The sequence below is a fragment of the Nuphar pumila genome, chromosome 14 (assembly GCF_984573655.1).
Source record: "Nuphar pumila chromosome 14, dmNupPumi1.hap1.1, whole genome shotgun sequence".
NCBI classification, from domain to species: Eukaryota; Viridiplantae; Streptophyta; class Magnoliopsida; order Nymphaeales; family Nymphaeaceae; genus Nuphar; species Nuphar pumila.
Genome location: NC_143262.1, coordinates 25,679,579 through 25,823,757, shown reverse-complemented (window position 1 = coordinate 25,823,757; position 144,179 = coordinate 25,679,579). Strand labels below are relative to the sequence as shown.

Genomic DNA, 144,179 nt, shown 5'->3' with positions numbered 1-144,179 from the left:
TAGGAGCTTAGGATATAAATGACAATTTATGAAGCTAGTTAAGTATTGAGAAACTAATTTGCAAGGACCATTGCTGTCCCGGACCGAGCCTTCGGAATAGGACACGTGCACTATAGAGCTCTACTAAGTGAAAATTGCATCGAGTGTAGGAACGCGCGGTATGCGTTGACTTGATCGGTGATGTGCGGTGGTAGCATGGCATGCGATGGACAACGGTATCATTGTTAGTACATTGTTGTATGGCGGCATAGACATGGAGTGTTATTTGGTTAAGCAGTACCAGCGGATCAAAGGATGTTGCCTTTGGAGATTTGGTTAAGGACATCTTGACTTGCAGGAGTTTCCCACGCGTAGAGGTTGGACGCATGGGGGTGCATGTGAGTTAGGGCTAATTTCCCCAAGAATCACCTTAAGTGATTTCAAGTGAGTGTGGTGACTCGGGGCTAGGCGAGTGAATGCCTAGGCGCAAGGAAATGAGTCTGGGTGGTGCTCTTCGCTATGGTGTTCAATCATCAATTGGTCTTCAGACTAGGGGCCGCAAGGTCCTGTTCCTTTAGTGACAAGGTTTTGCTGTAGCGTGCGTATGAAGTCATAATACGCTCTATGGCATGGAAGGCTAAGACAAAGTTTATGCTCCTTTTTGGAAGTGATAGTTGGTATAGTATGGCTATGCACTAAGTGACATTGACTATACAAAATACACATTTGGAGATACGCTTGACCAACTTCCGCTAGGCAGCTACTCATGAGGTGATGTGCAGGGCTAATGAAACGATTCAACACATAAAAAAATATTGGTACGCGGCCTTTGGCCATTAGGCTGGCCAAATTGGGCAGTCTTGCGCGTCGCGGGTTTGTGAAGCATTTTATGCCAGTGATAAATTAGTTGCAAGTGAGCCACTGGAAGGCTTACGGCAGTAAGGAAGGACCATTACACTGCATTGAATTATTGAAGAAATATGCCTATGACAGATTGGTATTAGAGCAGAAAGATTTACGGAGACCTTGTTGTTTATTGTGTGCGACATTGAAGATGACAGTGATGGTTTATCTTGGTTACACAAATTTATGCAGCTGAAGTGTTGTTGACCGAACACAAAAACAAGATGTTGGGAGGATGGTATGAGACATCTTTACCATGGTGAGCGGAAGTGTAAGGTTGTTATTCAGTTGGCTAAGAGAACATGGATAAGCCAAAGATTATTACCAGTTGTGCGTTAGGCTCACAGGTGGAGCATGTCTACCTTGTGTATATAGAGAATGCATATTGGATTCAACTGGATGAATTTTCACTTTTGAGTACGGGAGACTCAACTAAACTTCTATATTCTTTCTCAAGATTGTGGGTTAGCGGAGTTCCCATCGTGAGTAGAATGCTCATTATTTTGGTCCCTTGAGTTGGCAATTCTTCTGTGGATTGCGTATATGAAAACAAATATTATTCATGGCTCGTTGATTTGGTTTCTACGAGAACGTTTTGCTGACTTTGAGAGAGAGTTACAACGTGCTGGCTCTGGATGACAGTTTCAGCGTTGGGCCAAGGTGACCTTGTGAGGACGAGTGCCCAAAAAGACACTTTAAAGGACCGTTTTGAAATGATACGCAACTAGGCTTTTCCTACTTGATGATTAGTTTAAACCATTGGAAAACTGTAAGTTGGTGGCTTAAGAGAGTTGATATCCATGCAGCATGCATTGATAGTCGTTCTTCTTTGCAAGGACCACGAAGGGCTTAGAATTGCTCTTGCTGGGGTTGGAAGGCACCCCAGTCATGAGTTTGAAGATGACAAGTTTATCGTGCTGGCGAGGATGACTCGCTTGTGTATGAGACTGCATTGGGGTCCCTCGAGTAAAGAATGCTCGATGTTGGTGAAGCGGAAGACCACTGTCTAAGTGATTGGAGATGCATTAAGGAATGAGACTTAGCGTGTTAAAGGTTGCGACAATGTTGGATGGAAACTAGGACAAGTTGACTAAGGTGAAGAAAATAATTAGATCAAAGATAAGTACAAAGAGAAACTGCATATCAATGAAGACTGTGTTCTTAGCTACACCGACATTGTCGAGGACAACAATGGTTTTGGTGGGGAGAATGTCTCGGACCGAGCCTTCAGAATGGGGCACGTGCAGTGCAGATTTTTATTGGGTGAAAATTGCATCGAGTGTAGGAACACACGGTATGCGTTGGCTTGATCGATGATGTGCGGTGGTAGCATGGCATGCTATAGGCAATAGTATCATCGTTAGTGCATCGCTGTATGACAACACATACATGGAGCATTGTTTGGTTAAGCAGTGCCAGCGAATCAGAGGATGTTGCCTTTGGAGATTTGGTTAATGACCTCTCAACTTGCAAGAGTTTTCCACACGTAGTGGTTGAATGCACAAGGGTGCATGTGGGTTAGGGTTAATTCTTTTAGGAATCACCTTAGGTGATTCCATCCGAGTATGATGACTTGGGACAAGGCGAGTAAATGCCTAGGTACCGGCGAATGAGTTTGGGTGGTGCTCTTTGCTATGGTGTTCAATCATCAACTGATCTTCAGACTGAGGACCACAAGGTCTTGTTCCTTCAATGGTGAGGTTTTGCTGTAGTGTGCATGTGTAGTTGTAATACGCTTCATGATATGCAAGTCTAAGGCAAAATTTGTAACCCTTTTTAGAAGTAATAGCTGGTATGGAACAACTATGCACTAAGTGACATGAACTATATAAAATACGCATTTGGAGATGTGCTTTATCAATTTCCACTAGGCAGCTTTGCATGAGGTAGTATGCAGGGCCAATGAAATGATTCAGCACATAAAAAAGTGTTGGTACGCGACCTTTGGCCATTAAGTTGGCCAAATTGGGCAGTTTAGCGCATCGCGGGTTTGCGAAGCATTCTATGCCCGAGATAAATTAGTTGCAAGTGAGCGACTGAAAGACTTGCGGTAAGAAACGACCGTCGCACCGCACTGGCTTATTGAAGAAATAGGCATGTGACAGTTGTAATTATTTTAATAAAATAATTATATTGGGCCTAGCTGGTCAGAGTTGCCAACAAGCGCATGAAAGCTCTTTCTCACAGCCTCCTAACTGTTTTTTTGCCAAATCATGTCTGACAGGAGGAGGGTTGGACTTGATTTCTAAGGATGGAGAATCTATGTAGAGTCTCCTTCCTCGCTAGGCAAACCTTTCAAAGAGATGCAGAAGAGATATTTGCTCCTCGAAAATGGACATGAAAGTTTGTATCTTTTTTTTTTTAAAGAAAGGGGGAGCAATTGCAAACCAAAGTAGTGGAAGTTGGTAGCTAAAGCCAAATTTGAATGAAGTCTCAAAAATTAGACCCAAACTCGGGTTAAAGTTCAAGTTCGGGTGCATATTTTATTTTAGATCCCTATGAAAATAAGACCAAACATGCGTACATTGGCATATATAAAGTAATCACGAGTTTTTAGAGATACATAAATATTTAAGAGGGTGTTGTGTGTTCTCCCTCGAAGATGCACAATTTTCTACAGTGCATGTTTGGGGGTCCGAATGAGCGCCACATATATAAGCATGTGTGGCTCGTATCCCCATGTGTGTCAGCATCACTTGGCATTAGAGTCTGGTGCGGTTGCAAAGACTTAAGTACCATTTTCCCGCCATTCTCACCATGAAACGATGGTTCGAGAAAAGGACAAAAATGTCCTCTATCCATAAAAGGGAGTTCTGATCTTAACTCTTCAAAAAGTCTGAACGTTTTGTTTTCGTCCTAAGCAATAAACTCTTATGCTACCAGCGGATCACCCTTTGACGACGTACTATGAACACCCCAAATTTTCCAAAAATCCAAAAATTCCCATTTTGCCCATGGCTTCATCTTCTGAATAATCCGGTCAATTTTTAATCAAAATTTCTATTCATTTCTCGGATTCGCTAAAATCCAGACTCAATTTTTATATCTAACTCAATCTTGGACCCAAATCGGATATCCGGATCCAATTCTGATCCTGGATCTTCTATTCTTCAAAAAATCAAAAAAATCAATTTTTTTGTATTTTCTCAGAGGTTTTTCTCAATTCAGGATCTGATCTTAATTCAAAATCCAAATTCTAATGTTTTATTAAAATTTTCGGACCCAGATCTATTCCTGAAACCCAATTTCCAAATTTAACCTAATATTTTCCAGAAAACCTCATTTTTAAAAAAATCTTACAATTTCAAAGCGAATATTTTATAAAAAACTTTTCAAAAACCTCATTTGGATCCCATTCTCTAAAAAACCCTCGTGTTTTCCTTGTGTCTTAGACTTTTTAGAAATTTTAGAAAAAGCTCTTTTTGAAAAATTTTCGTAACTAAACCCTCTTTAGAAAACCTTTGAAAGAGAGCCGTTCTTCTGAGAATTTTCAAAACTTTTACTTTCGATTTGTAAAAAAAAAACTCAACTGCCATCTGTTGCGAGGATAATCGCAAGAGGGGCGATGGAGGCCATCGCCCTCCACCTTCTCGATGCTTCCTTTCTCTCGATCCTTCCTCTTTGCCCTATATAAACAGGCCTCCAAGGATCACGATCTTCACCGCTTCTTCACCTCCCCATTGCATCTGTTCACGCATCTCGGTTCCTCCTTCCCCTCTCCCTTTTATCAGCCTCTCTTCTCTTGATTCCTCCCAACCAGTTGGAGCAAATCAACCCTCCCATAGCAGAGCACCCTTTCTCTCCTCCCTCCTTCAAAAACTCTGCGAAACTAAGGTAAGCCGTCATTCATTTTCCCTCCCTTTCATCACTTATTCACAAATTTCTTTGAGTTTCATGGGTTTTAACGTATGTTTATAATTTGATTTTATATTTTCATTTTCATCATTCGTTACATGTAATTCTTCATGTGTATTTTGATTTCCAGTGTTTATTTTCGTGGATTTTAGATTTTTGATTATCTTCCCTTATGCATTGATGGTCGACGATGCCTCGCAATGGCATCGCCGATTCATCTGGATTTTTGAATCTCAATCTTATATTTGCGTTTATTTTATTTTCCCCTTCGTATTTTTTTTTGCAGAAGCTTTTATCTTACCACTTTAATTCGGCTTTTCTCATTCTTGTTTCATCGAGAGGCATCACAAGTGAGATCGACTTGCATATGGCAGGATCGATCCACCTGCTGCTACAGTAAAGGAACAATTATGTTCCAACATCTTATTTCCTCTATTCTCTTTCTTTATGTTCTGCTGTTTTATTACGTTCCAATCCATAGTTTTGCTTACTTTCTCTAGTTATTTCAATTTTTTGTTGACATTGGATTTATATTTTGATTTCCAGTTTCTCAGTTTTTATTTCCTGTTGGCCATGAGTATTTCTCGTCTTTGATCTCTTGTTTCTCCTTTCGATTACCCTTTTAGTCTCTGATTTTCTATTTTTATATCAGATTTTACTCATCATCATTGACAACATTTCATTTACATAAATTGTGTTCTGCTCCATTATGTTAGGCCATCCTTTGCTTCATTTCATTTTCTGGTGTCTGATATGGCTTCCAGTATGATTCATTTTTTTTTGTTTTATTTTATTGAAATTTCCGGCTGCTTCATTCCTATATCTGCATCACTCTATTTCATTGATCTGATTGGGATTACATCCTCTTCCTCTTCATCTTCATCATGTTATCATTTGTGACCTATGGCTATGTTCATTTGGTTTCATCTGCGTCATGACATTTGATTCATTTCATCTAACTAATGTTTGCTCACCCTATCCTTTTGATGATGATCAATGTTGTGTTTTCTCTGTTTTGAAGAGAAGTCATTACCATAAGAGTCATTTGGATTACATTCTGGATTAAAGCACTCTTTTCTATCGATCTGCTGTTATTTCATTATAGGTCATAATGTAGCATCTATAGTATATCATCCATTTGGCATATTTTTGTTTCTTGCTCTTTCTGGTTTTCTTTTGAATCACCATTTGCACAATCGTGATCAATTAGTATTTCTAGAACTGTTATGATTGGTTAAAGAAGAGCATACAAGGACCATTCTATCAGGAGACCTCTCAAAAGGAGTAATGAAGAAGAGGGCGTAAGAGTCTCAAATGAAGCAAACATCTCCCTCTGTATCAATCTGGAATCTCCCTTTTGAGTCTGTCTATTTTTCAGCATTTTTTTATATATATATATAGGTGCTAGCATAGTTTGCCATATTTACCATTCGTTGTGTGGCCATTTACCTTTCCATAGATACTTGTTATACACTCAGAAGTAGCGGCAATTGCAAGGACACACACTAGATCATTTATCACCATTACATTGTGTATAGTAGGTTTGATATGTGTTTGTGATATCCCTGGTTTGCCAAAAGTGAAAACATGAGATTCATTTTTCAAGGAATGAGGTTGGAAGACTTGGCAGGCTTGACCTGCTAAAAGTCAGATAGAGAGATCGATCTCCGAAATCAATCAATGGAACAAAACTTGCTTGGAAGTATATAACCATGAAAATACCTAAATCCACTCACTGTTTTACTTTTGAGAGTTTGAGGTCGGAATTTTATTTACTAATCAATATGTTGCTTAAAGTTTCAGGTCTGAAATTGATCGACCAATCAGTTCATTATCGGAATTTCAAGAATCCAACAATTGGGAATAATCTGCTAATCCAGCATTTCTATATATATTCTCAATACATTTTCTGATGCAGGGTAATCCCCATCAATAGTGTGAAGGCGTTAACCCTTTGTAAGTCTGGAACATTTATTGTTGATGTTCTTTATGTTGATCCTCGTGAGGTATAAACATAAATAAGCACTTACACGACTGGTCCACCCCAGTCTACTGAGGGAGAATGGGCGAAGCTCAAACTAAATTTACATTGGATAGCAGTCGTTGAAACTATCGTTTGGTTGGAAGAGGAAGAAATGGAGATGCCCGTGTCATTGATCAAAGAGCCTCCAGAAGAAACAAAGGTTTGAAATTTACATTGGGCTGCAAAAGGGTCTGCACTACCTTCACGCTGGAGCAACGGAAGTCATCACCCATCATGATGTAAATATTATCAACATCTTGCTTGATGAAAATTTCATTGCAAAGCTTGCAGACTTCAGGTTGTCAAAAGCTGAGCCAATACATGATAAAACCTATGTCAATACAGCAGTGAAGGGGAGCTTTGGTTGACCTTGATCCAGAATACTTTAGAAGGTAGCGAAACTCTCACAGTCCCTATTTACACCATTATCAGCTGCCACCATTGTCTGTCATCTACTTCCATGACACTCATCCACTGTCACGGCTGTGCACATTTTCCTGCATTTCATAAAAGGCATTATCAGCACTCCCAACCATTCATTTTATCATTGTGCACTCACTATACATATTGCAGAAGCCTTTTGATGCATAATGGCCCAGCTACACTACATCTCTCTTATCCAACAATATTATTTCCTGCAAACACCACTCTAGCAACACCTTACTTTACCAATCCATAATGCACAACACCCTGCTATACCCTTGTACATACTTGCATTTGTAGCACCTGCTTAGCACCCCCTCTCATTTACATCAAGCACACCACTTCACAGCATATTTCATTTAAATTTCCACCCTACACCTACACAACAGCATCCATTGTTACACAACTACCCATCATACTCATTCATCCACCTATAGTAGCAGCAATATCCATATACCTACTAGTTGACCCATACACTCTACATAGCCAATACACAGCAATAGATACCCTCTTATTCCATCTTGCGTGCTTCATGTAGTAGCTACTTAATGCACATTTACTTAGGCTCATTATCCTCATTCATCTCCTGTATAGCCATACCTTTACCCTTCCTAACCATGTCACCATTCATTACTTGATAACTCTCCACATAGAATTTTCATTCACTGCCTCCACTTAGCCATCTAATGCATCTCACCCACATACACTATCCATATAGCACTTCTATCACCATCTACCTGCAAATGCCCACACACAATGATATCATTGTCCCTGTTAAGGCTAATGATACTTGTGCATAGCAAAACCCAAGCTTCCACCAGCCTTATGCTCATTTACAACAACTTCAAAAATCAGAGAATTAAAGTTCATAACCGGCCCTAACTAACACTCTTACCACTATCAGAACCTCTCCCACCTTGTTGCAATTACATCACTGTGACTCTCAATGTTTCACATTCACCTGCAACACCATGTGTGGGGCTATACAACAACCAACTACTCCACCTACAAGCTAACCTCTCTCTCACACAGTGTGCACACACATTGTGTGCACACTCCATCTGCAATACCCAACACCTATCGACTCCACATCCACCAGCCACCTTTTGTCACTAGCTACAGTGACATCATATATCCACTATACATCTCTCATTTACACTCCCTCTCAACAGTTCACCTGGGTGCCCACCTTGCCTCCATCCACCATCTGTCATTCACTTGTGCTATTGACCTCCCCTGCCTCATGTTATACATGGCATTTGTAATGTATTGCATCCTCATTTAGTCATAACCACCTTGCATTTGTGTTATTTTCTGGGGCATCCTCACAGCAGGTAACATTTAATATATACATTATGCTCTTGATTTAATAATCAACATGTGAATTAACCTCATAGTGTAGTGTATTAAATAGCAAGATGGTGGGTCAGCAGTGTGGATTGATATGTTCAGCATCATACGGTTAGCAGTGTGAGAGTGCATATAGCTAATGTTATGTTATCATAGTGTGTGAGGCAATACATCATAGTTATTGATCCTACATTTAATTTTCATATCCAAGCCTTATAACTAAGCTTACCTGTTGGTTATATCTGAATTTTTATTTTTTTGTGCCTTTGCTTATTATCCAGTAATGATTCTCAATGCCCTGTTACTCTCATTAATCGTTGATTTCGCAGTAAATATTTTACTGTTTCTTAGTATTTCCCCTAATATTTCTTTCCAAGCATCCATAGCAGCAGTTTCAACCTTTTAGTATATCTTAACGCCGGTTTTTGCATTTGTTTAGCCCTTTTACATTCACTTAGGGTGCTCTAGCATTACCTCATGCATTATAACATCCATCCTCTCCTTAATTCATGCATTTAGACATTATATACATATTTTAGAATAGTGATTTGGGATAGATATGGACATGTGTATTTGTACATTGATATAATATCTCTCATTTATCTTACGCTAACTTAGATTTTGCAGGAATTAGGTAAAAATGTTGCTTTTCCTTCTTAACTTAGAAATTGCAGTATCGAATTCAAATCAAGTTGTAATAGCTAGGTATTAATGAAAGTTTACATTTCCCGCATTAGGTTAGAATGTATGAATATGCATATTTTCTAGAAATACTTGGTTTATATCATTTTTTCTTTTATTTTAAAATCCACCATGGTGAAACCCGAATGGCACGTGCACCATTCTAATGAGAGATAATTAATCCTAAGCAAATGACTCACATTGATGGCCATAGTCAAAATGTGAGCAATGCTTAGGATTTTCATCTTTTATGGAATAACACTGAATCCACACTGGGTCTCTTTTCAAAAATCATCATATTTTTAAATAATTTTCTCCTTTATCGGAGTTTAACTTAAAATTAACTCAAAATGTATATCAATGGCCATAGTTAGGATATATTGAGAGTTAATTTTATTTTAAACTCTATAAAAGCACAAAAAATGTGTTTTATTTTTCACTTGAATTTAAATACGATTATTATATAATACATCTTATGACCATAGTCAGAGATGTATTATATCTTCAAACTTATTTCAATTCATTTAAAGAATGAAATATGCTCTTCAAATATTCAATTTTTCAAAAATTCTTTAATTTATTTCATCATTTACGATAGAATCACATAATATTTTCAAATTATTTTAATTTTTTCTTCAAAAATCAAGTGATTTTGAGACAATCCTTCAAATATCTCCTTCATTTCTCAAATTAATCTTCAATTCTTATTCATAAATTCAAATTCATCTTCATATTCTCAATTCTATTTACTTCAAAATTCAATATCCCAATTTCAAAGTTCAATTTAACTTTGGAATTTCAAATTCAAAAATTCAATTTCCAACTCAAATCAAATTTCAGAGTTCAATTCAACTTTGAAATTCCAAATTCATTTCCAGGATCAGGATTCAATTTCAAATTTAATTTAATATTCAAAATCAAATTTCAAAGTTCAATTCAACTTTGAAATTTCTAGATTCATCTCCTGATTTCAAAATTCAAGTTTGAAAATCAAGTTTCATTCTCTATCCTTCTTTCCAATTTCAAAAATTGATTTAGGATCTCTCAGATCCAATTTCAGGTTTCATCTAGATTTCCAAAATCCAATTCTATCTTCAAATTCCGTTTGGATTTCTCAAATCCGATTCCAAGTTCCATCTGGATTCCCAAAATCCAATTCTATTTTTAAAGTCTATTTGGATTTCTCAAATCCAAATCCATTTTCAAAAATCCATTCCCAAATCCAGATTTCCAATCAACATCCTATCCTGAATTCCATATTTCAAAAGCAAATATATTTTTAAATCTCATCTGGATTTCTTAAAATCCAAAGTTCTATTTCCAAAATCCCTTTGGACTTCTTAAATCCATTTTTAAGTTCCTCTGATCTAAACACCTAAAATCCAGAATTCATTTTCATTTTCATAAATTCATCTAGATTTCCAATTTCACCTCTCAAATTCCAAAGTCTGAATTCAATTCCAAAATTCCAGATTCAATCTCCATTTCAAATTCTATTCTCATCTTCAAAAACCATTTCTTCATCATATTCTCAAATTTATTTCAAGATCATTTGGAAAATCCCAAAATTTCTAAATCATTCTTCTCAAAAGCATACATTTCTGCATTCGCATTCGCACACGCATGGTTCTTTATGCATCCTTAGACCTAGAATAAATTCTTAGATAATATTTAGGCAAAGCAAAAGGCATAAATTCTAACAGTGTATCATATTGTGACCGCATTTGTCTCCCCAAATTCTTCACCTGCTTCCATAAGTCCTTATTCTCCATCTTCAATGTGTTCGCTCTTTAACGTGTACTGCAACTGAGGTAATTGTTGTTGTAGCTGGAGGGAGAAGATGAACGTGTTTTCTATGCTGGGAGACGACATGATGGGGGACAGGAGGGACACATGGGTTCCCAATATTTTCAATCTCTAGATTTTGATGCACGGGTTCTCAATATTTTTTGAAATAGTTGGGATCATATTATCGTTCTTTATAATCATACGCTATGGTACAATCACCTCCTTTGTTCCAGCTATGCAGTTGTTCCCTATAGCGTTCGTGCCAATTCACGTTCCTGGCCCCACCACTATTCATCTTCTTTCTCACTTCCGCAGGCTTCTTTGGGATAGACTGTCCCAAGCTAGATTATAGGAGAACTCGACTACCATGCTGCAACTCAGCTTCATAATTACTAAACAGCCAAATATCGCAGCTAGACAGTCTCGCAACCTCAGCAACAACCTCTTGGTCCTCGTCCTCCCCATCTCCATACGGTCTCCACAGAACCTGTACATTGGAGATTATGGTTTAAGTATTGATAATTATTTATGCTAATGAATGCTAAATATTAAAATGATTTATAATAACGAGTGCTAAATATATTACAACAATTGTTACTAAGAATGCTAACGATTACAACGACTTACACTAATGAAAGTTAAATGTTCAAGAGATAACGATTTATAATAAGGAATACAAAATCCTGCAACGATCATTACTTATGAATGCAAACGATTACAACAATTTACAGTAATGAAACTTAAATGCTAAAGCGATAATGATTTGTACTAAGGAATACAAAATCCTTCAATGATCATTACTTAAGAATGCAAATGATTACAACGATTTACACTAATAAAAGTTAAATGCTAAAGTGATAACGATTTGTACTAAAGAATACAAAATCCCGCAATGATCATTACTTAAGAATGCAAACGATTACAACGATTTACATTACTGAAAGTTAAATGCTAAAGTGATAATGATTTGTACTAAGGAATACAAAATCCTGCAACGATCATTACTTAAGAATGCAAACAAATACAACGATTTACAATACTGAAATTTAAATGCTAAAGCGATACGATTTATACTGAGGAATACAAAATCTTGCAGCGTTGATTACTTAAGAATGATAAATATTTCAACTATTTATACTAATGAATGATACATGCTGAAATGATTGTAAATGATTTTAACCCATTTACTTCATTTAATTGCAGACCATCTAAAATGAACTTGACATTATCTTTCTTAACATTTATTCTAGCCCACTGGTCGATCTTTGGAAAACCACAAATCGTAAGGCCACACTGAAGACACAAGACGACAATATGCTCTCACAACCAGGCTTACAAAATCATATATATTAGTAAGACTATAACCTTCAACTATCTTAGTCTACAATTATAAAATATGTAATAAACAATTACCTGGACAAATGGCCAAAACCCTATGACGGTTTTGTACCATTACTTGCACGATAAAGTTGATTGTACAAGTGTGCGAGCATAGCAGCACCCCATGCATAGTTGTCGACTTTATCTAAGTCTTTTAAGAATTGCAGCCACATGTAACTTATTCTTGAATCAGACAAATTAGAAATTAAAGTAAGTCCAAAAAAATAAAGAAGGAAGTCACACAACTCTTGGTCAGCTCTTTCAGATGTACATGTGTAGCAGACCGGTTTTTTCATTTATTACGGAAAGAATAAACTTTCATCGATGTGGGATTGCTTACAACATAAATACATTGCCTTTATTCCTCGATCGACATTCCTAGAAGGGCCATGCACTTGTCCCTTGCGGTATAGTTTGAATCCCGTAATAGAACAACACTTCCATGACACTTAAGTCCCGTAATCCGTGCTACATCTTCTAGGGTCATGGTCATCTCAAAAGAATCAAACTGGAATGTGTTCGTCGTATTATTCTACTTATTTACTAGGTGGGTCATGATGTTCCAGCACATTTCAAAATAATGCTGGTCCAGAAGGCCGCTGAAGTGCATATTTCATAATCGATCCTTCTGATATTCATTAAGTTGTTTATACTACGACAGCACTACAGGCCACTGACACCGCCCTCTGAGCTTTGCACCTGGTGCTTTACTTCTCTTCTGACCTCCCTGTAACACAAAATAACATATTATTCGTACCAATTGTAAATTAATCCTATTTGTACTTTTACACATCGTTGTACACAATAATCGCTATAAATAATAATCGTTGTGCACATGCTATCACAATAATCGCTATACATATTAATCATTATCACAACAATCGCTATACAGAATCATACCTATAACAATAAATCCTTCACAATAATCGCTATACATAGTAATCGTTATCACAATAGTACCTGTCACAGTAAATCGTGACAGACAGTATCGATTTACGTACCATTGTCACACTTTTCTCCTCTTCATCCCTCCCTCCATCTTCTGCCTTTCTTGTTGCTCCGCCGCCTCCTTCTGATTTTGTACTTCTTCCTTCCTTCGCCTCCCTCCTCTGCTTTTCAGTTTCTTTCATCTTTTCCATTTCCTTCTCTTCCTCCTCCTGCTTTTTCCTTTCCCTTTCCTTCTCTTCCTCCTCTTGCTTCTTCCTTTCTCTTTCCTTATCTTCCTCGTCCTCCTTCAACTTCCTTTGCCTTTTCTTCTCTTCCTCATCCTGATGCTTCTTCCTTTGTCTTTCCTCTTCTATATGCATCATTTGCCTTTCCTTCTCTTCCTCCTACTTCTTTTTCAATTGCCTTTCCATCCCCTCCTCCTATTCCTTATTCTTTTTTTGCCTTTTTCTTTACTCCTTGTCCTTCTTTATTTGCCTTTTCTTTCGTTGCTTTTCAAAATATTCCTGCTTCATCATTTGCCTTTCCTTCTCTTCCTCCTCCTTCTTCTTCTTCAATTGCCTTTCCCTCTCTTCCTCCTCCTTATTCCTTTTTTGCCTTTCCCTATCCTCCTCCTCTTTCATTTGCCTTTTCTTCCTTTTCTTTTCATTCTCTTCCTCCTTCTTCCTTTGCCTTTTCCTCTCCTCCGCCTTCTTCTTTTGCCTTTCCCTCTCCTCCTCCTCTTTTTTCGTTTGTCTTTGCTTTTCATTCTCCTCCTCCTTCTTCCATTGCTTTTCCTTCTCTTCGTCATCCTTCTTCTTCTTCATCTTTAGCTCTTCTTCATTCTTCCTTCGCTCTTCAGCCTTAATATCTGATGGATAATCCTGCGCATAATACAATTTCAACACTTTGTCCCCGTTTTTATCATTTTCAATCTTTATTATATTTTGGTACATTTTATAACGCTCATATAGATAGAACTGACAGATAACTTCTCTAATAGTCATCCTATAGAACGGCATAGGATTTCTTCTCTGATGAGCTGTAGACATTGTTAACCTGCACAACACATAAATTTAACCACATCATTATACGTTACAACCACCTCTCCAAGTATATAATAATACAAATTATCTCATTCGTTAAACAATCACCAACATTACAAATCATCGCAATATTTAGCTTTACAAGTAAATATTGTTGTAAGATTTAGCAAACTTAAGTACAAATCGAGGTAACTTCATAAATACACATCTCTACTGCTTTAAATGTATAAATCGTTGTTGCTTTAAACTTACAAATCGTTGTATAAATCACAACCATTCATAAGTATATATTGTTGAAATGTTTGGCCTTCAAAAGAACAAATTGTGCTAACTATTTTTTGATGCCCAGAAGATGGATAAGTACAGATTGATTTGTTTCTGTACGATAATAGGTGTTATTTAGCATGAAGACGGCTACCCAGTTATAAAATTTAGCATTCAGATTTACAAATCGATTCGTTTGCATAACGAAACCTTATACGAAATTCACCGAAATGATAGAAGTTTTGATAATCCCACAGTGGAGGAGAAACACCCAGAAGATAGAAGCAACTGATGGTAGCAACGATGCTGCCACTGTGTAGACGACAACAAAGGATGCTTCGACGGCAACAGACGATCGCAAAGGGTGCTTCGACGAAAAAGGGTGTTCTGATAGAGTTTGTTGCTTAGGGCGAAAACAAAATGTTTGAACTTTTGAAGACTTAAGATCATCCTTCCTTTTCTAGATTGAGGACAATTTTATCTTTTTCTCAAATCGTCGTTTCACTTTTCTAGATAAAGGGCCGTTTTGTCCTTTTCTCAAATCGGTGTTTCGCTTTTATAGATGATGGGCATTTTTGTCTCTTTTTTGAACCATAGTTTTATGACAAGAATGTCAGTAAAAGGCATTTAAGTCTTTGCAACTCGGACGATAAGTGATGCTGACATACACAGGAACACGAGCCTCACGTGCTTTTATATATATGACGCTCATTCGAACCCCAAACACGCACAGTAGCTAAAGACCATCTTTGGGGGAACATATAACCTGCCTTGATTCGTATAATACAATTACGGCTGTCAATAGGTTAGGTTAGTATCCGGTACCCGAACCCAAATTTCCAGTTATCGACATAAAAAGCATCAACCGAACAATATTTGGGTCAACCCGAACCCAACTCGAGAAATATGCAGACCAGATTTTTGGTTATGATTTTTGTTGGGTTCTGACCCAACACAGAGTGTTTTATATGTATTTGTAGTAAAAGGAAACTTATGAAATTACATGAATCTAGGTTTGGATTTCATTTTCAACCCCTGACAAAACCCCAGCCTGGAAATTTGTTATTTGAGTGGGTACCCCGTACACCCTGATGGGTCGGGTTTGTGTTGGTAGGTCGGGTTTGTGTTGGACAACCAACCTGACCTAAACCTGATTCTCAGGGTTTGGGCATAAGCTCTCTCTCTCTCTCTCTCTCTCTATATATATATATATATATATATATATATATATATATATATATATATATATATATTTCAACGTCATTCGAACTTGGCATCCCCAAATGGGTCAGATATCCACTTTGCGAGGGAAGATCAAGTGCAATGTGATGGAACATTTTTTTGGTGTGCTGCTGCCGCTGATCACCCTCCATCTGCTGTTGGGACCTACAGCTGATAAGCTGTATCCCAAAGATGGAGGGTGATCAGGTGCAGCAGCACACTAAAAGTGTACAATCACATTGCACCTGATCCTCCCTCCCGCTTTCCAGGCAGCACTATTCAATAAATATGTGTTTCTTCTTTCCCTTATCGTAAAACATTCCAGAATCCAAATAATCTACAACGATATAACGTAAACGGGTCAGATTCAGATACGGAAGAAGAAAAGCTCTTTATCGAAACAAGATCCAGTTAACTATTTTATCTTAATTGGATGTGCACTTACATGCAGAGAAAGTCGGATCGTATACATAAATCGGTGAATAATAACTATAATATCTCATTCAACCGATGCAATGAAAAAAATAAAAAAGAATACGAGAAAGTATTTGCATCACCCCGGCTACCAAGAAAACCTTTCAAACGATCACAAAGAAAACTGCGAGTCCGTAGAAATCGGGTAAGGATCCGACGGCTGCAAACGATTGGGGTGGACCTTCTTGTTCAGACGGAAAAGCTTCAAGGCTGGTTTGTTCTTGCGGGAAGCTCCAACCTCTCATGCCTGACTCTGTGCGGCCTCTTCTTCTTGAACTTGGTGCTTCATCTTCTCTTTGTAGAGCTTCTGCATCAGGTAGGCTTCCCCCAAGCTGCCTGTAAACATGGACGCCATCTTCTTCTTGAAGATTAAACTCAAAAGAGCCTGAAAGAATTAGAATTCTGGAAGAGCCGGATTGAGATTGTTCAGAGAGGTTGATTAACTGGATGAGAATTTATAGGGGCTGGGAGAGGTTGCTTGGTCACCAAGTTTTGGGTTCACATGTCATATTGGAAAAGTCGTGTGTCATTTCATTAACAAAAAAAAAAAAAAAAACAATAAAAACAATCATATGCGTGTGTCATCGGTGACGACTTTTCTTAATCCACGTGGGATTTGAAATGTCGTGTAGACACCAAACCTGCAACAATCCAATAACGACTGTTCCGCTTTTGGACACGTTATCAGTGACGGCTTCTTTATCAGGTGAGGTGATATGCCAAATCACTGATTATCATGATGTCATGTGTGCCTTTAAGGCGGTCATGAAACCGATAAACGGTGATCATCCAGATTGATCAAAGGTGATTAGGTATATCACCTTCATCTGATTTTTTTTTATTATTTTTCATCTGATTTTGTTTTATTATTTTTAAAACCGGTAATGTTTTTTATAAAAAAAAGATTATGGATCTCGTATGTACATGTATGTCAGGTTGCAAGCCACTCTTTCAGTACACCAGGAGTTGAATGTTAACGATGGAGAGTTGTATAATGACCCAACATAATAGCATTGTTAGAATGTTGCAATATATTACTTTCACTAAACTAAATAGTGTGCATACAATAAACCAAGTGTTTTAATTCATGCATCAACCAAGAACTACCCATATGAAAGCGGAAGCCGATCAGGTCATGCTCATGCGGACATCGTGGCCGTCTGTTTGCATTTTGGATGAATAAAATGCAAATCGGATGGCCACGATGTCAGCATGAGCGAAAATGCTCATTTTCAGCATGACCTCATGATCTGCTTCCTACGAAAGCAGTGAAGCAAATTCTCACCTTTTTCTTGGAGTGCACAAGTGTATGCAAACATGACACCTGCTTTCTACAAGAAAAGCAGAAGCCAAAATCAATGTAAACCCCCCTTTACCATGGTAATGGTTTCCGTCGAGGGTGGTGGGTTCCAATTTAATTACCGCAAAAGAACACTACACATGGATTGCGGCATAGAGCATCCTTCCACAGCATGCAAACACACCCTAACAAAACTAGACATACTTTGCATTGATGCATATCGAGACTTAGATACACGTGGATCTGACCCAGTATCTCTTGTGTCTCAAGCAACTAGCACTTTTTGCCCCATATAACTCATGGATGGGTGGTCCTAACTTCGTTCTTGTCCGAGCATAAGGTCCCATGTCAAATGCTGGGTTTGGCATAAAGGGGCAGCACAAAACTAGTAATATAGTGTTTTACACAACTTTTAATAATTGGATGTGTAATGAAACAAGCCATAATACGCACATGCATAAATACAAGCACAAATACAAGTCCACTTAATGAACAATACAAAGGCACTAAGGCACTACATAAGCACAAAGTGCAAATAAGAGCTTCAACAGGCTAAAAGAGAACACAAATATTAAAAAATATAAATCTTATTGATTTGTAATTGTTTACGATAAACATAAAATACAAGAGGGGGATTCACCCCTATTTATACACAACACACACACTAAGGCCCTGAGACCTTTCCCAACGACTAGAAATAGAGCCATTGGGAGGTCCCAATGATTCTAAGAACAAAAGACATAGATATCCTTTAGCTTGAAGCTAAAGAACATGTAACAAAAAATAAAAATAAAAATAAAAATAAAAATAAAAAAGTATTGTTGTGCCCCTAGTGGGCACAACCTATTATAATGTTATAAAAAGACTAAAATACCCCTAATGGGTATTTACTATTACAACACTATAAGATTAAATATAAATAAGAAGGATCTATTGAAAGGTATAAAGGTCAACTTATTACAAAGGGTTTCATGCAAGAGTATGCCTGGATTATGATGAGACATTCAGTCATGTGGTTAAAATGATGACAATACATATTATTTTGTTTCTGGCAATGGATCATAGTTGGACGTCAAACCAACTTAATGTTAAGAATGCATTCTTACATGAAAACATGAAAGAAGATGTTTACATGGAACAACCATAAGGGTTCACTCAAAATGATCCAGTTGAATATGTTTGTATTAAGAGGGCTATATATGACCTAAAGCAAGCTTCTCGTTTTTGGTTTGAGAGCTTTTCCTTGAAAATACAGAGACATGACTTTTGCAGATCTTCACTTAATCATTCTTTGTTTTCTCAACAAAGGTAAGAGGTATATGACTATTTCACTAATATACATGGGTGATATAATTGTTACATGGAGTTCAGATAAACATATTCAGGAAATAATATCCTAGAGTGCTAAGAAGTAGCACAATGTTGTTTGGTCCAATGTCGAAGCATAATACAGGGCGATGGCTCCTACCACCGTTGAATTGACATGGATACAATATATAAAATAAATTGGGGTCAAGATGATAGAGACTCCAGTTCTTCACTATGGCAACATCAGTTTTCTTTATATGACAGTGAATCATGTCTTCCACAATCAATCTAAGCACATTCAAATTGACTTTTACTATGTTAGAGAAAAGGTTGCATATGAAAATTTGATCATCAAATTTGTCTCCTCAAATCAGTAGCTTGTTTATATCTTTACCAAGCCTCTTGAGAAAACACAATTTTATGCTTTAAAAAACAAACTTGGCCTCCGTAGTAGGCTAAGTTTGAGGGGGGTGAAAATAATTTAAGTCAGAATCTACTCAGCAGGCAAGTCAGCTTGATATCCTGTTGCCTAGTCAATAGATTAAGATGAGAAAACATTCTCATTTGAAAGAAGAATCTGAAAACATGACCAGCTCCAACAAAGATGATAAAGATAAGAATGTCAGTTCAAGATTGACTACATTTAAGGAGAAATCGAAGGAAGGACATCAAGAAAATTGCTTAGAGAAGCAGATCATGGTAGGATTGAGTTGATCCATTGTGTTTTCCCTTTGGGGCCTTGTATTTTTCTTTGTGTTTGAATTTAGCACCTTTCTATCTTCTTCTTCCCTCTATATATGTATTCTCAAAATCCATGAATAAGATCATCCTAGCCGTGTGCTTTTGACTCATGGATGTAGGTTCTATAGAACCGAACCGCATAAACACTCTTCTCTCTTTACTATTCTTGTGATGCCCCAAGATTTTTACCCTTTGAAAAATGTGTAAAAAATTAAAACTTTTCTTTTTAAACTTGACAGCGAGAACCTTTTTAACTCTGGTAAAAAAAATTGGTGAGTCACATTTTCAAAGTTTCGATAACTGTCTTTATAAAAACACCACAATATTCCTAAGACATTCCTTCTTTTCTAAACAAAGTAATTTATTGTAAACCTTCAAAGGATTCTTGATCCATTTACAAAAATGTGTAGTACGAGAGTTTGTACAGACAAACTACAAAATTTCAGGAAAGTAAAAAGGAGAAATTGGATCAAGTTCTTGTCCCTTTTGCCCATCGCATTTAACATTATTTATTACCTAAACATGTTAGAATATAATTCGTCAAACTCCCAGTCTGGTAGGTACGAATACCTCAAACAGTTGTAGGCATTATATCATACATGTCAACACGTAATATAACATGTATACATTTATAAAAGCATGCATTCAGTAAGTTTGCAAGGTGTAATAAGTGTCAGCCAGAAATGTCTACCTTGTCGAACCATGATATCACCAATGGTAGGTATAACTAAGTTATTTCAACTAGCAACTATACAATCCAACAATTTATATAAACAAATATGCATTTCCATTTCAAGTAAGAGACTTTGTTTTGATATTAATCCCACCTGCGGGTACGCACATGACGATACATAGATCAAGCTAAGATAATCCAAAGGTTTATTATGCCATGTATTTTAGTACCTTGAATGACTAGTTGATTTAGTTCAAAGGCGACGACGTAACAACCGAGAGAGAACTCCCCAAAGGGCGACTCCCAAAAATAGGCCTTACAAGGATGCAACCTAACCTTCTGTAGAAGTAGTGAGATTTATTACCTAGGATAATTATTGAAAGTTGAGTCTCCTACCTTTGATGGCTGGAGACATTAAGTTATTGCCACTCGAGGAGCATGTTTGTGTAACAATAATGCCATCAAAGCTTGTACCATCTACCACCTCTCTAGGTAGCCAATAAACATAAATAAGTTAATGAGTCCTCTTTATTAAGAGGTTGTACCATTTATAGCTTATGCCATAACTGAGCATCAAGCTACCTCCTTGGGTATGCTCCCAAAGGTTAGTGTATTTGTTTATCCCATTCAGCATGCTCTGGTTTATTCAAATCGATCGAGCATCTTGACTGTGAAGGTGATTCTCAATTTCAAGTGTGCATGTGATTTTTTCATAACTCGGTGCAGTGCCGCATCTTTTGGGTTGTGAGAAACCCCCAGCTAATTATGAACAACAATTATATAAACATGTCTCGATGTCTTATAGTATAGAACAATAATACACATGCCATATAAGCCTTTATAACTATCTAAGGCATCATACTGGATCCGTCGAGCCATATGCTCCATCATGAGCAATTAGCTACGTGTGTGTATGTCTTGCATGCCTAATGGCACCATACTATCTTATTATGGACATCCTTCCATAATGTAATAGTACATCGTATGTCACTTCACACTTACAACATTTATAGCATGATAACAATTCATACATCCATAGCATTTCAATATGCATTATATATCAGGTTGCGGTATTGCATAATTTTCATGTCAAGCGTGCATACCACAATCAACATTTGATAATGCCTCATGACATACATGCAAGTTTACTAACTCGTGCATTTTGACAAGAACCGGGTCCCATTTATACCCTCAAGCACTTAGCAGTGCCTCATAAAGCATAATCATAGCGTAAACAGGTTCTTTGACCTTTTCTCAGGTTGATTCACTTGAATCTCGGTCTTGACTGCTCTTACCCAAGCCAAAAAAATATCAAGGAACTACCCTTAGATGCCCAGGAGTCGACTCTGCTGGAAGCAGGTGTCAACTCTGGTGGCAAAGAATCATAACACATACAAGAGGGTCGACTCTCTGTGTGCAGAGGGTTTGATTTGTTTAGAAGGGTCGACTCTCCAAATCCTAGGAGTCGACTCTTTTGATTGCAAAAGCTTAAAGGAACCAGCAAGGGTCGTCTCCTCAAACAGAGTGTTGTCTCTTCCGTCTGCCGAAGTACATAGGGGCCAGAAAGGGTTGACTCTTCAAACAGAGGGTCAACTCTTTGTCTCTCGAGATTTTCAACCTAGCATGGGTCGGCTCTTTATTCCTGAAAGTCGACTCTCGGGTTCTGCATAATGAGAGAGGGTTGACTCTTTATTTAGAGGGCCGACTCTCTGTCAATCTTAGGAGCCAACTCTCATTTACACAGGTCGACTCGTAGACATTCTCTGTGGCCTGAGTTAGCAGAGGTCGACTCCTATTACTACAGAAACTTTGAAAACCTATGTTGCAACAGTGCTTCCACACCCAAAATATGTTCTTTTCACAACGTACTTCAACTGATAGTCCCAAACCATAACATTTAAGCTAGTAAAATCATATATCTAGCAAAAAATCTTTATAATAGTTTAAGCATATTATACAAAAAATTATGAAAAAACTATGCATGAAATAACGTAAACAACATGTATGGGTTCTTCGCATTAATCTTACCTCAAAACTATAGGGTTGCATAGGAAATAAAGCAGAACTTGTAGAAAAACAAAAGTTGTTGGTTGGATGGTTCAACGACTCTTCAGTGAACTTCCAAACCAAGAAAAATAGAGAGTGGGAGGGTTACCTCCCACCGATGGTTCCTAACGGAGAAGAAGAACAAGAAGAAGAGAGAGAGGGATAGTGGTCGTCTAGCCATTGTGGTTCCACAACAACAGAGAGAGAAGATAGAGAGACAGAGAGAGCGAGCAAAGAGAGTGATGGTCAAGTGAGTGGGTTGGGCCTCTATTTATAGGCCATAAAAGAGGGGGGGGGGGGGGGGAGAACCAGTTTGGATGGGAAGTGAGTGTGAATGCAAACCGAGTTTGCGTAAGAAAGGGAGGGTGACATAGCCTATGTAGAGGCTGATGGGAGAGGATGATGATGGTTTATAAGCCCTCGAAACCCAAAATAGGAGGTAAAAACAAAGGTAGTTTCGCCCTCCGTTATTTAGGTCAAACCCCAACCGACTCCGGTGGGTCGACTCTTCAAAGGGAGGGTCAACTCTCTAGTTGCTAGATAGACCTCTTATAAAACAAACAATGCAAAGGTCGACCTTTCAAAACTTTTCTCTACACAGGTGTCGACTCTCAATTCAAAGGGTCGACCCTTGGGTCCCTTCTCTTAAAATAGAGGTCGACCCTTTTTGGTTAAAGGTGCCCTATAACTTATTGAGGGTGTTCCAAACTCGTTTCAACTCCATTTTTTACGAAATAAAGACCGTTCAAAATTTTAATATGAACGCAATTGTATACTTGAAAGTTATAAAATATGCTTTAAAATTTTCATTATCTCTAAAAATTCATGGGCATTACATTTCTTGGTTTAATGATATTCTAAATCACTTGTTGGTTGCTTAAAGGGCAAGTGATGATGATGTTATAAATGTTTTATGATGAGTCCTACCAATTACACAAGGGACTCAATGGCAATGGTACTGATAGACAGTGGTCATACAAAAACACTCACCAAATATGATTTGCATATAATGTTACGACAATGAAGCCATACATGATACTTCAAGTACAAGGTTTTGATGATGAGCAAGTGAAATCAATTGCATTTCAGCTAAGGCAATGAAGACATTGAAGAATTCGATGAAGAATCTTTGAAGACTAATGTGCAAATGTTAAATTCATTAAAAGTCTTAGATTCTTGTAAGAGCCTTACTTAGAGTGCAGATTAAGGTTGTATTTTACCTAAAAAGTCTTTAGAAAAACTTTTCTAAAAGAACCTTCAATGAAAATCTTTTTGTAAAACTCTTTTCTTAAATTTTCGTGTTTATTAGTCGACCAATAGACTTACCAGTCGACTAATCCTTTCGCGCCATATTTTCTAAAAAGTCATTTTTGTCAAATTAGTCGACTAATGGTTTTATCAGTCGACTGGACAGAACATGTGTTTTTTGAAAATTTAGCAGCAGTCGACTAAGGCTTTTATCAGTCGACCGGACAGAATATATGTTTTTCAGAAAATTTAGCAGCAGTCGACTGAAAGGTTTTTCAGTCTACTGATGATATTATCAGTCGACTAATTTTATCTCTAGTCGACTAAGTTTCAAAAGTTCAAATTTCCAAACGGCTCGATTAACAGATCAGTCGACCGACGATAACTGTCAGTCTACTAATAACTAATTATTAGTCGACTAACTACTGTTCCAGTCGACTAATTTTGCCGTTTTCCCTGAAACTTCAAAAAGGTGTGTCTTTTCATTTTTCAAACGTTTTGATCGTTCAAAATGGACTGTTTTGACACCCTTTCATACCCTCAACGTATGGAAACTTTCAATTATAAATATGAATGCATTCTACACTCAAATACATCAAATCTAATTGAATTACTTCTTGTTTTTCACTCCTATTCATTCAAGTATTTGTTTTCTCACTCACGTGATATTTTCACTTCAGTTTTTCACTCAAATTCTTTTAAGAGATAGTGAATTCGTAAGTAGAGTATCTCAACAACCTCAAAAGCCAATTGCATCTCATTTGCATTCAAAAGAAAGGCTCATAGGTTGTATTGTAAGTTGTTACTTGTTTCAATTTTCTGTAAAAGGAAGGACTCCTTGGTTTAAAGGAGTTGTTTGCTTTCAGTAGGTGTGTTACTGGAAGTGGGACCAGATTTGGTCTGTGTATGATCTTGTAGTTACACAAGGTTGATAATGGAAATCTCAAGCGGGTTTTGCTTGGGGACTGGATGTAGGTCGGGAAAGACCGAACCAGGATAAATTCTTGTGTTCTTTTGTGTGATTGCTTTTCAAATTGCAAAATCTGTTAATATTCCGCAGACGATTTTTAAAAGCACTATTCACCCCCCCTCTTGTGCTCGTTGCCTCGATCCTACTGCACTTTCATTTGGTATCAGAGCAGGTTTGCTATTATTTTGATTTGATTATCATCTAGCATGACAACTACAACATCTCAGCATAAAGAATGAAGCTCCTCTGTTCGTCCTCGTCTCTTCGACGGAACAAACTATGGATACTGAAAAGTGAGAATGACAATATTCTTGCAATCCATGGATCTCGATATTTGGAGAGTTGTTTCAGAAAAATACCAAACTCCATCAACTGATTTCAGCCAATGGACCGTTGAAGAAAAGAAGACTGCTTCACTTAATGCCAAGGCAATGAATGCATTATATTGTGCCGTTGACAAGGTAGAGTTCAATCGCATCTCTCAATGCTCTACAGCAAATGAAATCTGGCATACTCTTCTCGTGACTCACGAAGGTACGTCAAAGGTAAATGAATCCAAAATTACTTCTTTGGTTTATAAATTTGAATTGTTTAAAATGAAGCAAAATGAATCTATATCGGACATGGTAATAAGAATGACCGATATAACTAACACTCTGAAATCCCTTGGAAAAGAATATTCACAAGTGGATTTAGTCAGAAAGATCCTAAGGTGTTTAACTCCTGAATGTGAGAGAAAAACCACTGCTATTGAAGAGGCAAATGATTTAAACACTCTCACTCTTGAAGATTTGGTTGGTAACCTAATGACATATGAAGTTCAACTTCAAGACAGACAAGAAGAAGAACCCAAGAAGAAATCTCTTGCTTTTAAGGCTACTTCTGACTCAGAAAATTCAGAAGAAGATGTAGATAAAGATATTGCCCTCATTACAAGGCAATTCAGAAGATTCATCAAAAAGGGAAGATTTCAAAGAAAGGTAAATAAAGCAGATTCTTTCAATCCCATTGAAGTCAAGTGTTTTAATTGCAAAAAGGCTGGACATATCAACAAAGATTGTCCTCTTCTCAAAATCAAGCACAAGGACCAATTCAAGAAGAAAAAGGCATTTCAAGCATGTTGGGATGATAGTGACTCCTCTTTCGATGAAGAATCAAATGAAGAAATCGCCAACATGTGTTTTGTAGCACAAGAAGATTCGGTAAGTCAATTTGTCTATAATGAGTTATTAGAAGCATTTAATGATTTATATGCTAAATTTAAAAGTCTAAGTTCTAAAAACAAAGAGTTAAAAACTGAAAAATTAACTCTTGATTCTCAAAACAAAGTGTTACTTTAAGAGATAGAAGATCTCAAGAAGGAAAACTCTTGCCAAGCTTTTGAGATAAAGGAAATTGGAATTAAAACCAATCTCTTACAAAAAGAAATATATAGTCTAAAAGAAAAATCAAATGATCTTCTTTCTATAGTGACCGAATTCACAAATGGTCAAGAGAATCTAAAAAGACTTCTTGGTTCTCAAAGATGCTCGGTAAATAAAACCGGATTGGGATATAGCTTATTTGATACTCAAAATAGACCAAACTATGTGGTGAAGAATCAAAGACATTATTCTCAACCATTTGTTCATAGAACTAAACTTTCTAGTTCTAATAGAAATGCATCTAATCATGGAACTTATAATGCTTATAAGTCTAGACATGATTATTCTAGAAATGCTAAATCTTTTTATAGAAAGAATATTTATTATCAAAGGAAACCAAAATCCAAATGGATATGGATTCCTAAGACTAACTCTCATAGACCCGAAAATAGAAAGGGGTCAAATACTTTGTCTTCTAATTTTGTTGTAGATACACAAAATAAGGAACAAATGGATATTGAACAACGGTTGTTCCAAACATATGACTAGAAGGCGGGAGTTATTTTCCACCCTCCAAAATAAGGATGGAGGAACCGTCACCTTTGGTGACAATAACAAGAAAAAAGTAATAGGTATTGGTAATATTGATAATCCAAAATTTTCCTTGATAGAAAATGTTCTTTTAGTAGATGGTTTAATGCATAATTTATTATCTATTAGTCAATTATGTGATAAAGGTTTTCATGTTTCTTTTGAAAATGATTTATGCTTAATTTTTTATTTTCAATCTAAAAAGATCATTTTTAAAGGTAAAATAAGGAACAATGTGTATGAACTATGTCTAGATGAGTTACCCACTTTTAATGAAAAATGTCTTATTGTTTCAAATGAAATTCAATGGTTATGGCACAAGAGACTTAGACATGTTAACTTTAAAATTATTTCCAAGTTATCCAAGAATGATCTTGTAAGAGGCCTACCTAGAATACCATATAAGAAAGATCACTTATGTGATGCTTGCCAAAGGGGTAAATAAATCAAGAGTTCTTTTAAAGCAAAAGATATAGTTTCAACAAAATGTCCTCTTGAACTTTTACATTTAGATCTATTTGGACCATCTAGAATTCAAAGTTTGAATGGTAGCAAGTATGCTTTTGTTATAGTAGATGATTATTCTCGATTTACATGAGTGATTTTTCTAAAAAGCAAAAATGATGCTTTTTCTTAATTTTCCAAACTTTGTAGAAGAATTACAAATGAAAAATCTACATCTATTATTAAAATTCGTAGTGATCATGGTGATGAATTTGAAAATGAATCTTTTCTAAAGTTTTGTGATCTACATGGTATATCTCACAACTTTTCTTTTCCTAGAGCGGCTCCACAAAATGGAGTTGTTGAAAGAAAAAATAGAACTTTGCAAGAATGTGCTAGAACCATGCTTCAAGATAAAAATTTACCAAAATACTTTTGGGCTAAAGCAATAAATACATCATGTTATGTTTTAAACCGTGTTCTTATTCGACCATTCTTACATAAAACATGTTTTGAATTGTATTATGATCGTATACCAAAGATCTAATATTTCAAAATTTTTGGTAGTAAATGTTTCTTGTTAAATACCAAAGATAATCTTGATAAGTTTGATTCAAAATCAAATGAATCAATATTTCTTGGATATTCCTCTAAAAGTAAAGCTTATCGTATTTTTAATAAAAGAACATCTTGCATCGAAGAATCTTTACATGTTGCTTTTGATGAGAATTGTGAGCAGGTTATACCTCTAAGCGAAGGAGAAGAAGTAATACTTCAAGAAGAACCTTAGATAGAGAATACTTCTCAAGAAAATGTTCCTCTTCAACCTGTTTGGAAAGAAGTTCCTAATCATCCACATGAACAAGTTATTGGAGAAATAAAAAGTGGTGTTCAAACTAGAAGACAATTAGAAAAATATATTGCAAATGTTGCTTTCATATCTAAAATAGAACCAAAGAATATCAATGAGGCTTGTGATGATGAATTTTGACTTTTGGCCATGTCTGAAGAACTTAACCAATTTACTAGGAATGATGTTTGGGATCTAGTTGATAGACCAAAGGATCATCCAGTAATTGGAACAAGATGGGTCTTCCGAAATAAGCTGTATGAAAATGGCGAAGTCATTCAAAACAAAGCAAGGCTAGTAGCACAAGGCTATAATCAAGAAGAAGGCATATATTTTGATGAAACCTATGCACCAGTGGCTCGATTGGAGTCAATTCGAATGATGCTTGTTTTTTCTAGTTACATGAACTTGAAGTTATATCAAATTGATGTTAAGAGTGCATTCTTAAATGGACACATCAATGAAAAAATTTATGTAGAGCAACCTCCAGGCTTTGAAAATGAGAAATATCCAGAAAAAGTCTACAAATTAAAAAGAGCCTTGTACGGACTTAAACAAGCACCAAGAGCATGGTATGAAAGACTACAAAATTTTCTAGAACAATCTGGTTTTTCCATTGGTCGGGTAGATTCCACTTTATTTATTAAAAATCTTAATTCAGATATTCTTATTGTGCAAATTTATGTTGATGACATAATATTTGGTTCTACTAATGATTATCTTTGTAAAGAATTTGCTAAAGCTATGCAGGAAGAGTTTGAAATGAGCTTGATGGGCGAATTAAACTACTTCCTTGGACTTCAAATAAAGCAAACTGAAGAAGGAATCTTCATCAATCAGGCTAAGTATACAAAAAAACTTCTCAAGAGATTTGGGATGGACTCATCGAAATCAAGAAGAAATCCTATGAGTATAACTACTTCTCTTGATAAAGATGAAAATGGTAAAAGTGTAGATACTAAGCTCTATAGAGGTATGATCGGATCTCTATTATACTTAACTGCTAGTCGACCTGATATTATGTTTAGTGTTTGTATGTGTGCAAGATTTCAAGCTAATCCAAAGGAATCTCATTTAACTGCAGTAAAACAAATTCTTCGTTATTTGAAAGATACTTCAGATTTCAGTTTATTTTACCCAAAATCATCTTCCTTTGATTTAGTTTCATATAGTGATGCAGATTTTGCAGAAAGTAAATCTGATCGCAAGAGTACTAGTGGAACTTGTCATTTCTTAGGAAATTCCTTAGTCTCTTGGTTTAGTAAAAAGCAAAATTCAGTGTCACTCTCAACAACTGAAGCAGAATATATAGCAGCTAGTTTAGCGTATTCACAAGTACTATGGATGAAACAGACCTTAAAAGATTTTGGTTTGAATTACTCCACAACAACTATTTATTGTGATAACACTAATGCTATAAATCTTTCTAAAAATCCTGTTCAGCACTCAAGAACTAAGCATATTGAAGTTAGACATCATTTCTTAAGAGATCATGTGTTAAAAGGAGATATTTCGTTAAAATTTATTTCCACTAAAGAACATGCCAATATCTTCACTAAACCTCTTAAAAATGAAGATTTTATGAGAATTAGGAGAGAACTAGGTATTTGCTCATTTTTGGATTTATAAAAATGCTGATTTTTGAACAAAATCTCAAAATCGCACTATATTAGTCGACCGATAAAATTTTAGTCGACTGATGCTTTAAAATTTTAGAATGAATCGCACCATATTAGTTGACCGATATATTTCTAGTCGACTGATGTTTTAAAATTTTTAGAATGAGTCACACATTCTTAGTCGATCAATAAAGTTTTAGTCGACTAAAAAAAAATTTAAAATTTTAACTGAAGGGACCCGATACCCCTTGGATTTTTTAACACCCATTTTTTTATGGGCATCGTTTTATTTTATTTTCACACCTTTTCATTTTTCTTAAAAACGAAACCCTTAAAACGAAAACCCTCTTTCTCTCTCTTTCCTCTCTCTCTTCCGAAAAAACCCTCGGAGTGTCGTTCGATCCTATCATCGCCGTAATTTTCTTGCCGTGACAGGGAGACGCCAGAATCTTCTGGTCGTGACCGAGAAACGCCGGAATCCTCTTGCAGTAACTGGCACATCTTCAAAACACACCAGAACCCTCTTGCCGTGACGGTGTATCTTCAGCCATTGCCGAAATCCCCTTGTGGCCGCCTTCTCACCCGCCGTCAGCCACCGTATCCTCCTCTATTCCTGTTTCACAACGCCGGACAACATTTTCCTTCTGCCGGACGTCATTTGGAAGCCGACATTCTTTTTGGTAAATCTGTTTTTTAACCATGCCTCATTCGAAGTCTGCATCTGCAAAAGGTTTAGGTTCTCCTCCTCCTACACCTTCTTCAAGACATGGATTTTCTCTCAGATTACTCTGAAATCCTCTTATATATGATACTTTTGGATCAATTTCTGCACTACCTATTCTACCAGGCCGAAATGTATTGTTTCACCTGTTTTCTCGTTACAAAATAAGAGAATTATTTTCAGGAATTTCACATCTTTTTTATGCCTGTGCAGATACTCTTCGTTATCCTTTTCTGATTCACTTATTTTATACGAATTTACATTTTGATCATGAAATTGGAGTTCTGTCCTCTCTTGTTCGTGATGTTGAAATCGAGTTTGATTCTAAACTACTTGGAGAAATCCTAGAAATTCCATCTTCAGACACTCTTTTCAACACTGTTGAACTGAATGATGAGAGAATTTTTGAACAAATTCTTCTTCTAGGTGCACCTCACTGCCCTCTTTTTAAAAATACTAATCTTCAAACTCGTGCACGCATTGCGGGATGAATCCTTGCCCACAATGTTCTACCTAAAACTGGTTCTTTTGATTACTATTCCACAGATCTTTCTACGACTCTTTATGTTTTATTTGGAAATATTTATGTAAATTGGGCCAATGTGTATTTTACAAATTTGTGGAAACAAAAACCATTTCTTCCTTATGGATGTCTTCTAACTCGTATTTTTAGACATTTCAAAGTTCCTTTAACAGATGAAAAATATATTGAGCAAAAAGAGTTCTTTGATCAAATAATTTTTAAAAGAATGAAAATTAAATATCTGCCTCCTTTAAATGTTGATCAAACTGAACCATCTGATCCTACTGAACCATCAATTTCTGAACCTTCACCATCTTCTGCGACACCTTCATCTCATGTAAAAAGAAAGAAATTTTCTACAAGTCAAGACAATGATGAAGTTTTGCAGCGATTGGAAGCATTGGAGCTGCATCAACGCACTTTTCGTGAATATGTGACTCAACAACTATCTTCGATTCAAAAAGAGATTACTTCAATCAAGGACTTGCTCAACTCACTTTTCTGATCTTTATGTTCTGTCTTTACTAAACTTTGATACTTTATGGGTTGTAATATTTTAAACTTGTATCTCCATTTTGCTTTTGCTATTTCTGCCCTTATTCTTTTTTATTATGACAAAGGGGGAGAAAAAGATAAAAGATAGCATTACATTGAAATTGCATTGAAATTACAGGAGATCTTGCATGAGAAATGCGAAATTAAGAGAAAAAGAAAGCATGGAAATGCAAACCAATCAATATGTGATATATGTGCTTTAAATGTGCTAATGGAAATGCAAACCAATCAATATGTGATATATGTGCTTTAAATGTGCTAACTTTTAATGTTTTGCAGCATATTGATAGGGGTAGTAAAATCTCCATCTATGAATCTAAATGCTTAATCTTTGCTTAAGTTTGTCATCATAAAAAAGGGGGAGATTGTTACGACAATGAAGCCGTATATGATACTTCAAATTTAAGGTTTTGATGATGAGCAAGTGAAATCAACTGCATTTCAGCTAAGGCAATAAAGACATTGAAAAATTCGATAAAGAATCTTTGAAGACTAGTGTGCAAATGTTAAATTCATTTAAAGTCTTAGATTCTTGTAAGAGTCTTACTTAGAATGCACATTAAGGTTGTATTTTACCTAAAAAGTCTTTAGAAAAACTTTTCTAAAAGAACCTTTAATGAAAATCTTTTTATAAAACTTTTTTCTTAAATTTTCGTGTTTATTAGTCGACCAATAGACTTACTAGTTGACTAATCCTTTCGCGCCATATTTTCTAAAAATTCATTTTTGTCAAATTAGTCGACTAATGGTTTTATCAGTCGACTGGACAGAACATGTGTTTTTTGAAAATTTAGCAGCAGTCGACTAAGGCTTTTATCAGTCGACCGGACAGAATATATGTTTTTCAGAAAATTTAGCAGCAGTCGACTGAAAGGTTTTTCAGTCTACTGATGATATTATCAGTCGACTAATTTTATCTCTAGTCGACTAAGTTTCAAAAGTTCAAATTTCCAAACGGCTCGATTAACAGATCAGTCGACCGACGATAACTGTCAGTCTACTAATAACTAATTATTAGTCGACTAACTACTGTTTCAGTCGACTAATTTTGCCGTTTTCCCTGAAACTTCAAAAAGGTGTGTCTTTTCATTTTTCAAACGTTTTGATCGTTCAAAATGGACTGTTTTGACACCCTTTCATACCCTCAACGTATGGAAACTTTCAATTATAAATATGAGTGCATTCTACACTCAAATACATCAAATCCAATTGAATTACTTCTTGCTTTTCACTCCTATTCCTTCAAGTATTTGTTTTCTCACTCACATGATATTTTCACTTCAGTTTTTCACTCAAATTCTTTTGAGAGATAGTGAATTCGTGAGTAGAGTATCTCAACAACCTCAAAAGCCAATTGCATCTCATTTGCATTCAAAAGAAAGACTCATAGGTTGTATTGTAAGTTGTTACTTGTTTCAATTTTCTGTAAAAAGGAAGGACTCTTTGGTTTAAAGGAGTTGTTTGCTTTCAGTAGGTGTGTTACTGGAAGTGAGACCGGATTTGGTCTGTGTATGATCTTGTAGTTACACAAGGTTGATAGTAGAAATCTCAAACGGGTTTTGCTTGGGGACTGGGTGTAGGTCGGGAAAGACTGAACCAGGATAAATTCTTGTGTTCCTTTGTGTGATTGCTTTTTAAATTGCAAAATCTGTTAATATTCCGCAGACGATTTTTAAAAGCACTATTCACCCCCCCTCTAGTGCTCGTTGCCTCGATCCTACTGCACTTTCATATAAGGCTATGTTTGTTAGCCTTGAATCAGTATTTGTGTTGTGATTTCCACCATGCTCCCATACTCTCTTGTTGTTTGAGAGTAGTGGTGTTGTTGAAACAATGCATTGAGACTGGTGTTGGAATGCCCAAAATCACATTTCAACACCTTTCACAAGAGGATTTTTTTGGTAACTTCATCTCTCAACATCACACATTTGCAAAACGATATTTTGGCAACACACTAAAACTGTTTCCATCCCATTGCAAGGTTCCCAAACATAGCCTAAATGATTTCTTTTGAATGTCACAAAATTAGCATTGTTTTTCGTGGGCGTGTGTCATTTGTTGTGAGGCTAGTGGTGGGTGTACTTTGTTGTGAGTGAGGAGCGTAGAATTTTTAACCTGGTATTCTCATAGTGAAGTGATTTTCCCTAGTAAAAAAACATTCTTTTCATGAAATTGACACCATTTCTGCAGCCCCACTCATGCCAACAAGGCATGAAAGCCGCTTTCCTCACATGCTCCTATGTTTTCTCAAAATAATTTTGGTGGGATAGGAGTAGCATTGGACTTGTTTTCTTAAGGAGAATCTGTGTAGTCTCTTTCCTCGCTAGACAAACGCTCATCAAAGGGGTGCAAAAAAGCTACCTGTTCCTTGATAATTGATGTGAAAGTCTGTATCTTCATTGAAAGAAAGGGAACCAGATCCAGTGTATGGGTGCGAACATTTATAAAGTGTTTTGACCAACTTGGGGGGGGGGGCACTTATTGGCTGCCCATGTAAAGCAAGGGGGCTCCCCTCTATTAAAGAAGGGGACCAATGTACTTGCCCCCTCTTAAAAGACTAGAACACTTTATAAGTTTTCTGCTCTGAATAATAAACATGCCTTGAAAGAAAGGGAGTGCATTGTTAGGTCACCAATCTTGGGATCATTGCCCTAATAGATTTCTCAAAAATCATGAAGGGTTTGAGTCTTCATTGATGCACTCATGAATACTGAGAAACCATGGATGCCCCAATAAAAAAGAGAAACACATTCCCAATGAACAAAGGCAATGAGTTCAATCAAAGAAAGATCTTCAATCTCGATGATTGTACCCTTAAAAAACAAGAAATGAGAAGGAGAAAAAGTGATCGCAAAGAAGAAAGTTTTCCAAAAATCTTCAATATAGCTTTATTATGGGGTTAAGTCTCCTTAAATAGTCCAGGGGTAGATCGGATCCGATATAGATTTGATCCAATACAAATAGATCCAAACCAAAACAAATATGGATTGGTCCAAGATGGATCCAATCTCAACAAACCAAACCAAATCAAGAAGTCCAAAACCCAACACAATACTTGACCTAGATACACACAGGTCCAAACAAAAAGAAATGAATCTGATTAGTCCAAATATTAAAAGAACAGATCTTGGTCGATCTATAATAATTTCCCGCCTCTGAAAAACCACCTTGTTCTAAAGACGAGAAGTTGGGGTAACACTTCCTCAACCTCCCAGGTCGCCTCATCCACTTTTTGCACTTAAGGCAAATCACCTCAAACCACCATATCTCCCGTTTTTAACTTGGACATACTGGTACGGTCTCACATTAGACGGTTTGGCTCCCGACTCTATCGATATTATGTGGTCGTTGCTTCTCACAGGTGGCAGTCCATGTGGCTCACTGAACACTGATTTGTACTTAGTCAGGACCTGTTCCAAGTGTGTATGCATCTTTGTCTAGCTCTCTACTGTTGTACCATCGACCACCATCAAATATAATTGTGCATCTCCCTGCCTGAGGACTCGGGTCGTCTGATGTGTCTTAGTCTTGGTGGGAGGTGATAAGAGTGTTGTGGCAATAGTGATCCTCTCCCCTACGTGCTAGAACTCTATCCTCATGTCTCTGGACTTTCATTCATTCATCTCAATCAAGTACTGAAACTCGATGTCATTCAACTCAACATAAGAGTTGGATTGTGAGTTTTTCGTGAACACATGGTGGGGTTTAAAGGCTACACATTGAAGTTTTTCACTGATCGATTAGCTCTTGTTGCATGGCTCATACAATTCATCAAAAAATGCAACAAGATTGGCTTGGGTTAACCAATAATCTATGGTTGTGCATGCTTCACACGGTCCTTCAAAGAACAATTTGAGTTTCACATCCATCAACACCTGATCTAGCTCATCACATGAATTGAAGAAAAACTCTAGCAAATCAGCATTAAAAATAATCCAATCAATATCCCTTCTCCCATTTTGCTCAGTGAATTTGCGTCTGGGGCTTGCAAACTAGTTGAGGGTCTGCTCAAGATGGGACATGTAATCCTTTATGTCTGTTGTGAACTCTGTGATGATCTTTTGTGCTCACATTGTCTGGGGGACCTCTACTCCTACAAGGGCATATAGGAGATCTCTGCAGTCCCATCAGTCTGATCCTCTGTCTTTGGCTAAGTCTCAATACCCTCTTTATCAATGTCCTCACTGTTTGAGTCACACGTGTATAAGTAAAATAGTTTGCACTTGTACCTTGACCGCCACACCTGGATCTGTTCTTTTTCTGTTTGGATTGGTCAGATTCATTTCTTCTTGTTTGGACCCATGTGTATCTGAGTCGGGTATTTCATTGGGTTTTGGACTTCTTGCTTTGGTTTAGTTTGTTGAGATCAGATCCATCTTGGATCGATTTGTATTTGCTTTGGTTTGGATTTATTTGTATTGAATCGGATCCATATTGAATCTAATCTACTCCGAGACTATTTAAGGGGGACTTAACCCCATAATGAAGCTATTTTGGACATTTTTGAGATAATGTTTTCTCCTTTATTCCCCTTTCTCATTTTTTGAGGGTACAATCATCGGGATTAAGAATCTCCCTTTGATTAAAACTCATTGCCTCCGATCATCAAAAACGTGTTTCTCTCTTCGATCGTGGCATCCGCGGTTTCTCGAGATTCATGAGGGCGCAAGCCCTTCACAATTTTTGAGAAATATGTTAGGCCACCGATCCCAAGATAAAAAATGACTCAGGTTTGAAAATTTGTCAAAGTTAGAGTACCAAGGATGTGACTCTGTAAAGATAAAAAATGGCTCAAGTTTGAAAATTTGTCACACTGGTTTCTCTGAATTTTCTAGCTCAAATTCACATTTTCTTTGAAAAATATTCTTTATGTTCATGATATCACTAGGAAATTATTATCTATGAGCTAGTTTGTTAAAGATAATAATGTCTACTTTGAGTTTCATCCTAATTCATGCTATGTGAAGGATTGAACCACATGGAGAATCCTAACCAAATGGGTGAATGAACAAGGTCTTTACCGCTTACAATTGGATCCGAAAGAAGTTTTGCTTGGTGAAAGAACCTCCTTGGACTGGTGGAATCAAAGGATTAGTCATCCTTCTTTTCAGACAGTTAGGCTTGTTCTAAATAACTATGGTTTGCCACATACTAATGAAAATTTGCATGATATTTGTGTGGCTTGTCAATAAGGGAAGAGTCACAATCTTCTATTTTCTATAATTACTTTTATTTTTGCACCATTGGATGTTATTTACTCTAATGTGTGGGGACCATCAGATGTAGGTTTTAGATATTATGTGCACTTTATGGATGCTCACACTAAGTACATGTGAATTTACATGCTCACACATAAATCAAAGGTCAGTGACATTTTAAAAAAAAATCAAGCCTTTGGTTGAAAATGTCACTGATAGATGTATCAAATATTTACACACCGATTAGGAAGGTGAATACAGAAGTGTGTATGTTTTTGTCTTTATGCTTTATAGGACATTGAATTTCAGGTCCCCGTACTCATGAACAAAATGGATCTGTTGAACAGAAACATAGACACATAATTGACATTGGCCTTCCTCTTATGGCCAAAGCAAATGTCCCGCAACAATATTGGCTCTATGCTTTTGCCACTACAGTTTACTTACTTCTGAAGTGATTGTTTTTAAAACTCTCAGTGAAATGTTATTTTAAGTCAAGCTAGATTATAAAGATCTACATGTTTTTAGATGTGTATGCTTCCTGTGTTTTATTGTTCTCATAAACTAGACAAAAGTTTGGTTTGTGTTTTTCTTGGTTATGCCAACCAACATCGGGGATTTTACTGCTTTAATTTCAAAACCATTTTTTTATCTCGAGGCATGTCATATTTGTGAAGGACATTTTCCCTTTCAAGAGTCCTCTTCGGTTTCTCCTCCTATCAAATTTGCCCCAATCCCTTTCCTTTAGCCCCTATGTCTATCCCTTCACCACCTTCTGGATGAAGGTACGACCTCTTATTCTCCACCTCCCTCTCCCCGGGCTAGCTCTAATCAAGGTATGTTATCCAATAGTGAACCAACCCTTAGCCCCGAATCTAGCTCCCCTATGTCAGAACCTCCTGTTAGTGTTGGCCCGGGCCCGTCTTCTGCTAGTGTGCATTTCGAGCCACCTCCTCTTCCTCCTCCTATTATTGTAGGCACACATCCTATGACCACCCGCTTTCAGGATAACACCCCTAAACCTAAAGCCTGGCTTTTTACCAAATACCCTTTCCCTTTGATCTACCTTACTGAACTTACCTGGGATCTTGAACCTACATCCTTTTCCCAAGCCAATAAAGATCCCTGATGGCGCATTGTGATGAATGATGAGTTCTATGCCTTACCCGAAAAGCACACTTGGACCTTAGTCCCACCTCATCAGGCTTCGTATATTGTTGGGTGTAAATGGATTTTCAAAGTCAAATGCAAAGAAGATGACACATTGGAAAATGTACAAGGCGTGCCCTGTAGCCAAAGGCTATACCCAAGAATATAACATTGATTTTTTTGAAACCTTCAACCCTGTTGTCAAACCGCCAACCTAATTCTTTTCATTGCTGTCAGTAAAGGATGGGAGATTAGACAGTTAGATGTTCATAATGCCTTTCTCCATAGTCAGTTATCTAAAGAAGTTTATATGTCTCAACTACCAGGCTTCCAAGATCTTAGATATCTGCATTATGTTTGTCATCTACAGAAAGCACTATGTGGCTAAAATAGGCTCCGTAAGCATGGTTTCAACGACTCAGTAGTTTAATTTATCATTTCCTTTGGATTTTGGCTTTTAAAATTAGACCCATCTTTGTTTGTTTATCAACGGTCATCAGTCATGATATTCTCATTATCTTATGTTGCTAATATTATTGTCACTGGCAACTCGCCTCATACCATTAAAGAGCTTCTTAGTGCCTTGGGCAGGCATTTTGCTATGAAGGTTCTTGGCCTTCTTCATTTCTTTATTGGTATTGATAGTTTGCTATCAAGGATCTTGGCCTTCTTCGTTTCTTTATTGGTATCGAGGTCAACTCTCACAAACGGGGTTAAATCTTCTCAAAAAAAATATCTGTTGGGTGATTGGAGGTTTTCCGGCGAGACCACAGTCGAAACCACTGTATGGTGGTGGCCTTGCAGAACAAACAGAACAACAGCGTACCTGATGCTGCCATTTACGGAGGTCGAAGGTCGCCAGAGTTGGTCGCCGGAATTTTCTGCTCAGCCGGACTGCAGCCCTTCACGAGCCCAGGCTACCAGATGCAATCGGTGAGTAGACCTTCGATTTCCTTCACCCTGTATTCTCTTTCACCTGGGTCGCTCATGATACCAAGTCTTTATAAAGCATACGGTGGGAACGGTTTGCGTAACCGTTCCCCCTTATCGTATGCATATTTATCGGACGGATCATCCTTGATGTGGGGATGTATCCACATCGTGGATAACCACCACGTTAATCGTGGTGGTTAATCCAACATTCTCCCACTTGATCCGACGATAAATCTTTTTAACCAGAAAACCTTATAGAAATAACTTGATGAATAGAATGGCCTTTATATTCTATTCTAAAGGTCCTTAGTTGAATCTCTAATCCTTATGAGATTAACAACAACCATAATGAGAATCAAAAGGCTGAAAATGATCACTTTATTTATATGTATATGTCAAAAAGAGTTTAACAATCCCATCCTCATTACATGTTCGGAATATAATCCCGGTGCTAGCCCTTTAGTAAGAGGATCAGCGATCATCTCTTTTGTACCAATATTAACAATATGCACTAAATGATTCTCCATCCTTTCTTTAACAACAAAATACTTCAATTCCATATGCATGCATGACGTAGTACTTTTGTTGTTGTTCGAAAAGGACACCGCAGCTTCATTATCACAGTAGACCTTCAGTGGCTTCCCAATGGAATTGACCACCATTAACTGTGATATGAAGTTCTTTAACCATATAGCCTGCGAAGTAGTCTCGTATAATGCAATGAATTCTGCCTCCATGGTGTGGGCAGCAGTGGTCGTCTGCTTTCCACTCCTCCAAGAGATTGCTCCCCCAGCAAGTAAGAAGACGTACCCAGTAGTAGACTTTCTACTATCAAGGCATCCTCCTAAATTCGCATCTGAGTATCCAATGACCTCGAGGTGATCAACTTTATGATACGTTAACATATAGTCTTTTGTCCCTTGCAAATACCGCAAGACTTTCTTGGCAGCCTTCCAATGGGGTAAACCTGGATTAGACTGAAATCTGCCAAGTACCCCTACTGCAAAAGAAATATCTGGTCGAGAACATGTTTGCGCGTACTGCAAGCTGCCAACAACTGATGCATATGGATAAGCACTCATCTGTGCTTTGTCAATATCGTTCTGTGGACAATCCTTTAGGCTCAGTTTGCCACCTTTTGATATGGGTGTAGAAGTAGGAGAACAATTCTCCATCCCATATCGCTTTAACACATTTTCTATATAGGATCTTTGGAAGAGGCCTAGAAAACCTTTTGCTCGGTCTCGACGAATCTCAATGCCAAGAACGTAAGCAGCCTCACCCATATCTTTCATATCAAAATGTGATGCAAGAAACTGTTTTGTCTCTGAAAGCAACTTTATATCGTTGGTTGCAAGTAAGATGTCATCCACATATAACATCAATATAATGAACTTACTCCCACTTTCCTTAAGGTATATACATTGATCAATAATGTTTTCTGTAAACCCGAAAGTCACAATGACTTGGGAAAATTTAATATACCACTGTCGGGAGGCCTGTTTAAGTCCATATATTGATTTGTTAAGCTTACAAACCAAACGATCATTTTCAGAGAAACCAAGAGGTTGTTCCATGTATACCTCTTCATTCAAATCCCCGTTGAGGAACGCTGTTTTCACATCCATCTGATGTAGCTCTAAGTCATAATGAGCTATGAGGGCCAGAATAATCCTCATTGACTCCTTAGTTGAGACAGGAGAAAATGTCTCATTATAGTCAATGCCCTCCATTTGGGTGAATCCTTTAGCAACCAATCTTGCTTTATGTCTCTCTATGTTACCTTTTGAGTCCTTGGTCTTAAAGACCCATTTACACCCTACGAGCGTTACTCCTTTAGGTAACGTGACAAGATCCCACACTTGATTTTTAGCCATAGAGTCTAACTCTTCTTTTATGGCTTTAATCCAGTGCGAAGATTGTTTGCTTTCAACAGCTTCCATAAAATTCAATGGGTCATCATCCATATCTAAGAAATCACCAGGCTTCTGAAGGTGCACCACATAATCAGGATGTATGGCAGATCTCCTAATCCTTGTGGAGCTCCAAACAGGTCATTCCTCAGGCTCAGATGGAACCTGATCATCCTGTTCGTGCTTTTCCGCATTGTCCATAATAGGTTCACTTTGGATTTATGCATTAACAATCGAATGATCAACCACACCATCATTAGGAATAACAATGTGGTATCTTTCGATGTTTTCCTTAACAGGTGATGAAACTGGATCCTGTATTTCCTCAAAACCAATGCTTTGAAGTGCACTTAATCCTACTGAACCATATTCTAGGAATTTAGCCTTATCCGTTTCAACAATCTGTGGTGAGTGAGATGGGTAACAAAACATGTACCCTTTTGATCTTTCTGGATAACCAATGAAATATCCACTTGTTGTTCTTGGATCAAAGGCTTTAATGTGGGGGTTATACAGTTTAGCCTCAACAGGACATCCCCATATGTGCATATAAGACGGTGATGGTTTCCTACCTGTCCACAACTCGTAAGGAGTTTTAGGCACAGATTTCGTAGGAACTTTATTCAAAATATGCGTCGTTGTTCTTAAGGCTTCACCCCACAACTTTATGGGAAGTGTTGAATAATTCAACATGGCCCTGACCATTTCTTTAAGCGTATGATTTCTCCTTTCAGCTACACCATTCTGATAGGCACTATCAGGCATGGTATATTGAGGCACTATGCCTTCCTCTTTAAAAAATCGCGCTAATGGTCCTTCCCTTTGCCCCATCTCAGTAAACCTACCATAATATTCGCCACCTCTATCAGACCTGACTATTTTAATAACCTTATCAGTTTGTTTCTCTACTTCTTTCTTAAATTCCTTAAACATCTGAAAAACATCAGATTTTTCAAAAATCAAGTAGAGATACATATACCAAGAATAATCATCAATAAAGGTGACGAAATATTTTTCGCCTGTGTAACATGGGGAAAACGGTCCACATACATCCGTATGGACTATTTCTAATATCTCACTACTGCGTTTGACACCCTCTTTATATGTGTTTCTATGCTTAGCCTTTATGCAATCAACACATGGGTTATTATCAGTAAAATCTAGAGATTGTAAGATCCCTTCATTTACCAGTCTTTTTATTTTCTTTTCAGAGATATGACCCAACCTTCGATGCCAAAGCATGTAGAATTTATCATCTGTCATGCTACGTTTATTTCCAACCAATGCGTATTCAGAAGTCAAAGACTCCTGAGTTTGGATCTTCACATTCAATCTATATAAACTATGATAAACTGATGCAGAACCAATTTCAATTGAATTTCTGAATATGAACAATTTGGAATTTTTAAACTTAAAACAATATCCAAATTTATCCAACTTTGAAATTGAAATTAAGTTTCTACTATACGATGGAATATAAAAGACATCATTAAGATCTAAAACTACGCTCGTATCCAGAGTAATCCTGCAGGTTTCAACACCCTTCACATGTGAACGCATCTTGTTTCCCGAATAGATGCTTTTCTCATGCATTGTTGGTTCCCTTCTGCTCAGAAACAACTGTAAACAGTAGCACCAAAATCAATCCACCAGCTGTTTTCAGGAATTTGTAATAAATTACATTCATGAGAAACAAATGACAAATTACCTCTCTTTTCCAACCACTTCTTGTACTTTATGCAATCTGCCTTTATGTGTCCTTTCTTCTTGCAAAAGAAGCACTTTATGGGAGCAGAGTTGGATTGCTTATCTTGGGATGACTTATCCCCAGTTGGCTTCTTCCTAGCATTTCTCTTAAATGCATTCTTCCTTGGTCCTACCTTGGATGCATGAGAAGCCATATGTGCACTCTGCACCTTCTCACCTTTCATCCTCTTTTCTTCTTCAACACACTTGGACATGAGTTCATTAAATGTCCATTCATCATTATGTGTGTTGTACGAGATTTTGAAAGGTTCGTATTCCAAGGGTAAGGATGTTAGGACTAAATGCACTAGGAAGAAATCAGAGATGGCGAGCTTCATGTCATTCAGCTGAGACGCTATGTTTCTCATCTCCAAAATGTGCTGGCGAATGTTTTTCCCTCCAATATATTTCATAGATATCAGTTTTGACATCAGGGTACTGGCTCTGGCCTTGTTTGAACTCACAAACTGTGCCTCAATGGCATTCATGAATTCCCTCACTGTTCTGCATTGTGGGAGAGCACTTCGAATGTTCTTAGCTACTTTAGATTGCAAAAGCAACAAGCTAAGTCTATTCGAGCGCTCCCACTTCTCAAAAGTAATCTTTTGATCAGCAATACTCTGATCAGTGAGGGCAGCGGGTTCATCTATCCTTAGGGCCAGATCTAGATCCATATACCCTAATGCAAATAAAACAGTTTCTTTCCAAACACTAAAATTGGATCCATCTAGAAAAGGTATAGAGCTAGAGTCATCTAAAATCATAGAACTAGAAACTGCATGACAAAAGACACGTATCAGGAATCATTCATACGAGACTAAAACTTTAGTGAAAAAAGCAAAATAATAAAGACCCTTGATATGCTTCTTTCCAGGCGAGTGTAGGGGGTCATCAGAGTCCTACTTTGGTAAGAGCTCCGACATGCGAAACCACTTCGCCTACCGACCATATTTGGTAAAACTAAGGTTCTTGTGAAGTTAGACCATCAACACAAGGTACCTTTGGATACTCATATGTGATGTATCTCGACACATTTACCTTATTCTACCCTACTTAAATTCCAAACACTATAAAACTACCTTTGGGTCGTCTATCGTTTAATGAATATAAGTACAACATTAATATTGACTAAAACCATATGATAGTATAACATTTTGACAACATACGTGTATTCAGTCACTTTGGTGACATGAATACACTAAGTTATCTCACTATCCTTAATGCCAATATAAAATAATATCTTAAAATAGTCCATAAACTGAATGGACTAGACATATGACCCTCAAAATGGTTCTAAAACTGAATGAACCAGTCATATGTATCACAAACCGGTCTGAAACAGCCCCGAACCGGTCATCCAAGGGTCCGAACCGGTTCTGAACCTTATGAACCGGGTCAAGTATGAACAAAAGTTCATTAAAACCCTATAATCGTATGACAAAACCCCTGTATTTTCTTATATTTAAAAAAACAGGGTCTTAGCATCTCGGAACCGGTGAAAAACTGGAAGGAACCGGCCAAAAATGGCTCCGAACCGGTCCCGGAAGGGGACTGAGTCAGTCCTTGATCCGGTTCAGGCCAAATAGTGCCTGGACCCTTTTGGATCCGGGTCAGACCCGACTGCTAACTCGATCCGGGTCAGACCCGGGGTTATCCAGATCCGGGCCGGACCCGATACAGTCCGGATCGGACCCGGCTGCAACTGGATCTGGGTCAGACCCGGTTCATGCCGGATCCGGGTTGAAACCAGGATTATCTGGATCCGGGCCAGACCCGAGGTTATCCGGATCGGACCCAGTACAGTCTGGATCCGGATCGGACCCAGTATGGTCTGGATCTGAGTCAGACCCAGGATTACCCGGATCTGGGTCGGACCCGGTTAATATCTGAATCCGGGTCAGACCCGGTTAATACCCTTATCCGGGTCGGACCTGATACTTACCGGATCCGGGTCTGACCCGGTGTTCCTTATCCGGGTCGGACCCGAGCGGGTCCCCACCCAAATCTCGGATCCGATCCGAATCATCTTTATGGATCGTATTCGGGTGGGATGGTCCGGTTCAAAAAATGAACCCGACCCGAAAACAATAAAATCATAAGAGGCGAAATAGGGATTTCTGAACCCTATTTTGCATTTTCCCTTTTTGTTGCAGGGTGTTGCCGCCGGCTTTGACGATCGAACGATCGCCGGCGACCTCGACGACGAGGAGGTGTCAGCCACCATCGTTGGTGACCCAAATGGTCACCCTGCAGTCGACGGTGGGGCGACAACATCTGCAACAGCAGTTGCAGAGGGAGCTGCCTCTCCCGCCGCCTGCCGGCGACCCATGTCGCCGGCTGTCTAACGCCTACCGATCGACGCCACCTTCTAATGATGACTCTCCTCTGGTGACCATCGAGTCATCCGGCGGTGGAAAGACGCGAAAAACCCCCAATCTACACTGGTAAGAATTTTTTTTTATCAATCTGTCGCCCAACGGCGAGAGTCGCCGGTGACCAGCAGCAGGGTCACCCCACGGTGACCAGCAGCAGGGTCACCCCACGGTGACCTGCGTTGCTGGTCAAACCAGAGCACACCTCGCAGCGGAAGCGGGGTGTGGGCCCATAACACAATGTTGGGTGATTGGAGGTTTTCCGGCGAGACCACAGTCGGAACCACTGTATGGCGGTGGCCCTGCAGAATAAACAGAAAAAACAGAACAACAACGTACCTGATGCTGCCATTTACGGAGGTCGGAGGTCGCTGGAGTTGGTCGCCGGAATTTTCTGCTCAGCCGGACTGCAGCCCTTCACGAGCCCAGGCTACCAGATGAAGTCGGTGAATAGACCTTCGATTTCCTTCACCCTGTATTCTCTTTCACCTGGGTCGCTCATGATACCCAGTCTTTATAAAGCATACGGTGGGAACGGTTTGCGTAACCATTCCCCCTTATCGTATGCATATTTATCAGACGGATCATCCTTGATGTGGGGATGTATCCACATCGTGGATAACCACCACGTTAATCGTGGTGGTTAATCCAACAATATCTTCTAGAACTTTTACATAAAATGGGTATGCTTGGCACTAAACCTATCACCATGCCTCTTTCGGTAGACCTCCAACTCACAGGGGACTTTGAGCCCGAGTTCTTGGATCCAACTCTATACCCAACATTGTTGGGACTCTTCAATTTGCTACTGTAAATAATCCTAACATAGCCTTTGTAGTAAATAGAGTTTGCCAATAAATGCATCGCCCCACCATTGATCACTGGAACATGGTGAAGCATATTTTACGTTATATTAAACACATTGGATATGAACCTGGTTGTCCCGTCTTGTACCAAGTTAGCGGCTTACTTAGATATGGACTGGGTTGTTTGCCCTGATCAAAAGTCTACCAAAGGTTTTGTTGTGTACCTTGGCTCCAACCTATTTTTTTTGGAGTGCTCGTAAACAACACATTATGGCCTAGTCAAGCACAGAAGCTGAATATTGTGCTGTTGCTAATGCTGCCACTGAGCATGTTTGGGTAAAACAATTGATGCTTGAACTTTGTCATCCCCCTCGCAAGATCCTTGTCTTATGGTGTGGTAATCTGAGTGCCACATACATGGCAGCTAATCTCATTCTTCATCAGTGCAGTAAACACATTGAAATTGACATTCATTTTTGTTCATGACAGAATTTATAAGCAAGAGCTTGTTGTTCAGTATATTTCCACTAAAGAGCAGCTTGCCGATGTTTTTACCAAGCCTCTCACGTCGGCTCATCTTGCTTTGTTACTGTACAAGCTTCAGGTCCTATCCTATCTGATCCTGTACCTTCATTTTGGTGGGGAACATATATTAGAGCTCAGATATCTGATCCATCTCCAGGATCCAAACCAATGCTTATCAAGGAAAATACTCCAAGATAGACTTTATGAAGATAGCAAGTTTCATGAAGAGGAAAAGGTTATCCCTTAAGGCATCATATTTGGAGATAACAACCACGTTTCAAGGGAAAGAAAGATTGGAGAGAAGAAAAGGAAACTATCTCATTCTTATTAAATTGTATTCAAAATCTAGATAAAGGGAACCTCCTCTTCGATGATGAGCTAAGTAAGAGAAGACAGAGATGAGAGTATTTTCACCCTGGATGTAGGCTGATGAACAGCCGAACTACATAATCGTGTTTACCGTTCTTGTTGTGTGTGTGCTTCTCTGATATTTATGATCCATTAGGATAAATAAAATCAATATGGATCCTCATATATTCATGTTGTTATGAGTATGAGCACGAACCAAAACAGGTATAGGTGCTTTTACGTGCAAATTGGGTTTGGGACCGGGTTAGTTTGGGCGCAAATGGCCAAGAACCCATTAGGTGGTCAAGCTTTTCAAATACAAACTGGTTTGAGTCTTCAAACTACTTACCCAATAATTAGCCCAACTTCCAAATGAGTCTAAAATTTGGATTTTCACCCTCCTCTTAGGTTTAAAAACCAGGTATGGTCCAAGTCTACAACAACAACAACGCCTTCATCCCAAAACAATTGGGGTCGGCGATATGAACCAAAAAAGAAAATCATTCTAGGTCTTCCGCATGAATCCTTCTCCTCCAATCATTTCTATCCAATGCCATGTCCTCAGTGAGGTTCAAAGCATTCATATCCTTTCCTATCACCTCCATCCATGTCTTTCTAGGCCTACCCCGACCTCTTTTAACTAATATATTTTCTCATTTCTCCATCCTTTTAACTGGAGCATCATTAGGCCTTCGCCGAATATGTCCAAACCATCATAAACGATTCTCTCTCATCTTCTTTTCAATGGGTGCAACACCTACCTTCTTATGTATCTCCTCGTTCTGAATCTTATCTTTTATTGTATTTCCACACATTCATCTCAGCATACACATCTCAGCTACACTCATTTTTTGAATATGATGTCTCTTAGCAGCCCAACATCCCGTACCATATAGTAAAGCGGGTCTAATAGTCGTCTTATAAAACTTTTCCTTCAACCGCAATGGCATTCTACGATCGCACAACACTCCAGTTGCACTTTTCCATTTCATCCACCCAACCTTTATCCTATGATTTTCATCTCCATCAATTTCTCCATACTTTTGAATGATAGATCCCAAATATTTGAAACAATCATCCACCAGTATTTCTTGCTCACCAAGCTTCACTACACTCCCATCACTACTTTGTTGCTTACTAAACCGACATTTCATGTATTCTGTCTTACTCTTACTCAACTTAAAACCTCTTGCTTCCAATGTCTGTCTCCATAATTATATCTTAGCATTAACCCCAGCTCTAGACTCATCAATCAAAACAATATCATCAACAAACAACATACACCACGACACATTTTCTTGAATTGATCTCGTAAGCTCATCCATCACTATAGCAAATATGAAAGGGCTTAAAGCAGATCCTTGATGTAACCCAACCGTTATAGGGAAATTGGTTGTCACCCCTCCACAAGTGCGAACATTGGTTACTACCCCTTCATACATATCCTTAATTATACTAATATACTTAAGAGAAACACCTTTCTTCATTATTGTCCACCAAAGAACGTCCCTAAGTACTCTATCGTATGCCTTCTCTAAATCAATAAAAACTATATGCAAATCTTTGCTCCCCTCTCTATTTCTCTCAATATCATGACAACCTTCCTCAACCTAGACTTAGTCACCCTCTCCCAAAGTTTCATAGTATGACTCATGAGTTTTATACCACGATAGTTTGTGCAATCTTGTATATCACCCTTATTCTTATATAGAAGCACCAAAGTACTCTTCATCCACTCATTAGACATCTTATTTGTCCGTCAAATCTTGTTAAAAAGATTTTTCAATCATTCTAAACCTTTCTCTCCCAAACATTTTCAAGCCTCGATAGGTATGGTCCAAGTCTAACAGAAACAATTCAAGTTTACCAGACCCACTTGCACTCATACTCACAAGTCTAACTGTGTAGGGGAATAGATTAATTTTAAACCTGAGTTTGAAAATAAGCCCAAACAAACCTACATTGACATATGTAAAGTAGTAGTCACAAGTTTTTTGGGAATAAAGATTTGCTTTGATTCGTATAATACAACTTAGGTTGTCAACAGGTCGGGTTAGTATAGGATGCGGGCTCAATCCGAACATGAATTTCCAGGTATTGGCATAAAAAGTACCCTGAATAATAATCGGGTTGACCTGAACCCCAACCTGAGCAATATGCAGACGAAGTTTGGTTTATGATTTTTGCTGGGTATCCGACCCCACTGTTTTATATGTACTTTTAGTGAAAGTAAACTTTTTAAATTATATGAATCTGGGTTTGGATTTAGTTTTGGTGTCCTGACAAAACCCACGACCGATACACCTGCTGAGAGAGAGAGAGAGGATATAATGTATGATCATATTCCAAAAAAAGAAGTACGATAATGTGAGTTTATGGGTAGGTTTGGAAGAGAGAAAAACTGTTGTAGGAAAAGAAAGTTTTGCCTAGGAGAGTATTTGACACAAAAATTTTAAAAAAAAGTTTTTTGCTTGTTTGTATAACATGAGAAAAATGTGGAAAAAATGAGAGAGGAGGAAGAGGGAGGTGGTGGTGGTGAGATGGGTGTTGGGGAGTGTAAAAATAAATTTTCTCTTGATAGGAAATAGTCCGCTCCTCTCAATAGCTATGAAAAAAATATGTTTTTTTATGAAGGAATGTTTCTTATAAAAAAAATATACTTTTTAGAAAAACTATATAAAAAAATCTCTCTTGTTTGAAAGGAACTTTTCCATTTTGCATCACTTTTCCTCCATCTTTTTCGCTTCCGTCTTAAGTGGGGAATCCGGGTAAATGGGTTAGGACAGATTCAGTTGGAAGTCGGACCCAAACCCAGGCCATTACATGGGTCGGATCTTATTCCGGCCCGGGTTGACAACTCCGACCCGTTTTATCCCAAGTCGGTGTCTTCTCCCGCGGAACTTGAGAGAGAAAAGACGCGAACCTCTCTCTCTCGAGCTAACTCTGGTGGTGAATCAGAGAGGCAAACAAATCCAAGGATGGGGGGCCACAAGAGCCGGAGGTTCAGAAACTCCACAACCCACCGAGGCCAGCAATCCAACAAGCACGGCGCCTTTCTCTCGTGAGCTACCAATTCACTCCAACTCTTACTCTCTTTCTCTCTTGTTTGTTTATTCCCTTATATGTAACGATCGTGGAGGGAGTTGTTTTGAACATTGGGATTTTTCCATGTGTTTAGTTATGGAGGTGTGATGTGAGTTTGAACAGCTCACAACTCATAAATTTATTGGGATCATGATTTGGGGGTGTCCCTATGGTATTATTGTTTTTGGGTGAATTGGGTTTCTGATAAACTTTTGGGTGAATTGAGTTTCTGATAAACTTTCTTTTTCCCTCTCTAATATGAATGGGAAATGTATTATTTTAAGTTGGTTATGCTTTTCTACTGCATGTTTAGTTTGTTGATTCATGTGGGGAGTTGTTGTATACAAAGAAAAATCCATAACTACCGGAAGCTTGCTTTGGAAGATTGAAACTACATGCTTCTATACTTTTATGAGAAAAAAATGGGTGAAAATGAATTTCCTTAATATTAGAAATGTTTTTTTCATGATAAAAGAATCTTGCCTACTTTTCTGAATTTTTGTTTTAATTTAAAGTTAAATATTCAATGAATATTTTTAATAAAAGACTTAAAATTCAGTTTAAGTAGAAAAACCACACGTTTTGACTATGTTTTCATGTCAATTCATACTCGTCTCTACCTTTTCGATTCCTAAACACTATTCGCTTCACGCATCCATTCATTTCTTAATCTCTCGCTTCTGGCTTCATGCTGCGCATATTGCTTCTTGCACCCACTTTTAACTTTCTAAACTATGAAAAGAATCTTTCGAGGACCAATTAAAGAATAGTTTCTATAAATTGTTGTTGCTAACCTTTGTGATTTGAATGCACTTGTTTATTTTTTTTCTCTGCAGATCCAACATTTGTTCTTTCATACAGGAACTAGACATACATGTGTGATGATTGCTTTTTTCTGTTTATACAGGGAAGAAGACGGTGGAAACACCCAAATTATAAGTCAAGGTATATTGACTATTATTATTATTTTTTTTGAGGGAAAGGTATATTGATTATTGTTGTTAACACAGTGTCATATGAGGATGATTGCTCCTTTATTTTTAGTCTGTCATGAAAGAATGATAGCTGTAGCACCACTGTTTCACTGTCTGTGCATATGTTGATTGGTCGTATCGAGCTTATCTTTTGGGAATCAGTAAACACTTCAAAAGGTTTTGTCATTTTTATTCTTAATCCTATCTTCTGTTTTCTTAAGTAGGGATCATTCTGGTATCATGAAGTCTTGCTATGGGACTATGTAAATATTTCATGTGGATATCAGACTTCTTTAGACAAATTTCCTAATGCTTCTCTTTTCATTTTTCTTTGCTCTATCTTTTAATAGTGTAACTTTTGTGGTTGTTAGTGGCGCTATTTCTACTTGAGATGATTGATCTTTTCCGTTGTAGAAACTGAAGTTTTAATTCCCACTAACCCGTCGAATAGATCCAAGAAATTCAATCTGGGGTGTCATTATCTCCTGAATGAAAGCTTTGCAAATTTTCTCATCTACTAGAACAATGGTTAACCTACTACAGAGTATTTCTGCTCACAGCAGTCATAGGTTTCTAAACCCTAAACAGTAGATACCCAATCCATTACTGCTGGGCACTCTTGCAGGGGACCTCTTTACCTGTCACATTCCTAGAACTTGCACAGTCCTTGTTCTCAGCATTTTTCTCTTCTGCTTCATGGTATGAGTTAAATAAACTGTCAAATTATTAGTAGCTTTGTCTGTTATAATCTGAATCCTGCACATGATTGCTGAAGATTTGTCTTATGAAGCAAGATGTAATTACTTTGGAAGTATATTCTTTTTAATTGCAAAGAGGAGCTCTTACATCTACTATGATGACTAGGATTTTTGGGACTTTCTGCTGCCCTGTGCCGAGGATAACTGATTTTCCATATTTTCCAAGAGTTGTTTAAAGATTGGAAATGGTTGTTTCCTATAGTTCAGAATTGCCTGCTTTTTGTGCAATTTATGCATTTTGACTTTAATTTCAGAAAGAAAATCATTTTGCTTGTTTTCTGCAGGTGAGGAGGATGAATTAAATCCGCAACTTCCTAAGATTCCACTTGCTATGTGGGTATGTACTAGACATCTAGGTGGTTAACTGTCTTCATGCGGTTCATGAATGGCTTGTGGATTAACCTGATTTCTATATGTTTTAGGATCTTGGACAATGTGATATTAAAAGATGTACAGGCCGCAAGCTAGCAAGGTTTAGATTCTTGAAGGAAAGTATCTATTCTATTGTAAATTAGTTTTAAATTTGGAGCTTGTGCAATCACATGATTCCTTTAGCTGAGGAATTTGCTTTTCTATTCCCATTCTAAATTAGTATATCATATGCATTGCTGCCATCATACAATATAGTGATTGTTGCTTATCTGTACCATATTTCATTTGCCTAAAACCCATTTTATGCTTTTGTTCATTTATAAACATTTATTGACATGTCCATTATTTGGTTTCCATGGATAGTATTATTGGAGGGGAAATTATCGTTTATCCATTTGTTGTTACCTGTGCTTCTGTAGTAACTTGATCCTATGGTAGCTTTTTGGGTGGAACATATATCCAAGTGATAGCAGTTGCTATATTCACTTAAGGACCAGTTAGAATCTAGAAACTGATATAGTGATCTATACATATTAATCTATTGAAGGTTAGTGCGCTTGTGGTGGTCTGCACTATTGCTCCCAATTTCTTCTTTTATCATGAGTCATGGAAAATACAATGAATTTTGGACTGAAATTTCAAATTCAATTTATAAGCAACTGATCCAATGCGCTGTAGCACTTGATAAGGTCCATAGGATTTTGGAGCAAGTTTGTAGTTTTCTTGGTTAACTATAGTCCGTTGGCAGTAAGACTGCAGCTGTAGATAAACTCTCTTTCCATGAGCAAATTCCATTTCAGTCATATGCTTAGCTTGAATCTTTATGCTATTCTGTGTTTCTTGGAGGTTCTGTGAAGTTATTTAGTAACCAAATAATGACCAAGAGGTTCTCAATGTGGTCCACTACATTGCTGCCCAAGGCACAGTAGGAATGATAGAGGTGCATTATGATAAACTATCTCAAGTGGTAGTAGAGACAGTAATGAAACACTATTGCAAAGGCAATGTCACAAAGTGACTACAAGGAATGCACAAGTATACAAACAAGAAGCCACTAATGGGCAAGATACAATAAGCCTCAAAGGGCTAAGGGCAAATCACACACAATGAGAGAGAGAATCCTTAAAAATTAATGAGAGAATATTATTGAAATGCTTGAAAAAGCATTGAAAAGTGATGGGGCAAAGCACCCATATTTATACATACAATGGGACCTAAAGGGGCTCCCATAAAATCATTGGGAGCCCCCCAACGGCTCTAATGTGGGCCCCATTACATTATTCAAAAAAGAATAGAAACAAAAAAAGAGAAAATAATAAAAAGAAAACAAAAGTCCCTAATGGACATGTGTATTTTTATGTTGGGAAGGAAAAGACTAAATTGCCCCTAGTGGGCATTACAAAGAACACAAGAAAATAAAATGCATATATATATATATATGGTATGATATACATATATTTTAACACCCCTCCTCAAACTGACAGTGAGATCACCAAAAGTTTGCTTAGAAGAAGGGAGAACCTCGAGGAGGGTAAAGCTTTGGTAAATAAATCGTATTTTGAAGTGACATATGGAAGTTCGATAGTGCCCCATAAAAATTCATCTCGAACATAATGACAGTCCATCTCTATATGCCTTGTTCGTTCATGGAATGTAGATGACACTTGTTATTGCAGCATAGCTTCAAAGGAATAAAAATGATGACTCACATATCTTTGAGCAAACTTATTGAAGCGGTCAGACATATCAAAGTTATTTTTGAGAACATTTTTAATAAATTCGATGCCCCTTTTATCATTCCCAATGATGATCATATCATCAACACACAATAGTAAGATAGTTATGCGGTCCCCTGTATTTTTAACAAAAAGAGCAGTGTCAATATAACAAGAAGTAAATCCACTATCAAGAAAAACTTTATTGAAGCGGTCATACTAAGCTTTTGGAGATTGCTTAAGACTATAAAGAACTTTATTAAGCTGAAGAGTTTTTTTTTTCTATTTCAAGACCCGACGGAGGATCCATATAGACTTTTTTACAAAGATCCCAATTTAAAAATGCATTCTTGACATCTAATTGATAAATATGCCATTGTTTGATAGATGCTAAGGTTATTAGAGTTCTTACACTAGTCATCTTTGCAACCGGAGCAAATGTTTCTTCCTAATCCATTCCATATTCTTATGCATATCCTTTTGCAACTAACCTAACTTTATATATTTCTAATGACCCATTACTTTTAGTTTTTACTTATAAACCCACCTACAACCAATAGCCTTTTTACCTAAAGGGATAGTTACAAATTTTCAAGTGTTAGCCTTGTTGAGTGTTTCTAATTCTAGGTGCATGGCATCTATCCAATGGGAGTATTACTTAGCTTCTTTAAAGTTTGTAGGCTCATGATGTGAATGGATCAACATTAGACAAACTCTATAATTTGGGAAAAAAGAGTTATATAATACAAATTTTTGAGGAGGTCTAATGATTCTAGAAGATCGTCGAGGTAAGGATTCCTCAACTTGGTCATTTAAAGGGAGATTATGGGAATATATGTCAAAAGCATTTTGATGCTCATTTCTCTCACGCTAAGTATACACATGAATATCATTAAGATTCTCACTAGGAGAATCATCTTTTTGATGTGAATGATTATCACAAACAATCTCATTATCACAAATTGTATCATTAGATTTTTTAGAGACACTTCTAGGTAATAAGTCAAATAAAAAGGAGTAATTAACATCTTCCTTGGGTTTTTGATGTTCAAATCTATTTTGTTCTTCAAGAAAAGTTACATTTCTTGAGATGTAAAGTTTATTATTTTTAACATCATAACACCTATATCCTTTTTTATTTAAAAGCACATTCACGAGCCTTTGGTGAGAGTTTGTGTTGTTCTTCAAAAAGAACAAAACATTTGCAACCAAAGATTCTTAATCTTTTGAAATCCAAATATATTTTAAACATTTTTTCAAAGGGAGACATATTTTTTTAAAAATGAGGATGGCATCCTATTTATAAGGTATATTGCAGAAAGAGCGGCTTTGACTCAAAAATTCTTTGGAACATTTTTAGAAATGAGAAGAGTTCTTGTGGTTTCAATAAGATGCCTATGCTTTTTTTCGGCAATGCCATTTTGTTGGGGAGTTTTGGGACAAGATCTTTGATGAATAATGTCATTTTGTTTAAAATAATTTTGAAATTCTTTTGACATGCATTCTCATCCGGAATCAGATCTAAAAATAGCTATATTGTTTTGAAATTGTTTTTTAATAATGATATGAAACTCTTTGAAAATAGAAAAAACTTCAGATTTATTTTTGAGAAAATAAACCCAATTATATCTAGTGAAATCATCAATAAAGACAATATAATATGAATAACCTCCTTTAGACATGACATGTGTCGGTCCCCATACATCCAAATCCTCAAACTCAAAGGGTCTTTTCAAAATGAAGTTGCTAAGTTGAAAAGGCGTAGAATGCATTTTTCTAAGGGTACAATCATTGCATGTAAATTCTTTTTCATTACAAATTTTCTCAAAAAGATGGAAGAGATACATCTTAGAAAGACTGAGGTGACTAAGTCTTTTGTGTTAAATGGCAACATCCTTTGTTTGAACATGATTGCAAAAAAAACTTAGATGGTAATGACAAAAAATCCATATAATATAGATCTCCTCTTCTATAGCCTTGCCCAATTCGCTTCTCGGATCGAAGATCCTGCACGTAGCAATTTGAAGATGAAAAAAGACACTACAACCGAAATTAGATATTTGTGAAACTGAAAAAGTTTAACTTTTGAAATAATTTTAATTTTTGAAACAATTTTTTTTGTCATTGCTCAAAGTTTTTTCAAGAGTTCCTTTTTCCTTAATATCTAAGGATGTACCATCGGCCGTAGAAACAAAAGATTTAAAAGAGTTAGTGCTTGATTCGGATAAAAGAGATGCATTTGGAGTCATATGAAAGGAAGCACTCGAATCAAGAATCCAAGAGGTACCAAGAGTTGATGAAGGTGCGACAACGACAATAGAAGGTGTGGAAGAGTTGTTCCTCACAAATTGTTGAAATGCTTCCGTAAGTTGTGCAATGGAGTCCTTGATATCTCCATCCCTTTTTTGATCTTCATTTGAGTTGCTTGAGTTCTCTCCAACGGAAGCCACTTTTCTCTTAATCTTAGGATAATCGGGTCTAAGATATCCTGATTCATTACAATGATGACACAAATTTTCTTTCACCACCATTGTTGTTATAGTTATTTTTTCAAAAGTGAGGAGGCTTATATGTTCTCATATTATTGCCCGGTTTAGATACCGCATGTACTTTATCAATTTTCTTTTTTAAAGCCAAGTGGGTTTCTTCTTGGCATAGATCAACAAGAATTTCACTAAGAGGAGTTGAAACTCTATGAAGCAGGGATCCTCTTCGGGCCTAAGACCATGAATGCATTGAATTAATCTCTCTCTCTCCATTTGTTCTCTCTCTCCATTTGTTCTTGCCTCATAACAATATCCCTTCCTTCCCATTGGGGTTCAAGTAGAGCAAGCTCATCCCATTAGAGAAGATAAAGTACTATAATAATCTCTAATACTCATATCTCCTTGTTTGGTTGCTCTCACTTTTTGTAACGACCCCAACTCATACCCTTTGAAAATGCGGAATATTTTTTTTTTAACAGTGCGAAAAACTTCCCAGAGACCCGAGGTCCTCACAGTTCCAATTCCAACTAGATAACCCAAACACCACAAACGAACTTGCAACCATCATCCATAAGAACCAAAACAATTTCTTTATTTATGAATAAGAGTAAATTTTAGAGATAATGTTTTATTTGACTGAAAATAAAGCAGCAACTGAAAAGCAAGAAAGATTAAAGTAAAAGAAAGAGCTACTGTGTCCCCTGGTGAAGCTGTCAAGCCCAAATATGACTCTATCTATTCTCAGTAGCCAATCCAACCTCACTGTTCACCATTTCTTGTGAAAAACCAACAAAGTAGGGTGTCAGAACCAAAATTCTGAGCACAACTACTTCTAAAGAAACCAGGTGAGACAAAAAACATGGATAAGATTTCATGTAATGATTTGAGTGAGTACAGATATAACAATTTGCAGTGTCTTAACAATTCATACATGCGACAAATTGATATACTCACCAGTCGAGAACACTAAAGCAATACCATATATCAAGAACTAAATAACAAAACCTTCCAACATGCTTTCAAGAAGTAAATTACATACTACCACCATATCATGTCATAATATAAAGAACAATTCAAATATGCATGATCTAATGCATAACAGGAAGATGCATGACTTCTTTTCAATGCATGAGTCCTTTTTTTTATCTTACCTTTAAGTTTCCTTGTTCCTTTGCATATGCATGCCCTGTTAATGCACACAACTTTAAGTTCTTCTTTTTTAATTACCGTTACTCGCGGATACAACAAACGGGTACAATCCCCGAGGTTAAGTAGGTTCTCAGGGTAGCTTAGCACATAATTTGTATTTTATTACTGGGTTCCAACTTAACCCTCGACCGAATCACCTTCGGAACATTAGACCTCCACATCTAATGTCGGGGACACAAGGAACACCCCACGCCCACAAGTGTCACTTCTTTGGTACCATAAACAACTGTGTCAAATACACCACTCCCGGGTAAAGTGATGGACTCTCCCTAAAACAGTGGTCAGGAGAAGGAACCTCAATATCGGGTTCAGGGGACAAAATTACAGCACACAGAGTTTTTGTATCCTCACAGTCTCCCCAAGACCGGATCTCTAAGATTCCCATACTCCAGATGAAATATCCCAGAACGTATATTACACTATTCTTATTCATTATATTTTTATTAAAGTCAATTCTTTAAGTTTGCAACACCATATGCAAAAGTAAAGTGAAAACCCGCATCCTCCTCTTGCGGGAAGCCCTTACGGAACTCCAGCCCGTGAGGACAACCAGAACAGTGTAGTAGTGTGCCATATCATCTTATGTGGTTTAAGTGATGCAGTTAAAAACATATGTGAAAAGAAACCAAACCCACGACTCTCCAGGCCGGTGATGATCCATTTAGGCCATCGATGATCCATTTAGGCCATCGATGCATCACATAATAAAACCAAAGTAGTGTTTCATTCGTAACACTAGGCCAAAGTGCCAAAAGCACGTGCACTCATGCAAACATAACCCAACCATATGCATGTCATTACTCAATCATATGCATTTTCACTATGTGTGGTACCTACATCATATACGTGTATTAACCAATGCACATTTCTTTTGAGTGTGTGACTGTACATGTAAAGTTTCACATATTCATCATGCATACATGCTTAAGAAAATAAATCAGTAACCGAGTCATGCTCACATTCACGATTGCACAACCAGTATCATGAAATGCAAAAATAACATTTACCAATTACCGGGCAGAAGTGTAAGCTTTGGCATATGTTAGGGAAGTTGGTCAGGCTTACCAATCCCAGACTCGCCAACCTCCTAGCTAAAAGTATAGTCAACTCAGTCCAACCAACACACCCCCATAATTTCATAACAGAAAGTTTATTTTCTGTTTGACACCGCAACAACCTATATATATGCTGTTTTATGACCGGAATATCATTTTCGGTTCAGCACTAAAGCAACCCGCACATATGCTGTTTTATAACAGGAATATGCAAGACCATAAAACTAAAAATCAAGAGATCCAACCTTGAACTCAACATCAAATAAAAGGAAAGGAAACCAAAGTTATGTCTTTTAACAAGAGCATATAGGCTTATGTGTACGTTTAGCACATGTGTGTGTGTGGTCAGTTATCACAACCAGAACATCTTACTAATTCACCAATCTCTCCTTTTTTTTTTTCTGAATATGCTCCAGCACAAGAACATTCAAACATCTCATTACACAGGATCTGTTTTTTTTTTTTTCAAAGGACCTATTGTGATGTCTAATCTTTTGAGTTTTGACTAGATTTAACATCTTCATAAAGCTTTTATGGTAAGACAGTTTTAACTAATAATTAAATTCATCAGAAAACAATTGAAATTTACAATTAAACATTCTGAAATTTTAATCAAACAAACCAATAACAGTCCAAGACCACAATTGTATGCTCAAACTGAAAAAGAATCTACAATGCATTTTGTACTTAGTCAATAAATAGGTAAAATTGACAATTAATAATCACACAGAAATAGATTTTGATATAACCAGCACCTTAACGTAGCCTTTTATTATAACATAAATTCTGGTTTAATGATAGAATACAGAGTTTCATTGTTACATACAAATTCTGAATTTAAAACAGAATGGAACCTACGATGCATCTAACTCAACATCGATTCAACATACTTTTTTTTTTCTAACATCCTATTAACTTAAACAGGTTGTTCAACTTGGCAGGTGTTAAGTCAAACGACCCCCCCTGTCAGGAAGCTGAAACCAGGAGAAAATCCCCTTTTCAATATAGAAATCTAAAACCTAAAAAGCCTCTACATTCCCTTACCTGTTAACCTGAAACTGAAATCCCTCTAATCGAAGATTTGGGGTTTTCTGCATAAATTCAATAGGTACCATGGGGTTTGTCGTTTCCTAACTAAGAAACCCCCAAATCTGGGGTATCCCTATAAGAAACTCGGGACCTCCACGGCTGGGGCCATCCACTACCTCAGCCGACCCCTCTTCCCCCCCCGTATCGGCCTGATTTGGGAATTTTACGGGTTAGGGTTAGACCAAAATAACCCCATTGATTCTTGAAAACCAAGAAAGTAGCCATCTAACGGATTTCCGTGGCTTCTCATCTCAAACCCTTACACGAAATCGAACCTCTGTTCGATCCCTCACCAAGATTCAACGAAGACCTGTACCTGTTTTCAGTGGGTTTTCCAACGATCGGAGGCTAGAGACACGAGTACAGAGCCGGCTGAAGTCGCCCCTCACTGCTGTCGTGACAGGGAGTGCTCGAGGAGGCCGATGATGGCTGATGGTAGCCGGGGCTTTGCCAGTGACAGATCTCCCTTCCGGTGAGAGAGAGAGAGAGAGAGAGAGAGAGAGAGAGAGAGAGAGAGAGAGAGAGAGAGAGAGAGAGAGAGACCCTCTCCACTCCCCCTTTATCGCCCAAACTCCCCTCCCCTCTTGCCGAGAGGCGCGGGGTTGGTTACGCTCTGCGTAACCCCCCTGCCCCTTTCTTTTTCTGGTTCTTGAAAGCAAGAATCGTGCCCTAGGCACGATTCCTGTTTAACGCCCTTTTAAAAACCGAACTGGGGTCCGGGTCCGAGCTCGCGACCCGCGGCTCCAAATCCAGTTTACAACTGGATTCGGGTCGCCAAGAGCTAGCGGATCCTCAGTTGGATCCTTGTGGGTCCGACCCCTTTGTACTAGATTTATATATATATATATATATATATATTTTTACAAATACTATTAATTATTTATTTAATTAAAAATTAATATTATAAGTATAATTTAACACCCCATTGTGGGTTATTTACGGATTCTTTTATGGATCCAATAACGGTAACGAACCCAAAGCCCAAATCCCCTAAAATTCATTGATTCTCTTTTTCGGATATCAGATCCGAACTCTGCTACTCGGGATCCAAATCCCAATTTGGATCCGGGCTGGTTATAAGAGTGGATCCGTCTACACTATTTACTGCTTTCTTTATTTTATTATGATTTTATATATATATCAATATATATATATATGGGTATATGGATCCGAAAGGTGGATCCCGGACCCATCTACGCATCATCGTAAATAGTTATCCCTCGAATTATTTAATTAATTAAAATTATTGCACTTATATATACGTATAAGATTATACGAGGTAAATTTATTTGTGAAAATCCCTTTATGGGTCCTGGATCCAAAATTTGGATCCCAGGCCCAAATCACATAGAATCACTTAAATTTTTTGGGTATTACATCCCTACCCCCTTAAAAGAATTTCGTCCGCGAAATTAGAACGTACCAAACACGTGTGGGTAGTACCAAAATTAAATATCACACGAGCCTAATGATTGACAACTAAGAGATACCTTAGACCAGATCAGTCTGATCGTTCTGTGTGGTTGTCGTAACGGCATAAACCCTCCCGTTAGTCCTCCGCTGACCCTGTTGCGGTTGAGGTATCTGTTGCAGTTGCTGAGGTGGTTGTTGTTCTCCCTGAGCCGCTGGCTTGTTCGGACAAAAAGGAGCAATGTGCCCTGCCTGTCGGCACTGATAGCAATCTCCCTTGAATAGCGGGCAAAAACCTAGTGGATGGTTCTTGCCGCACTTGCGACATGTTGACGGAGCCTTTCCATGTTGTTGTCTCTTATGGGTCCGCTGCTTCTTGCCATCTTGAGTCTTTCCGCCTGCAGGTGGGTCCTTTCTCTTTCTGCCTGAAGCATCCCCTCCATTGATGCCTCCCTTTTGTAATACATTTCTAGACCTCTCACAGTCCTTGGTCAGAACGGTAGCCAACTCGATCGCATCGGCCAAAGTAGTAGGCCGACTCGTCAGGACGCGAGTTCGCAACCCATTCTTCAACCCGTGCACATACCTCGCCTTCTCGCTCTTGAAGAGGTTCAGACAGTACCTCTCAAGACTCCAGAATCTAGTAGTATAGTTCACCAGACTCATGGTTCCCTGAGTCAAATCGAGGAACTCTCGTTGCATTTGTTCCTCGGCGTAAGAGGGAAAGTAAGCATCCAGAAACTCCCCTCTGAACGCCTCCCAGGGAATCTCGTCCCAGTCGGCGAACTTTACCCTTCGCAAGGTGTCCCACCATTTCTTGGCATCGCCCTTCAGACGGTACGTGCCAAAAGGTGTCTTTCTGTCCTCGGGGATAGGTAGGACGTTGAACGCTCGCTTCATTTCCTCGACCCAGCTCTCGGCAACCTCTGGGTCTGCCTTTCCTGAAAAAGTTGGCGGATCCAACTTCAGGAACCTTTCGAAGGAAACACCACCCACATTTGGACCAATGTCGACCGGATGGTCACGCGCAGCTGCCTGCGCAGCTTGTGCCGCCTGCAGGGCCTATGCAGCCTGTAGAGCCTGAGCAGTTTGAGTTGCCTGAGCCGTCATAGTCTCGGTCAGGGTGTGAATGACCTCTATCATAAAGTCCCTCTGCTCCTGCCAATTTGCGGGAGCAACAGTAGAGGACGAAGCACCTCTGCGGGTATACGACATCTACAACACATATACTTTCTACAAATTAGACTTTTATTGATCCTACCCCCTTAGGGTTGATCATGAACAATAGTCGTTCAAATAATCACACCAAGACTTTTAAATCCATACCAATAAAATATTGAACTATAATTGCAATCAATCATACAAAGTTCACATACTTTAAGTAAAACTATTAAATAACCTTACCAGTGAAGAGGACTGCTCTAAAGGATGAGTCACACTTGTCGACACTTCAGGACAGGGCTCACATACCAAAATAAAATTTAATACTCAAAAGATAATAAAATTGCAAGTTTTTTTGTGGTGGACTCTGATACCAAACCTGTAACGACTCCAACGAACTCATACCCTTTGAAAATGCGAATATTTTTTTTTTTAACAGTGCGAAAAACTTCCCAGAGACCCGAGGTCCTCACAGTTCCAATTCCAACTGGATAACCCAAACACCACAAACGAACTTGCAACCATCATTCATAAGAACCAAAACAATTTCTTTATTTATGAATAAGAGTAAATTTTAGAGATAATGTTTTATTTGACTGAAAATAAAGCAGCAACTGAAAAGCAAGAAAGATTAAAGTAAAAGAAAGAGCTACTGTGTCCCCTGGTGAAGCTGTCAAGCCCAAATATGACTCTATCTATTCTCAGTAGCCAATCCAACCTCACTGTTCACCATTTCTTGTGAAAAACCAACAAAGTAGGGTGTCAGAACCAAAATTCTGAGCACAACTACTTCTAAAGAAACCAGGTGAGACAAAAAACATGGATAAGATTTCATGTAATGATTTGAGTGAGTACAGATATAACAATTTGCAGTGTCTTAACAATTCATACATGCGACAAATTGATATACTCACCAGTCGAGAACACTAAAGCAATACCATATATCAAGAACTAAATAACAAAACCTTCCAACATGCTTTCAAGAAGTAAATTACATACTACCACCATATCATGTCATAATATAAAGAACAATTCAAATATGCATGATCTAATGCATAACAGGAAGATGCATGACTTCTTTTCAATGCATGAGTCCTTTTTTTTATCTTACCTTTAAGTTTCCTTGTTCCTTTGCATATGCATGCCCTGTTAATGCACACAACTTTAAGTTCTTCTTTTTTAATTACCGTTACTCGCGGATACAACAAACGGGTACAATCCCCGAGGTTAAGTAGGTTCTCAGGGTAGCTTAGCACATAATTTGTATTTTATTACTGGGTTCCAACTTAACCCTCGACCGAATCACCTTCGGAACATTAGACCTCCACATCTAATGTCGGGGACACAAGGAACACCCCACGCCCACAAGTGTCACTTCTTTGGTACCATAAACAACTGTGTCAAATACACCACTCCCGGGTAAAGTGATGGACTCTCCCTAAAACAGTGGTCAGGAGAAGGAACCTCAATATCGGGTTCAGGGGACAAAATTACAGCACACAGAGTTTTTGTATCCTCACAGTCTCCCCAAGACCGGATCTCTAAGATTCCCATACTCCAGATGAAATATCCCAGAACGTATATTACACTATTCTTATTCATTATATTTTTATTAAAGTCAATTCTTTAAGTTTGCAACACCATATGCAAAAGTAAAGTGAAAACCCGCATCCTCCTCTTGCGGGAAGCCCTTACGGAACTCCAGCCCGTGAGGACAACCAGAACAGTGTAGTAGTGTGCCATATCATCTTATGTGGTTTAAGTGATGCAGTTAAAAACATATGTGAAAAGAAACCAAACCCACGACTCTCCAGGCCGGTGATGATCCATTTAGGCCATCGATGCATCACATAATAAAACCAAAGTAGTGTTTCATTCATAACACTAGGCCAAAGTGCCAAAAGCACGTGCACTCATGCAAACATAACCCAACCATATGCATGTCATTACTCAATCATATGCATTTTCACTATGTGTGGTACCTACATCATATACGTGTATTAACCAATGCATATTTCTTTTGAGTGTGTGAGTGTACATGTAAAGTTTCACATATTCATTGTGCATACATGCTCAAGAAAATAAATCAGTAACCGAGTCATGATCACATTCACGATTGCACAACCAGTATCATGAAATGCAAAAATAACATTTACCAATTACCGGGCAGAAGTGTAAGCTTTGGCATATGCTAGGGAAGTTGGTCAGGCTTACCAATCCCAGACCCGCCAACCTCCTAGCTAGAAGTATAGTCAACTCAGTCCAGCCAACACACCCCCATAATTTCATAACAGAAAGTTTATTTTCTGTTTGGCACCACAACAACCCACATATATGCAGTTTTATGACCGGAATATCATTTTCGGTTCAACACTGAAGCAATCCACACATATGCAGTTTTATAACAGGAATATGCAAGACCATAAAACTAAAAATCAAGAGATCCAACCTTGAACTCAACATCAAATAAAAGGAAAGGAAACCAAAGTTATGTCCTTTAACTAGAGCATATAGGCTTATGTGTACGTTCAACACGGGTGTGTGTGGTCAGTTATCACAACCAGAACATCTTACTAATTCACCAATCTCTCCTTTTTTTTTTTTTCTGAATATGCTCCGACACAAGAACATTCAAACATCTCATTACACAGGATCTGTTTTTTTTTTTTTTTCAAAGGACCTATTGTGATGTCTAATCTTTTGAGTTTTGACTAGATTTAACATCTTTATAAAGCTTTTATGGTAAGACAATTTTAACTAATAATTAAATTCATCAGAAAACAATTGAAATTTACAATTAAACATTCTGAAATTTTAATCAAACAAACCAATAACAGTCCAAGACCACAATTGTATGCTCAAACTGAAAAAGAATCTACACTGCATTTTGTACTTAGTCAATAAATAGGTAAAATTGACAATTAATAATCACACAGAAATAGATTTTGATATAACCAGCACCTTAACGTAGCCTTTTATTATAACATAAATTCTGGTTTAATGACAGAATACAGAGTTTCATTGTAACATACAAATTCTGAATTTAAAACAGAATGGAACCTACGATGCATCTAACTCAACATCGATTCAACATACTTTTTTTTTCTAACATCCTATTAACTTAAACAGGCTGTTCAACTTGGCAGGTGTTAAGTCAAACGAACCCCCTTGTCAGGAAGCTGAAACCAGGAGAAAATCCCCTTTTCAATATAGAAATCTAAAACCTAAAAAGCCTCTACATTCCCTTACCTGTTAACCTGAAACTGAAATCCCTCTAATCGAAGATTTGGGGTTTTCTGCATAAATTCAATAGGTACCATGGGGTTTGTCGTTTCCTAACAAAGAAACCCCATATCTGGGGTATCCCTATAAGAAACTCGGGACCTCCACGGATGGGGCCATCCACTACCTCAGCCGACCCCTCTTCCCCCCCCCCCCCCCCTATCGACCTGATTTGGGGATTTTACGGATTAGGGTTAGACCAAAATAACCCCATTGATTCTTGAAAACCAAGAAAGTAGCCGTCTAACGGATTTCCGTGGCTTCTCATCTCAAACCCTTACACGAAATCGAACCCCTGTTCGATCCCTCACCAAGATTCAACGAAGACCCGTACCTGTTTTCAGTGGGTTTTCCGGCGATCGAAGGCTGGAGACACGAGTATAGAGCCGGCTGAAGTCGCCCCTCACTGCTGCCGTGACAGGGAGTGCTCGAGGAGGCCGGTGATGGCTGATGATAGCCGGGGCTTTGCCGGTGCCGGAGCTCCCTTCCGGTGCGCACGAATGAGAGAGAGAGAGAGAGAGAGAGAGAGAGAGAGAGAGAGAGAGAGAGAGAGAGAGAGAGAGAGAGAGAGAGAGAGAGAGAGAGAGAGAGACCCTCTCCACTCCCCCTTTTTCGCCCAAACCCCCCTCCCCTCTTGCCGAGAGGCGCGGGGTCGGTTACGCTCTGCGTAACCCCCCTGCCCCTTTCTTTTTCTGGTTCTTGAAAGCAAGACTCTTTGACGCCCTTTTAAAAACCGAACTCGGGTTCGAGTCCGAGCCCGCGGCTCCAAATCCAGTTTACAACTGGATTCGGGTCGCCAAGAGCTAGCGGATCCTCAGTTGGATCCTTGTGGGTCCAACTGTGGTTCCGACCCCTTTGTACCAGATTTATATATATTTATAAATACTATTAATTATTTATTTAATTAAAAATTAATATTATAAGTATAATTTAACACCACATTGTGGGTTATTTACGGATTCTTTTATGGATCCGATAATGGTAACGGACCCGAGGCCCAAATCCCCTAAAATTCATTGATTCTCTTTTCCGGATATCGGATCCGAACTCTGCTACTCGGGATTCAAATCCCAATTTGGATCCGGGCTGGTTATAAGCGTGGTTCCGTCTACACTATTTACTGCTTTCTTTATTTTATTATGATTTTATATATATATATATATCAATATATATATATATATATATATATGGGTATATGGATCCGAAAGGTGGATCCCAGACCCATTTACGCACCATCGTAAATAGTTATCCCTCGAATTATTTAATTAATTAAAATGATTGCACTTATATATACGTGTAAGATTATACGAGGTAAATTTATTCGTGAAAATCCCTTTATGGGTCCTAGATCCAAAATTTGGATCCTAGGCCCAAATCACATAGAATCACTTAAATTTTTTGTGTATTACACTTTTTTTGCAAAAAAAAATGCCTAGCACATCTTTGAGTGTACATGCCTTTCATGAAGAACCATGCTTCATTTGCCTTCTTGAATTTGACTAGATTAGCACAAATTTTGAGCTCCACATTGTTTATGAACCATGCCAATATTTTGACATGCTCACTTTCCCAATCTTCAACTTTGGATTGGTATTCTTCAATGGCCTTGCCTTTTTCTTCATCACTTAAGGCTTTTTCTTCATTTTCTTCCTTCTTGGTGAGCTTAAGTTGAGGTTTCAGAACTGTGCTACATACGTATCTCAAAAGTTTTTTACCTTTGAGTCTGTTTTCCATAACGGCCACCCATATTGTATAGTTAGTCCCATTCAATTTGTACGAGAGATCACTCTTTGCATCTTTGTCGGCCATTATAGGAGAAGAAGAAAAGAAGATAAAAAAGAATAAGTGTGCCAAATACAAGAACAAAAAAATAGAAAAAGAGAGAGTCCCAAGAGTGCTCAATCACCTAGGGGCTCTGATACCATGTAACAAAACCCTAGTGCAAAGGCAATGTCACAAAGTGACTACAAGGAGTGCACAAAGTATACAAACAAGAAGCCACTAATGAGCAAAATACAATAAGCCTCAAAGGGCTAAGAGCAAAGCACACACAATGAGAGGGAGAAACCTTAAAAATTAATGAGAGTATTATTGAAATGCTTGAAAAAGCATTGAAAAGAGATGGGGCAAAGCACCCATATTTATACATACAATGGGACCTAAAAGGGCTCCCATGGAGTCGTTGGGAGCCCCCAACGGCTCTAATGTGTGTTAAAAATATATATATACGTATGTATATATATATATATATATATATATATATATATATATATATATATATATATATATATATAAATTATGTAATTTATTTGTAATACCCGATAGGGGTAAAATAGTCTTTTCACCATTTCTCGCATATTCATTCTTTTGAATATGCTTTTATTTCCTTTTGTATTTTTTCTTTCTTTTTCCTCCTTTTTGTTTAATGCATTGGGGTTCTTAACGACTCCATGTGGGAGCCCCCAATGGCCTCTCATGTGTTCTCCTTTGTGTATAAATATGGGGTTATCCCCCTTGTATTAGTATGCCTTTCAAGGCCCATTTCAATAAATATTCCATTATATTTTTCATGCTTATATAGCCTTGTTAGGCTTTTATATTGTCTCTTTGTGGACTTCTTGTTTGGTTGTTGTAGTGCTTGTCCATTATTGGACTTTGTAAACGTTTGCGTATTCTTGGGTTACACTTCCGCCTATTTCCTTACATGGTATCAGAGCTTGGTCTCTAGGAGAATAGATGGTGTGTTGTGATGGTTGTCTCAAAAAATGTGCTACACAAAATTGTGTGGCTTGGATTCAAGAAAAGTTCTTATCCGGTATGTATCTCATGTCTTCTTAAAGTGTCTTTTGTATTATTTATCTCATGTATTGTGTCTTTATGTATCTCATTTATTTATATGTATCTCTATTTTAAATAGTAGCTTCTTGTTAAATATGTTAAAATGAATATTTTTTTAAGTAATTATTAAATCTCGTACATAAGCATATTTCCATAAAATATTTGTTTTAATTTTTGCATATCATCATAAAAATTATTTTTTATAAGAATAGATGATTTTTTTTAAAAATCTTAAATATTGTGCTTTTCATATGGCTAATTCCTTTGTTGTATGCATTTGATTTTTATCGAAATTGATAGTTCTAGGCATATGTTAAAATATGATTTTTAGGTATATTATATGAATTTTATGAAAATTTTAGAAACTTGTATGATGTATATCATTGTGTTTTTCCTTAACTCTTTGGTAATATCGTGGATATTTTTGCATACTCGTATGATTTTAACAGTTCTCTCACTTTTTCCCTTCAATAATATTCTTTTACCTTTTGGCATTTAACCCTTAGTGGGTTTTTGTGTATTTTGCACTTTATGTGCTTGTGATATTTGGTTTTTTATTGAATCCTCTTGTGTTATCCCTTGTAATTTGTATTTCCGCATATCTCATTATAATGGTTAACTTTAAGATGTTTTCCTCATTATGCAAAACTAATTCTTTGAAAAACATTCTCGATTGATTATGCTTGAGAATGATCTTTGATTTTTGTGTTCATCTCTATTCGACTTTTATATAGAAAATAAATCTTGCATTGGATGCCTTGAATACATTTTATAATGTTAACTCATTTTTCTCTAAAAATATGTCAGCCATACAAAATAAATTGCATTATGAATAATGTTTGGTATAATTTCATAGCTTCTATATAACTATGAGTTATTAGATTATTTGCATGATTGGTAATAATTATGCTTACTTTTGGGATTGTAAGTTCTCTTAAAAACTTTATACGTATTATTTCCTTAATATTACATGTTTTGTTTGTCTCGTAGTAGACTTTTGTTTTTAAAAGACTTATTTTTAAGACAATATGACCTTGTATTCTCTTTAAAAATTATTATATCTTTTGTACGTAACGTGCCCTAGTGCATCTATTCCTTGATCAGTGAATTTATGACTTCATCTTTAAGAATTGATTATGTTAAGCATGATTTTTGTTTATTCAAAAGATTGTCATGAGACATATTGTTATGCATATGATTGCACTTTTTCTAAGATTGGTCATCTACTATTATTGGTTTTTTTTATTTAAAATTGTCTTTTCATATCGGTTCCTTTTATGAACTCACCTATTTGGAAATTAATTTTCGTGAGTATTTATTGCCTTTTTATGGCATTTGTGTTGTCCATCACATACTTTTATATGATGTATCAATCTTTTTGGCCTTATTTTTGTTGAATCAGAGATGTTTGTTGGGGTGAGTAGTGTTCACCTCGTTTTATGTCATTTTAGATTGTCAACTTGTAGTTTGACTCTAACTAACAGTTATGTAATCTCTGATTGTGAGTTTATTGGACCTCTCATTTGTTTTTTGGCTATTATTTTTATTATGAATGCTTTTAAGTATGTGTATCTGTGATGAATATCTATTTTTTTGAAACCATGGTATTTCGAAATATGGTAAAAAATTTATATTTTTTAATTGCATTAGTGTTTCCATTACAAGCTTTCTTACCTCAAGTGTCTTCTCCTTTTTATGCCTTTTATCTAAGTGTCATCATATGTAGACAAGAGATGTTTGGTCACACCTTTGTGTGTGCTTTTAGCCTATTGTTGGCTTTGTAGTCTTGTTCTAGTCGCTGATACACTTGTTTTTAAGTATCATTATATGTAGATAAGAGATGTTTATTCATACCTTCGCATGTGATTTTTAGCCCTTTGTTAGCTTTGTACTTTTGTTCTAGTTGCTGATACACTTGTTTTTAAGTGTCATTATACATAGACAAGAGATGTTTATTCATACCTTCGTGTGTGATTTTTAGCCTATTGTTGGCTTTGTACTCTTGTTCTAGTAGCTGATACACTTGATTTTGAGTGTCACTATATGTAGACAAGAGACATTTGTTTACACTTTCGTGTGTGATTTTTGGTCCATTGTTGGCTTTGTGCTCTTGTTCTAGTCACTGATACACTCGTTTCAAGTGTCATTATATGTATACAAAAGGTGCTTTTAGACACTTTCGTGTATGTCTTTGACCCTTTGGTGACATGTTTTTTATGCTCTTAGTTTAGTCGCTAATACACTTGATATTTGAGGTTTGGAGGACTAGGAGGTGATTTCTTGTGATGGTTAAACCGCTGCTCTAATTTACTCATTCAAATGTTTGAGAATTTTTAATCTATTCAAAATTGTCTAACTCATCTTCTCTTCTATGAGAAATAATTGATTGAAATAATTTCATGCATTTGATATATATATATATATACACACATATATATTTGGTCCTCTATTCTTAAAATCACTCTAGGATGGGTGAGTGAATTATGTTTTTTTTAATTGATTATCGTGTCCACATTGTGGCATGCATAAATTTAATTAACTCATTTTTATTGATAAATATACTTATCTTTTGATTGTTGTTTCATGTACATTAAACATGCTTTAACTAAATATGCATATATGTGTATTAAATTTAACTCATCTTTTATTGATAAATATAGTTATCTTTTGATTATTGTTTCATGTGCATTAAACATGCTTTAACTAAATACGCATATACGTGTGTATTAGCATGAAGTTAATTAGTTCTTTCTAATCCGCTTTGTAAAGGTTCTCTTACTCATTCAATAAACTTGGTTCTTTATTTTTCATGCCTTTGTGCATGTGTACTCCTTTGAAAGTGTCCATCTTGCCCTTGGGCGCATTTTGGTCTATTGAGAATCTAGTGCTTTTTAGCACATAGCTTTAGTCTTGAAGACATGGTGCATGATCAATGCTTCTTAAGTATTTCTGTGATAAATAAAGATTTATTTATTTTATTTGTATTCTTTCATTTATATCCTTTTATGGGTTTTGTTTGAAGTGTCTCTAATAGACACTTTTTTGAGAGATTCGTATGCTTTTTGGAAGACTACCATTTCATTTAAGATAATTTTTATGCATAATTGTTTATCTCTTAATGAATCATATGTCCTTTAAATAATCAAATCTTCTTAAGATCAATGTTATGGTTTCTTGAAACATAAGTTGATTATAATTTAATTTCATCTTTGAGGGATGCTTCTCTTGTCTTTCTTAATATCTAATAATTCGAAAAGTTTTACTATTTTGTTTAAACCATTTTATTCTTTCTTTACAATATATTAAAAATTTTGCAACTCTTGGGCTAGAATATTTTTCTTGTGTACTTGAAATTTTCTTTTGGTTTGTTCTTTCTATGCAGGATCGTTAAGATGTGATACCTTCGATACATCATGGAGATAACCAATGAAGGTGCTTGGAGATGATCACCAATAAAGGCGTTTTGAAGACTTATATTTGCAATAATTTTCTGAGATACCATAAAGATGGAGATTTCTCTTGAAGACTTGGACTTCTTCCCAAGATTCTTTTTGTATTTCCAAACCTTCGGGATAACTTTCCCCGTTAAGTTTGAGGGAGAGTGTTAATATATATATATATATATATTATGTAATTCATTTGTAATACCTGATAGGGGTAAAATAGTCTTTTCACTATTTCTTGCATATTCATTCTTTTGAATATGTTTTTATTTTTTTTTGTATTTTTTTTTAATTTCTTTTTCCTCCTTTTTGTTTAATGCATTGGGGGTCCCAACATAGAGTCGTTGGTCATAAATATGACCGTTGGGGGCTCCCAACGACTCTATGTGAGAGCCCCCAATGGCCTCTCATGTGTTCTCCTTTGTGTATAAATATGGAGCTATGTCACAGGGATTCGGCCAGACAGGTGCCGCACCCGCGTCGACGCGCCCAGGGTCATTTTGGTTCATTTTTGGATTTTTTTTAAAATTTGCCCTATGAAATGGGCTGCGGAATTAAAAAAAAAATCTTGGGGGGGGGGCGCCCCCCCTGGACCCACGCCGGGGGGAACCTCCGGACCCCCCCTTCTCTCTCTCTCTCTCTCTCTCTATATATATATATATATATATATATATATATATATATATATATATATATATATATTTGCCGCACCCAAGGTTTTTGAAAGTGCCGCACCCCCGCACACGCACCCATGTGACATAGATATGGGGTTATCCCCCTTGTATTAGTATGCCTCTCAAGGCCCATTTCAATAAATATTTCATTATATTTTTCATGCTTGTGTAGCCTTTTTAGGCTTTTATATTGTCCCTTTGTGGACTTCTTGTTTGGTTGCCGTAGTGCTTGTCCATTGTTGGACTTTGTGAATGCTTGCGTATTCTTGGGTTACACTTCCGCCTATTTCCTTACAATGTGGGCCCCATTACATTATTCAAAAAAGAATAAAAACAAAAAAAGAGAAAATAATAAAAAGAAAACAAAAATCCCTAATGGACACGTGTATTTTACATTTGGAATGAAAAAACTAAATTGCCCCTAGTGGGCATTACAAAGAACATAAGGAAATAAATTGCATATATATATATATATGATATACATATATTTTAAGAGAGCCATGTATGTGGTATTATACCACCATTCTGCTCAAAGACACTAGAGGCGGAACCAGAACATTTATGTAAGGGGCCAACCATATATATATATATATAAACAAATTGTATAGAAAAACTATAGACTTTAGTATGTTAATCAACACGTTCACCATATACATTAAATTAATGTCAACTTTGATACAATCCAACAAAGAGAGCAAATTACATATAGCATCTATTGCAATTGTGCTTGATGACTTTTCATTGCATAGAAGTCATCTATAATTGCATGGGAGTCGAACTTTTGAGCAATCTCATATATATATATATATATATATATGCAAAGAAGTCATTCTCCATTTTGCTACACAGTCTTTTCTTGATAAGATTTATAGCAGAAGCTGCATGTTCTGTAGTTGTAGAGACAATAAGAGTTAGAAAAAGACGAATCAATCTATCAATCAAATGGAACACTTTTGACTTTTCAGTTTTTGTAAGTCAACATGGTTTTGAATCTTTTGATATTCTAAACAAATTTTGGAAACTTGAATTGCAAGGTATATTAAGCTTGTCATGTAGCAATTAAAAAATTCTTACCTTGTGAAATCTTGAGAATAAAACTTCTTTAGCTATGCTCAACAAAAAATGACTCCAAGACAAACTATCCGAGCCATTACAAACTGCCGATTTGAACACATGAAGCAGTTTCCGAAAGCTAGTCACTATTTGGGCAATATCCAGAAATTCCAGGAAATTCTTCAAAAATAAAACTTACCCAATCACCAAAATTTTGGATTCTAGGGTCTGCCAAAATTAGGCTCTACTAGAATATACCTCAATCTGCTCTCAATCTAGAAGTCTTCTGAGCTATGCTGATGTCACCATGCTAGTAACCCCTCTCCAAAACTAGTTGCACACAATCACTGATTGAGGAGCGCTTCTCCAATGATTCCCACTCTCCTACAATCCTATCTCTGTAAGAACCACAAATTTCACACTAAACTTAAAGAATAATGTGGATTTGGGCCTGGGATCCGTTATTGGATCCAAAAAGAAAAATGTGCATATTTGAGTATTTTAGTAATACTATATAAATAAATAAGTAATAATAATATTTAAAAAAAAAACCATTGTTGGACTCAAGTGGATCCACTGCTATTCACGCGACCCGGATCCAAACTGCAATCGGATCCGGCATCGCAGGTCGTGGGTCGGACCCGGATCCGACCCACACCCTGTTAAGTTAAAAGAGGGGCTAATAGGGGGGGGGCAACCCGATATGGGTTGCCCGATAAAAAAAAAAAAAATTTATGAGAGGAAAACCCTCTCCCTTGTGATAGCGGGTGTTAGGGTTCAGCCGAACCCTAACACATAAGGAGATGGGAGGTGGGGGAGCACACCGCAGCCGCCGGGAGGAGGAGGAGCTCCTTCCTTTTCGGGAGACCACCCACCTACAAAGGAGGGACCCCGAACCCTCTTTCCTCTTCTCTCGCTATCCCCTTTCTCTCTTTTCTCTCTCTTCTCTCTCTCTGTTCCATTCTCGCTCTCACTCTTTTCTACCTTTCTAAACCTCGAAGCTCCCTCCAATCCCAAGCCGCATCTCGAGGCCTTGCAGTGAGGAGCCAACCTCGCCGGTGGTGGTGCTGTCCAGGCCGACCGACCCCTCTCGTGGATGCCGCAACAACCTCGTCGGATAATGGTAGGTTATTGTTTTTTTTCTGTAGGTAACTCGCGTGTTGGGGATGTGAATGAGTGGGAAGGGGGAATCGAAAATCCCCAAATCACGAGGGGTGTTGTGACAGTTGGGGATTTCGGTAAATCCCACGCCAGAAAACCCCCAAACCCTAACCCTAAAGTCTCAAATCCACATCGATTTGGGTGGGTTCAACTCTTGGTTGTATACTGTAATACATCTTATGAGTTTTAGTTATACGAGTTGCCATTATGATGCACAAGTTGTTAAAATATGAAATGGTTCCTAAATAATAGAAACTCTTTTATAATAGAAATTTACTTATAACAGGTTAGCCGATCTCTTGAGTCTGGTTCATTTAAGATTACATAACAATGGTTATCAAATTCCTGTGATGCATAACTGAGTCTGTGTAAATGAGTAAGGTCTAACCTGTTATCAGATTTTCTTTCCGGTCATTTTCTCTATTAATATGCTGTTATCAAATGCTATTAAGACTGAATACCTATGTTTTAACTACCTGTACCCATACTTTATTCATTTTTATCAGAATTGAATTCCTCTTATTTCAAGTGTACAGTGATGACATTTATGTATCATTAAAGTAGGTATACTTTAGGAATTTCCTGGTAATCATACATATAGTCAGGGTTTGAACTCTTAGGGTGTTCGATAGAAAATGGATTTGGGTTTTCCTGAATAAATTGTATTAGGAACTGTGATAGAATCACTGTGGGATGATTCATGTTCCATTCTTGTATATGCATGATTCATGATTATATTGATCGGAATGGGTGACATGTTTAAACAGTAAATTGTGAGTTTGCATGATTGACATATTAAAATAGTAAATCAGGAATGTGTGTTGTGTTAAAATAACCAATCTCTAAGTGTATGACAGTATAGAGATGTTATGCTATTTTGATGGTTGTAATACTAGAGCAATACGTTAATTTGGGGTTTTCTATTAAGTCTGTAGTTTTCTATTAGTTTGTTAGATGTGATCAGATCTGAATACTTGAAACCATGTATAAGAGTGTATAATTGTATGCATGAGGTTGGGTGAAATTCTATATGTCACAGTCTCATAGTTAAAGTATGCTGGATGTGATTTGTTTAAGTGGAATTCATTGTTTCCTCAGAATAAATTGGATTAAATCATGTGCTTCTTAGTGACGTTCGAGATACTTTATTTGGTATGTCTTGTTCGGTCGATGTTGCAATATGCTGTTAATATTGTCATTTGATGTGCTATAACCAATAAAAGATAGTTTCACTTAGTAGGGTATTACATTGGAAAACTTTGCCTAATGGACAAAATGGGTTGAATACCCGATATGGGTATTGGAACTATTAGCTTGTAGGCTATGACAATGAAACTGATGAAAAAAAAACTTATTATAAATGATTGAATGTCTAACTGGTTTAAAGACACTGGGCATTGTGCTTGGTTGGTTTAAAGGCACCGGAGCACTGTGGGTGGGTTATGCAATTAAAATGACAAATGACTGAGACTGTTCTATACACCTGGGTAGAATGACTAAGGTTGAGAATCCTACTACTATGATAGTAGAATGAAGTTGGGAAAATGCCCCATACTTCGGGAAATTAACTAAATGAAAAGATTAACCCACTCAGTTTCGGGCTTACCTTGGAGAGGGTAAGTGGTACAAAACTCTGGGGACATGTGTTGGTTTCGAGCGTAAAGCGACTCGTTGGTCCCAGTCCTCAGAGTCGGGGGACCCGGACTACCAATTGTGTCCTGGGCGGTAGTTCCATGTTCTTCTGCAGAAGTTAGGGATGCATCCTGTTTTGGTTTTGGCCTTTGGGAGTTTCTCTCGGTCACTGGCCGCTCTCTTGGGATTTCAGTCACAGTTAGAATGTTCGGGTAAATAATACAACCCTGAATAATATACCCCCGGACATTCTCTTCTGTGATGGTTGCCTTGGCCCGTGTGTACCCGTGGGATAAGAAAAGATAAACATTAATTAGAACAGTTAGGTATCACTGTGTTGGAGTCATTAAAGAGACAACTGTTTACTTTTTCATCATGCTGTATATTCGGTGCTTATGATAAAACAACATCCTAAACTGTGCATATATTAGTTAATTGAATTCATATTATGGATGTTATATAGATGTTATTCATGTTAGTGTAAGTTCTGCTTTAATTGCTTAATACCTTGTTTAATTGTTGTAGTTGAGTAAAATGCTTTTTGTGCTTAAGTATAAACTGTTACATAATCTACCTTTCTATTCAGATATATGTCTATTATTGCTATTGCATCGAATTCCCTATGTGTTTATGTTTAGACTGAAATTCCAACACAACACCCACATCACACCTGACACATGATCTACTTGCAAGTATAATTACTGTTTTTCTACTTAGACGTGGTAGTCTAATTCCTATAATTTCTATTATTTTCAGGAGAAGAGTAGTTCTATGAGCGATGCGGGATGAGGCGCTGACCGAGACTTGATCCATTTGTTCTCTGGCGGTTCTGCTTACTTTCAGATTGAGATTTTTGTTTTGAGACTAAATGTGAAAACTCTGATGTTGGATTTTATTATTATTGAAGTGGAAATAAATGGTGTGGTTTGCTTTTACCTTCCTGTATCGTTCTGAAATGCTTAACTCGAGAATTATTAGTTGTTTCCGCTTGGAAAAAAAAAAAAGAAAAAAAAAATCCCTAAAAATTTGGGTTAAATTTCGGGGCGTTACAGTTATGGTATCAGAGCCTGGGAACAATAAATCAAGGATCACGGTCATGCCACATCCTGAGATCGCTCTGTGAGTATATTTTTATCATTCTTACTTTATTAGTCATGATAATTGCATTGTTTTCTATATAAGTATAGATATATACATGTGATGATTTTAGGGACACTACAATTCAAAGATAGTAAAACTGTGTGTATTGAAATGATTATTAGATGTATCGTCGATCCCAAGCTAGTTCGAGCACGGCGAACGAATGGCAGGACCAAAGGGGTTTCGTGATGGAAACTCTCGGTAATCTGGCTCAAACCATGGACACCCAAATGCGCCATCAGGCGGAGTTAGCCGCAGCCATAAGTGAAAGGCATAATACGAACACAATCACCTATGAGAAGTTCTTGAAGTTGAACCCGCCTACCTTCTCAGGCAAGGCTGATCCTGAATTAGCTGAGAATTGGATTGCAGAGACAGAACGAGCTTTTCGGGTTCTGTCTGTTCCCGAGGATAAGCAAACGGACTTCGGCACTTACCGCTTGACGGAAGATGCACAGAAATGGTGGGACACAACCCGAACCATCCACTTTGCCGGAGAGGATACTATTCCATGGGAAGAATTCAAGCGGACATTTCTAGAGACATATTTCCCCCAGTACGCTCGTGATCAGAAGCATCAGGAGTTCTTGGAGCTTACACAAGGAAATATGAATTTGGTGGAATACACTACCAAATTTCGGACCTTGGAGCGTTATTGCCCAAATTTGTTCGCGAATGATAAAGCCAGAGCAACTAGGTATGTCCGCGGACTCAAGGACGGATTGCGACCACGAGTGATGATAAATCTGCCATCCACCCTCGCACAAGCCATTGAAGTGGCTACTATGCTGAATGAAGAATGGGAGAGATCAAGGAAGAGTCAAAAAGACACACCGGGGAAACGGGGAGCCGGTCCGCCGCAGCATCACAGTGGCAAGAAGTACCAGCCACCTTACAAGAAGCAAAAGTACAATGGTGGAAATCGTTCTCCGCAACAACAAGGACAAAATCGGGTGTGCCAGAAGTGCAACCGGTCCTACTATGGACAACCTTGCCCTAGAGACACAGGAGCATGTCTTTACTGTGGAAAGATGGGTCACTATGCCCGTCAGTGCCACAAGAAGATGGCGGATATGCAGAAACGTAATGCCGGGGGAGGACATCAACACCAACCATCTCAGCCGCAGCAAACACCGCAGCAAAATGCACAGAAGAGGGTGCCGGGACGAGTATATGCCACCACTGCAGAAGAATTGGAGAAAGGAAATCTGGTACAAGGTACTGTATTTGTCAATGGCTGTGCTGCACTTGTTCTATTTGACTGTGGTGCCACACATTCGTTCATATCCGTAGAATTTGCAAAATTACTTGGTGCACATACTGAATCTCTGAAACATGAATTATATGTGTACAACCCGATAGGATATAATTCGATATGTGTAAACTACATCCCTGATGTCATAATTGTACTTGAAGGGCAGAACTTACCTGCTGACCTAATCTTGCTCGATATGACTGAATATGATGTCATTTTGGGGATGGATTGGTTATATGAACATTATGCCAACGTTCTCTGTCGACAAGGGAAAGTGGTTTCGTCCCGACCAGGATTGCCAAAGGTTGAGTTTCGACTCTCTAGACCTACAGTGAAGGGCCGAATTGTATCGATATTAAAGGTTCAGAAGTATCTGCGACAGGGGTGCCGAGCATTCCTAGTAAATGTATTCTCCTGTGAGTCGAAAGTCACACCATTAGAAGAACTTGAAGTGGTTCGTGAATTCCCGGAAGTGTTTCCGGATGAGTTGCCTGGACTACCTCCACCGCGTGAGGTGGATTTTCATATCGAGTTGGTGCCTGGGACGACACCGATCTCGAAAGCGCCTTATTGTATGGCCCCAGTAGAGTTGGAGGAGCTGAAGAAACAACTCCAGGAGTTGATGGAGCAAGGTTTCATTAGACCGAGCGTATCACCATGGGGAGCACCAGTTCTTTTTGTGAAAAAGAAAGATGGTTCTATGAGGCTGTGTATAGACTATCGGATGTTGAATCAAGCAACAGTAAAAAATAAGTATCCCCTACCTCGTATTGAAGACTTGTTCGACCAATTGCAAAAGGCTAAAGTGTTTTCAAAAATCGATCTTAGATCTGGTTATCACCAACTTCGGATCAAGGACGATGATATTCCTAAGACAGCGTTTAAAACAAGGTACGGTCACTATGAGTTCGTAGTTATGCCTTTCGGACTGACAAATGCTTCCGCAGCATTCATGGACTTGATGAATCGAGTATTCAGAGCATACTTGGATACGTTTGTAATTGTCTTTATTGATGATATACTCATATACTCAGAAAGCATAGAGCAACATCGTGAACATTTGAGGATCGTATTGGGGACTCTCAAGGAACACCAGTTGTTCGCCAAATTCTCCAAGTGCGAATTCTGGCTCGAGAAGGTCATGTTCTTGGGTCATGTCATATCGCGAGACGGAGTCGCTGTAGACCCGGCTAAGGTTGAAGCTGTATTAAATTGGGGTCAACCGAAGAATATCAGTGATATCAGGAGTTTTCTGGGATTAGCAGGCTATTATAGAAGATTCATTCAGGACTTTTCACGGATTGCTATGCCCATGACCAAGCTCCTGAGGAAAGGAATCAAGTTCGAATGGACGGATAAGTGTGAGGAGAGTTTCCAAATCTTAAAGAAGAAGCTTACCACCGCACCAGTGTTGGCTTTACCTTCAGGTCATGGTGGTTTTGTGGTCTACTCCGACGCATCAGGTACTGGGTTGGGATGTGTTTTAATGCAAAATGGTAAGGTAATAGCTTATGCCTCTCGCCAATTAAAGACTCATGAACGAAACTACCCAACTCATGATCTCGAATTGGCAGCCGTGGTGTTCGCGTTGAAAATATGGCGACATTACCTGTATGGGGAACAATTCGAGGTATTTACTGATCACAAAAGTCTCAAGTACCTGTTTTCCCAGAAAGAGTTGAACATGCGACAACGACGATGGTTGGAGTTTATAAAGGATTACGATTTTACCATTTCCTATCACCCAGGAAAGGCAAATGTGGTAGCTGACTCTCTCAGTCGCAAAGCTGGTTGCAGTTTGTCCAGTCTATTGACAAAAGGGTGGAATATGGTGGAGGAATTCATGGATTGGAAACCGTTTTCAGATGTCGTGGGGAGTATCAAGTTATCTAATTTATCTGCTCATCCGGAGATCCTTACAAAGATTATTGAAGGTCAGAAAGAGGATCCCCAATATGAGAAATTGAAGTCACTAGCCCAACAAGAGAAGTCACATTTCTCACTCAAGGAAGATGGCAGTATTTGGATGAAAAAGCGACTTTGGGTCCCTAGTGATCCCAAGTTGAAGGAAGAACTATTGGGGGAAGCACATAGGTCCAAATACACCATACACCCAGGAGGCACGAAAATGTTTAAAGATTTACAACGTGGGTATTGGTGGAATGGAATGAAGCGTGAGGTCGCAAGTTATGTCTCGAAGTGTTTGACTTGTCAGCAAGTCAAGGTAGAACATCAGAAACCTGGTGGAATGATGCAGCAAATGGAGATTCCATAGTGGAAATGGGAAGAAATCACCATGGACTTTGTGGTGGGTTTGCCCAAAACACGGAAACAACATGACGCTATATGGGTAATAGTGGATCGACTAACCAAATCGGCTCACTTTCTACCCATACGAATAAATCAATCTCTCGAGAGCTTAGCAGACTTATACATCAGAGAGGTTGTTCGACTGCATGGAGTACCAGTTTCTATTATCTCAGATCGAGATCCTCGATTTACTTCGCAATTTTGGGGTCAGTTGCAACAGGCCTTAGGTACAAAACTGAAGCTGAGTACTGCTTTTCATCCCCAGACTGACGGACAATCAGAGAGGATTATCCAGACACTAGAAGATATGCTGCGAGCATGTATGCTGGATTGGAAGGGGGAGTGGGACAAGCATGTTATTTTAGCCGAATATGCTTACAATAACAGTTACCATGCGAGTATCGGCATGGCTCCTTTCGAAGTTCTGTATGGAAGACCATTTAGATCACCTGTGTATTGGGATGAAATTGGTGAACGGTCGGTAGAATCACCAATCGTGTTACAACATTATACCCAACAGATCAAAATGATAAGAGATAGACTGCTCACAGCCCAGAGTCGACAAAAGAGTTATGCAGATCAAAGGCGCAGGGAGCTCACTTTTGATGTGGGGGATCGAGTCTTTGTAAAGGTATCACCCACCAAAAGTGTGTTTCGTTTTGGTAAGGAAAATTGAGTCCCAGATATGTCGGACCTTTTGAGATTTTGGAACGGATTGGAGAAACGGCCTATCGTATAGCCCTACCTCCTCGGTATGCTCAGATACATAACGTATTCCATGTATCTATGTTAAGAAAATATCTTCAAGATCCGTCACATGTCATCCAGTATGAGGACGTAGATATAAGGGAAGACCTAACAATGGAAGAAAAACCAGTGGAGATATTGGAACGAAGTGAGCGAATCTTGAGATCAAAGACCATTCCTCTCGTCAAGGTGAGATGGCAACACCATGGCATCGATGAAAGCACGTGGGAATCAGAGGCTAATATGAGAGAAAAATACCCCGAGCTGTTCGAGTAAACACCGACAGGTAAATTTCGAGGACGAATTTTTTTTTTAGGAGGAAAGGATGTAAGAACCACAAATTTCACACTAAACTTAAAGAATAATGTGGATTTGGGCCTGGGATCCGTTATTGGATCCAAAAAGAAAAATGTGCATATTTGAGTATTTTAGTAATACTATATAAATAAATAAGTAATAATAATATTTAAAAAAAAAACCATTGTTGGACTCAAGTGGATCCACTGCTATTCACGCGACCCGGATCCAAACTGCAATCGGATCCGGCATCGCAGGTCGTGGGTCGGACCCGGATCCGACCCACACCCTGTTAAGTTAAAAGAGGGGCTAATAGGGGGGGGGCAACCCGATATGGGTTGCCCGATAAAAAAAAAAAAAATTTATGAGAGGAAAACCCTCTCCCTTGTGATAGCGGGTGTTAGGGTTCAGCCGAACCCTAACACATAAGGAGATGGGAGGTGGGGGAGCACACCGCAGCCGCCGGGAGGAGGAGGAGCTCCTTCCTTTTCGGGAGACCACCCACCTACAAAGGAGGGACCCCGAACCCTCTTTCCTCTTCTCTCGCTATCCCCTTTCTCTCTTTTCTCTCTCTTCTCTCTCTCTGTTCCATTCTCGCTCTCACTCTTTTCTACCTTTCTAAACCTCGAAGCTCCCTCCAATCCCAAGCCGCAGCTCGAGGCCTTGCAGTGAGGAGCCAACCTCGCCGGTGGTGGTGCTGTCCAGGCCGACCGACCCCTCTCGTGGATGCCGCAACAACCTCGTCGGATAATGGTAGGTTATTGTTTTTTTTCTGTAGGTAACTCGCGTGTTGGGGATGTGAATGAGTGGGAAGGGGGAATCGAAAATCCCCAAATCACGAGGGGTGTTGTGACAGTTGGGGATTTCGGTAAATCCCACGCCAGAAAACCCCCAAACCCTAACCCTAAAGTCTCAAATCCACATCGATTTGGGTGGGTTCAACTCTTGGTTGTATACTGTAATACATCTTATGAGTTTTAGTTATACGAGTTGCCATTATGATGCACAAGTTGTTAAAATATGAAATGGTTCCTAAATAATAGAAACTCTTTTATAATAGAAATTTACTTATAACAGGTTAGCCGATCTCTTGAGTCTGGTTCATTTAAGATTACATAACAATGGTTATCAAATTCCTGTGATGCATAACTGAGTCTGTGTAAATGAGTAAGGTCTAACCTGTTATCAGATTTTCTTTCCGGTCATTTTCTCTATTAATATGCTGTTATCAAATGCTATTAAGACTGAATACCTATGTTTTAACTACCTGTACCCATACTTTATTCATTTTTATCAGAATTGAATTCCTCTTATTTCAAGTGTACAGTGATGACATTTATGTATCATTAAAGTAGGTATACTTTAGGAATTTCCTGGTAATCATACATATAGTCAGGGTTTGAACTCTTAGGGTGTTCGATAGAAAATGGATTTGGGTTTTCCTGAATAAATTGTATTAGGAACTGTGATAGAATCACTGTGGGATGATTCATGTTCCATTCTTGTATATGCATGATTCATGATTATATTGATCGGAATGGGTGACATGTTTAAACAGTAAATTGTGAGTTTGCATGATTGACATATTAAAATAGTAAATCAGGAATGTGTGTTGTGTTAAAATAACCAATCTCTAAGTGTATGACAGTATAGAGATGTTATGCTATTTTGATGGTTGTAATACTAGAGCAATACGTTAATTTGGGGTTTTCTATTAAGTCTGTAGTTTTCTATTAGTTTGTTAGATGTGATCAGATCTGAATACTTGAAACCATGTATAAGAGTGTATAATTGTATGCATGAGGTTGGGTGAAATTCTATATGTCACAGTCTCATAGTTAAAGTATGCTGGATGTGATTTGTTTAAGTGGAATTCATTGTTTCCTCAGAATAAATTGGATTAAATCATGTGCTTCTTAGTGACGTTCGAGATACTTTATTTGGTATGTCTTGTTCGGTCGATGTTGCAATATGCTGTTAATATTGTCATTTGATGTGCTATAACCAATAAAAGATAGTTTCACTTAGTAGGGTATTACATTGGAAAACTTTGCCTAATGGACAAAATGGGTTGAATACCCGATATGGGTATTGGAACTATTAGCTTGTAGGCTATGACAATGAAACTGATGAAAAAAAAACTTATTATAAATGATTGAATGTCTAACTGGTTTAAAGACACTGGGCATTGTGCTTGGTTGGTTTAAAGGCACCGGAGCACTGTGGGTGGGTTATGCAATTAAAATGACAAATGACTGAGACTGTTCTATACACCTGGGTAGAATGACTAAGGTTGAGAATCCTACTACTATGATAGTAGAATGAAGTTGGGAAAATGCCCCATACTTCGGGAAATTAACTAAATGAAAAGATTAACCCACTCAGTTTCGGGCTTACCTTGGAGAGGGTAAGTGGTACAAAACTCTGGGGACATGTGTTGGTTTCGAGCGTAAAGCGACTCGTTGGTCCCAGTCCTCAGAGTCGGGGGACCCGGACTACCAATTGTGTCCTGGGCGGTAGTTCCATGTTCTTCTGCAGAAGTTAGGGATGCATCCTGTTTTGGTTTTGGCCTTTGGGAGTTTCTCTCGGTCACTGGCCGCTCTCTTGGGATTTCAGTCACAGTTAGAATGTTCGGGTAAATAATACAACCCTGAATAATATACCCCCGGACATTCTCTTCTGTGATGGTTGCCTTGGCCCGTGTGTACCCGTGGGATAAGAAAAGATAAACATTAATTAGAACAGTTAGGTATCACTGTGTTGGAGTCATTAAAGAGACAACTGTTTACTTTTTCATCATGCTGTATATTCGGTGCTTATGATAAAACAACATCCTAAACTGTGCATATATTAGTTAATTGAATTCATATTATGGATGTTATATAGATGTTATTCATGTTAGTGTAAGTTCTGCTTTAATTGCTTAATACCTTGTTTAATTGTTGTAGTTGAGTAAAATGCTTTTTGTGCTTAAGTATAAACTGTTACATAATCTACCTTTCTATTCAAATATATGTCTATTATTGCTATTGCATCGAATTCCCTATGTGTTTATGTTTAGACTGAAATTCCAACACAACACCCACATCACACCTGACACATGATCTACTTGCAAGTATAATTACAGTTTTCCTACTTAGACGTGGTAGTCTAATTCCTATAATTTCTATTATTTTCAGGAGAAGAGTAGTTCTATGAGCGATGCGGGATGAGGCGCTGACCGAGACTTGATCCATTTGTTCTCTGGCGGTTCTGCTTACTTTCAGATTGAGATTTTTGTTTTGAGATTAAATGTGAAAACTCTGATGTTGGATTTTATTATTATTGAAGTGGAAATAAATGGTGTGGTTTGCTTTTACCTTCCTGTATCGTTCTGAAATGCTTAACCCGAGAATTATTAGTTGTTTCCGCTTGGAAAAAAAAGAAAAAAAGAAAAAAAAATCCCTAAAAATTTGGGTTAAATTTCGGGGCGTTACAATCTCAGCTCTGATACCATATCAGCTGAATCCAAAAGCAATGAGATAGAAGACGAGACTGAAGAGAGACTATCTTGAAGAAGATGACTTCATTTAAAAGAAACGAAAGAATACAACATTATAAGTCTAATGCCTCGAAACTTTAACCCAATTTTTTTTGTATTTTTTTTTTAAAATACACCAGAACTGTTAAGTTTACTTCAGGTCAAACGTCTCAGGCACATCACAGGGTATTCAAACCAATAATATCATTCCACAAGTACTAAGAAAGTTTAACATGAGATAAACTATAAGTTCATTGCAAGAGTAGAAATAAAAATAATTGGACTATCTCATATTGCCTCGTGTATATCAAAAATTCATGCATCAAGGTTCCTACAGCATCTCGCCATCGCTCTGCTCCGTCTATTCTTCACTTGAAATGATTAAATAGTAGGAGTCTGAACTATGATTATGCATATGTACAATGTAACAAGGATGTGCAATTCTATGGATTATCAGTAAGTTGTAAAGCTATAGCATATCATGAGATGACTAAATGAATATCACATTAAACAATTAATATTATAACTCAGTCATGATGTATAAATAAGCACAAATCATTATAAGCATTTTCAAGCATAGTATATCACAAGTTCCACATGAACAAAGAGTATAAAATAAAAACTAATTTAGTTTTTTCTTTTATTTATCTCACGAGTACTCGTAGGCTAAGGCAACCGTACCAGAAGATAACACTCGGGGTTTGTTATGCTATATGTATTGTTAACCCGAGTGTCTAACTGAAACTGAATCCAAAGGGAGCGGTATAATAACCGAGAGATACTCCCAAAAACCAAACAAAAATGATTTACAACTAACTTCTGCAGAAAAACTTGGACTTACCACCTAGGACAAATTGGTAGTCTGACCCTCTAACTCCGAGGATTGGGGATCAACAAGCCATCGCCGCTCGAAGCTATATATCACATGTCTTCGGAGTTTTGTACCACTTACCCTCTCCAAGGTATGCCCGAGTATGAAGGATTTATTTAACATATTAATTTCGTTATCAAAAGTTTTATTATGTCTTACAGGTGACCATCAAATATGGCACCCAATGGATCGATGGTCCATATCCCCACATAAGTAACAAACCTTACTGCCATAGTGGCAAGAACCCAAGGATTCTCGTCCCAAGTAGAACACGTTTTTATGTATTTATGCAAACCCCTTCAGTGGGCTCCGGTACCTCTTGAGCAAAAAGCGCCCTGGTGCCTTTAAGTACTTAATTTTTTATAAGGTAGGGTGCACACATAATTATCATATCATCATCATGGCAACACATTCACATCCACTATCAGGGTATACACATCACTAGTATGATTCACATAACATTGATATGCACTCGCCAGTATCTCCGGCATGTTTCGCATCATACTCAATGGGTTAATCAACTTTTAACATTGCCTGAAATAAAATCTTGTATATGCAGGGTCGTATGTAGCATAAGTTTTACAGGTACTAATACATTAATGCAGCATAGCTGTCAATGGGTTAATCAACTTTTAACCAACAAAATAAATACTGTTTTTTTTTTAACGACAGGCTGAATCAGACTTGATTATCAACAAAATAGAAAAAAAACTGTCAAGGCTTGTAATTACAGATGACCAATGAAAACTCATACCACAGTGGACAGGGTACATGAGTATTGGCTCAATGGACCAGTATACTGGAGTAATCCATAACAATTCAAAGATACTTTAAAAAAACTACAGCCAGATTTAATTTAATGTTGAATCATGTTAGATTAAATTTGTAGTCATAAGCTTATTTAGTTAGTCATGACAGAATAATACATATATGACACTTCAAACTCAAGTTAACATTCAAAAGAGGTAACAAATACAAGAATGTAACAGACTTTATCAAGCTCTAAAATTAGATTACAACAACAATCTTAAATGCTCAAATCCATGCTGGTCAAATAATATAATGCAGATTCTTATCTAACCAGTTAGCCATGACAGAATCATACATATATGACACTTCAAACTCAAGTTAACATTCAAAAGAGGTAACAAATACAAGAATGTAACAGACTTTATCAAGCTCTAAAATTAGATTACAACAACAATCTTAAATGCTCAAATCCATGCTGGTCAAATAATATAATGCAGATTCTTATCTAACCAGTTAGCCATGACAGAATCATACATAGATGATACTTCAGACTCAAGTTGATATTCAAAAGAGGTAATAAATACAAGAATGTAACAGACTTTATCAAGCTCTAAAATTAGATTACAACAACAATCTTAATTGCTCAAATCCATGCCTGTCAAATAATATAATACCGATTCTTATCTAACCAGATAGTCATACAGATTAATGCCTAATCTAATCAGGGATTTTCAGACCATACTCAACAGCGACGCACCCCCCACCCCCCCTTTTTTTTTTAAAGAAATCCAGACCTATTTTGAACAGCCCCAGGTTCACGCAAATCAGTCATACCAGAAAAATATTTCTGGTATTGATCGATTGGCTTTCAAATAAACCTCCTCTTGTTGCATCTATACAAATTTTTTTTCTTCTGATTTAGCTTTGTGCTGCAAACTGCGACATGCTTGGAACAAAGCACACAACAAACCATAGAAATCCTACCTTGACGTTTAATTGAGAGTCCCCACCCCGTCTTGGCTGTTTCCTCCTTGTGACAGTAGCTCTTGTGAAGACAACCTCCTCTTGTTGCATCTATAAATTTTTTTTTCTTATGATTTGGGTTTGTGCTGCAAACCACAACATGCTTGGAACAAAGCACACAACAAACCATAGAAATCCTACCTTGACGTTTAATTGAGAGCCCCCACCCCCTCTTGGCTATTTCCTCCTTGTGACAGTAGCTCTTGTGAAGACAACCTCCTCTGAATCATGAGAGAGAGAGAGGGTGATAGGGATTTTTATGGTTTTATGAGAGAGAGAGAGAGGTATCGTGAGAGGGAGTTAGAGAAGAATGGGGAGAACGAGTGAGAGGGAGGGATGACAGTTCGTGGGAGAGGGAGAAATCATGGGTGAGAAGAGGGAAAAAATAGAGGGGAGTTAGAGGGGTTCGGTTTCCCTTCTTTCTCTCCAGCATGTGTGAATGGGGAAACTTCACGCCCTCCCTTTCCTTTTTTTTTTAAAGTTGCATTGCGTTGTTTAAATTTTTTTTTAAGCAATGCAGGCTGCGTTCGGCAAACCTCTACCCGATATATAACCCAAACCATTTGGGTTTCAAACTTGCAACGTCCCAACACAAGGTGACGTGCACTAGCAACTCTTGCCAAGCAAGTCTTATATATATATTTATTTATTTATTGGATCTATCTAACGAGGATACAAGATCCATTTATTTATTATTATTATTATTATTTTTTGAGTGATTGGATCTGTCCAACGAGGGTACAAGATCCATTTATGTTTTTGGATCCATATTAGGACTATTCGGGTCTATCAAAAAATCCAGAATTTCTGGGACTCAAATTAGAAGGTCAAAAAATCCGAGATCCGATTGAAATATTGTAGACCCAACTAAAATGTCATGGATTTGGTTCCAACTGAACTATTGTGATTTCAAATATAAAAATTAAATTAAGATGTCGGGGATCCAATATCTGAGATCCAAATAAAATATCTGGGATCTAATGTTAGATATCCAAATAAGATATTCGAGAACCGATATCGAAGATCCAAATAAAATATTTAGGATCCAATATAAAAATCCAATTAAGATATCAGTAGTCTGATATCGAAGATCTGAATAAAATATCCGGGATCTAATATCAGATATCCAAATAAGATATCAGGGATTCGATATCGAAGGTTCGAATAAAATATCCAGGATCCAATATAAAAATCCAATTAAGATATCAGGAATCCGATATCGAAGATTCGACTAAAATATCTAGGATCTAATATCAGATATCCAAATAAGATATCCGGGATCCGATATCGAAGATTCGAATAAAATATCCAGGATTTAATATCAGATATCCAAATAAGATATCCAGGATCCGATATAAATCAAATTCAAAATAAAAATACCCTCATATGACATTTCGGCCATGAAAATTCAAGTTTATTTATGTGATAAAATTCACAAGCATTACAATAAGGGGGTTGACCCCCATGACCTAACTGAAGATTTTTTATTTTCCTCTTTACATTGGTAAAATACAAGAAAGAAGAAAAATTACATAATCATCATTGAAAATAATAATAAATACAAATGAGGGGTTCAATATAATTCACATTCCAACACTTCCAAAGTGAGCTTCCTGAGAAGCGCACCTCCCACTGTTATGTGGTGCTTCTGGTAACTTCATTTTGGGCCAGTCAGCAGCAAAACAATGGAGATATTTTTGAAGACATTGATTGAAAATCTCGGTTTGTTCATCTGTTTGAGGAAGGTGTGCTGAGATCATGCAAAGTTAGCTAGATTGCAAGTTGAAGAACTCTAGCTCAAAGGTACTCACAAGATATTGTCATGGTGACTAACAATGGATATTGCCACTGTGGTAGATGGAATTTCTTCAACATAAGTTTCTGCTATGTGGCTGATGTAAAAGGGTAGTGTAGGACAATGAAGTGAGCATCCTTTGAGAAAGAACCAACCACTACTACGGCTGTACAATCTGCTAAGCTCTTGGAAGAGGCTGGGGCTCTGCTCATTTGAGCTTACCTGGGGCTTGCTTGTTTAGGTAAACAATCAGAGCTTGAGCTTAAGGTCAGGTTTGAATTGAGTAAATGTGTCAAGTCCAAACATTGGCCAAAGCTCAAATAAGCTCATTTAAGTTTGGTAACGTAGGTATAAATCTTACATTATATGTTTTATAAACATTATATACAAACGATATAGATAATAAATCTAAATCATTGATTTTAGAAAATCAATCATCCAGAAATAAATTGGCAGTATCTACAACCTGAAGACAGATTTTCTATGGACATCGTTATTCAGATTATTGAACTCCAATAGTTCTGCATAGGGATTTTCAGTATGTTGTGCACTTATTTAGGCCTGTAGCTTTTCACAATCACTCAGTTCAATGAAATTAGCTAACAAATGAAACTACAGATCTACAAGGGATATTGCTGCTTTAATAGGGTAGTCAGTGGTTATTGGTTACTGCCACAGTATGTTGCTTGTTATTGCTTTTTACGTATGCTTTTTATTTTTACATTTCTCTGCTTCGTCTCTTGATTTAGGTCTTATGCTGCAGGAATTACGACTGGGTAATGTTTATGGGGGAATAGTTCTCAGGTAACCAATACTTTCTTTCTGTTATATGATTTTTCTGATCCCCATTAGCATGATGAAAATGGCCCTCACTGTCACTTCTTTTTGCTGTAAAGAGCTAGTGAGAATGGTCTAATGGCATTTTACAGTTTCTGTTATAGAAAGGTGATTCTTTTTCACTGGTTATTGGTTGAATAAAACCATCAATGGTGAAATATTCCTAGACACTACTAAAATGCAATTATTTGTTGGTGGCATTTAGGGGTTTGAGTTAATGCCATAAATTTATAGCACCTTCTTTTAAAGCAACCACAGTATTATTTTTGCAGCCCTGTTGGGAAGCAGTGTGTCTCGAAGGAAGACGGCCTTTTAATAAAGAACAAGGGATTGGCTGTAGTTGATTGTTCATGGGCACGCTTAGATGATGTTCCCTTTGTAAAAATTCGTTGCACTGCTCCACGACTGTGTAAGAGATACTGAAAAAATTCTTTAAAGCTTTATATCTTGTGTCAGTATGGGTTTGCTAGTTGCAGGTTTTATTTTTGTGCACTATATTAGAATCATATTTATTCTGAATAAAGATTTCAAAATGTAAAATATCCCAGTTTTGTGCATTTCATTGACAAACAAAACTCGATTTTGTAATACAATCGAGTAGTGTCATTTATAGTTTTGTTCTCAAGAAACATTGTTCTTGAAGGAATTGTTGATCATGTTTTTCAGCTTTGTGTGTCTAGAAATTATCAAGGTTGTAAGTATTGTATCATTAGCCGTATCTGCCGGGCCCAAAAAATGATATGTATCGTAAAAAATTATAATTTTTTAATAAAAATTTTCAAAAAAAAAATCAAGAAAAATCAGAAAAAATTAGCAAAAAAACTAAAAAATCTTAGCACATGAAACAATAATGAATTACACAAAATACAACCATAAAATCACATATGAAGCATTTATGTCTCTATGAGTTGCATAAGACATCATCAAACATCAACTCTCATAAGAACAATGCAAAATATTAAATATCTTGCAACTATGTCACATAGGTGCGGGTGCGGCACTCTAAAAATGCTTGGGCGCGGGGAGGGTGTATATATATATTTTAACAGTTTTAAGTAAACACTACGTGTGTATATATATATATATAAAAAAAAAACTGGACTTGGTTAAGGTTAATTGAATCTATTTTTGTACAGAAATGGACCTTAGTGTGGTTGATTTCACCTGACACAAAGGAAGCCATGTTCGAATGGAGCACCTGCATGGGTGCGACACGGGTGCGGTGCCTTGTAAGAAGAGTTCGTGTTACATAGTCTTGCAATTAAGAACATGACACAAGACTCATACTTTCATATTATATAAACAAAAACAAAATAACCAAGTTTATGAATACTTAAGTATTAAATAACAAAGTTTTTTGAAAATATAACCTCAATCATCATCATCATCTTTTTCTTCTTCTTCTCCTCCTCTTTTTTTGACATCCACATCGTCTCCAATATATATGGGCTTTTTATCATCTACCTTATGTGCTCCTTTCACGTTAATCCACTGAATGTCTTCTTTATTCAGAGTGCGTGGTTCTTCTTCAACCCATGCATTCAATGCATCAAAATGTTCCAAACTAATGGGATGAAATTGCTCTTAGTGCCTCCTTGATGATAACTTTTTTATTTGCCTAAAAAGATGACATGAAAAAATTAAAATATTTTGGGTTCTGCATGATATAATTTTTTTTAATAAACACATAAAAATGACAAATAAACATTATAATTTTATATATCTTTGCCTCAATGGTAAGTTGTAGCGAATATAGATGAGGTCATTGAGCCTTTTGTGCTCAAATCTATTTCTTTCTTTTTTTTATGGATTTGCCCAAAGACGCTCCAGTTTCTCTCACATCCACTTGCATTACACATTTGGCTAATAATGTGAATAACAAAAACTCTCAAATTTAGCATATCACTTTTAAACCCGGTCCATCACATGTTTGAAAAAAAACAAGAAAACGAGAAATCAATAAGACAATAACATATACAATCATACAAAACATTATAACTAAATAATAATATAAAATTATAATTGAAATAGACAAAATAAATTACCTAGACGCATTGTGGTATAGTTTCCCACTGCTGCAGGTCTCCCAATATTATACAATGCATTATCATAAATTTTCATTTCTTTATGAATTTGATTTTGAATACTATAATCCAAAAGTCCCTTGTTGACTTCCCTGTCTATTTTGAATGTTGGAGACTATCTAAATGAAGGATTTAAATAATATGTTGCAACATGAAGAGGTTGATGAAGTTGCCCAATCCACCTATGACCAATGATGTTCCATATAGGTATGTATAATTTTTTTTTCCCATTCAAATGATCTCTAATGACTTCTTTCACCTTATTCATGGCCTCATAGAGATAACCCATAGCTGGTTTGTCTTCTCTATCAACCAATTGAAACATTTTCATTAAAAGTTTAGTGATTTTCAACACCTTCACGCATGAATCTCAAAATTCTCTTCTAAATACAATATCTATAATTTTTCTTGGCTTTTTTTTTTGTGTGTGGGGATATGCATTCCACTCATCTGATAAAAACATTTTTTAGTGTAATTCTATTTTTTACTAGACTGTGCACTATAAAAAAATTCATAACAAATCTAGTAACTGCACTACAAATCAACTCAACACTACTAATGTAATTTCTTATTAGTCTCAAAATCCATTCATGCTTGTAAATAAATCTAGTAAAATAGCAATCAACTGTGTGTTTTATTTTATCCATGGTGCTGATGTCCTCAAGCATGAGGTTTATGCAATGGGTAACACACAGGGTTCAAAAGAATGACCAATAATTTTTTGCCAATTCTTTACCTGCTGCCCTATAATTTGTTGCATTATCAATAATAAATTGAACAATATTTTGAGGTTGAACCTCTTTTACAATGATCAAATATTTTGAGCAATATATTTGCTGTCTTGGGTGTGTCAAACAGATCAATTGACTTCAAAAACATAGTTTCTTTGGGGCAATAAACAAGAAAATTTATTATATTCCTTGACTTTCTGTCTGTCCACCCATCTGCCATAGTGCTACACCCAGTTTTTCTCCATGTCTGCCTCATTTCATCATAATATGCCTTCATTTCTTTTACATTAATATTTAATTTTTTTTTCTTAAATCATGATATGAAGACATTTTATATCCAAGCCCGATATTGGTTATGGCATCTGCATTGACCTGAAAATAAAAGAAATTTGCTGCATTGAAAGGAATGCAAACATTATAGAATCATCTCCCAACTGCGACATTCACCTGCTCGACTAAATGTTGAGGAGTCATAGCATTACAAATGTCGGGTTGCGCCATAGGGACATTCCTAGGACGGGAAAAACTCTTAATAGAGCCTGTAGCTCTACCACCTCTCAAAGAATTCCCTCCTCCTCTCTCTTCCTCTTCTTTTTTTTGTGCCCGTAACACTACTACTAGTAGCAACCATACCTTTCCCTTTTGTTGCAGAACTTCCTACTTCTAATGCTATGCTAGGGATTGTAGGATTAGAAGTAGGGAGCTCATCTTCGTCGTACACATCCTCTTAGGGCTGCACATACCCCATTTCTGCCTTACTCATTTCTTTTTCTTGTCTTTTTTCTCCAAGACCACTGAGTAATTGCTATCATTTTCATTTCACAACATTCGACAAATCCCTTGACATGCAGCCAACAACATTGAGATGTGTCTCGGTTAAATGATACTTCAACCGAGAGACACCACCCGAAACAATATGATGGCAATGGTTGCACTCGATTTTCAATCGGTTTTCACTCACTACTTGAGTGCCCTATTGCCATGCTGGATCATTTGATGTCATCTTTTCTCAAAAACAAACTCAATAAGAAACAAAAAATAAGGATTTTTTACTTTAACTCACTTCCTTGAGTGAAAAAATGGTGAAAATACACTCTTGAGCAAACTGCAAAATCCCTCTCCCTTGCGCACGGATCGACTCCCAAATCGCTCTCACGACTTGTAGGGTGCGTGGATACCCTCTAATGGCCTCTACACAAATAAGGAAGTCAGTCCTCAAGAGGTCTTTAAAACCCAAAACATAAAAAATACGATTTAACCCTTTTTAAAAAGCGCAGACCGTACGATACACTTGATACAGATACGATATACACTCGTATCACAATAGTGTGTATCATATCGATTTTTCCCATAGTTACGATACAACATTGAAAATTATAATTACTGTCACTGTGGTATAACTAAATATATGACTTCCCTAATCAACTGCTTTTGAAAATTTTATGCCACTGAAGCTGATTTTATCCATTCTAAATTTTACTTATCATCCATTGCATGTCAATCATTTGCAGCTTTATTTTGATGATGTGACTGAAATTCAATATTGTCCTGCAGTGCCATGGTTGGTAGCAGCAAACCCTGTAAATTACGGTCGACCATGTGAACTTTCTTGTGTGGAGGCGTTGTCTGCAGCATTGATAATATGGTATTGGTTCCGATTTTCCAATTTGTTTTTTAATTTGACTGTGAACTATTTATGTGGAACATTTTTTGTGTTGTTTATTTTATCCAGTCATAGTTGCTACAATTTACTGCAGTGATACAATGCTGAGGTAAAATATCATGTAATAGGAATGACTTTAGTTGGGGGTATTTTGGTCAATCAAGTCAGGTTGTGGCTGTTTCTTTTAAGTTGTACTATTAAGGGCCACTTTTGGAATTTAACTAATAATGATTCGTACAAAAGAATTGAATAGAGATTATCAGTTTTGGATGTCCCTCTTGGCAGCTGACGGTCATGTTGCTTCTCTTTTTCCCTCGTATCTCCATTTCCTATTACAGTATTCATACGGATTTTTCATTAAGGTCATGAACTGTCTTCCATCTACAGGTGTTTCCTTCTCTTTTTCTCTTCTCTCGTTCTTATTTTTTTTTTCTTCTTTATGCAATCCTCAAAATCTAAGATCTCATCTTTTCATCTTTCTTGTTCTACAAGAAATCCTTTTAGTCCTTTTTGCAACATCTACCCAAAATATCTTCTTATTCTCTTTCTTTATTTTAGCATGCAAAAGGAGAAAGAGGAGCTGATGTCGTCATTTAGCGCAGACACATACACACATGCATCTCTCTCTCTCTCTCTCTCTCTCTCTCTATATATATATATATATATATATATATATATATATATATATATATATAGGACAAGTAGGCAACCTATTGATTTCTGTTGGCTATGTGCTTTTGATTTCACTGAGATGGGGAACTTAGACTAATTTGTAGCTTTTGTGGTTGTTTGATCTTTTTCCTGCATAATTCTCAGATTTGCCTTTTCAACATGTTTCTGTAGCTTTTGCATAGGATTATGCAGCATGTTACTGTAGCTTTTGTATAGGATTATGCAGCATGTGACATTCTAATCTGTACTCAACAGTGGGGAAGAGGAAACTGCAAATCTTTTGCTTGGAAAATTTAAGTGGGGACATGCCTTCTTGTCCTTAAACAGGTAGTTCACCATCTGGTTCTATACACTGCTATATCTAGCTATATGATATTTATGCATCTTAAAATGTACTCATCTGGAATTATGTTGTTGAATGAATTGTAATTTGTTGCATTATCCTGGCAGGGAACTTTTGAAGGCATATTCTAATTGCAGTAATGGAGCAGAAGTTATTTCTGTGCAAAATTCTTGGCTTTCAAACTATTCGCAAATCTCGGGTACATTAGAGAAGTCTAATGGTATGTACCATATATTCCTGTCCCTTTTATGTACTTTTAATTTTGTTTTCATATATTTTAGCAAACATCTAGTTTTCTTGTATTGTCATAGAAATGAGGATAGGACAAAGAAAATTATTCAATATTATTTCGGAGCTTCCAAAATCCTTCTATAATCCCTTAGAATGTTAGAAGTCATTAAAATGTCTACAATAATCTGAAAGATAAATCCCTTTCACTTCATGCAAATGGTATCTTGTTTTTGGTGAACATCAACTTTTGGTGTTTGGATAACATTGCACTTTTTTCTCTTAGCACTATAAATGTTGGTTTCTACGTGGCAGCTCCCCATGGGCGAGGGGTCCCCTCCATGGGGACTTTTCAAAATGCCCCTCTTCTCGTAAATTCCCCTTTCTTTTCTTCTTGTTTTGCCCCTCCTTCCTCTCTTTCCTTTGTACATGCCTCTCTGGGCTTGGGCCGTTTGGATCTCGATTGAAACCCATCAAACGGGGTTTCTGGATTTTCGGTCCATCCGAATCTCATACGGATCGATTCTATGGAGTGTGCATCACTCCATCTCCGGTTCAGACCAGATAACGGTTCTGGTTCGTTCTAATCCACATCGAACCCAAATTCGATGGGTTTGGATTGCTCCTAGATCCGAACTTACGTAATCTTACCTAAAAATTTCAAAAAGTCGTATTAAAAATTCTTGGGTATTACATCCAGTTCGGGAAGCAGATTAGATAAGGCCATAGGAGAGAAGATCTTTACTATATGAAGTTTTTGTCTTTACCATCCAATTCTTTTTGTAATCATTCTCTATCTAAGGATGTTCTCACTTGGCACAAAAGACTTGGTTACCCAAGTACCTCTAAGTTATGTCTCTTTCCATTCTTGAAAAACTTTTGTAATAAAAAGGAATTTGTTTGCAATGATTGTATTCTTGGAAAAATGCATTCTTCTCTTTTTCCTAATAGTAACTTTGTTTCTCAAAGACCCTTCGAGTTAGTGCATTCAGATGTATAGGGACCGATATCGGTCATGTCAAAAGGGGGATATTCCTACTATGTTATTTTTTGTTGATGATTACACTAGATTCACTTGGATATACTTTCTTAGGTTCAAATCCCGATGTTTTCTCTGTTTTTAAAGAATTTCACATATCAAAAATCAATTTCAAACCAATATATCTATCTTTCGATCCGATTTGGGAGGATAATATATGTCCAATGAATTTCAAAATTATTTTAAGCAAAATAAGATTATTCACCAAAAATCTTGCCCAAAAGTTCCTCAACAAAATGGACTTACGGAGATAAAACACATGCATATTATTGAAACAACTTGAACCCTACTTATTTTTCAAGAATGTTCACAAGTATACTTTTTACGTTGTAATATGCCCTCTATGGGCATTTTGGTCTTTTTCTTTTTGTAATAGATTCTGTCCCTTGAGAACATTTTTATATTTTTTTTATTTTCATTTCTGTTTTTTTGTTCTTAGCTAGGGGCTCAGAGTCGTTAGGAGCTCCCAATGGTCACAATTATAGCCATTAGGAGCTCCCTTTGGCCTCATACTTCTTGTCCCTATTATTTCTAATGCTTTCCTTAAGCATTTTATAAAAGAATTATATTTTTTATGTGTTCTTGCTCTTTGTGAGTTTTGTTTGCTTAGCCCTTTGTGGTTTATTGTATTTAGCCCATTAGTGGCTTTTGTGTTTGTACTTTTGTAGCCCTTTAGTGGCATTGTGTTTGTGCACACTTTATTTCATTACAGATAGTGACAAAAGGAACCAGTAGTTGGAGAGTTAAGTACATATGTTCACAAAGGTTTCAAGGCATCAAGCTCAAATTTGATGGTCTTTTTTTTTACAATATTACTAGTGGATAATTCCAACCAAGAAAGGCAGAATGCAGTAGTCAATTTATATAGCTTGGTTTTCATGAGACAGGGAATCCTCATTCCTTCATATTGGATAGTGGAATCGAGTGTAATAGGGATGATGTAATATTGTGTTCGACGGTAAAAATTGCTACTTTTGATACTTGCAGATCATATTATTGTAATAGGGATGATGTAACTGTTAAATTGTATCTCCTATGTACATATATTTTTATATGTATGTAACGAGAGATACATATGTGAAAGTATCTCCAACAAGATACTACGAACAATATTACAATATTCTTGAAAATAAATGCGTATACAAAAGCCCAACAAGAACACTTGAAACTCTTGTGCACACAATGCACAACACAAACTCACAAATGCACAAATATGAACCCAAAAGTCATAAGTTCCACTAACACAAGCTTGGGCTATAATCCCAAAGCCTTAAAATATACAATGGAGGAGAGCCCTTTATATAGGGCTTGGAGAGACCCTTGGAGGGGCTCCCACATAGTCGTTGGAGCCCCTCCAACGGTCACAAATGTGACCGTTGGAGGGGCCCAACGACTAGTGGTGGCCCCCCCAAGGTACAAAGTACAAAGGGTACAAAAAAGAAAAAGGAGAAAAAAAAGAAAAATAAAAAGGGAAAAAATACAATACATATTCAAGAAATGAATATGCGCAAAAATGAGAAAAAGACTAAACTACCCCTATGGCTAAATAATAGAAATATATTATATATATATATAATAAGTAGATACATATTACATATACATATATATTAATATATGTATATGTATTACTTTATATATATAAAATATATATATACATATATATAACATTACATGATTTGATTACATAATTTAACAACATATACATATATGTATATATGTATCTACTGTTATATATATACAACAACAACTACGCCTTCATCCCAAAACAATTGGGGAATATGAACCAAAAAGAAATTCATTTTGGGTCTTCCACATGAATCCTTTTCCTCCAATCATTTCTATCCAACGCCATGTCCTCGGTGAGGTTCAAAGCATTCATATCCTTTCCTATCATCTCCATCCAAGTCTTCCTAGGCCTACCCCGACCTCTTTTAACTAATATATTTTCCCATTTCTCCAACCTTCTAACTGGAGCATCATTAGGCCTTCGCCGAATATGTCCAAACCACCGTAAACGATTCTCTCGCATCTTGTTTTCAATGGGTGCAACACCTACCTTCTTACGTATTTCTTCGTTCCGAATCTTATCTTTTATTGTATTTCCACACATCCATCTAAGCATCCGCATCTCAGCTACACTCATTTTTTGAATATGATGCCTCTTGGCAGCCCAACATTCCGTACCATATAGTAAAGCGGGTCTAATAGTCGTCCTATAACACTTTCCCTTCAACCGCAATGGCATTCTACGATCGCACAGCACTCCAGTAGCACTTTTCCATTTCATCCACCCAACCTTTATCCTATGATTTACATCTCCATCAATTTCTCCATACTTTTGAATGATGGATCCCAAATATTTGAAATAATCATTCACCGGTATATCTTGCTCACCAAGCTTCACTACACTCCCATCACTACTTCGTTGCTTACTAAACCGACATTCCATATATTCAGTCTTACTCTTACTCAACTTAAAACCTCTAGCTTCCAATGTCTGTCTCCATAATTCTAACTTAGCATTAACCCCAGCTCTAGACTCATCAATCAAAACAATATCATCAGCAAACAACATACACCACGGTACATTTTCTTGAATTGATCTCGTAAGTTCATCCATCACTATCGCAAATAGGAAAGGGCTTAAAGCAGATCCTTGATGTAACCCAACCGTTATCGGAAAATTGGTTGTCACCCCTCCACAAGTGCGGACATTGGTTACTACTCCTTCATACATATCTTTAATTATACTAATGTACTTGAGAGAAACACCTTTCTTCATCATTGTCCACCAGAGAACGTCCCTAGGTACTCTATCGTATGCCTTCTCTAAATCAATAAAAACCATATGCAAATCTTTGTTCCTCTCTCTATATCTTTCAATAAGTTGTCTAAGAAGATGTATAGCTTCCATAGTTGATCTTCCAGGCATAAAACCAAATTGATTCTCCGATATCATGACAACCTTCCTCAACCTAGACTCAATCACCCTCTCCCAAAGTTTCATAGTATGACTCATGAGTTTTATACCACGATAGTTTGTGCAATCTTGTATATCACCCTTATTCTTATATAAAGGCACCAAAGTACTCTTCCTCCACTCATTAGGCATCTTATTTGTTCGCCAAATCAAGTTAAAAAGATTTGTCAACCATTCTAAACCTTTCTCTCCCAAGCATTTCCAAGCCTCGATAGGTATACCATCTGGGCCAACTGCCCTTCTTGATTTCATTTTCTTCAAAGCCTCTGCAATTTCTTTCTTTTGAATCTTGCGCATGAAGTCACGATTTATCTCATGAAAAGGAATGGAGAAGTCTCCAAGATCTTGAGCATGACTATCATTAAATAGCTTATCAAAATAATCTTTCCATCTCTCCTTAATCTCCTCATCTTTGACTAAAACCCTTTGCGTTTCATCTTTGATACATCTAACCATACCCAAATCCTTCGATTTCCTATCTCTCATCTTTGCAAGCCTATAAATATCCTTCTCGCCTTCTTTGGTATCCAACTTGTCATAAACCTCCTTATATACCTTAGCCCTCGCGTTTCGAACAACTTTTTTAGCTTCCTTCTTTGCTATCATATACTTCTCCAAATTCTCATTATCACGACTCTTACTTAGATTTCTATAACACTCTCTTTTAACCTTAATAGCTAATTTGACATCCTCGTTCCACCATGATGTATCCTTACCTAGTGGTGCACCGCCTTTAGACTCACCCAATACCTCCTTAGCTACTTTTCTCATACCACCCGCTATCTTATTCCACATTGATTCTGAATCCTCCTCGAGACACCAATCAACTTCCTTAACTACCTGCTCTACAAACATTCCTTGTTTAGCTCCTTTCAGTGCCCACCACTTAATTCTAGGATCTATCCTATGTCTATCCCTTTTGCGGCATTGTCTAATTCTAAGATCTAAAATTAAGACTCTATGTTGTGTAGCTACACTTTCTCCTGGTATAACCTTACAATCGATGCAACAACCCCTATCTCTCTTTCTAAGTAGGAAAAAATCTATTTGACTCGTATTAACCCCACTTTTAAATGTTACTAGGTGAGACTCCCTCTTCCTAAACCAAGTGTTTGCTAAGATCATATCATAGGACACACAAAAATCTAAAATCCTTTCTCCACTTTCATTTCTTTCTCCTATACCATAGCCTCCATAGATATTCTCAAATCCATCCCTACTAATGCCTACATGTCCATTAAGGTCACCGCCGATGAAAAGCTTTTCTCCATAAGATGTCTCTTGTACTACTCCATCTAAATCTTCCCAAAATTGATGCTTAATGAAATCATCTAAACCTACTTGAGGTGCATAAACACTAATAATATTAATAATATCCGTACCTAATACTAATTTAATAAGTAAAATTCTATCACCCTTCCTACGGACCTCAACTACATTATCTATAAACTGACGACTCATAACAATCCCTACTCCATTCCTATTCCTATTTATTCCTGTATACCAAATCTTATATCCCCAAGGTTCTATCACTTTAGCTTTCTCACCTACCCATTTGGTCTCTTGAAGACATAAAATATCAATCTTTCTCCTACACATAACATCTACTAACTCTACCAACTTACCAGTTAAAGACCCTATGTTTCAAGTGGCTAACCTAATTTTATGGTCTTGGACTAACTTCTTTACCCCCACCCGTCCAACAAAGTGAGGGAACCCTTGCCTATTTGACACCACACTCGGGCGCCGGTGTGACGCGTCGCTTCTGGGCGACGACCTAGCAACCCTTGCACATTTATCACTGCCTCCGGGCCTAGAGAGTACAGCGCGTCGCTCAGTAGGGAACACCCCAACGAAATTCTCATATTGGTTCATTTTCATAGGATATGACAAAGTTTTTATGCTGGCTGTCACAGGCCTACCGCAACCCTCCTCCTTTATCCGGGCTTGGGACCGGCAGTGTATAACTACACAGGCGGAGTTTACTGTTATATATATAAATATATATTTTCCCTTCATGTAACCCTAGGGGTATTTTTGTCTTTTGTTCTATTTTACGCATATTTACATTTATAAATATGTTTGTAATTATTTCTTTTTTTTTTTCTTTTTTTTCCTTTTCCTTTTCCTTTTTGTCTTTTCTTTTTTTTCTTTTTTCATTTGTTGACTTAGTCAACCTTAGAGGGGGGTCCAACACTAGTCGTTGGACCCCTCCAACAACTAGTGGGAGCCCCTTCAAGGCTTCCTCTCCTCTATAAAAGGGGTTGAATTGAACCCCTATTGTAAAATCATCCAATGCTTGGAGCATTGTTCTCCAACTTGTTCAATAAAATTCTTTATATTCTTGCATTTGTGTTCTCTTTTTGTACCTTTGTGTATATTGTTCTAAGTGTTCTTGTGCCTTTGTGCACCTCTTCCTTTGTGGTGGTTGTGCGTATTTAGCACTATATCTCTTTTGAGATATTTTCACATGGTATCAGAGCAAGGTTGGAGATTGAAGATCGTGTAATTTTTTATTTTTTTCAAAGTGCCTCGTAAAGTGTGCCTTTGGCTTATTGGTGATTGAAGTAGGGACTTCTCTTCCATCAATATTTTGGAAGATTCTTACGACAAGAAAGACTTAAGAATCCTTTGTAGTACGTATATATTCTCCATTCTTCTATCTCTAATGGGTGAGAAAGAGTCCCACTTTTCACTTGGTTTCAAGAGGCTCACATTAAGGAGAAAGGTCTTTGGAGATATGTTAAAGGAACCGTTCCCGAACCCGAACCTAAGATCACCATTATTGATAAGGGTGAAATAAAGGTTCTTGATGGTGAAGAGAGAGAAAAAGCTTTTGAAGAATATAACAAAAGACATGAAGGATGAGAGATGAAAAATTAAAAAATTCTCTCATGGTTCTTTTCTTCCGTTGAAACGAAATAAATGCCAATATTTTGAAGTTCAAGAAAGCCTTTCAAGTATGGGAATATCTCGAAAGAATGTATACTTCGAGAGATTTGTCCCATAAATATTACCTCCAAAAGAAGGCATTAACCCTTCAACAAGGGGAAATGTCCGTTAGAGAATATTTTGCCGAGCTATCCACCATTTGGGATGAACTTGCTCTTCAAGAACCTAAATGGAGTGGAGAGGCTATTGAATTAAGGGCCAAACAACTTGAAGATGATCACTTCTTCAACTTTTTAAACGAGCTCAGACCCGAATTTGAGCAAACTAGGTCCTCTCTCTTGTCTTTTTTCTCTTCTCCTCTGTTAGAAGATGTACTTACCAAGCTAAGTGGAGAAGAAACTCGATTGAGGATGAATAAAACCAATCAAAGTGTGTTAGCCGTTCCCTCTAAAGATGAAGATGAGGGTGCTTATGCCGTCTCTAGACCGGGAAATAATGTCAAAACATATAAACCCCCTCACTTCGACAAAAATCAAGGAGGAAGAGAAAACAGTGGACAATATGGAAGAAGAGATTATAGCAAAATCATATGTTACTTTTGCAAAGAAAGGTCACATTAAACTGGTATGTCCTAAATGGAAAAAGATGGTGGCTATGTCTACAACTTTCAAACAATACAAGGATGAAGGACCGTCAACTTCCAACAATGTTGCATTATCTCTAAATCAAATAATGTAAGCTCTTCAACCTCTCCTCAAGGGATCCGTTTCTGGATCCGCCATGTCCACCTTCTCTCCTACCGGTAAGATTCTTTGGCTCTTAGACTCGGGTGCATCCTTTCATATAACTCCAAATGTTTTTGCACTTTCTAAATACTAAAAAAATTTGTCACACTCTTTTGTTTCTATGGCGGATGGGGCTTCTCTTGAAATAAAGGGAATTGGAGATTTTGAAAGTCAAGGTTTTTTTGTTCCTAAAGTTAGATTTATCCCAAAATAAAATTTAAATTTGCTTTCCGTCTCTCAACTATCGGATCATGGGTGTGATATCAAATTCTCATCAAATAAATGTTGGATACATGATCGTTTGTCCGGGAAGTTGTTTGGGGAAGACTCTAGCAAGGGAGATCTATACTTTATGGAATTTCTTCAAATTCTAAAACACTCTTTTTGTAATGTTGTCCAACATAAGGATATAAATGTTTGGCATAAACGTCTTGGGCATCCAAATATTGTCAAGCTTTCTTATTTATATTTTACCAAAACTTTATGTAAAGACAACTTCAATTGTAATGATTGTATTCTTGGTAAAATGAGAAACTTACCTTTTGGACAAAAAACTATGTTTTCAACTAAGCCTTTTGAAATTGTGCATTCGGATGTATGGGAACCGACACCCGTTGTGTCTAAGGGAGGGTTTTCATATTATGTTATTTATGTTGATGATTTTTCAAGATATAGTTGGATTTACTTTCTCAAGCATAAACATGAGGTGTTCTCTACCTTTAAGGTTTTCCATATGATGATACAAAACCAATTTAATAGTAAATTACAAATTTTTAGAACCGATTCCGGGGGATAATATCTTTCAAATGATTTCAAAAGTTATATTGAAAATAATGGAATTATTCATCAAAGGTCTTGTCCCAAAACTCCTCAACAAAATGGATTAGCCGAACGAAAACATAGATATATAATAGAAACTACAAGAACCTTACTCATTTCTCAAAAAATTTCAAAAAGATTTTGGGCCGAAGCGGCTCTTGCATCGGTTTTCCTCATAAATCGACTTCCATCCAAAAATTTGAACCAAATAACCCCTTTTGAAATCTTATATAAAAAGGAACCCGACTACAATAGACTAAGAATTTTTTGTTGTAAATGTTTTGTCCTCACCGACAAAAATGATAAATAATCTCCTAAAGCTATTCCTTGTGCATTTTTGGGATATTCGGAAACATAAAAAGATTTAGATGTTATGATATTAAAAATGACAAACTATATATTTTAAGAAACATGACCTTTTTAGAGAACATAAGTGGTTTTGAAGAACACAAAGCTCATGAAGATAATGCCGATTACTCTTTCTTGTTTGAACTATTATCTAGAAATGAAGATTTTTTTAGTGATGATGAAGTAAATGAGGATGAGGGTAGAAGTGAAAGTACTCCACAACCCATCCAACATGAAGAAGAAATGATAATTGAACTAATCACCTATACATATAGAGATAAAAGTACCTTTAGAAGTTCAATAGAAAAATATAGTTACCCTAGTGAATCTTCTAACCAATCTCGAAGAACCGAAAGATCTAGGAAAAATCCTTCTAGATTTATATCCTATGAGTCCTTTTCTCCAAAGCATAGGGCATGTCTTAGTGCCATTCACTCCTACTAAGAACCTAGAAATTTTGGAGAAGCTAAGGAAAGAATAGAGTGGAGGGACGCCATGGATAACGAGCTTAGAGCCCTCAACAAAGCTAAAACTTGAGTTTTTCAAGATCTCCCAAAAGGAAGGAAATCAATAGGATGTAGATGAGTTTATAAAGTCAAAACCAAGAGTGATGGTACTCTTGAGAGATATAAAGCCCGCCTTGTTGCTAAAGGATATAATCAAGAATACATCAATTACGAAGAAACCTTTGCCCCTGTTGCACAAATGGTCATTGTTAGGTGTTTGATCACCATTGCCTCTATTAAAAACTGGAACATTTATCAAAAGGATGTCAAAAATGCCTTTTTAAACGGGGACCTTAATGAAGAAGTATATATGGATACTCCTCCTGGCTTGGATGTTCCAAAGTGAAAAGTCCTTCGTTTGCAAAAAACTTTTTATGGTTTAAAACGAGCTCGTAAGGCTTGGTATGATCGATTTAATGAAGTAATGGTTGTTTCATGCTACACTGCTTTGTTTGTTAAAAGGTCTGATGCATGTATTGTGATTTTACTACTCTATGTTGATGATATGTTGATAACAGGTAGTGACATAAAGGGCATCAAAGGTATTAACAACACTTTGAAAGAAATATTTGAAATGTCAGATTTGGGGTATCTAACTTATTTTCTTGGTATTGAGGTAGCCTATTCACATAGAGGCTATTTTTTGTCTCAAACTAAACTTGCATGTGAGATTCTTGACAGATCTGATATTACTGATGATAAAATTTATGAAATTCTTGAAATTGTGGGATCAAAGATGAAAATCGATGATGGGATTCCGTTGAAGGATCCTACCCCCTATCGACAACTTGTGGGGTTTCTAATGTATCTTAGCATCACAAGGCCAGATATCTCACATGCCGTGCACACTGCAGGCCAGTTCCAGCATGCTCCTACATTCGTTCATATGGGCGTTGTTCTCCGAGTTGTCAGATACATAAGGGGAACTACCAACAAGGGAGTTTTTCTTTCCTCATCCTCGGAATTAAATTTGATTGCATATATTGATTCTGATTGGGGAGGTGACCCAAATAACCGTCACTCAACTACAGGCTTTTGTATTTTTTTAGGTGAATCCCTAATCTCATGGAGATGCAAGAAACAACAAAATGTGTCTCTGTTATCCGCAGAAGCAGAATATCGAGCCATGACTTTTACAACTATGAAAATTGTGTGGATTCATCAACTGTTACAGGATATGAGGATTCAGGTTCAAGGACCCACTAAGTTATGTTGTGATAATAAGAGTGCAATCTACATTGCCAAAAATCACACATTTCATGAACGCACAAAGCATATTGAGATGGACTGCCACTACTTTAGAGAAACATACTTGCAAAGAATTATAGATCTTCCATACGTGACTTCAGAATATCAGTTGACAGATTTCTTCACCAAGGCTTTATGCTCTCCTAGATTCAATTTTCTTCTTGGCAAACTCTCGGTCATTTCGCCCTAAGATCAATTATTGTAATTAAATATATTATATATATATAAAAGATGATACATATACATATATGGTATATATGTATATGTATCTTCCTATATAATAATAATAATAATAATAATAATAATAATAATAATAATAATAATAATAATAATAATAATAATATTTTTCTATATTAGCCGTAGGGATAGTTTAGTCATTTTACCTATTTTTACGCATATTTCATTTTGGAATATGATTGTATTTTCTCTTTTATTTTTATTTTTTATTTTTATTTTTTTGTGGTTTGCGCCACATTAAAGGACTCCCCAAAGAGTCGTTGGGGATCCCCCAACGGTCACAAATGTGACCGTTGGGGGCTCCCAATGACTCCTTTGGGAGCCCCCTATGTGTCTCCTCAAAGACTTATAAATAGGGGCTTGCCCCCCTTGTATTTTCTACTTCTTGGAGGAGCTTTTGCTCCATTGTAATGGGTGTTACACCCTTCTCTTCAATAATATTAACTTATGCCTTATAGGCATTTTTGCCCCTTTTGTGGGTTTATGTGTTAGCACATTATGTGCTTGTGTTTTCCCCTTTAGTGGGTATATCCGCGTTTCATGTGCATGTGTATTGGTTCATTATTGAACCTAATGTATTCAAAGCCGTTTCTTTATGGTATCAAAGCAAGGTTGGGATCGAGTTGCTCTTTGTTGCATTGGGAGGCGTGCTATTTAAGAAATTTTAAAGAAAAATGGTGAAATTCTCATTTCTCTCTTTTGTTTCTTAAAATTATTCGGTATGCATTATATTTCTTTAAGTATTGTGCATTATGAAGAATTAGATATGTTTTGCATATGTGTTCTCCTTGTCATTATGAGTTTGTGTTCTTAACATTCCATTGAACCTTTTTTTTCGTATATTATTCTTTTTCGTATGTCTTTTCTTGAAAAATAAGTCTTTTAAGAAAGTTATGTTAAAAGTAAAATGTTTGTGAGATATGTAGCATTGCTCACATACTCTCATCATAATTGTTGGTTTGTGTTAAAGGTATGTGTTTATCCTCTAAAATGTCCTATATGAGGCTTTTCATAATATCACGTGTCTTTGAAAAATGATTGACATATATTAACTATGAAAAATTCCTTATTAATTTTTGATTTTTCTACCTTATGAGTTCTTGTTCATATGAGCAATATTTGATTAAGGAGGCATTTTATAATACCGGTTGAATTAAGTTTTAAAAATGATCTCATGAAATATGGTTATTCTCTTTACATTCTTCAATTCAATTTCAAGAATATGTTTTATTATAAAATTTATGGTCTTCATTAATGTTGCATACTTATTACATTACGAGTTGGTTATAATCTATAAGTCATATGTTTTTAATAATATTATGAATTTTTGTTTATAGATTTATGCCATAACGCAATCCTATTATTCCTTTTTGTTGGGATTTTCTCCACTTTAATAAAGTTTTCCCTCTTCCTTTCGTATGTACCCTCATTTGGGGATTTTCTTGCGTTGGATCTCTCTTTGAGAGACCTTTTGATCCTTGTAAATCTTTTTATGAGTATATACTCTTTGAGAAGATTTCATGATTGTTATAAGCTTCTTTTTAAATAACAATATTGGTTTTTATGAGACTTTTTAAATATTACCATCTTTATGAATGCTTGAGAGCTCTCTCTCTCTTTTCAATAAAAATATGTTTATATTGCCTTCTTTAGGGCTTGTTTTGTCCCTTAGTGGACTTGTGAGATTGTTTCTTTTATCGTTGTAAGTGCTTTCGCAATATCTTGTTACATGTTGTCCTAAATTTGCTCATTTAAGATTATTGCCATTCTACATCTTGGTATGCATATAATTGCAATTTATAAAGGCTTGATTTGATTCTTGGATTATTCCAAATCTGTTCTCACACATGACATTGCTTAAATATTTCATGTTGTGTTTATTAAGTTTTTTGATAATAATCATGATTGAACATAATTTCGTGTTTATGCAAAATTATTGTTATAAGGCATATTGTTGTGATTAATTATGTTGGACCTTTGAATCGACCCTCTTTGTAAAATCACATATTTGGAAAATGATTTCCCTAAGTGTTCATTGCCTTTTTATGGCATTTATTTTTATCCATCACAAGTTATATGATGCGTCAATCTTTTTTTATGGCCTTATTGTTATATTAGAGATGATTGTTGAGGTGAGTTATGGGCACCTTGTGTTATGTCATTTTAGATTGTCCACTTACCATATTAAAGATGGTTGTTGAGTGAGTTATGGGCACCTTGGGACTCTAAAATGATTTGTTATATGATCTCTAATTATGAGTGTGTCACTCGTTTTCTCTTTTTTGGCCATTGATTTTATGAATGCTCTTATCTATATATAAATGTGATGAATATATAGTGTTTGAAACCTTAAATGTTTTAAGGTATATTAAAATCAAGGATTTTGGGACTATTGCCCAGCCTTTTGTTGTTTATGAATCTTATGAGTGCATTTGCACATTTGTGAGTTTGTGTTTTGTGCTTTTTGTGCACAAGTGTTTCAAGTGTTCTTGTTGTGCGTATGTGCACGTATTTATTTTAAAAAAATATTGTTCTATTGGTTGCAGTATCTTGTTAAAGATACTTTCACGAATATTGTTCTATTGGTTCTATTCAAGGTTTTATTTATATGTTTGTCATTACAAGTTTTATTGCCTCAAAAGTCTTCTCCTTTTATAACTTTTATCTAAGTGTCATCATATATGGACAAGAACTTTTTGATTATATCTTTGTGTGTTGGTAGCCCTATGGTGACTTTGTTCTCTTGGTCTAGTAGCTGAATACACTTGTCTTGAGTGTTTCTATATATAGACAAGGCACGTTGATTCACACCATGGTGTGTGATTTTAGTCCATGTTGGCATTTGTGTCCTTGTTCTAGTCGCTGAAATGTATGCTCATGGTTGACTTCTTTTACTCATTTCAAGTGCCATTTTATGTAGACAAGAGATGTATTGTGTTTTAGCTCATGGTTGACTTGATACTCTTGTTCTAGTAGCTGAACATACTTGATTTTGAGTGTCTTTTTACGTAGACAAGAGATGCTTTTGGTCCATGTTGGCGTGTATTCTCTTGTTCTTGTCGTTGATACACTCATTTCAAGTATTATTACATGTAGACAAGAGGTATTTTACACACCTTTGTGTGTGTCTTTTGGCCTTTAATGACATTATGTTTATTCATTTGAGTAAGATGTTCCTAAATGTGTAAGGTTCTCTACTAAAATAGAGAAATGTGTAGATTATTCATTGCAGAATGAATAACACCCATTAATTCATACCTCTTTATAAGCTTCTTATGAAGCCTTTTATGAGTGAAATATATTTTTCCACCTCTCTTGTGTGTTTGACAACTTTTGTGGTTTATTTTGCCCATTAGTGACCTCTTGTGTATGTGTGTGCTTCCGTGCTTACTCTTGGAGATTTCGTCTCTCTTGTTTGGTACTTCATTATAAGCTTCTTATGGGGTCCCATGGCGGACCATTGCTTTATTCCCCATTGTGGGGTTGTGTTTTGTCCATTTTTAGAGCTTGTGAAAGCATTATGCATTCTTGTAATTCGTTTCCTCTCTCTCTTTGACACGATATATGATTTTGAAATATTGGTTTTCTAAATTTTCTTTTCATGCTAAAGTAATTATCCTATCATGTGCTTCAAATTACTATGTATAAGTTATATTTTTGCACCATTGTTTTGTGGGTGAGTCATTTGATATGGTTTTGATTAATTCATCTTGTTAGGAATGTTCCATTTGAGTAAAGTGCAAAAATATTTTTTACTTGTTTTTTGTTGTTATTTCACAGGATCTTGAAGATGAGATAAAAAGAAGTACCTTGGATAGATCGGGAAATGTGTTCACCATTAAAAGACAATTGAAGGAAGGCATTTGCAAATTTCAATGGCATCCTTACCGAAGCCTCTTGGAGTCTTGCGATTTTTTTTCAATCTTTTCGTTTCCCCACGCAAAGTTTGAGGGGGGGTGTTAAAATGTACTCATCAATTATTGTAATTAGATATATTTTATATATATAAAAGATGATACATATACATATATGGTATATATGTATATGTATCTTCCTATATATATATATATAATATTTTTCTATATTAGTTGTAGGGGTAGTTTAGTCATTTTACCTATTTTTACGCATATTCCATTTTGGAATATGATTGTATTTTCTCTTTTATTTTTATTTTTCTTTTTTCTTTTTATTTTTTTTATGGTTTGCGCTACAAATGTGACCGTTAGGGGCTCCCAACGACTCCTTTGGGAGCCCTCTATGTGGCTTCTCAAAGGCTTATAAATGGGGGCTTTCCCCCTTGTATTTTCTACTTCTTGGAGGAACTTTTGCTCCATTGTAATGGGTGTTACAACTTTCTCTTCAATAATATTAACTTATGCCTTATAGGCATTTTTGCCCCTTTCGTGGGTTTATGTGTTAACACATTATGTGCTTGTATTTTCCCCTTTAGTGGGTATATCCGCGCTTCATGTGCATGTGTATTGGTTCATTATTGAACCTAATGTATTCAAAGCCGTTTTTTTACACATTGCAAAAAATCACACATTTTATGAACGCACAAAGCATATTGAGATGGACTGCCACTACGTTAGAGAAGCATACTTGCAAAGAATTATAGATCTTCCATACGTGACTTCAGAATATCAGTTGACAGATTTCTTCACCAAGGCTCTATGCTCTCCTAGATTCAATTTTCTTCTTGGCAAACTCTCTATCATTTCGCCCTAAGTTTGAGGGAGGGTGTTAAATTGTATCTCCTATGTACATATATTTTTATATGTATGTAACGAGAGATACATATACATATATGTATCATACATATATGTATATGTATATGTATATATATATATATAAAATATATTTTTTCTTCATGTAACCCCCAGGGGTATTTTTGTCTTTTGTTCTATTTTACGCATATTTACATCTGTAAACATGTTTGTAATTTATTTCTTTTTTTTTCTTTTCCTTTTTTCCTTTTTCTTTTTCTCTTTTTTCTTTTTTCATTTGTGGACTTAGTCAACCTTGGAGGGGGGTCCAACACTAGTCGTTGGACCCCTCCAACGGTTAGATTTCTAACTGTTGGAGGGGCTCCAACCACTAGTGGAAGCCCCTCCAATGCTTCCTCTCCTCTATAAAAGGGGTTGAACCCCTATTGTAAAATCATCCAATGCTTGGAGCATTGTTCTCCAACTTGTTCAATAAAATTCTTTATATTCTTGCATTTGGGTTCTCTTTTTGTACCTTTGTGTACATTGTTCTAAGTGTTCTTGTGCCTTTGTGCACCTCTCCTTTTGTGGTGGTTGTGTGTATTTAGCACTATATCTCTTTTGAGATATTTTCACAGTAACATGATATCCTACAGTAAAAATTGCTAGTTGTAGATCATATTATTTACTTTCACAATGCTTTAATTTTTATTGATTGCCTTTAGCCGAAGTTCCTTGGTCTTCTTGATACTCTCTATTGTTGAAGTTTTAGTTGTATCATGTCATAAAATGTTTTTGTATTAAGCTCTGGAACATAATTACTCTACCTAATAATTTCCATTGTTGAAGTTTTGGATTTATCATGTCATGCAAAGTGTTGTTATATTATGCTCTGGAAGATAATTAGTTAAGCAGGACACTGAAGTGCAGGTATCAAGGATTCTCCAGATGATGATGCCATTGAGAAACTCGAATCTGAAAGTGACGATGATCTTCCTCCACTTGAAAAGAATTTGAATCATCTGAACTTACTGCCAAGTGATGAAGATAGTGATTAGACTGAAAGACCATGAGATTGTCCATTGTCCAGGTAATAGTCCACACCAAAATTTCCTTTTCTTCAAGCAAGAAAAAAATTATTTTTAACTCTGTTGGTAGATTGTCTTGCAGGTTGGGATGTTGGTTTTGTATGGACTGGAGAAGCTCAAATTGCAGTATAACATGAAATCGATTCCATAACGGCAGATTTTACCTCACTATAGCATTTTGTTATGGTGTAACTAGGTTCAATCTGTTGCTTGAGTCTCCTCACATCCTTTCCACTAGATGTGGATTCAATCTTATTCAAATCTTCTGCTAAATTTCACATGCATGCAACATGGTCCTTTTGTAGATGGAACCCTCTGAGTTCTGGGATGCGGCCTTTTTTATTGTTTTCTTTTAGTTCCTCTGTTAGAAATTTTGCACAGGTGCAAGTTCTTGGCCACTATTATTTTAGTTTGGATCATCAGTGTCAGACCCTGCTTGAATACCCATCTTACATGTAAAACAAGGTTTATTTATTTTTTATCTGTCAAAAGAATTATTTTATTTCAAACAATTAACATGGTGCCTGAGTTTTACTTTTACCATCTCTTGGTGCCATTATGTCTCTGTCACACGGACTCTTCTAACAGGGTGTCGCACCTGCACCCAGATGGGTGCGACACTTGGACACAGCTTCCTTTGTGTTAGGTGAAGTCAACCACACTGAGGTTCATTTCTATCCAAAAGTAGATTCAGTTAACCCTAATCAAGTCTATTTTTATCTATATTATATATAAATACATAAATGCACACAAATACACAGTGTTAACTTAAAACTGTTATATATCCTCTCCGCACCCAAGTTTTTTTAAAGTGTCACATCATCGCACCCGCACCTATGTGACATAGCATTATGATAATGATTGTCTTGATGGTTGGGGTGGTGATAAATTGGTGTTACTGATGCAGGCATATTACATATGGTATTTCTATTCTGTTGTTTTTTCCAGTTTTATTGCTTTCCCTGCACATCCAAGTTGATACCACATTTATTATTTGCAATTTGCTTGTTAAACTGATAAGTTTTCATAGCATGAACTGTGTCCACTAAATTCCAAAAGAGCTTATTGATCATGAAAAATAACAGGGTTCTTGAAAGTTTTTTTGTGTTGATGTGTGTGTTTTTTTTTTTTAAATCTGGCCATGTGGATGTGTTCTAGATGTGGATTTCCAAAAATAAGCTATTGGATTGTCTAATTATGATAAGTTTTTATACTTTATAAAATTATAACAACTACTACGCCTTCATCCCAAAACAATTGGGGTCGGCAATATGAACCAAAAAAAGAAAATCATTCTGGGTCTTTGACATGAATCCTTCTCCTCCAATCATTTCTATCCAATGCCGTGAGGTTCAAAGCATTCATATCCTTTCCTATCATTTCCATCCAAGTCTTCTTAGTCCTACCCCGACCTCTTTTAACTAATATATTTTTCCATTTCTTCATCCTTCTAACTGGAGCATCATTAGGCCTTCGCCGAATATGTCCAAACCACCGTAAACGATTCTCTTTCATCTTATTTTCAATGAATGCAACGCCTACTTTCTTACGTATCTCCTCGTTTCGAATCTTATCTTTTATTGTATTTTTATGCATTCATCTAAGCATACGCATCTCAGCTACTCATTTTTTGAATATGATGTCTCTTGACAGCCTAACATTTCGTATCATATAGTAAAGCAGGCCTAATTGTTGTCCTATAAAACTTTTTCTTCAACCGCAATGACATTCTACAATCGCACAACACTCCAGTTGCACTTTTCCATTTCATCCACCTAATCTTTATCCTATGATTTACATCTCCATCAATTTCTCCATACTTTTGAATGATAGATCCCAAATATTTGAAACAGTCATCCATCGGTATTTCTTGCTTACCAAGCTTCACTACACTCCCATCACTACTTTGTTGCTTACTAAACCGACATTCCATATATTCTGTCTTACTCTTACTCAACTTAAAACCTCTTGCTTTCAATGCCTGTCTCCATCATTCTAACTTAGCATTAACCCTAGCTCTAGACTCATCAATCAAAACAATATCATCAGCAAACAACATACACCACGACACATTTTCTTGAATTGATCTCGTAAGTTCATCCATCACTATAGCAAATAGGAAAGGGCTTAATGCAGATCCTTGATGTAACCCAACCGTTATAGGAAAATTGGTTGTTACCCCTCCATAAGTGCGGGCATTGGGTACTACTCATTCGTACATATATTTAATTATACTAATGTACTTGAGAGAAACACCTTTCTTTATCATTGTCTACCAGAGAACATCTCTAGGTATTCTATCGTATGTCTTCTCCAAATCAATAAAAACCACATGCAAATCTTTGTTCCTCTCTCTATATCTCTCAATAAGTTGTCTAAGAAGATGTATAGCTTTTATAGTTGATCTTTCAGGCATAAAACCAAATTGATTTTCCGATATCATGATAACCTTCCTCAACCTATACTCAATCATCCTCTCTTAATGTTTCATAGTATGACTCATGAGTTTTATACCACGATAGCTTGTGCAATCTTGTATATCACCCTTATTCTTATATAGAGGTACCAAAGTACTATTCCTCCACTCATTAGGCATCTTATTTGTTCGCCAAATCTTGTTAAAAAGATTTGTCAACCATTCTAAACCTTTCTCACCTAAGCATTTCCAAGCCTTGATAGGTATACCATCTGGGCCAACTGCTCTTCTTGATTTCATTTTCTTCAAAGCTTCTTCAATTTCTTTTTCTTTTGAATCTTGCGCATGAAGTTACGATTCATCTCATGAAAAGGAATGGAGAAGTCTCCAAGATCCTGAGCATGACTTCCATTAAATAGCTTATCAAAATAATTTTTTCATTTTTCTTTAATCTTCTCATCTTTGACTAAAACCTTTTGTGTTTCATCTTTGATACATCTAACCATACTCAAATCCCTCGATTTTCTATCTCTCATCTTTGCAAGCCTATAAATATCCTTCTCGCCCTCTTTGGTATCCAACTTGTTATAAACCTTCTTATATACCTTATCCCTCGCGTTTTGAACTACTTTTTTAGCTTCCTTATTTGGTATCATATACTTCTTTAAATTCTCATTATCACGACTCTTAGATTTTTATAACTCTTTTAACCTTAATAGCTAATTTGACATTCTCATTTTACCATAGTGTATCCTTACCTAGCGGTGTACCACCTTTAGACTCACCCAATACCTCCTTAGCCACCTTTCTCATGTCACCCGCTATCTTATTCCTTATACTGTATAAAATTCAACCACTTAAAAGTTTTATAAATATTCAAGACTTGGAAATCATAATTGTTGAAAAAAATATGATCCAAGTATTAATTTCTAACAAATGGACCATGCTAAACACATCTATGAAGTGGAATTTAGAAAAAAAAAATTGCTGCCCAGGTGCACATTAGGGTTTGATGCGACCTTGTGTGGCCTCTCTTCATTCAAATGGATGGTCAAAGGAACTTGATAGACAATTTACATGTTTTAGTGACAACAAATTTTGGAGAGAGGATCACGTCAGGGCAGCTTCGACGGTAACACCGTCTTTGGATGTTCTTAAAATGAACGACACCCATCAAAACAGTGAACAAGCTCATTGTCAGCTGTTTATTTTAAACCATTCGGATGTCGTTCATTAGAAACACAAACAACATCGAAAAAAGTGTGAGGCCCATCCAAGTGATGGGCATTTCATTCTTACAGGTTTTGGATGCCGTTCATCTAATTTTGGATCATATGATGTGCAGAAAAGATTTTGGATGGAATATACCAAATTTTATAATTAAAAAAATTATTGCTATGTGGTGATTGGACAAAAACGCCCGGTTGTAAGGTAATTAATTTAAATTCTTCCTGAAGCCAATGATCTGAAATATTCCATTTTCTGTAACAGCTACTGTGTGTGTGTGTGAGAGAGAGAGAGAGTTTTTCTTCTAATCTAACCTCACAAATATCTACACAACTGATTTAGTGGGGATTGGCTTTTGGGTCCAATTCCAACATGCAATAAGTTGTTTTTAAGATTTAAAAAATCAATGCCCTCACAATTTTAACATTTTAAATTTAAAAAATCCTATTATTCATTGGAACAAAAGCTGGTTCATAGCAAATGGACTATGCTCTGGATACATCCCTACGGTCAGATTGCTGGACAAAGATTGCATTCACTTGTGCACTCGAGGAGTGCGGACCGAACCCCCTCTCTCTCTCTCTATATATATATATGACTATTTAATGTCCATTTGCATTATAAACCTTTACAGGTAGTGGATTCGTGCATTAACTAGAACCAACCTTAGACACTTTTATAACTAAGTTTATAAAGAAAGTGAATTAATGAAGTATGTACTAGTACCTTGAAAGTGCACAATATTTTTAATGTGCTTTCTTTATAACATTAAAAAAATGTTCATAAGTTTTTGTGACAATTAATACATGGAATCTAATTCAAAGCAACCACTGTCATTTCTAAATTTGCTAAAAGTATGAATGTGAAAATGCAGAACATTTTTAATGTATATATACTTTATTGCAAAAGTTCCTTGGGTAGGTGCCGATTTTTTTTTTTTATGATCAGAAACCCTCACCCAGTCTAATCGAACCCACTATAAAAGAAACCATACCGGGTCTCTCAAAACTTGGGTCAGGCCCGGGTCTGGTATAAACTTTCACAAACTATACTCGGGTCCATGTATTAATCTGACCTTCGGGTCCCCCGACTCAGGTCTTAATGGAGTCTTCTAATTTATCATCATACCTGGACAGCATAGGGTTTGGTTCGGGTAAACCTGACCTACCCCACCACGATATCATGACATTCTAATTATAAAAAAAAGAAAGATGGGAGTTGGGACAATGCAAAGCCCTATGACACGTTAGCATGCACCCCCGCTTTCATCAAAACACGCAACCTGCGCAAGACACGCCGAGCTTAACACTTTCACAACCGTGTCATGTAAACAAGACACGAGACACGTAATCGGCAAGTCTTCCAGAATCAACAGCACGCAACGAGACAAGACACGGGAGTGAGTGAAGTCGGAGCATCCTGTCACATAGTTTCGGCAGCTAAAGGACAAAAACTCACCGTGTCTCTTTCTCAATCCACAACCGGCTCACCAACTTGGACTCCGCTTGTCTGGTAGGAGCAGCTAGTGCACTTGACCTTGTGTTGAGACGTTGCAGGTTCAAACCCCAATGGTACAGTTGTAGAACTGGTGGGGTCTGCTTAACCCTTGACGGACAGTCTAAGGTTTATCCAATAAGCGTTATTCTTTTTTGGCCTAAGACAAAACGTAGCATAGGTCTTGGAAACCTTATCCTCGAAGTTTTACATATAAGCGTAGGTATGTCAGGCTGAGCAAGCGTGACCAGGTCTTCGGTTTATAAATGAAAAAAAAAAAAAACAGCAGCAGCAGCATCCCTGTGCTCTAGCATTGCCCGGAGCCAGCAAGCAAAAGCACCACTGTGGTGTTTCTGTGATTTGTTGAGAGGAGCGAGGGCACTTGCGATTGATGACGAGCCGCGCCGCATAAACAATCCTATCGTCATCCCCCTTTTCCGGAAAACACACGTCTCACACTTTCTCTATTTTTCAAAGCCCAAGGAGAGAGAGAGAGAGAGAGAGTCTTTGCTTTCCAAGTTACCCCATTTCCTCCAAGAGCCTGTATGTTTCCGGCGATGGCTGCTCCTTCTGGTCGTTGCTTCGTCTCGTTACTCTTTTTGGTGGTGGTTGTGGAGGGTGGCTCGCAGTCCCTGACGTTGTCGTCGAAGCTCATCCATCGGTTCTCGGAGGAGGCGAGGTCGATCGAGAGAGGGAGAGGGAGAGGGAGAGGAGGGGAGGCCTCTTCCAGGTTCCGTGCACGGAGTCTGGAGTACTACCGGATGATGATGAGCAGTGACGTCCAGAGGCAGCGGATGAGGCTCGGCTCGCAGAATCAGTCGCTCCTCTTCTTCTCCGAGGGCAGCCAGACCTTCGCCCTCGGCAACGGCTTCGGATGGTATACCAACAACCCCTAATGATCACTACTCTCTCTCTCTCACTCTCACTCTCACATCCCTGGTTCAAGATCTCGCCGGAGATCGACCTTTTGGAGCTGATCTCCGGCGACTCCTCCGGCAGCCGTGGTATCAGGGTGGGAGAGTGGTGTCATGCATGTGTGATGAGAAGAAGCCAGAAGGGAAGAGAAAAAAGGGGATGGCTGGGCATGGCATCTCAAATAGTGTCAGTGAGATCTCAAAAACATGTTTCGAAAACCTTTTTTTTTCAAAGGCATTGTCAGCCAAACAAGCTCAAAACCGTGTTCTGGCAAAAAAACTGTTCTACACTAAATAGTTCCTTAGATTTTCTATGAAAAAGATTTTGATACCCTAGTAGTTCTTTCACACTAAATGGTTGTCATTTGAAACTATTGGTATGTTTTGTGTTCTTCGCAAATGGGCTCCGAAATCTTTTAGATTTTGAATAAGAAATCTGATGAAGGATTTACCTGAACAGCGAACGTGTATGGAACCATGTGGGTAGGATTCTGTTTGTCTTATAACACAAGTTCGAAACATCCTCTTTGCATGTGGCATAAGACTATCTTTGACATTTTCATTGTTATCTTCATCATCATGCCTTGCCCCCTTCTACATGTGGTCGTCCTTACTAGTCCTATTTCTCCATTCCTGTACAAGTTTCCCATTTTTATAATTTTCTGTTGTGCTTTCCTCTTCTATCTTGATTGCTATCTCTCTTTTTCCAATCTCATTTTGTTGCCCTCAGATAAAACTCAATCAGGGAAAGCAGAACGACAGAAATAAATCACAGACCGCAGGATCGGTTCATTTGAGTTCGCTAGCAATCCTCCCATTGCTAGTCTGACTTCATCTGATAAATTTCTGCTACTGCGAGTTCCTGTATGCATAATCTCTCGGTTCATCCTGCCACACTCGTTGCCACACTTGATCAACCTTCAAATCTGCATCGGAAATGGTGCCTTCTTAAACATCTTGGTGCCTTTGTGGTTGTATGTTCCACCAAGTAGCTAGATTGGACTGTCAGCTGCACTGATGGCGGATTGGCATACAAAACATATTTTGAATCAAACCGGTCCGAATGATAGATAAGGCAGATGGATATAATTAGTCCCATGATATGAATGGAGAAAGTTATGAACTTATGAGAGAACCCCACTTTTGATATGCCTAATGAGTTTAATGTTATCATGATGGTATTATTCTTGTCCTTAAGATTAGGGGTGGGCAACCGGCCTGGCAGCCCGATGGGCCAAACCGACGTGGCCTGCCATGTCCCGGGTTTGGGCCATGATTTTAGTCCCGGGCCTGTTAGGTACTGAAACCCGGCCCATTATATACGTGGGCCAGGCTTGGGCTGGCCTGCAGGCTACCTGGCTCGGGCCGGCCCGCTGGCTACCGGGCTGTCCAGATGGGTCTGTTATTTTATTAATTATTTGAATAATATAAAATTTTAAAAAATTAACTATTGCATAGTAACTTGAATAAATATTATTATTTACCTAATTAGTTGTATGACAACTTGCTATTTGTTAATTATTACTGTTTACCTAATTAGTTGTACTATTTTATTAATTATTTGAATAATATAAAATTTTTAAAAATTAACTATTACATAGTAACTTGAATAAATATTATTATTTACCTAATTAGTTGAATGAGAACTTGCTATTTGTTAATTATTATTGCACTAATTAGGAATTAGTTGCACTAATTAGGAATTAGTTGCATGGGAACTTGCTATTCTCTCATTAACCCATAATTTTAGCCAAGCATTTATGCATTTTAGGATTGGGCCAGGCTGGCCCGGGCCGGGCCGGATCCGGCCTGCTTCACATTGGCCTGTTGGGCCAATGGGCCGGGCCATGGGCTTCTTCTTCAAACCCGAGCCCGTTAAGAACTGAGCCAAAACCCGGCCCGTTAGTAAACGGGCCACCCCAGTCAACGGCCTTGTCCAGGCCGGCCCGATGCCCACCCCTACTTAAGATGCTTACAATATGTGACCAGCCCATGTAGTTAATGACACAAACACTTGACTAGGTAACCTGGATGGATATGATTAGTCCCATGATCTGAATGGAGAAATTTATGAGAGAACCCCACTTTGATATGCCTAATGAGTCTAATGTTATCATGATGGTATTATTCTCGTCCTTAAGATGCTTATAATATGTGATCAGCCTATGCAGTTAATGACACAAAACACTTGACTAGGTAACCTGGACGTTGGCCCAGTCCTTTAGCCAAGGTGGGTACCATGGAAGCACCTAAAAGGAAAACTACAAAACAAATGTTAGAATTTCTTTACATAGAATGTCAAATTATCATTTAGTAAATTTTTTAATTTCTCAGTTTTAATCTTTTTGAAGAATTAGTATTATAAAGTTTAGTTCTTATTTGGGGGTTCCAGGCACCTTTGAGGCTGCTGTGCCTAATGCTTTTAACTACATAGAAATCAATCGCTAGAGGTAGGCCTAAACCTCAGATGCTTTCTTTAATAGGTTAAACAATGTTGGCACAAGAATAATATTATAACAAGATATGGAGAATATCAAACGTTAAATGACTATTCATGAAGTCTTCAATAAATTATCTACTTCTAAGTTCCTATTAGCTCTAGCCATGTCTACACTTTGTAGAGTGCACATTCAGTGTTATTCTTGTTATATTTAAATATAGAAACATTACTTTTATTGACTTCTATCCGTATTGCAGTACTCCCTGGATAAAGGCATTTTTTTGTTAAAACACTATCACCACATTGTATATTTATAATGCTTGCCAATATGTCTTAGACAGTACTTCTGAGCTGTTCTAGTCTACTCGTCAAACCTGTAGAAGTATGTGACATTCCCATGAGTAATAAAATCCCATTGTTTTACTGGAAACTCAATGCTTGATATTTCTGCAATTGCTTGTAACAAAATTGAGCACAGGCTTTAAATGGCCTGAAATTTTTGTTTAATAGGATTTTGGGTCTTAAAATCAGCTATTCCTATTATGGAAATTTAGAAACATGACAGACTTCAAGCTTTGAACTGATAATACCTGCTTATTTTCACTTTTCTCTGAAAATGTGACGACTGCTTGAGTACATGCTTTGATAAAGAAGATGCCTTCCTTTGATTTGTTAAATTATGAGTTGAAATCAATGAAATTTTATAAACTCCTTTGTTGTTTGTCTTACCATATAAATTGCTGTAATGCAAAACTGCAGATGAAATATGATTGCATCTGCTAAAAAGTTCGGCATGGACAATCATGCATGCACTTTTGAGGACATAAGATTTCTTTTCTATTGATAATTAATGAAGGCATTTTTTTTCTCTTTATTTCCTCTGCATCCATAACAATGCATGATATGTTGTTTGACAGGTTACATTACACATGGGTTGACATTGGAACACCAAATGTGTCTTTCCTTGTTGCGTTAGATGTTGGGAGTGATCTTTTCTGGGTTCCATGTGATTGCATTCAGTGTGCTCCTATTGCAGCTCAAAATTACAGTTTGGTATGTTAAGCTATACCAAGGATATGCTTCATTTGATTGTATCAGTGTGCTCTGATGTCTATGCTATATTTCCAGAAGGCTTAATTTTTTATGCTGTTCTTGAAATACATATGTGGGAAATTTGTTAAGGAAGAAGAGCATTACTTGTGTGGAAATTTGTTTGGAAAGAAGTGCATTACATTTGTGTGGTCTTGTATGGCCTTTAACCTACCAAACCCCAGATGTGCCATGTGTGATAGTTAATAGGCAAGAAAGATGATCTTCCTACCACTCTCAGCTGTGTTAGATTTGGGAGGAGCAACTTATGAATTGTCATAAGTTTCTATAGTTGTTATTATTTCTAGGAGTTCTGCGTTTTAAATTTAGAGAATTTCCCTTAAAAGTTGCTTCGAAGGTTCTGGACAGTACGATATAGGAACATGGAGATCTGGAGTTTGTTAGGGTTGGCTAATACATAGTTTGCCCACCCAGTGACTCGGGACTTGGGTGATTCAAGAGCTTTTACTTTTTGTATATTATAACAAATAAATTTAAAACTTTAGATGGATTTTTTCAATTTTTATTTTATACTATATATGCGAAAACAGCCATACCCCCAACCACCTCATAGTCATAGGTGGTATAAAAAATATAACTGTTTTTGGGGGAAAAAGTCTTTGCGACTTGCGGTAGGTTAAGGCATTTAAGAGCAGCAGGTTTTCATGGAACAATGTATAGTATAGGACAATGAGCATGCATATAGCATTGCTACTGATCACTGCAATTCACATGTTATGTGCATGGCGATGACATAAAGCATGTATATGGTACACGATGGTGGCATATGATAAAGTGCATTGTGACTTCATAAAGTCATTTGAAGTAAATGATGAAACTACTGGTGATGGCATAATGCATGTATATTGTATATGGTGATTGCATAAAGGCATTTGAGTTAATGATTGCACATCTTTATGAGTCAAATTTATTGGGATTTGAAGTCCCTTTCTATCCTGGTTCAGACGTGAAAGGCGACTTCGGTGAAGTGGACAAGGGATACACCGAGCCACAGTGATTCTTGGTCAAAACCAAGTATAACACAAACCATTACTTGCTTGGGTTCTAGCTCGGACCAAGTTGCCGAGTCAGCCGGTTTGAACCAGTGAGTTTGCCAACCATGGGCTAACAAACTTACACACATTATGACAATAAAAAATGCATGTAATATGATGTATAAAAGAGGATATTTTATGTAACTCAAGTTGCAACTTATAAAGATATTTATGTAACTGAAGTTGAAACTTATAGCAACAGGTTTAAGAGTCTACAGAGTCTAACTTCTTAATCCTAAAGTACGTAAGTCCCAAGCCTTAGATCCTTCCACCCAGAAGATTTCCCAATGCCAGCTTTTATATATCTTAATATTTTCTTATTTGCTATAAATTGTAATGATTTTTATTCAATATAAACCTTACTATTTATTTGTCTTTGTGAAGCATGAACAACTTGTGTGATTATATTCTTGTAAATATAGATCTAATCAGTGTATACATGTATTTTATGAAAAATTCATTTGTTAAATTTACTTTTTAATCATCATCATTTTGGCGATTACATAAATTTGGTCTAAGACTCTAAATAACCTTTATTTCCTCCCATAAGCTTTGTGTAGATTTATGTATTAGTAGTTAGGACAAGTGAATAAAGGACATTAGGCTAATATATTATTTTTTTCTTGCTTTAAACCTTTATCGCTTGGAATTTAAAACAGAAAAATAAAACAGAAAAACTAATTTTTCTTCTCAAATATTTCCCAAATGCTTCTTGAATCTTGGTTCCTTTCTCATTTCCCTCTCATTTCCTGCTTCTCGTTTCACATGGGCATAAAAGAACTTTCCCGTTTTATCTTCCCTTCTCTAACAACCTTAAGTTTCATACATAAATATCTGAAAACTATGTTACTGTTAAAATACATGTAATTCATATATATATATATATATATTGTCTAAAATACCCATTAGGGGTATTTTAGTCATTTCACAAGTACCCGATAGGGGTACTTGTTATTTTTCATTTATTTTTTGTAATTCTTTTCTTTTTCTTTTTTTTTGTTTTTTGCTCACATAAAAGGGGCCCCACCATGGAGTCGATGGGGCCCCCAACGGTCACATTTGTGACCGTTGGGGGCTCCCAACGACTCCATTGGGAGCCCCTAGGTGGCTCTTCTTTTAAGGCCATAAGGCCATCCCCCCTCTCCTTCTTTTGTGTATATATAGGGGTAAACCCCTCTTGTATTTTTCACTCTTGAGAGCTCTCTCTCTTTTTCAATAAAAGACATTTATATTTTTATGTTGTGTTGTCTCTTGTGGGTTTGGGTGTTACCTCTTTTGTTTATTCATTAGTGGGTATTGTAAGTGCTTATCACACTCTTTATTTTTCTGTATATTTCATTACATGGTATCAGAGCCTTGTGTGTGCTCTTCTTCTTAATATAGCTAGTTGAGTAGTTATATTATTGTTTTTTTGTATCTCTCTTCGTTTGTCCTCTTGTGAGTGATTAAATGGAAGGGGAACAAAAGATTGATCTCTCCTTCAAGCTCAATGACTCCAACTACATGATGTGGGCCGCCGCCATGGAGAACAACCTCAAAGGTAAAAAAACTTTGGGGATACGTTATGGGTACCATTCCGGAACCACAACTCCAACTCACTAAGATGGATGGTGATCAAGAGAAAGCTCTTGAAGGAAATGCATGCATGAAGGCCATTGAAGATCACCAATCTAAAGTGGAAGATTGGGAAAGTAAGTATGAGAAGATTCTTGCTTGGTTCATGAACAATGTGGAGCTCAAGATTTGCGCCAACATTGCTAAGTTTCAGATGGCTAATGAAGCATGGTTCTTTATGAAAGATATGTTTACTCAAAAAGACCTTGCTCGTTAATTCTTTCTTCAAGAAAAATCCGGACTATCAAGCAAGGAGAAATGAGTGTAAGGGATTACTATAGCACTCTTGGACCCTTATGGGATGAGCTATCTTTATTAGAACCAAAGTGGGTTTCTAGTGTGGATGTGGAACTAAGAAGAGAACAAATGGAAAAAGAACACTTTTTCCAATTTCTACATGGCTTAGGCCCGAATATGAACAAGTTAGATCTTCCCTTCTTCATAGATCTAAGCCTCTTCCCTTGGAAGATGCCATAGTCGAAATATGCCAAGAAGAAACTAGTCCTTGCATGATTAAAGGAGGAGATGATGTTTTGGCTGTACCTAAACCGACAACCATGTAAAAGCCTATAAGCCTCCACACTTTGGAAGGCAAAATAATGATAATGGCAACTATAGAAAAGCCATTTGCCATCATTGCCAAGAACCGGGTCACATAAGACCTAATTGCCCTAAGTTGAATGAAGCACCTAAAAACAAGGTTGCCTCCGTTGAAGAAGCTACTCAAAAGAAGGAGGAAACTATCAAAGGGAAAGAGTCTTTTTCTCTTGCTCAACTATCAGAAGCACTACAAACTCTACTCAAGATTCCATTAACCTCGGGTGCCGCCATAGCTTCTTCTTCTCCTCCAGGTATGTCTTCTTGGATCCTTGATTCTGGAGCTTCCTTTCATATGACCCCTCTTGAAAATGAGCTTTCCGATTTGTGTAATAACTCTAAAAACTTCTATGTTTCAACTGCTGATGGTACATCTTTCCAAGTAAAAAGTTTTGGAACCTTAAATTTTTCTAAAGATTTCTTTGTGCCAAACGTAAGAGTGGTACCTCAACTTAATTTAAATCTCCTCTCTGTTGCTCAAATATGTAATCATGGATGTGAAATCTCCTTCTCAACTACGGATTGCTCTATACAGGATCTCCGGTCCGGGAAACAGATTGGGCAAGGCCATAGGAGGGGAGATCTCTATTACATGAGCAACTTGAAACTTCCCACTAACTCTTTTTGTAATCATGTCCAAGATAAAAATATTGAAATTTGGCATCAAAGAGTTGGACATCCAAGTTTCTCAAAAATGTACTTCTTTCCATTTGGAAAGAAATTTTGTAATGAGAAACATTTTGTTTGCAAGAGTTGTATTTTTGGCAAAATGAAATCCACCCTTTTTCCAAATCGAACCTTTGTGACCAAAAGACCTTTTGAGTTAGTCCATTCGGACATTTGGGGTCCTTCCCCGGTCATGTCTAAAGGAGGATACTTCTATTACGTTACTTTCATTGATGACTACACTAGATATGTATGGATTTACTTTCTCAATTTAAAATCCGAAGTCTTTGACTTCTTCAAGAAATTTCATATGATAGTCAAAAATCAATTTTCAAGTAATATCTCTACTCTTAGATCCGATTCAGGTGAAGAATATCTATCAAATGAATTTCAAAATTATTTAGAAATAAATGAAATTTGTCATCAAAGATCCTAGGACTTCTCAACAAAATGGTTTAGCCGAAAGAAAGCATAGACACATCATGGAAACCACTAGGACACTCCTTATTTCCAAAGAAATTCCAAAGAGTTTTTGGGTCGAAGCGGCCTTAACCTCAACTTACTTGATAAATAGAATTATATCTTCATCCTTACAAAATACATCTCCATATGAAAAACTATTTGAAAGAACACCCGATTTCAATAGATTAAGAATTTTTGGGTGTAAATGTTTTGTCCTTACACATAAAAGAGACAAATTATCTTCTAAAGCTATTGAATGTGTTTTCTTAGGATATGGAGAAAATCAAAAGGGTTTTAGATGTTTTGACTTGAAAAATAACAAACTCTATGTATCCAAAGATGTAACCTTTTTGGAAAATGAAAATGGTTTTATGAAAACTAAAGATATTGACGAAAGTGAATATGCTTTCTTATTTGATCTTCTCTCCCAAGAAGATGAGACTCCTCAAGAAGAGGAAATCTCTAATGAGTCGTTGAATGACCTAGAGGATATTCCTCTTGACAATGTTGAAGATGAAAGTGATAGACCAATCCAAACCTATGTTAGGCGTGGTCAACAAGCTCAAATGAGCGCCTTAGAAAAATACTCTCAAGGGTCCAACATAGAAGAAACTTCTTTAAGGAGATTCGGCCGAATCTCCAATCCTCCTAATAGGTTTGTTTTCTATGAGTCTCTAACTTCAAGGTATAAAGCGTGTCTAATTGCATTACACTCATTTCATGAACCTTCACATTATAATGAAGCCAAAAACATTCCCCAATGGGTTGAAGCCATGAACTTAGAACTTAGTGCCCTTGAAAAGGCAAAAACTTGGGAAATAACTTCATTACCCACTGGAAAGAGATCGATTGAATGTAGATGGGTCTTCAAAATTAAAACTAAAAGTGATGGTTCATTAAAACGTTATAAAGCCCGATTAGTAGCAAAAGGATATGCTCAGGAATACGGTATAGATTATGAAGAAACTTTTGCACCCGTAGCTAGGATGACCAGTGTTAGGACTCTTATCGCCGTGGCGTCAGTCAAAAAATGGCCTATCTATCAACTAGATGTTAAGAATGCATTCCTAAATGGTGAATTAAATGAAGAAGTTTACATGGATCCTCCACCAGGAGTATGTATTGGTAAAGATAAAATTCTCAAACTTAAAAAGGCATTATATGTTTTGAAACAAGCCCCAAAGGCTTGGCATGATAGATTTAGTAATGTAATGATAAGTTTGAATTTTCGTTTATGTTATACTGACACTGCTTTGTTTGTGAAAAATGTAGGGTCTTCAGTAGTTATTTTACTACTTTATGTTGATGATATGATCATCACTGGAAGTGATGAGTAAGGAATTAATGATATTAAGAAAGTTTTAAAAGAAAATTTTGACATGTCTGACCTTGGTTTCTTAAGATATTTTTTCGGGATTGAAGTGGCGTACTCTCCTCGAGGGTACATTCTCTCTCAGATGAAACTTGATGCTGACATTTGTTCCAAATTTGGTATCTCCGATGATAAGAAGACAAACCCCCCTGAAGTCATCAATGCAAAATTAAGGTTGGAAGATGGAACACCTCTCGAGGATCCTACTCCCTACCGGCAACTTGTTGGGTCTCTAACCTACTTATCCATCACTCGGCCAGACATAGCTCATGCCGTCCACTCTGTCAGTCAGTTTCAACATGCACCTACAACCGTGCACATGAGTGCAGTCTTAAGGATCGTCAGATATATTAAAAACACCATAACTAAGGGAGTTTTTCTTTCCTCTTCCTCATCACTTGATTTAATTGCTTATACTGATGCTGATTGGGGAGAAAATCCCAATGACCGGGTCTCAACTACGGGATTTTGTGTTTTCTTAGGTGACTATGATTTCTTGGAGATGCAAGAAGCAACACAAAGTATCCTTGTCTTCAATGGAAGCGGAATATCGTGCTATGGCTACTACAACCATGAAACTTGTATGACTAAGAAGTCTTCTCAGTGATATGGGCATTGTCATCTCTACTCCTTCGAAGATGTGTTGTGACAACAAAAGCGCAATTTATATTGCAAGCAATCACACCTTCCATGAGCGTACTAAGCATATTGAGATGGACTGCCATTACGTACGTGATGAATACCTAAGAGGAACCATAGCACTACCTTACGTCACATCTGAGTACCAGTTGGCAGACTTCTTCACTAAGGCCCTTGCTGCTCCTCGTTTTTTGTTTCTCCTTAACAAGCTTTCGGTTATATCCTCGTAAAGCTTGAGGGAGGGTGTTAAAATACATGTAATTCATATATATATATATGTATTGTCTAAAATACCCAATAGGGGTATTTTAGTCATTTCACAAGTACCCGATAGGGTTACTTGTTATTTTTCATTTATTTTTTGTAATTCTTTTCTTTTTATTTTTTTTGTTTTTTGCTCACATAAAAGGGGCCCCACCATGGAGTCGATGGGGCCCCCAACGGTCACATTTGTGACCGTTGGGGGCTCCCAACGACTCCATGGGGAGCCCCTAGGTGGCTCTTCTTTTAAGGCCATAAGGCCATCCCCCCTCTCCTTCTTTTGTGTATATATAGGGGTGAACCCCTCTTGTATTTTTCACTCTTGAGAGCTCTCTCTCTTTTTCAATAAAAGACATTTATATTTTTATGTTGTGTTGTCTCTTGTGGGTTTGGGTGTTACCTCTTTTGTTTATTCATTAGTGGGTATTGTAAGTGCTTATCACACTCTTTATTTTTCCGCATATTTCATTACAGTTACCGTGGCACGGTTGTCGTACCCGCATCGTCATGGGTACCAGTACGCTGCACTGTGCGGGTACGGTGCACTGTGCCAGGAACCTCATAAAAAAAGGCAAAATCTTTCCCCTCCTGAAACCCTTGACTCTCTCTCTCTCCCTGGTCTCTTTGTTCTCCCCTCTCTGGCTTTCTTCTTCCCCTTTGTCGTTTCCCCTTTCTCTCTGTCTCTCTCTTGGTGATTGCAAGGTCACTTGAGAGAGGGTTGGGGGAGGGGGAAACATGAAAAAGAGAGAGAGAGCGGGCACGGGGGGAGGGGGGGGGGGAGATAAACCAGAGGATTAGAGAGAGAGAGAGAGAGAGAGAGAGAGAGAGAGAGACCTACCTCCTCAATCTTCTTCACCTCCTTTTCTCCTTCTTCGTACCCCCAGACGGAGAAATGGGTTTGTTGGGGACGTGGCTTATGGGCTTGCCACACGATTGGAGAGATGGTGATAGGCTCCCTGTATTCCCCTGATCCACCATGAAAAGAAACACCCCATTTAGGCACATAGAGAGAGAGAGAGGGGGAGAGGCGTTCCTCTTTTTATTATCTTTTAATATTTCCGTACACCCCCTATTCATTTTTTAATTACACCCCCTCCTTTATTCAAAATGACATGTCACAATTCCTGCATTGGATTGGACCTATATATATATATATATATATATATATATATATATATATATATATATATATATATATATAGCCTTGTCTCCGTACCCTCATTTTTTAAAATTGCTGTGTCGTACCTTCTGTACCTGTACCAAGGTGACATACGCTGAAAACCTAATATTAGTGATTGAAACCCAAAACTGTAACAAATTAAGCAAAAGTGATGACTTTTTGCTGAATCAATTTGGTTTTATGCCTGGAAGATCAACTATGGAAGCTATACATCTTCTTAGACAACTTATTGAGAGAAATAGAGAGAGGAACAAAGATTTGCATATGGTTTTTATTGATTTGGAGAAGGCATACGATAGAGTACCTAGGGACGTTCTCTGGTGGACAATAATGAAGAAAGGTGTGTCTCTCAAGTACATTAGTATAATTAAGGATATGTATGAAGGAGTAGTAACCAATGTCTGCACTTGTGGAGGGGTGACAACCAATTTTCCTATAACGGTTGGGTTACATCAAGGATCTGCTTTAAGCCCTTTCCTATTTGCTATAATGATGGATGAGCTTACGAGATCAATTCAAGAAAATGTGCCGTGGTGTATGTTGTTTGCTGATGATATTGTTTTGATGATATTGTTTTGATTGATGAGTCTAGAGCTGGGGTTAATGCTAAGTTAGAATTATGGAGACAGACATTAGAAGCAAGAGGTTTTAAGTTGAGTAAGAGTAAGACAGAATACATGGAATGTCGGTTTAGTAAGCAACGAAGTAGTGATGAGAGTGTAGTGAAGCTTGGTGAGCAAGAAATACCGGTGGATGATTGTTTCAAATATTTGGGATCTATCATTCAAAAGCATGGAGAAATTGATGGTGATGTAAATCATAGGATAAAGGTTGGGTGGATGAAATGGAAAAGTGCAACTGGAGTGTTGTGCGATCGTAGAATGCCATTGCGGTTGAAGGGAAAGTTGTATAGGACGACTATTAGACCCGCTTTACTATATGGTACGGAATGTTGGGCTGCCAAGAGACATCATATTCAAAAAATGAGTGTAGCTGAGATGCGTATGCTGAGATGGATGTGTGGAAATACAATAAAAGATAAGATTAAGAACGAGGAGATACGTAAGAAAGTAGGCGTTGCACCCATTGAAAATAAGATGAGAGAGAATCGTTTACGGTGGTTTGGACATATTCGGCGAAGACCTAATGATGCTCCAGTTAGAAGGATGGAGAATTGGGAAAATATATTAGTTAAAAGAGGTCGGGGTAGGCCTAGGAAGACATGGATGGAGGTGATAGGAAAGGATATGAATGCTTTGAACCTCACCGAGGACATGGCATTGGATAGAAATGATTGGAGGAGAAGGATTCATGTGGAAGACCCAGAATGATTTTCTTTTTTGGTTCATATCGCCGACCCCAATTGTTTTGGGATGAAGGCGTAGTTGTTGTTGTTGTTGATGACTTTTTGCTATTATCACCCTTAGAGTCTTAGACCATTTTAGCATGAAAGGATGATGACTTTTTTATAGGCAAGCTGGGAGATAACTCCTGTGGAATTCAAACCTGAAAAGCATCAGTTATGATAGTGTGGCCTAACCATCCTGCTATTCTACAACAATCACCTGGGTAGTAGGTTAGTATCAATTGAACCATGAAGGTCCCCCAGAATTCTAGGTTACATGCCAGAAAAGGTCTGGAACTGTGGCTGTGCATGAATGGAACGTGTGCCTAGCCACTGCAGTGGAGTTTCTGGTTCTGATCAGCCTGGGTTAGTTATTGAGGTTGCCAAATTTGGGAAGATCAGGGTGTTAGGCGAAGCTATTTATGAGAATGTGCTAAGAGATTCCATTTTATTCATGATACTTTTATAAAAATGTATTATGATCAAGCGAAATGGAGAAGGGAAAGGACAATTATTTTTGTTGATGTGCTTTTTCTCTCATCTTCCCACACGGTGTTCAGATTATGACAAGCACGAGCTAGAGTTTGAGTGGTGGAATTCTGGCTGCCAATGCTGTACCTTGTTGGCATCAGCTTGATAATATCCTGTAGATCGCCCTGCAGTATCTTGTGTTAATTACTTGTGATCATATTTTTTTGATATTATGATATTTGTTAAATCATAACATTTTAATCCATGAAAGTATAACCACCTGCATAGTTGGTCTTTTTTAAAAGATGTGATATGTTTTTCAATACATGAAATGTTTTGATGTTTTCTTATCAAAACTTGATTGTTATAGTGCTTGGTTTATTATAAAGGCATTTTTGTGATGTCATCCCAAACTTTTTTCCATACTTTCTGTTGTTCCTAAAACATATTCGAGATTTTTCCGGATTCTTTGAGAAATCAAATGTCTTGAAGAATAACTGAGGAGATAGTGTGATAAGCTTACAGGCACTTTGGATATCATGCCTCCACTCTCTGTGATGTATTTTCTTTCGCATATTTTCACTTGTTCCTAGAAGATATTCCAAATTCTTGAAGAATATCTGAGGAGATAGCGAGATAGCTTTCAGGCATGTTGAGGATCGCACTTCAGTTCTTTGTGACTATTAATTCTTTATGTTGTTTCAAAGCTTTGTTGAAGTGGAACATTTTATGCAAAACGTAATCTTCAATGTTCTTATTTGGTCTGTCTTTAATGAGGCCCAGCCAGTGAGCGGGCCATTTAGTTTGGCAGACAAAGACGTGTTCCCTTTGCTTGCATAGTTCCAAACACATGCTTTTTATGATAGTCAAACACTGATTGTTCTCCTGCTATTCTGCATCCCATATGAGTCCATGCAGAACTGATTCTTTGAGGGAATTGTAAGCTTTCGTCCGTTAACCTTTTCAATGTAATCTAGCCAGTGGCCTGCAGAAATTGTCATGAATAAGCTCATGACTTTTTTAACTGGTTGGATATTGTTTGTTTCGACGGTTTGACCTCTATTAAAGGAACACTTTGATAATTTTATAATGTTGACAATTCTTTCATTATTCCTGAGGAGACTGAGTAGTTGAACTCTTTGCCTTGAGTTTTGCAATGCTGTAAGTTAGCATGTTATCTGACTCCATTGTAAGCATATATCTCCTGGGGGGAATTTTCTAGTTAATAGTTATTTACCCTTTTTACAACTGTAAGCTAGAAAATCATGCAATATGCAGCATGGTGTTTAATTTGATTCTTCTTACTAATATCGAATCTCTATTGTAAGACCTAATTATTTGGGTGTGCTGTACTGCTTAGATGTGATAACAGGTTTAGCACTTATACTCAATGATTGATTGGCAGGTGCTCCCTGGTGTTTGGAGCATTTATTATGCAGGATAGAGATTTAAATATGTATAGCCCGTCCAGATCAACTACGAGCAAACATTTCTTCTGCAGTGATGGGTTATGTGAGAGCAGATCCAAATGCAAAAGTCAAACACAGTTTTGTCCTTACACTGTTAATTATGATTCAGTGGATACATCCAGTTCTGGTTTGCTGGTTCAGGACAAGTTATATTTAGCTGACAGCAACAATCTTGCATCCAAAAGCCCCATGGCGGTTTCAGTTCTTATAGGGTGTGTTCATAATCTTTAAGTTCTGTTCTGCAGTTATCTTATTTTGAGATATCTTAACATGACTACCTCTATTTTTGCCTTGTTATAGATGTGGAAATAAACAAAGCGGTGGTTTTTTGAATGATGCTGCCCCTGATGGTCTGATGGGTTTGGGGTTTGGAGACATCTCGGTTCCAAGTTTTCTTGCAAAATCGGGACTAGTACAGGATTCTTTCTCAATGTGTTTCCAGGAAGATGATTCAGGCAGGATTGTCTTTGGGGATCAAGGTTTACCTAGTCAACATTCTACTCCATTTCTGTCATCAAAAGGAAAATAGTAAGATATAAAAATTTTAACCTTATGTTGTTGAAATAATTTTTTGAACTACATAATTCCATAGTCTGGAAGTATGAGGCTCCAAGTACTTTTGTGATGTAAAATTTGGAAATTTGTAATTAATTGATCTTTGAGCTTCTTCAAAAGGGAAGTCTATGAGATTCAGTGCTATTCTGACCTTACAAAGAGAGATTTTCTCGTTAGTATAAATTTCTGTGTTTGGAACTAGTTAATGTTTCTAGGTGAGTTCCCTTGACAAGCGTCAGTTGCTTATTTCAGTGTGACCTACATTGTTGGTGTGGAGGGTGTATGTATTGGGAAGACATGCCTTGAACAAACCAGCTTCCAAACATTGGTCGATAGTGGCTCCTCGTTCACATATCTTCCGGATGATGTCTATAAGAGGGTTGTTCTGCAGGTAATTTTATTTCCTTTTTGAATTTTGTTCCGTGATTGCTCTGATGACCTCAGCATAAAACTTTTCTGATGGCAGTTTGATGCATGGATAAATGCCTCAAGGGTCGTCTACAAGGAAGCTCCATGGGATTATTGTTACAAATCCAGGTGGATATGGTGTAATGCATAAATAGAGGCTGAGGCCTTTTCTTGTGTTCTGGGAATAAGAATGAACTGTATATTGTGCACGCAGGATGCAAGATTTACCTGAGATTCCAAAGATTACATTAATGTTTGCTGCAAACAATAGCTTTGTTGTTCAGAATCCCATGGTTGAATACCACGCAAATCAGGTATACCATTTTATGCATGTCTTTTGAGCTTGTGGACAACTGAATTTTCAAATGCATGATTTCTTTGTTGTCTTCGTGTACCTTCTGGTACAATTATCAATCTAAATCAGTTCATTGATGATACCGTCCATCTCCAATATGGTTAAAAGTACATTTTAAATGGAGTTATGTACAGGATCGAGAGAATGATAAGTAATGACATGATCTTATGTGCTGCAGCAGGACTCTGGTGGTTTGTGTTTGGCTTTGCAGTCTACTAGTGATGGAATTGGAACAATTGGACGTGAGTGTTAAATCTCAGTGTGTGTGTGTGTGTGTGCATTTGACTGCTGCATGAAATGATGATTTTGATGCAGAAAACTGGATGACTGGTTACCGAATGGTGTTTGATAGAGAGAACCTTAAATTGGGGTGGTCGCTCTCAAATTGTGAGTTGCTCTTCCAATGTGATATAGTTTTGATTCTTCTAGGTTCAGCTAAATATTCTTACAAATTTCTGTAGGCCAGGATCTTAATGAAAGTTATGAGAATGGTCGACCAGAAAATCCACTCCCAACAAACCAGCAACAGAGTTCACCTGGTGGGCGTGCAGTTCCTCCTGCAATTGCTGGCTGGGCGCCTACTGCCAATCCTTCTGCGGCCTCTTTGCAGCAGATGCAGCAGCTCAGTTTGCTGCTTCTGGTTTTGTTGTGCTTGCATCTGAAAGGGACTTGACCTTGGAGGTTCTTTGCCATGGGATGTGTATAGATGTGTTTTCCTTTGTCTTGTTAATTTTTGATGCCAAGATGATACCCTATGCGGTCACACAGATTTTGAGATGGGTGTTGTAGGAATCCATTCCCTGTGAGCTGTATGTTTCTCTTGGTTTCTGTTACCCTTGATTCATTTCTTGGGCGGTTGGCAGGTTGTGGTTTTATCCGGTTATGCGCAGAACATGCATATGAGCTCTTAACTCAACCTCGAGTTTGGATCTCATATGCCCAAGTTTTGGTGGCAAAGCAGAGACTTTAGCAATTTCTTCATCGTGAATGCCCATTTTATCCGGAATTGGTCACTTCAACGGGCTTAGGTGGTAAGCGAACTGAATGAATTGAACAAAGGGTGTTTAATTAGCCTATTTTTATGGCCAGCTAAGGTGAGTTGGAGCTCATGGCAAGCCCAAGTTAGATGAGCTGAGCTCGAGCTCATGGCTTGTTAATAAAATGAATATGTATTTTAATATTGAAAAATAATAGAAATTGGGCTTTAAACCTACTTTTAAAGCTGGAACTAGCTCATTTACAAACAAGTACACTGTTTCAAAGCTGCAAGCAATAAGATGTGAATTTTAAATGGAAAATGATCACCTTGTATGATAAAAATGATGTTTTTTCTTAAAATCCTCATAATTTGTCAAAATGTACGATAAAAATGACCTGCTTAAAATTCTCACAGTTTGTCAAATTTGGCCTGATGTCTATAATCGTAAATAGGACTTTGTTAGGACTTCTTATACTTTGCATATGCTAAACTCATAAAGTTTGTGCCATATATTGCTCTCCCATTTAAAAAGGTGTATGCTTTTTTTGCGGTTTTCAAGAAGTGTGCAAAAAATTATGTTATTTATACCTTTTTTGATAATCATAAATATTTTAGTAAAATTATATATTTTATACTAAAGTCATTGAAAATTGTGTGAACATCCTTTTTCTTTTCTTTAATCATCATTTAAATGTATTTTTAGACTTATTTTTTTGCGGTCTTCATAAAGTGTAAAAACAAGTTTTGTGATCTTCTTTGACTTTAACTTTGCAAATACTTTAGAAAATTTATATATATATCTTGTACCTATAGTATATATCTTATACCTAGAGAATAGGTTTATGTTTGCAATTTTTTGTGGTGTAAAAAGTGATTGTCTACATATTAGGGTTATTTTTGCATTTTTTGGGGTTTTTTATGGACCCCAACTTGCTTTGATCTTCCACAAAAAAATTGACAATTTTTTTGTAAACTATTTTTGGCCACTTTTTTTTATAGAGATTCATTGATGACACTTCATCGTGGCATTTTGACATGGTTGCGGCATCCTTGAAAGGTGAGTTTTATACAAATTATATATATATATATATATATATATATAAAATTTTGATTTTTCTTTTCTTTTTTGTAGAAATGAGCATTATCTTGGTACATGTGTATTTGTGTGATTGTCTTGTGTTTTATTTATTATTTTTAAGTGATTTACCATTTAAGGTTTATTATATTTAGAATTTTTTTGATATATATATATATATATATATATACATGTTTGTAATGTAGATGATTTATACATATTTTCTTGTCTTTTATTTAATTTTTAGTGTTTCTGTGTTAGAGTAATGGGCACAGGGTTGAGTATGGTGGTATAATGTGTATTTGTTTAGTTAATGATGGCCTCAATATTTATTAAACGCATTATCATATCACTAATGATCGCAACTAGAGATCTTTAGTGGTTCCCAAAATGTTAGCTTTCGTCACACTTTATAAATTATCAAACTTTAAGGATGCAAATTATGAGTTTCGTCATTATTCTTTAAATATTTTATGTACATGGTTCTCTAAATTTTGTATGTTTAAAAAGGACAAAAAATTAATATAAGTAGGTTAAATCATAAATATTCGTCAATGTTTTGCAAAATCTGTATTGTTAAGAATTGTTTAATGAATTCCTTTATATTTATAAATGCTAAAATCACACAAGCTCACTTAAACACAGGCAAAAAATATATTTTAAAGTTGTTCGGTCCAAGCTGACCCATGTCCACTATGGGTCTCTCTCTCTTTCTGAGTTCACGTTGAGAGGAGAGGAGCCTCTTCATTTACATAGAAGTTACATGAGGAAGGTTTAGATTCCAAGTGAATCTCTTATGATTACAACAATGAGTGGATTGGACTCCATAGTTTTCTATCATCTTAGTGTCCTTAGATACAATATTTAGAAGAGGTTTATTATGCAAAGACTTCTTCTCAACAAGAGTCTTCTTATCCTTGAAAATCTCTACACTGAAAGTTGATTTAACATGAGAGTCTGAAGCTGATCCAACTTGGGAGTCTGCACTTACTTTGAATCTTGGATTAACGTTGGATCTTAGATCAGGTCTTAAGTCACATGTATTTAGACTTGGACTTGGATTTATCTTCACTTGTCCCCTTAAGCCAATCCCTCCAAGACTTGAGCTTGTCTGAAAAATAGTGAAATTTTAGTCCAGGTAAGGCTTTAGTAAGGATATCTTCAATCTGGTTTTCAGAGAGAACAAACTAGACTTCCAAGTCACCACAAGCAATCTTCTCTGACAAAGTGATAATGGATCTCTATGTGTCTTGTTCTGGCATGAAACATTGAATTAGTTGTCAAGTATGTAGTTCCCAAATTATCGCACCAAAGGGCCGGAGCTTGAGATAAATTGAAATCCAAACCCTTTAAGAATTGTGTAAGCCACATTTGTTCTGATGTTGCCCCCAGCAACAACCTTGTATTCCACTTTTGTACTAGATAGAGCAATAATATATTGTTTAGAAGATCTCGGCCAGTGTAAATTGGATCTCAGAAATGTTAATCAAGCAATGGTGGATTTATGATCATCTGGTTATCCAACCCAATATGCATCAGAGAGCCCAGCAGTGGTCTAATGTGGAGCTCATAACTAAGAGTTCCTTTGAGGTAACGTGAGTATATAAGCAAGACAACATGCATAGTGTGGGGTTTGACCAGCTAGGTGGCACTAAGGTCTTCCAAACAAACTTGGGTATGTTTGGAGTTTTGAATCCAAGAGACAATTTCTTTATCCCATCACAGTTTTTTTTTTCTTGGTGTTCCAACTTATAAAAATTTTGATTCATCAAATAAAACATGTATGAAAATAAAGGTTTTTATATTAATAGGATCATAACAGACAAATCCTTTATAATTGATACTATATCTAATAAACACATATATTTTTTACATCAAAGACAATTTTGAGTTAAATATAAGGTCTTAGATACGAGTAACACGTGCATCTAAAAATTTTAAATGCTCATACCCAAACTCGTATGGGGTTATGTCACTCAGATTAAGACTTGGGATCCTATTAATCAGATATACAGTCATAAAAAAAAATATCAACCCAAAACTTAGCATCTAGAGATGCGTGAACCAAAAGACTAATCTACCGTGCTCATGTTCAACAATGCCATTTTGCAGGAGTATTTGGGCATGAGAGTCACCATTTTATCCCATGTTTATTTAAAAATTCAGAGAAGACCCCACTAACAAACTCTTCACCTCCATCACTATGATTTTAATTTTCTTTACCAACTGATTTTCTACTACAACCTTAAAATTTTCAAAACATATCAATGCATCAGATTTTCTAAACAAAGGAAAAATACATAAAAAATGAGAAAATTATCATCCAGTAAGAGTAAATAGTAAACATATCATTTTCTTGAAGGAGGTGCAGGTCCCCACATGTTGGCATGTATAACTTCTAATGGCGAGCTGGCAAAAAATTCAATTTTCTCAAACAAAAGTTTGTGAATCTTATTTACGATGCAACTAGAGCATATATCACTACAACACATCTTTTTATCACAGGAAATCAAATGTTTTTGTTCAAGAGAATTTAATGTTCTGAAATTAACATGTCTCAAATGACAATGCCACACATCCTTGGAAAATTTATCTGAAACAAGAGCAAAATTAGCTTCACCTACGACAACTACGGTAACTCCATGATTCTCCTTCATACTCACCCGAGGGTAGATTCCTTCTCTTAGGAGAATAGTCTCATTTTTTCGATCCTTAACACAAAACCCATCAACATTGAATTCAAAAGTACAATTATTATCTCAAAAAAACTTTGCAACTGATAAAAGATTTTTCTTTTATGGCAAGGACATGTAAAATATTTAAGAGCTCAAACTGATTTCCATGAAAGAGTAAAATAATATTACCTATGCTTGAGATACGAAGATTAACACCATTGCCTTTCATAACTCTATCACGTCTATAATACTTTGACTTGCTTCCCATAGATTGATCTTCTGGCATCATGTGGTGAGTAGTGCTTGTTTTTGGGTACCAATTATTTTCCTACATGCTACTAAGAACCATGATTGTAAAAGCTTCCAGAATATTATAGCATGTGCATGTCGTATGGTTTTTTTGACCATAAAATTGACATATGACCTGACCATCCCTTTGGCCACCTTCACGCTGGACTTTTTATGCTTCTCGACCTTGATTGTTGTTAGCCTTGAAATTTTGAAAATTCTAGAAGGGATTGAAACGATCAACCCCTCTTCCATGACCATCACAGCTACCACAACCGCAACCACGACCACGACCACGACCTCTTTGAGAAAAGAATGCAGTCATAGATGATTTAGCTTGCTGGGAATGCTTAGAATTCAATATTTGGAGTCGCTTTTCTTGATTTAAAAGGTGATCAAAGTTCTCATTAAACCTGAAAAACTTATTTAGGATGGAGGTAATGACAATAGTCATGAAATTCTTATATTTTCAAAGTAAATTGGACCAAATCACTATTAGAAACTAGCTACTCAACAACACACAAGGAGTCAAATAAGAACTTAACATGATTTAGGTATTCTAACATGATATTGTCCTCAACATTTTGTAAGTCACGTTTTAACTGGAGAATCCTAAGACTTGAATGAGATGCATAAGATTATTTCAACATAATTCATGTGTCCTAGGCAGATGAAATACAAATAATTTACCCCAAAATGACTTTAGTAATAATTTCTTTGGTCCAACTCAATGCAAGTTGGTCTTCCCTTTTCTAAGACAACTTTAAGATTGATTTTGAGTGTCTCACCTTTTGTAACATATTGACATGGCACATGAAATGTCTCACAACGTACTTGAGAAGGTCCTCACTGTATAAGACGGATTCTATCTCAGAATGACATAACAAATAATTATCATGATCCAATTTGACAGACACAAGGGAGGAGAATCATAGCACAATAGGATTGGGAACCAACAATGATGAGCTTGAAACCATCTCTTCTAGCAAAATGAGCAGCACCAATAAATTATACAAACTAGATGGATCCAACTGGCTTTGATACCATGTAAAAGCTAAAATCACACAAGCGCACTCAAATATATAAACAAGAAGCACATTTTTAAAGTGATTCAGTCCAAGCTGAGGGTCTCTCTCTCTCTTTCTCTTTATTTGAGTTCATGTTGGGAGGAGAGGTGCCTCTTCATTTATATAGAAGTTACATGAGTGAGGTTCATGGTCTAACTGAACCTCTTATGATTATAACCATGAGTGAATTGGACTCTACAATTTCCCATCACCTTAGATTCCTGAGATATAATATTTAGAAGATGTTGATCAGGAAAGGACTTCTTCTCAACAAGAGTCTTCTTATCCTTGAAACCCTCTACACTGGAAGTTGATTTAACGTAGAAGTCTGAAGCTGGTCCAATGCGGGAGCCTATACGTTGGTTCTTAGATCAACGTTGGATCTTTGATCAGATCTTAAGTCACATATCTGGACTTGGACTTGGATTTATCAGATCTATCTTCACAGTATTTATGTTGTCTTTTTTAATAAATTAAAGCCGTTGAAATTTTTATTTTCAGCCCCAAGCAAAAAAGCAATTGTGGTGCTTGAAGTACTTGTAAATTCTCTGAGTCGTATTTATATTCAATTTTAAGTAGCGGTTTTGACATGTATATGTTTATATTCAATTTTAATTCTTGATGAAAATATGTTGGTGAGGAAAGTCAAAATGAGCCAAAATAATATGAATTTTACGAAAATACCTTGTTGGCAAGTGAAGTAAATGTTAGGTTTGCATGTTCATTTATTTATTTATTTATTTGTTATGTTTGTGTGTATACTCAAATGAATTTAACATGAATGTATTACATATATAGTATTTAACATGATTCATGGAAAGACTTAAAAAAGCCTACAACCAAGACATAAAAAAGAAAAGAATATGCCAAGGACCTTTTACCTTATCCCTTATTTTTTGTGAGTGAAAATCAACGTTTCTATTGTTTTACTACTGACTAACAAAAAGTAACTTATAAATATTGACCGATCACAACAAATGCTCACAACTAAAGAGCAGCAAAAATGAGTTTGTTGATGCTTAGAGTAATGTCAGACCTTAATATGGTCAGACGTTATTAGACGCATGCATGCCATTGATTGCACACACGATTGACGATGCACGTGCCTTTATTTTTTCATGCTACAGTGATTTAGAGGCAGTCTTGGACCGCCACTAAAGGTTTGGACAGAATTCCGACCTTTAGTGATGTTCCAAGACAGCTGCTAAAGCACTGCAGCACCTTTTATTTTTTTGCGTGCAATAGCCTTTTAAAAGCAGTCATGGACCGCCGCTAAAATGCTGTTTATCAGTTTTTAAAAAAGGAGGGGCATGAAACTCTGATGTTATTCCCCTCTTTATATATGGAAAATATATTTATTAACCGTTAACGAGCCTATATGTGCTAAACCGAGCCAAACACTGGTTGTTCATGCTTGGCTAACTGAGCCTATTTTAGGAGTTTGAACATGCTTTTTACGAGCAAAGCATGAGCCCAGTCATCATCTTCTCGTCTTGTTTCTCAGCCCATATATATTCGTACCAAAGTACGAACACAAAAATGCAAAACATGCATGCATACTGGGGTGTCAACAGGTCTGGTTTGGTTCAAACCCAGGTAGAACCAAACTCAAATCTGATTTGAGATGGTGGTACCGGATCTGGACCCAGGTCTAATCGGGTTTACCTTAAGAGAAACCATAACTGGATCCTATAAGGATTCCATAAACTAGACTCGGACCATACCCGGTAAAATAATATTTTTTTAACTTTTCTACATTGAAAATTTGCGTATCTTATTCGGAACTCGGGTCGGTCATGGGTCTGGTCTGAAATTTCATAAACCATACCTAACTCCATATATATTAATCGGACCCTTCGGGTCCAACACAGATTCTAGTGAGAGCTTCTTGTTTATCACCATACCTTGAACCTATAGGGTATAGGGTATGGTACGGGTCAAACCCAACTCGTTGACACCCCTACATACATACAAAACATGATTGCACATTTTTATTATTCTCACAGGGTTTATAATGGAAATCTGCGTATTTCATATTTCGAAAAAAAAAATACAGCATCTCCATATTTTTGTACTATGAAATTTAACAGTATATGTGGATGTATTGTTTGAATCCATTCTTATACATTTATATCGCACGATAGTGAAACTTTTACTCATGGGGTTGATCATAAATAATGGCGATGATCATAATATATACAACAACAGTATCACCAGGATATGAAAAGGCATATATTGGGCCCCTCCACACCATCACTATGGGGATGGTCTACAGGGTTTGTTCGGTATCAATAGGTTATGTAAATCATACAAGCTAGAGCTACCAAGCGATTGATGTTGACTCAATCCTTACTGAACCGAAAATGGGCACTTGCTACTAGGGGTTTCAATGGGTCGGGTTTGGTTCGGACCCAGGTGGAACCAGACTTGGACCAGATTTTCTGGTATGGTATCGGGTCCGGACCCAGTCTAATTGGGTCCACTATGTATGGAAAATATATTTATTAACAGTTTAGAATAAGTGATTTTTTTCACATTATTTGAGGAGCAAGACCGTAATGCCAGTGTAAGAGCATATGGCTGAGCTAAGCAACCATCGTTAAAAATTCCATTTTTGGGTTTTTCTCGGCAAGAAAAAAACTCCCAAGATTAAAAAAAAGAAAAAATGTCAGGAAAACCTTGATATATATAAAATACAAAAAACAATGTATAGTAATATCTAAAAATTCGAAGCTACAAAAATTACAATAATATTGTAATATATTGGAGGCAGGTGATAATTAATCTCAACAAATTATCAAGATTTTCATGGCTTTAGAATATCCTACTCTATGGTGAGATTTTCCAACTCTGTCTGATATTTGTGACTATGACTAGCACTAATTTCTGTGAATAATATATTTCATAAAAAGCCCATGTAAGCTCATTGGTGCAATTTTGGTACCGATTCGGCTCATCCCTCACCTCCAGCTCATATCTGCTCAAAATTAGAGTGACATTGACATGATACCTTTACAAAAGTAAGCACCATATGGTGTTCTGCTAACCTGTTGAGATGCATTTCCTGATATAAAGTACAAAACAGGCTTTGGCTAAAGTATCAATGCTTTAACTGATATTTTTTCTGCCCTTTTCTACCATTGCTTTCTAAATGATAATTGTATTGGAATTATTAGAAGCAGAAATAAAGGTGAAAAAAAGCGTTCAACGATATAGTTTTATAGGCTTTTAAATTTGATACATGAAGAATGGGATGAGGTAGGAAGGCAACTTTATGGCATTTATAGGAGAATGATTGTGCCGGGAGCAAATAATTGATACATATTTTATAGTGGGAGGCCATGCATTTGTCCCACCTTTTCAAAAGCCTCCACCAAATCTTTATCTTCTTGTACCACAGGCCAGATTTATGAAGATGCATGTTAGAATCTTGTGATTAATTAGAATATTAGCAAAAGACAGGATGGGTGTTGGGATATCTTTTACCATTACTTTTGTATCC

General features: G+C 37.0%; 2 protein-coding genes across 3 annotated transcripts; both read left to right on the top strand.

Moving 5' to 3' along the window:
- The first annotated feature begins 49,182 nt into the window (after positions 1–49,182).
- Positions 49,183–113,097, top strand: LOC149816659 (RNase L inhibitor protein-like protein). Its single transcript, XM_089988132.1, has 11 exons — positions 49,183–49,315; positions 50,246–50,283; positions 51,355–51,407; positions 51,493–51,561; positions 90,125–90,162; positions 90,468–90,604; positions 94,565–94,655; positions 95,601–95,672; positions 95,796–95,908; positions 112,407–112,566; positions 112,647–113,097. The coding sequence occupies exons 1-10, from the start codon at positions 49,233–49,235 to the stop codon at positions 112,532–112,534; spliced, it is 822 nt and encodes a 273-aa protein (XP_089844258.1). The 5' UTR covers positions 49,183–49,232; the 3' UTR covers positions 112,535–112,566; positions 112,647–113,097.
- A 4,984-nt stretch (positions 113,098–118,081) lies between these two features.
- Positions 118,082–135,405, top strand: LOC149816658 (aspartic proteinase-like protein 1). 2 transcript variants are annotated; one of them, XM_089988131.1, is made up of 10 exons: positions 118,082–118,578; positions 121,973–122,108; positions 133,246–133,487; positions 133,576–133,803; positions 134,083–134,221; positions 134,297–134,367; positions 134,453–134,552; positions 134,775–134,835; positions 134,909–134,980; positions 135,055–135,405. In XM_089988131.1, exons 1-10 carry the CDS (start codon positions 118,247–118,249, stop codon positions 135,264–135,266), a joined length of 1,593 nt encoding a protein of 530 aa, XP_089844257.1. In that variant the 5' UTR covers positions 118,082–118,246; the 3' UTR covers positions 135,267–135,405. The 2 variants fall into 2 exon arrangements, with proteins under 2 accessions (XP_089844257.1, XP_089844256.1); XM_089988130.1 differs by having other exon boundaries at positions 134,772–134,835.
- Positions 135,406–144,179: the final 8,774 nt, after the last annotated feature.

Excerpts from the sequence above, each read along its gene's own strand:
- LOC149816659 (XM_089988132.1), top strand. The coding sequence starts at position 49,233 with ATGGGGGGCCACAAGAGCCGGAGGTTCAGAAACTCCACAACCCACCGA. Across the intron at positions 51,408-51,492 it reads AGATTCCACTTGCTATGTGG|GATCTTGGACAATGTGATAT; the intron begins GTATGTACTAGA and ends TATATGTTTTAG. Across the intron at positions 90,163-90,467 it reads TATGGGGGAATAGTTCTCAG|CCCTGTTGGGAAGCAGTGTG; the intron begins GTAACCAATACT and ends TTATTTTTGCAG.
- LOC149816658 (XM_089988130.1), top strand. The coding sequence starts at position 118,247 with ATGTTTCCGGCGATGGCTGCTCCTTCTGGTCGTTGCTTCGTCTCGTTA. Across the intron at positions 134,222-134,296 it reads ATAAGAGGGTTGTTCTGCAG|TTTGATGCATGGATAAATGC; the intron begins GTAATTTTATTT and ends TTCTGATGGCAG. Across the intron at positions 134,981-135,054 it reads GGGGTGGTCGCTCTCAAATT|GCCAGGATCTTAATGAAAGT; the intron begins GTGAGTTGCTCT and ends AAATTTCTGTAG.